Raw genomic sequence first — 144179 nt, forward strand, 5'->3', positions numbered from 1 at the left:
CTCAATTTCACTGCTTCATTCCTGACTCCTTTACGTCCTTCTCCCAGCCCCAAGTGACATGGGGAAATGGAGAATGGGAACTGTGATCAGTCCACATGAGCTCCTCTCTGTTGCTCTTCCCTCTCTGATTTTTCCTCTCTGCCAGTCTTTTAGGGTAAACATGCTCCAGCATGATGTCCCCACTGGCTGCAGCTCCTTTAAGGAGTCTGCTCCAGCAAGGAGCAGCATATATCCACCGCTACAGCTTCCTTCAGAACACATCCACCTACCCTCTGTGGTGTCCTCCACAGACAGCCAGCATCGTCCCCTCCATGGGCTGCAGGGGAACCACCTGTGTCACCGCAGGCTTCTCCACGGGTTCTGGGGGAATCTCTGCTCCAGAGCCTGGAGCAGCTCCTCCACCTCCCTCAGCTCTCTTCTTGGTGTTCACAAGGCTCTTTGTCTCATCTGTTTTTTCCTCACCACCTTTGTACAGCATTTCTGCCCTTCCTTACACACGCAGTCCTGGCAGTGGCCCAACCCTGGCTGTGGCTCAGCTGTGCCCTGTGGTGGGTGCTTGGATCTGTCTGGAACCATCTGTGTCCATCTGGAACTGGCTGTGTCTGGCTGGAACCAGTTGGAACCGGCTGGAACCTGCTGTGTCTGTCTGGAACCAGCTGTGTCCAGCTGGGGCAGCCCTGGCCTCCCCTCACGGAGCCCCCTCAGTTGTCACGGCTGCCTGGGCCCCCGTGTGAGAACTGTAGAGCGTCTCTGGAGAACACAGAACCAGCAGCTCTGAGCACAGACACCCTCTTCAGACCAGCAAAAGCCACTTCCTTGACTAGTAGAGATTCTTTAAAGAATGCCTTTGTTGGTTACATATCTTCTAGACACCTGAACGATTTTCTATCACTATGGATACAGCCTGCCTACAGCTCAGCATGGATACAGTGTGCCCAGAGAAGTGAGGCTCTGCAGTAAAAATTAAGATGATTGTTTTTGTAACTGCACTGCCCACTGTATGATGGGGCCTGGGACCTGGGAAGGATGTTGTCAGGAGGCTGTCACTGCTTGTCCAGCCCTCAGACTGTTCCCCTGATTGCTCCACTGGTATGCACATTCTGGTCAGTAAACACATTACCAGGGAAGACCCAGAGTATACCAAGCATGACTGCAAGACTCTTGTGGCAATGGTCAAGGGCATGATGGCCCAGAGTTCTTCCTCTGTAAATCCTCCTGGGTGAAAGGGAAGAGCTCAAGGATGATTGGAAGGATCCTGTGGGTAAACAACTGTTTGAAAACCTGGTATCACCATCAGGAATTAAGCTTTCATGACTTTTTTTGAGGATTTGAGGACTGCTAGGAAGATAGAGCACCCCCTGAGCAAGTGGAACAAAAGTGTCTTTTCCAGCTGGCTTGCTAACCTGCTGAGGAGAGCTTTCAGCTGGGAAAGACAGAGAAAGGAGGTAATGATCAACCATCAGATTAGGAAATCAAAGATGGGTGGCAAGCAAAGGATGCAGGGAGATATGGTCAGGAGAGACACAGTAATCAAATCAAAATCATTATGGTAATCATGATGGTAAGATTCAGGGCTGAAGAAACAGGGCTGAAGACACTATTTATGATGCCATAAATAAAGGAATTATGAGAGGGCTGCATTATGGGAGAAGATGTCACACTTCTGGGAAATCAGCATAGCCATGAGCTGTACACTAATTCACATAGCATGGGGAACAAGCAGGAGGAATTAGAGGACCATGTGCAGTCTCTAGGCCTCTAATGCTCATTAAAAGAAAGCGCTCATTCTGATGATTCATATGTACTTTGTAACTTTGTCTCATCCACAATACTGTTGTTTTGAAGATATACCAATGAAGTGGTGCTAAACTGAACTGTTGCTACTTCTTAGACTCTGATCTAGCTTCTTTTGTTCTCTGAAGTTTTGAATGACTTCTCTGTGGCTACAGTAAAGGATGAGCTGTATCAGTGTTGTTAAGTTGGGTGGAAAAAAGAGATAGTAGGAAAGAGCAGATGTCCTTAGAGACAGCATCCTTTTAAAGTTTGGAGGACTATAACTGACACAATAGAAAAGGTTTAAGTCACAAGAACCTTTCTTCAGATTTAAACTAGAATCCTTAATCAAAATTACCTCATCCCACTAACACTGTCAAATATGTCTAAAGATACACAAAGTTCAGTTTTAAAGACAGAGATCACATCTATAAAAAAATGGAGCTTTTGCAGATTAGTCCATATTTCGAGGCAGCTCTTTTTAGATGAAATTCATTCTTTATCAGTGTACTGGATCTGACAAGCTGGAGCTCATTTTCACTACAGCAGCCCTCACAGTGCTGTGCTTGGTATTGGTATCTAGAAAGGTGTTGATTACACACCAGTGCTTTGGCTACTGCTGAGTAGTGCTGGCACAGAATCAGTGTTGTCTCTCCAGATCCATCCCCCCTTGGGAGGAGACACAACCAGGACAGCAGACCCAAACTGTCCAAAGGGACATTTCATACTATATGATGTCAACTCAGATGCAAAAGCATTCATTATTACAATGCTTGTCTTCCAGAGCAACTGCTACACATACTCAAGGCCTGCTTCCCAGGAAGTGGCTGATGGGAAGAAGAGAATAAAACTTGTTTTCCTCTGCTTTTGTGCCCAACTTGTTTTCAAGTTTATTAAATTGCCTTTATCCATGAGGTTTTTCCATTTTATTGCTTGGCACTGGATAAGAGCCCACATCCATCCTCTGACACCTTTCACATACTGACAGACATTGCCAAGGTCCCCTCTCAGCTTTCTCATCTCAAGCCCAGCTGTTCTTTGTAAGAAAGATGCTCCAGTCCTTCAATCCTCTTCACAGGCTTCCGCTGGACTTGCTTCAGGACTTCTTGGCCTTCTTGTTCTGTGGAGTCCAGAACTGGATACTCCAGATGGAGCCTTACTAAGGCTGGGTAGAGGCAAGATCACCTCCTTTGAGCTGCTAGATAAACTATGAGGAAAGTGTTTTATGAACATCTCCATAGCCTAAATTGTCCCTGATGTGCTTATTTCCACTCCAACAAAGAGATAAGAGGGATTTAATGTCTTATTCTAGAGAAATACTAAGAATGCAATCTCTCTGTCTTTTCCTGATTACTGCAGACTTGCATACAGATCACTTGTGAAATGTGGACTTTGCTCCTCAGTTTGGATGGACCTTCTAAGGAAACACACACACCTTAGAGTGACTCAGACAGTTCTCTAAGAGTTGCCATTTTGCAAGAGGAAAGGACACTCTTCATATCTCCTGTACGTTTTTTTCTACCTTGAAGAATTTAAAAATCATCCATGATTTCTAGTTTCTGAAACAATAAATATTTCATCCAAGAAGTAAAGATATAACATTGATACCAGGCAGCTAGGACAATCTTCTGGAAATGAGGAGGGTTGTTTATTGAGCTGGTAACTATCTAATATAGAATTTAGATGGTGAACAAGGAGAAGAATTACAAAGGAGTTGTCTTCTCAGAAGAGATGCCTGGTCACTAAACTATGAAAGCACAGTGCATCCTCTCTCTCTTAATCTTGAACCATTTCTAGAATGAAAAAACAGCTTCTGTAAGGATGCAGAATGCCTGATCAACACCACCCAAAGCAGCCTTAAAATAATATTGTCATGGAAATGTAGTCTCCTGGACCACATGATTTCCCTTGAATTGCCCATGGCATACAATTCAGGTTCAATGCTTTCTTGATGGAAGCTGTAACTATGTGCCATTATACAGAGGGGAAGAAAGATTGGACTGAGCTTGGTTAAGCTTGGCACAAAATTGTGCTCATGTTTGCAAAGGCTTCAGTTTGTACAGGGCACCTTGCACAAGCACAGCATCTACCTAAGCCACACAATGGAGCATAAGTAAAGGTTTAGGCTCAGAGTTCTCTAAATTCATCTAAATGTTTTAAGCACGTACAAAATGGCAAAAGTGCAGGGAAAAATACATGTTAATTAAGCATTTAAGCTGTTAAATTTTGTCTTTCTAAATAAAGAAATACATGAATGCATGAAAATATTTTAAAATAGCTAAAATGAAAAAGTTTTGCACCATGCTACTGAATGTGAAACTGGGGGAAGATGTGAATTTTAAATACAAAAAAGTTGATAGGGTCAATCTGAGAAGTAAAATTGTCTACATAGAAATTGGGCAGTTGCTAGAGCTAATACAAGTATTTTACACGTAACAACTAATTATGATAGCTGTTACTGCTAGAAGAGAGCTCTGCACATTTAGAATGTGATTATTTTAATTATTTCAACTCATCTGCATTAAAAAAGCACAAGAGGCTTTTTTTTTTTTTTTGCTCAGAGGCAAAGAGACATAAAGAAACACCCACTCTTTAGGGGTATAAAGTAAATATTAAAACAGAACTCATATCTCCCCAGGATGAAATATATTGGCTCTACTTAAACATTCAGAAAGCTCTAATACAAATAAATAGCTTATTTTCAGATACCTAAAAGAGCTACAGAAAAAAAGAACTCTACTTTAGTTTCAAAGTCAAACAATCAAAAACTTGGAAACAGCTACATTAGGGTTTCCTGCGCTCTCTCAGTTTAATTCTTTATATTCATATAATGATAATTTTTTTCCTAAATTTATTTGGTTGAAAACAAAGCATGCAATGATACATGCAACTATTTTTAAGTACAGACTTAACAGATGTTTTTACTAACATTTATTTGTTTACTGACACTGAAATTGTGGGTGGAAATGCAGTCTTGAGAAGATTTTCTTGTCAACACCTGTTAGTTTGCTAGGACTAAGTTAATATATTAAATAGGTCATTCTTAGAACTGTGTTCTGTTGTTGAGGGTAATTTTTAGGGAAGGCAGTTGGAGAAACACTAAAAAAACAACAACAAAAAAATAAAATTAAATGTTAATAAAGTCTTGTAATATTTCATAAGGTCTACAAGCAATTTTGCATTTAGTTCAACACACCAGTAAGTCATTTTAATATGTGTAACATATATTGGTAATATAAATTAAGATCTCAGAATCTAAAGGTCTAGTTCTCAATTATTCAAAAACAATGAGTGTTTTAAACTGTCAGATAATAAATCCAAAATTGGTTTAGTTACACAGTCTAAGGTAGTGAAGAAAGTATTTTATAACTCGGTATTTTATCATAGCACATGATGTATTTATATATACTCTACCATAGTGAAGTGAAAGGTAACATTTCATCTTGACATTTTATCTAGTAAGCATTTACACAAAATTCACACAGGAAAAAAAGAAAGTCACACCCACATCTTTATTTTGTCCAATAATTCAGAGATTAGTGTTACTTTTTTTTGTTTGTTTCTTTAATAAGCAAGCAAAAGAATGTAAGTATTTTTAGTAAGCATCAATTCTGTATTCTGAAGTCTCTTGGGCATGTTATTTTATTTAATATCTCACTCATGAATAGAAAATACAAGGAAGCATCTGTTAAAAGATAAAAAACTTAACTCTGATACAGAAAGCATAACACAATTTTAATTAAGTTAGGCAACTGAGTACTGCATTTTTATTCTAAAGGTGAGCAGAAAACTTGTTTAAACAGTGAATTGGGCAGGCAAAGTCTATTATTTAATGCATGTGAGAAATTGGACTTCAGAACATGGAATATTTTAAAACAGTCTTATTACTAGGAAAAAGAGATTCGTGTATTTTGTAATGAGGATATATACACATCTATGATAAAGATGTAAGTATAAGATAACCCCTGCTTCACACATGTTTTTTCTTAAATAGACTCCAGCTGGGAGGGAACCTCACGATGCACTTCAGAAGTAAACTTACCATAACCACAGATTTCAGGCAAGTCCTGCAGCTGAGAACAGAAATGAGACTTAGCGCTGTGCTCCCTGGAGTAGCACTGGCAAGCTCCTGACACTGACGCCACGTTTGGTACCAGCAGAGGTTTATGCAAGCACCAAAAATGCTTAAATTACATTTAAAATAAGCTTTTCATTGGACATGAAAAATCTTTATTATTACACATTACCAGGTCTTAGGGAGAAGAATCTGAAAGTTAATTTAATTGCATTTGCAAGGCCCATAATGTTGGTACAACAGTGAAGGCCAATAATAATTCTAGCTAGTTCCTTATCTTTTTGAGATATTTGCCTGCCTAAATTTGGAGTTACAGTTATAGTTGGACTGAAGATCTAGTTTTATTTTTGGATTCTGAACACAGATACCAGAGAACATGAGAAAATAGTACTAAATGAATTAGGGAAGGGAATTCAACCTCTTAGTAAGGCTAAGGCTGGTTTAGAAATAGATTTAACATCTCAGAAGAGAAGGCTGAAGATCTAGGTTAATTTCTGGATTCTTCAGTGCCTAGGGAGCTAATCCAGGGGTATATAAACAGACAATGGCTTTTGCTTACTTTGGAGGCAGATGTGAACTGCTGGTTTAAGAAAAGTTGTTCACCCCAGGAGGGATGAAGGACCATAGTGCTATTGGCAGTACTTGAAAAGCACAATGGGCTGTGAAAGACTTGGTGCTAGAGAAGCAAATTGGTTTTGGTTAATTATCCAGATGTTATTGCATTCTGTGTTCAGTTATCAAAAGGAAAAAATTTAGCTCTGAGAATATGAGCAGAATTTACCAGCATGTGAAGGATTTACCACCAATGCCACATATGACAAGTATGAATTAAGTTTATCTGAAGAAAGCCTTGATTTAATGTTGAGAACATGAAGAAGTGAAAAAAGATATTTTTCAGGTTCCTGCAGCTCTGCACTCTAGAATGAACAGTATCAGAGGCTTGAAGTGGGTCACATACACAATACAGTATAGTGCACAACTGTAGAGTACAAATAAAATTTATATTTTGTGTAGCAGTTTAACTTTGAAAGCAGGAACTAAATTCTTCTGTTTGCTATGTGTGATTTACAGGCCTAGGATGATATGTGTAGCAGAGTCAAACATGTCAGAATGAGATGGGCCTGGCCAACAAGTCTATTGTTTGGTTTATATTTCATTTCAGTTCAGAGATTCAGACCAAGACGTACTGAAAATATGGGCTATGTGTAACCCCTAAGGCGCACAGAGTCAGGGACAGAAAGGGTTAAATTTCTAACTCTATTTTTGGAAGAAGCACAAAGGCAGAAAACAAGATCCAAAAACTGTAGAAACAAATTTATTTTAGTTGACCTCCTGTCTTTAAAAATCCTAACTGCAATAAATAACCTTTTACTAACAATCAATGCCCACATCAGGATTAGACAGGCTTTCCAAGGCCATCCCTCATCTCATTTTAGAAGATCCTGATCTATACTGTTACCAGTTTAGCTCTAGAACATTTCCTTTATAGCACCATGAAACAAGCAGAAGTATTGCTTTAAATTAGATATATAATGTAAATATGCTTCAAACCTAAAGAAAACTCACTCACCCCTATTGCTAAACATTTATTTCAGATCTGTGAAACTTGTAGTTCCAGTATAAACATAGATTTTGGGTATCATACCTTCTAGTTCCTGAGACATTCACCCTTACTCTAGCCTTAAACACCGTTTTCTTTAAATACCAGATGTTTTAGTCTATACAGACTAGGCTAATTGACTTTCTTCAGCTGCTGATGACCTGTTGTACTCCCTTACAATCATACACTCATCCTAAATGTATGTGATACACATTTGAACAAGAAATAAAAACGTTTATCCAGGCCACTTGAGGGATCACCCTAATTCTGCAAGAATTAAACCAACAAAATTCCCAAAAATTTTCAGCACCTCTTGCACAGAACCTACATTTCCTCAGCTATGCTTTAAGGACCCATAAACTCCTTTACAAAACCTCTTGGTCCTGTGTGCTCTGCTCAGTTTCAGCTTAATTTCTTTCTCTGATCCTCTCACCTATTTCTATTCCTAAACCTCATTAGAACAGTAAATTCTCCAACACAGTCATCATACAGACTCAAAAGAATTCACAACATTCACCTTCATTCAGCCTCTTCAAATTACATCTTAGAAGACTTCAGTCCCTGTTGTTCTTAGTACTACCCCATATCACAAAACCAGCCCCAGACTTCACCTTACACAGAGAACTATACTGCCTTCCCTTGCAGAACTAAACTTCTCATTCACACCAAACTCAGCTATAATTTGTCTGGTCCTAAAAATTTCTCAGAAAAGATAAAGCTAAAAGCCATTATCCCAACTCCATAGTCATTGCTACTATAAACCTTCTTATTTTTAAACTTGTTAACATTAGTGTGTTCCATAGAAAGGAGTCTCTAGAGCACCTTCTAGGAGAGAGCTCTGTGGCTACCCCAGCCTGCTACAGTGCAGTTAAGACAAAGGAAGAGATTGTGGCTATGGAAAAATTCATTATATTGTCAAGGAATGCTACTTGGTAAACTGGGACTTGGGCTGGAACTGGCAAGGTCTTAGATCTTACAGTTAAGTCCTAGGTTAGTGTAGGCTGATAAGTCTAAGAATAAGACTTGACTTTGGTGTTGGTAGTACTATGGGGGAGAAGAGACCGTAGAAATTTTGAGATCCGGCCACATTGCTTTCACCTGCTCTCCTGGCACCTCTATGTCCCACTCTCTCCCAGTTTTGAGATTAAATTTAAGAATAGGGGTGATTGATTTCTTGAGGTTATTGCTGTATCTTGATAAACATGCAAAAATTTGATGAAAGCTAGGTCTGGAATGACTGTATCCTTTTTCTTCTTAACCTGATATTAAAGCATATATCTACCTTTAACCAAAACAAAAAATGAAGTGCTTTAACTTATCTTAGGTCTTCATGGCTTGCAAGATCTCTTCAGTATCAAGTTCTTCAATATCTCTGCTGCCTGCATTAATTGCATCACTGTTCCTAATCCTCAGTCTCACTTTGCATCTATTAGTCACAACTGCCAGAGAATGAGCCATGACTCCCCCACACCTGTTGGCACCAGCTTTTATTCCAAGACTCTGAGCCTTTTTTCCAATACTGTACTATTAACTATGTGGTTTCACTTTATAACACTTCATAATGTGGTGGGCACTATTATCTTACATAAGGTTTAACGGAGGAACAAAATCTCCTGGCTAAGTGTCTATGCTTTTGGAAAAGGTGTGAGGTTCTCAAATAAGACACAGTACAAACTTAACTTTTCCTGAGCTCTCAAAGGCCAAAAAAAGCAGAACTTTTTGAAATGACAGAGGTGGATGGGTGCCATTTAGTAATTTCCAGTGTTTAATTCCCATCTATTGAATTCTCAGTGTTATTGACTTATTGAAAAATCTGTTTATGGTAAAGGTAAAGGTAAAGGTTCTACTTTAAAGCATAACAGATATAAACTCAAAATGAGATGTGCTGGATGTGATACACATACATGTTTTAGAGCTGTTTATCTACCTAATCGAAGTATCCTTTGGTATAGTAAATAGGTAAGGGTCTGATAAAGACCAGGGACAAGGGCCTGAACTGGAATTCAGCTCCTGAGCCAGCTGAGGCCTCCAACACAGCTTCTCACAGCTCTTTCACAGATCCTTTTGCAGCAATCTGATACCAGGTCACACAGCTGCACTATATGAGATATCCTTGACCATGGGTGGTCAAACATCTCGGAGAGAGGAAAGGAACGAAGGGGTTGCTGTTGGCACTCAGGGCCCTGACAACAAGGGTGGGTGGGGAAAAAGTATCCATGTTTTTTAGCAATAAACTCTTACAACGAGGCTTGAATGAATGAATTAAATGAATGCTAACAGAAAAGAGGCACCTAAGAACACCGATCAACCTCACAACTCATTTCTCAGTTGTTATTTGCTGTCAATATTGTTGCAGTCCATGCAAAAGACAAACCCCAAGTTAGCCTGCTGATACTTCATCTGAAATAAAGGCATCCAAAAGTTCCAACATACACAAAAGATGATTGTGGCATGGTCAATACACAGTCATATCTCCTGTCACACTTCATAACTAATATGGTTCGTCTAATCTATTCCAGATCTAACTTTTTAATGTTCTTAACACCCATCTTTTGCAATTGTTTTACTCTATGCTGCAGGCTTTCTATATTCAGAACTTCTGCAAGTACCTGTAAGAAGTGTCCAAAAACATGCATGTCTTTTATCACAAAATAAATGTCTCTGAAAACTTTGGAGGCAACTGTTTATCTTTTCTCTTATCCCAAGGACAGAATCTTCATGACTGTTACTGTGCCTCATTCCTGAAAATCAGGTGCCAGTTAAGGCATCAACAACTTCCTAACCATAAAAGATCCAGGCCTTGTATATTATAGCAATCCTTTACAATATGCCACAGAATTCCATGAAGATCAACAAATTAATCTCTCTTAAAGAAGTAAAATACAGCGTTGGTCCATGGATGTTCTAATAGCTCCTGAGAATGCTTTTCATGTTCAGATCATGAACTAGTAACTAGTAAGATCTAACCTTTGCCTTTCGTCAATGCTAGACCACATTTGACATGTGACCTTACATTCTCTGCATGAATTCCTGCAGCAGATCTGGGATTTTCCAAACTGTCTTCCACAAACTGGACAGTTTGACAACCTAAAGGTGTCTGGATCAGATTTAGCCACTTGAAAGCTCTACAAATTCTTCCAGGCTACCTTCAGGCTGATTTTATCAGGAGACAACCATTCCCTGTGAGTTTCAACATCACTGTACTTACCCTGTGTTCTCGTTTGCTATTTTATTGTGGTCTGCTGATCAGAGCAACAGCTTTCAATCCTTTACCTTAGTTCTGTAGCCTCTTCTTTTTAATATTCCTCCTGTAGCAATTGCTCTTATTGTGCCATAAGTTCTTGCAAGTGTTCACAAGTTCTCAAAGCTTATACTGGGTCTGTTGCTGCCACCTTTAACTGCACCTGTAGGTACATTTGCTGCAATTCTTGCTGGTGGTTTGCTGCTACCTCCTGGTTTTCTCACCAAGGAACTCTGAAGCTGCATTTTCTATTGGTAACAGCCTTGCTGCAGACATTCAGGTGGTCTACCTTTGCCTATGGTCATCACAGGATCACTGGTATCACTCCACTAAACAGTTCTTGATCAGTGTTTCAACACAAAGTAAATGCAACAAGGCTACCCAGGGAGCAACAACAACAAAATCCTCCTTCCTTGAGTAGACATCGTTTATCCGCATATTACAGAAGAATCAGGACACACACAATGGCAGTCCCACACGTTTAAAATCCAAAATACTTGAAAAATTGGTATGCAAGCTCTTCTACTCCTTCACTGGGGTAGGAATTGACAAGCATGTGTGTGTCATTTTATAATCAAATACAAACAGTCAATTTGCTAGATTCATAAAAAACAAAACCAACACATGAACTCCATTTGAGGGAACTAACAAAATTAGTTCTTGTGAGTCATCACTGTATTGCTGGCAAAGTGAAAGTATTCAGAACAGGAAGAATAGATTGATTAAACTTGAACCCTGCAAAGCTCACATGGCTAAGATAAAACCAGGAAGCAGCAGGCATAATGTGGATTTTATTTTATTTTCTAGCAAGTATTGATAGGTGGTTTATAAGGCTACCAGAGTTGAGGAGAGGAGAGAAGATCGGAAAAAGAATCAAAATCATCAGTCTTCAGCTAACAGACTTCAATAAACTGCAAGCATCAAAAACTTCATTTGAAACCCAAAAAAAAAGATCTGCTGCTCCTGCCACTGTCACATATGTTTATTACAGTCTGTACTGAAGTAACCAAGATGGCCCAAAAAGAGACACATAACTGAGACTGACAAGCTTCCTCTCATGGATAACATTGCCAGGAACAAGAAAAACCACAAGGAACCTCTGCTCACCACACAGAGGAAAGTGAAAAGAAATCACACAGAACTGTCAAAGGGTGTCAAAGGATCTACAGGAGATGTCACAAAGCATTGCCCAGTGCTTTCTTTATTAAATGCTATCTTCAAGTAAAGGAGGCCTCTAATCAATTCTGAAAAACAGTATTCAAAGGAATACTACTTAGAAAAGACCAAGAGGCTGAAGCACAAAGCTGATGCAATGACTGACAAGGCTGGAAATGCCTTTAAGTACCCATCAGAACTTCCCTTTTATTCACCAAATATGGGACTGCCTTGAAACTGGATGCCCTACAATCAAAATCAGTTTACAGCGTATTTAGTGACGCCATAGTTCTCATCAAATTAATTATGACTTTGAAACCATTTGCAGACTCCTTAATATCTTCACATGGAAAAATCTTTGCCATGTTATGAAGGTGCTGCCAGTCCATTTTGCAAATAGCCATGTTTGGTTACATTATTCCAGGCTCCTGAATGACCACTTCAAGAGTAACTCTACAGTAAAAGAAGCACCTTCTCCAGATGCTGCAAGAACAGACTTGCCTCCTCCTCTTTATCCAATACTCTCTTCCTGCTGGTTTTGTGAGTTCTGAGCTGTGATCAAATATCAACAACAGCATTGGCATGAATGGCATTGTCTAGAACATCTTCACTTCTGAATACATTTAAACTCTTATCATTTTTCTTGTGTCAGAGTGTTTTGCAGATAACCACAGGTTAAGAAACAGTTCCTCTCACTAGTTTTGAATCTAAGGCCCTCAAAGCTTTCACTGGAAGGCACAAGCATTCCCTATATCACTACTCTACTGATAACACTCTTGGTTTCATAAGCCTTTACCACATGCCATCAATCATAATTTCCATGCTGAAAGTCCTAATGCACTTAGCTGTTCCCTGTACAGCAGTAATTTTAAGTATCTGATCACCTCTATCAAACTTTTCAGAGCCTCATCCAGTGCTAATATATTTCTGCAGTGGGTAGAGAGGTGGGAACATAGCTGCAGACAGATCACCATGCTCTGTGGAGAGGGAGGGAATGGTTTCCACCATGTTTGTCTGTTCTTTTTTTAAATAGTTCTTAATATTGACTTGATTTTGAGCAACAGGATGACATTCTTAACAGAACAATTGATTTTAATTCAGAGACAACATTCAAAATAGTAATAAATTCAATCTCCTTTCTCTGTAAAATCTGTATTATTTTCCCCATATATTTTGCTGAATATCAGACCTATCTGTACTGAGTTTCACCTGCCATTGCAATGACCATGCAGTCTTATATAGCTCTTTCCTACTTTTTTGATGGTCAGGCTTTCTGAATACTTTAGTATCAGTAAACACTGTCACATTTCCCAAGAAATGGCTCATTTACAAATATGCTGGAAATTACCGATTTTAGCACAGATTCCTGAAGGGCTTTTTCAGTAATTTTACAGAATCACAAAATTAACCAGGTTGGAAAAGAGCTTGGAGATCATCAAGTCCAACCTGTGACCTAACACCACCTTATCAACTAAGCCATGGCACTGTGCTACACCCAGTCTTTTTTTAAACACATCCAGGGATGGTGACTCCACCATCTTCCTGGGCAACCACTCTTTCTGTAAAGAATTTCTTTCTAATGTCTAGCCTACCCCTGGCACAGCTTAAGACTCTGTCCTCTCATCCTATTGCTGGTTGTCTGGGAGAAGAAACCGACCCCCACCTGGCTACAACCTCTGCTCAGGGAGTTATAGAGAGAGAAAATTTACTGCTTACTCCAATTTATTGCACTGTGAAATTTTACTGCTTACCCCAGTTTCCATTTTCTGCTGTCTACACATTTACATGTGTAGCAACTTTTGTTCTTATTCAGTGGATGTTTTATTTATGTTGGAGGCTTTGAGATGGTTTGTTGACAATATCAGTCAGATTTCCCTGATGTGTGCTTGTTTCTCCAACAAAAGCACAACAGGTATTATGTAATTGTAAGGTATGACTTTCCTCTGCAAATTTTGTGTTAATATATTGCAACACAAAACCCACCTGAAATAAAACCACCTGGACCATAGGAAAGCTAACAACAATAAAAAAAACCATCTGCAGCACAGCTAAGAGTAAGGAATTCTAATGCACTGAAAAAGAAATGAATCACAGCAATGAAACGGCCTTTTAACTAGACATGGATTGTTAAATTATTAATAGCGTAGAAAAGGAACATTTATTCAATTAATACTTTTGTTCTGTCTTTAAAAGAAAGCCAGATAAGATACATGGGTCACGTAGGATTAAAGGAAAGATTCTTAATTCACTAGCAGCTGAGAAAGATATTAGACAACATTACAAAGAAATAAGCATCTTACAGGTGCATAAGATGTTTCCAGTAACACTAAATTGGTTGCTGAGGAAATATCTGCCCTCCTAATTTGAATTTTATTTATTTATTACAGTTACAGTTAAACTGTAGAAGTCTGAAAATGCTGATTATTTTTTTTGTCACCATTCCAGATGAGGAAATGGAGTGTTAATTGATTAGTCTGATTCCAGTCAGAAGTAAATTAATCAAAAATCATTTCAGAATCAATAAATAAAGAATTAAAAGACACAATTCTAGTTAATCTCAGTCAAGAAATATTTTTTCAATCGAGAGGAGATGTATTTTTTTAAATAATATAGATCTATGGATAATAGTAATAATTTAAAGTATATATATTTTAGATATTATATTTTACATAAGTCTGTTAACCAGATACTGTATCATTAAGGAATTAAGTATTTGCTATTAACATAATAACTCAATGACATCCTGTAGCAAAATGACTGAATGAATTGCACTTCAGTTTACTAAAAAGAGATACACAACTGGAAATCCAGATACAGGAGTAGTGAGACTGTTACTGTCTTACTATGACCTCATGATGTTTCCTTTAACAAAAGGTTGTAGGGAAAACATGGAAGTCCCAAAAAAGAGGGAACATAAAAATAATTAAAGGGTTGTAGAAAGTGTGAGAAGAAACATTCTACATAAATTAGAACATGAGTCAGGTGCTCTTGCCTCAAATAAAATGAAAATCAGTGAAAATAGACAAGTGCAGTAACTGATCTCTGTAATCTTCCTTTAACCCATGATTAATCCACTGATGTTCAACTAGTTAATTGGGCTAGCTTCATTAAGATCTTTTCTGGAGTCATAAAGTATATGGATATTTCATCAACTGAAAGAATCAGGATCCAGTTAATGTGGCTTAACTGAGTTAAATATTACTGAGTTTGATTTTCTCTATGTATTCTTCTGGGTAAGATAAAAAGGAATCACCCAACTTTATTCTCATGGAAACAAAAATGTACCTATTTTACATATTATCTGGAGCAACTAATCAAAGCATTCATTTGTTCCAGACATGTATAGTATCAATATTGGAATAATGTTTCTTTTCCAAAGTATGCTATATAAAACTGCTTGCCATTCTTGTGGGATATACTGGTGACCAGGTCATCTCACCTTGAATATAGATTAGGATGAATACAATGAAAATGCTGCTTCCTAGTAAGCTGCACAAGACAGATCACCTCAGAATCCAGCAGTTGGGCACTCAACAGATGGAACAGCCAATCTCAAGTTTCTTGGCACAGTCAGAAGTTGCAGAACATTATGCAGCCAAGAACACAGCAGCCTTGGGAAATCTATATTCAAGCTTCAAAGAACCTGGAAACATCTTCAAGGCATCCTGTTACACATGTTCATTGTGCTAGTCCTAATTCTGGGGAATTCACAAGAAAGCTCCCACTTCTGAATGAGATCTGTGCACTGTTTAATTTTGGAAAAATCATAGAATATTCTGATTTTCTGAAATTATTTTAATATTTATTTTCCATTGTCAATATCTTTGAAGGTTTTTATTTGTTTGTGAGATTGTCTCAGATCAAAACTAAAATATTTTGAAATGTTGGACTTTTTCAGATAATGGAAGTTCCGTATTTTATCTAGCTTCTAATCATTATTACTGTGGTCATGATCCTTTTCCTTTGAGGAAAAGGATTGATTGTCCTCTTGCTACTCTAACGTGTGAGGAACGGACAGAGAAAAGGTGATAAATAGCTTCATCTGAAACAAGGTGTTTTTTTGTATTATTGTGAACCTCATGTTTTCAAATAGAATAATTGCAGAGCTCACAGTTGCATTGGACAGCACTGCCCAGGGAACATTCTCATTCTATCACAGCCTCTAACAGAAACATCTGCCTGCAATTTGTTACTTAACTGACACACCAAAGTAGTTAACACCAAAGTGGTATTTCAACTAAAATAGCACTGCAGAGTAAGATGGGCATAAATATTGATATCACTGTGCAGTACCTGATGGCTGTGACAGAAATCCATCTGCATTCCTTTAATCACAGAAACAAATTCTTTGGTATATCAGAAGAACATTTTACAAAATTTGCATATAAGAGAATTAGTATCCTAGCGAAAAATTAACATTTAAGACAGAAACCCTTCTCTTGTGGTATTTGCCACTAAATCTAAACAAAAATGGATGAAGACTTCCCCAAATGAGTATGCCAGCTGGAAAAGGGGAAAATAATTGCGCTGCTTCTGTTACTCAGGCTGAGCTCCATGTAAAATTTAAATCAATGACATAAAACTGTGAATCATCAATTCCATTTTTATCTTTTATGTTAACCATATAGATCATAATTCAGCAATACTTCTCAGCAGACCTTCTCATACCTGTAGCTGTTGCTGTTCCGCACTAAATAGAGTGAAAATTTTAGAAAATACTATTATAATGTGATTTTTTTGAATATGACACTGCAACACCAACAATAAAACAACCCTTAAAGATTAGTCCGGTTTTGGTAGGAATGTCAGATTCAAGTCAATTTCCAGTTTCAGAACCATTTGGCATTAATGTTCTGAGACAAACTTGGACACACATGACATTTAAGAAAAAGACAAAACCAGAAGTGACCAATACTACTACTACTACTACTAAATGACCTCTCAAATGAATCAAATGTTTTGACTGGCCTCAAAATGGCATTATTCTTTTATGTGTGAAAATTTCTCCATTAAAGAATATCTGATTAATTTTGGTGGGGACTGGGGAGGGGATGAGGTTAGGAAAGAGGCTGAAAGAGCAGTCGTAATAGCAAAACGTTCAGTAGGTGTGTGGCATGATTTGACACTGGCCGAACACCAGGCACCCACAAAAGCCGCTCGCTCAGCCTCCCCTGACACAGCTGAGCAGAGGAGAGAAAAAAAATTAATGAAGAGTTCATGAGTTGAGATAAGGAACAGGAGAAAACACTTTAAGGGCATAACAGGCTCAACTAAAAGTTGCAAAGTGAATTTATTACTAACAGAATCAGAGAAGAATAATGAGAAGTAAAATAAGCCCTTAAAACACCTTTTTTCCCCCCGACCCCTCCCACCAACAGGGAACAGACAGGGCGTGGGGGTTTTGGCCGGTTCATCACCGAGATTTTCTTCTGCTGCTCCGGGAGAGAAATCTTTCCCCTGTGACACTGTGGGGTCCCTCCCACGGGAGAATTCTCTATGAATTTCTCCAACGTGGGTCCACTCTCTCAAGCAGCAGTCTGCCAAAACTGCTACAATGTGAATTCTCCCCTTGGGCACACAGTCCTCCCAAAACTGCTGTGGCGTGGGTCCCTCTTTCCACAGGGTCAGTCCTCCAAGGACAGGCTGCTCCAGGCTGGGAGCAGGGCCCTCTCTCTCCAGGGGTCTCCCTCGGGCTCACAGCCTCCTCCAGGCACCCACCTGCTCTGGTGTGGGCACCTGTTCCACGGGCTGTGGGTGGATCTCTGCATCCCCCGTGGATCCCCAGGGGCTGTGGGTGGATCTCTGCATCCCCCGTGGATCCCCAGGGGCTGTGGGTGGATCTCTGCATCCCCCGTGGATCCCCAGGGGCTGTGGGTGGATCTCTGCATCCCCCGTGGATCCCCAGGGGCTGTGGGTGGATCTCTGCATCCCCCGTGGATCCCCAGGGGCTGTGGGTGGATCTCTGCATCCCCCGTGGATCCCCAGGGGCTGTGGGTGGATCTCTGCATCCCCCGTGGATCCCCAGGGGCTGTGGGTGGATCTCTGCATCCCCCGTGGATCCCCAGGAGCTGTGGGTGGATCTCTGCATCCCCCGTGGATCCCCAGGGGCTGTGGGTGGATCTCTGCATCCCCCGTGGATCCCCAGGAGCTGTGGGTGGATCTCTGCATCCCTGTGGTTCCCCAGGGGCTGCAGGGGCACAGCTGCCTCACCTGGGCTGCACCACGGCCTGCAGGGGAATCTCGGCTCCGGCGTCTGGAGCACCTCCTGTCCCTCCTTCTGTACCAACCTTGGTGTCTCCATGTTGTTTTCCCTTACATGTTCTCATCTCCTTCTCTCTGGGTAGAAAAAGCTGTATGACTTTGTTTTGATTTTCTTCTTTACTACGTTATCACAGAAGTGTTACCAACTGTGCTGGTTTTACACTGGTTTGCATCGAAACCACTACACCAACCTCTCTCTAATTGTCCCAGCTTTGGCCAGCAGCATGTCCATCTTTAGAGCCATCGGGGATTGGCTCTGCTGGACATGGTGGGAGCTTCCAGCAGCTTCTCACAGAAGCCACCTCTGTGCCCCGCCCCCCCCACCCCCCCAAAAAAAAAAACCCAGCCATGCAAAACCTTCACAGTATGTTATAGTTTTTTAAAAATAATGTAATGTGAAACAAAGTAATTTTCTGTCTTAGGAGAAAGACCAGATTGTAATGGTCATATAGATTTTTTTTATTTTTTTTTTAATAAAAAGAAAGATATTGTTAATTTTGGCCCATTGTCATACAAGAGCTAAAATATCTTACATTTATAAAAACAGAGGATTAGAGGGCAAAAGAAAAAAACCACTTTTTATTAAGTTATGTAACTAAGTTGATTTCACTGTGGTTCTGCCCAACTTGCATTGATTCTTTGCTGCCTCCAGTGGAAGCTGTGTACAACTGCCTGACCATAAAGACATGGAATTATTTTTTAAAAGCCATTTCAAGTCTTGAGGTTACTTTTTGAACCTGCTGCAGTTCCCTGATTCTGATGCTTATTTCATTCTAATTATGACATGATGCAAACAGGCTCATGTCAATTCTACAAGTGGTAAGAGTTCCCAAAGCTTTTGCCTCTACCCCTTGCAATACAGGTGGGACCCACAGGTTGTGACTATACCGGAAGACAAATATGAAAACTGCCAGGGACGTTTCCTGGCACTGGAACCCAGCTGTCAATACAGTTAAATTGTTAGGGCAGTCCCTGGAACGTGGTTAGTCTGTGACAACTCTCCTGATCGATCCCTGTGTACTGTTGGGAAGCAAGGCTGCCCAGGAAGTGTTCCTAATGAGTAGTTTGCGTAAGGGGCTGTCCTGTTGCTGGCAGTAAGAAGGATGGACAGAATGGATGTGGCCTATCCTGTGCCAGCTGGCTTAAGTGCCACAGACTTTCTTCAGTGCTCTTGAGCGCATTATATTTATTCCTGCAGATGTATCCTGTGTATTCCAGATCCTTGGCTTCCCGCAGTCAGGCTGAACCTGGATGTATTCTCTCCTTTAAAGGACAGCAAATTCCCATACACAAAGAGACAATATTCACAACCTTCATCTTGTGGATGTACAATGCAGTATATTGTAAATATAGTCTGCACTTTAATATCTTTGCATCACCTCAAATGCAGAATCAAGAAAAGGTACAAGTTGGGCTCTGAAATCTAAAGACAGCTCTTAATAGCCATCTGTTGCTGTTGAATAACCTTTCTGCCTTTACTGTGAAGACAGCTTAATCACATTATGAAGCTGGTAATGAGGAAGCTGCCCAGGTACAATATGGGACTGCAATTCTGTTTCCTGGGAGAAAAAAAACTCTGGTCAACAGTGAACATGTGTAGGGAGCTCAGTGCTGCACAGTAGTTGTAGAACTGTTTATGGCCTGAAAAATAGCTGCCTAGAAGGGGACTAACCCCGCTTCCTTCCTCAGCAACTTTTGTAGGCACATGATCTTCCACCAGGTATGCTTGCTTACAAGAGGTCTCTGGAATACAGTATGGCCAAAGGGCCTGCTCTCCATCTGATCTGTAAAAAGTCATCCAGCTCTCCACTGGATAGACATGAGGCCTGCTCACTAAACCAGCAGTGTGTCTGCCTACTGATGACCTGCAGAAGGAAACAAGTACCTCGGCTTTTTATAGTTCTCAATGTTTGTACTTAGCATTCATATGCTGATGGTGAGTCATATGGGATATCCTTATGTTGCCTGAGATGGCATTTGTTTTTCAGCATAAATTTTTTAACAAGTGGTGCAAAGACAATGTGAGATAAAATTCTCAGATTTAGAGTACACTATCAAAACATGCCATCATTTATCAGTCATGGCTGTAAAAAACACATGCGATCCACTTGTCTCTTTGAGCTGAGAACCATGGCTCTGATGAAAGACGAAGATACTCTGCTTCTAAAATTACTAAATTCTTACGTACACTGAAGCTATCCTCTTTCCTTTGGCACAGAAAGACCAGAGTAGGCCAGAAAATGTAATGCACTCTATCAGCTAATGAGACATCAGCTAGAGCTTTTACTTGTAATCTTCATTTGATGTAGAAAGAGTTTCTGTGGCTGCAGCTATATAATTCTAAGTGAACAGATAGGAGTCTGCAGTAAACCCACATGTAGCAGGCTCAGAGCTGCACAGTAGTTATGGAAGGTAGTTTCGTGGAATGGCATTAACCCCTACCCTCACTTACCTGCTTGAAAGTTTGGGGTCTGGTCTAAGTATATTCCTATAGGCAATAGTCTACAGTTGGAGAGGTTTAACTTGCTTCCCTGAGGCATTTATCTTTACTGTGTAAAAGAAAGTATTCTGGAAAACCTAAATACAGAATAATTCAGAGGGATGGTCTCTGGAGATTTCAGGGGGTATCCTGAAACTCATGAAAAGCATCTAAAAAAGTGAGACTATCCTCTCAAGACTTAAATTTCCTCCTGCTGGTTCAGTAGGATTCCCAGAGGAGCTTTGTGCTGGTGCAGCACTGTTACCCTGCTGCAGCACTGCAAAGCTGATTGAACATAACTTTAAAACTGTCTCAATAACTGTCTCAATAACTGATGCATTCGCCAACTCAGAGCTGTCTTTAGCCTTGAATTTACAGGCAGAGAAAAGTTCTAGCCAAAAATCTGGTTGGGAATTTTTGTTGTGGTTTCTTTTTTTAACTTACTACCAAATATGAAGCTGTCCCTGGCTGCAGTTCTGATGAAACATTTGGGAACTGTATCAAAGTTACTCAGTTTTGGTTGCAGTGATGATTAATTGCAGTATAATCTTGTTGGCATTTGCATCAGGTAGGAAGTGGGGAAAGCCCTTAAAATGCTCAATTGGCTTTAATGCCCCTAACATCTGTTGAAGTTTTTGTTCTAGTTATATATGTTCTCTGGCTGATTTCAGTGCTATAGGAATTCTTACTGCCTCATCTTTAGTCTCCCCGGCAGCTGTCATTGGGCATTGCCTCTGAGAGTTGGAGGCTCAGAGAGATGACTGAGCCAGGTGCATAAATATTATTTTATACTTATGTACAATACATTATATGGAAAACATTCTGCATTTTCATTAACTAGGAACAGAGATTGTGGAGAGTATCATCTGTTCTGTTGGATGCAGTGCATGTATTTTTCTTTAGATTTTAAAAGTAACTATCACACATGCAGATTCCGTGTGTGTGGTCAACATTTTGTGAGTTGAATTGCCATGTCAACCAACTGATACCCACTCAACCCAGCAGAATTACCATCCCCATCTCATTCCATAATACTAACCTCTACTGGGATTGGTGTGTAACCCGAAGATTAAATACAGCTTTTCTTTTCTGAGGAGTGAAAAGTCTGTTTTTTAAACCAAGAGTTTTGTAAGTTGATGTGATATTTAAGAGAGAAAATGTATTTCAAAACATTTTTTGAGGTTCTGAGGTCAATAAAGAGCAATGCAAGAAGTATTTATTTAGCCTAGTCAAATAAAATATCCATTGGAATTTTCTTCTAAGCATACACTCAGTTCATATATTGGTTATGAGCCTGATTTAGACAATCATCTCTGCTCTGCAATCACTTCAGAAAATGTTGCACTTGCTATTATTAAATATAGATAGGAACCCTTATGTCTGTTATAATCAGCTGGAACAAGAGCATGCTTAAAACTGTAGGGCTCTTAGCATGAAAATTTCACCAGTCTTAGACAACAGAACCAAAGAGAACACATTTTCTTGTTTTCATGTACACCATATAAGTAAAGGAACTCAAGATATCTTTCCATTTCTGTCTTAGCATGGCATACTAGAATGGAATACTAGAACGGAATTGGTGAAAACAGTGACTAATGTGTGTTATTTAACAAAACTAGAAATTCTGCCTGGCATGTTCCAAATCCCAAATGTAGTGCCTTTGTTTCATAACCACGGGAACAAGGAAGGGTTCACTGGCTAAAACTATCCACCAAATGCTGCATTTGATCTCATTTGTGCATGCTTACTTCATGAAGTCCTTATCCCAAAGGTCACAGTGTTTAGTTTAAAGACAGCGCATTTTTAGTAACATTGTAGATCAATCTACACACAGATTTTGATTGTAGAAGAGTTAACTAACTTGATGTCCTGTAAAAATAAGACAAAAAAACAGCCCATCACTTTTAAATGAAAACCACTCCTCCAGGACAAGCCAAAAAAACCTAATTGCATAGCATTAACACTAGGGATTTGCTCTCCCAGGTACATGTTTCTTTTTGAGACTGAGTTTCATATGTCCCTCTCCACCTTCTTTCAAGGAAAGCAAGCAGGTTTTTGTCCTGGCAGGGAAGGTGTGTTCATCTTTCATCTCTTCCTGAAGGGATTAAAACTTACATCTTGCAATTCCTGGAAGAATGCTTCCTTCACCATCCTGGCTGTTTAGTGTTGACAAGAGTCAGGCACTTCCCAGCATCCAGGGAAGAAGTCCAAGAACCTGTGAGCAGCCATGACAAACAGTGTACCTAATCACTTTAGAAGCCTCAGGAGTCACACTGAGGGTAGATAGAAGGCTTGGGGATTGTAGTTTTGACAATATATAGGCAGAGTAGGAGCTTGGTAACATATAGGCAGTTATCAAGTAGATGGCTAACTTAGATGGAGCCCTAAAAAAATTTACTTAAGAAAATATAACCTGTTGGAATACTAAATTACCATCCTAAACCTATCAGCGGGAATTTCAGTTTAATTCTATTGAAGTCATGGGAGCTATTCTATATCTTTGTAAAATTTAAGGTAAACAAATCAGAACACACCCTTGCCTCAGAGTCTACATGCAGAAAAAGACAACAAACTGTTCATCTACCTCATATCTCAGCTAATACCATCATTGTACTTTGAGTCTATGTTTATATTAGTAAATTTAAAAGGAGTATTCCTGACCATTTGAATTCAATTGTTTATGACATTAACTTGTCCTTGGTGTGTCTTAGGGCAGTTCCAGCTATCCCATTCTCAGAGTCATGGTAGAGATATCTCATAAGAGGGATTAATGCGGTTTCTGCTAATGTCCACTGTCTTTTCAAAGGGAAGACAGCTACATAAACCATATTATTCAACAATTTTCTGGTTGTTCCTTGACAGCTGGTCTCCATGCCAGACATAAACAGGCATGTCTGGATACATCTAAGACAGAAGAAAAAATGCAGCCTAGTATTCCTGACTTGAACTGGTGTGTATTCAAAACACAGGCTGCTCCTTCTTTACATGACAGTGACCAAAAACAACATGGAAATTGTAGCTGCAAGGAAGGGGAGAATCCACCTAGGTGTTTAGCTGAAATCCTCCTTCAGTTCTTCTCTTTTCCCAAAGAGATTAGTTTGGGTGAAAGAATACTTGCAGTGTTATCTTAGGAACAGAACACCAGGCCGTGTTCTGCCTGCCTCGTTTTCCATCTTCCCTGTCTCCAATTGGTGACCTCAATGTGTCAATATTTGGAATGACTAACATGTAAATACAGCTATACCAAGTTATGTCATGCAAAAGGACATTCTTTCAAACTGTTGCACTGATTGTTAAATTTCTTTTTTCCCCCCGTGTCTTAAGGTGACTGGAAACAAACCATGAAGCCAAGAGGAGGAAGGATTCTGGAAACCTGACAAAGCAGTCTTGCTCAGTCTTGCCCTGGGTCTCTTTCTTCATCGTGTGGTGTGTATTTTTTATTTTTTTAATGTTTTTGTACCTTCACTGTGACAGCACAGGCTGATATTTATGTAGTTAGAGACATGTGCCATCCACATATTTGTTTTGAAGACAGATCGATGGAAATGATTCAGTGGCTGGGGGCCCGCCTGCAGGCACTCCAGAGGTGTCCGTGAGGCCGCCCCGCCCGTGCCAGCGCCGCAGGCCCGGCCCGCCCACAGCGCTGAGGGGCGCGGGGCGCTCAGCGCCGCCTGGCGGCGGGCGGCGGCAGCGCTGGGCGCGCGCGGAGCGCCGGCCGCTGGGGGTCGCTGTTCCCGCGGCGCGCGGCCCCCGGCGAGGCGCCCGCGGGGGTCGGGAGGCGCGCGGGGCGGCGCGCGGGGCAGCTCCGCGCGGCTGAGGGACAGCGCGGCCACACAGGAGCGCGAACACCGACAGCTCCGCCGGATCGCCTTTCACCTCCCACCGCCGCGCCCCGAGGGGCTACGCGGGGAGGGCGGCAGCCTGGGTGTGCTTTGGGGAAGGGCTCTCGTTGGAGGGGGCTCGGCGCTCTCCGCGGACTGCCCCGCGTTTCCAGTGCCCTTCGCTCAGGCTGTCACCTCTGCCGAGGGGCCGTCAGCTGCCAGAGCGGACAGGGCGCTCCCGGCGATGGCACTGCCTTCGTCTTCGTCCTCCTCTTCCTCCTCCTCTCCCGGCCCCGCTGGGAACGCTTCCAGGCAGCGCCGCGCCGGGAACCCAGGAAGCCGCCTCGCCACCCGGGACCGCCCGTGCCAAGAATCGGCGAAAGAGGCGGCACGCCCGCTCCCTCCCTCTACCCAGACCCGCTCCAGCCGCCTCTTCACGGGCTTCCCGGCCGGAGGGAGCAGAAATAGCCTTCCCCTTCCCCGGCAGCTCGCCCCCGCCCCAACACCTCCCCTTCCCCGCCGCAGCCGGGCCCGGAGTTCCCGGTAAACAGGCGGCTTCCCCACCCGCCCTCCGCGGGGCTGCGGCCGCGGGCCGGGGACCCGCCTGACGAGAGCTGCGCCAGGGACATCAATATTTCAGTAGCTCCTCAGCGCGGTTCTAATTAAAGGCTCGGGCGATGCTCGCCCCCCCCGTCCCCATCTTCCCGCCGCCACCCCCTCCCACTCCAAGCACACACACTTGGGACCGTCTCCTTACGTCGGAGAGCAGCGAAAGAGTGACTGAGCCCTGCCCGGGAGAACCGAGCAGGGGGAGGGACGGGGGGGACCGGGGCGGGAGGGGAGAGAGGGCGGGAAGGGGGGGCTTGTGCAAGCAGCGACGCTCCCGAGGTTGCCAAGTGGACTTTTATTGTTTTCCACCCACTTCCAAGTCGATACTATCTGCCGTCTCATGTCCATCCTATAGCCTATATAAGCGGCTGCACTGGGGCTGGCGGCGATGGAGTAGTTTGTGGATACGGCGGGAGCGCAGGGACGGGAGGGGGGCGGGCGGGCCAGCCACGGAATACTCGGACTCCTTGCCGTTCGCGGGCTGCTGCCGTCCGGGGAGCGGCTCCCGGGGGAAGACACCTCGGCTTCTAGGACAGAGACACAGGTAAAGCGGCCGGCGACCGCCAGCAACCTCCTTCCCCTCTGTCTCCCTCCCCACGCCTCCATCCCTCCCGCCCCTCCGGGCCGGAGCGCGGCGTGCGGCGGGACCGGTGACAGCCTGCGGGCGGGAGCGGCCGCCGCCGGACCCCGCCAGAGTTGCAGGGCAGAGCCGCCGCACGGAGCGGCCGTGTGTGAGGGGCGGTCAGTCGTCCGAAGGCGAGCGGCTTCGGGCATGATGCTGGCCGCCGCTCCGGGCTGCTCCTGCGGGAAAGGGGAGCGGGAAGAGGGGAGACTGGCGGTGCTGTCCCCTGCCTGCACCGGCTGGTGCCCCCAGCCGCTCACCTCCCGTCCCGCCGCTCCTGCCCGCAGCCCGGGCGCGAAGCCCCGCAGCGAGGCTGGGGATAGGAGCCACGGCTCTCCGGCAGAAACTTCGGGGAAAGTTGTCGCCCCTCGCCCGTGCTCCTCCGCTCCGCGGCGGGGCGGGGAGAGGCGGGGCGGAACGCCCGTCCCGGCCGGGGATCTGCTCTGCCGGGACACCCTCAGCCTGGCCCCGCTCCGGAGCTGCGCCCCCGCCCTCCCGTGGGCCCGGCGCGGGCTCGGGGAGGCCGTGCGGGCGCTGGGGCGGCTCTGCCCGCGGGGCGGGTGCGTGGGGCACGGGGGCAGCGGCGGAGCCCCGCGGACCCCCCGCCCCGTCCCACTCCGCCAGCCCCCGCCACCCGGAGCGGTCTGTGCCCCCGCCTTGTGTAACCTGCCAAGCGGTCGCCGCTGTTTCCTCCGCTAATGTTTCCGATTTCACCCCCACGAGTCTCCCCACCTTCGACCCACCCCCAATTTTCTCTTCCAGTGAAACAGGAGACCTCACAAAGCAGCGGATCCTTCCACTTCATCCGCTCATGCACTCTTCAGGTCGGACTGCAATGAGTGGACTCAGGTCTTCTGGGCTGCTGGGGCTGGTACTCTTAATGCTCTCAGCAGGATACTGCAAAGAAAAAACGGACTCCACAGATCTGAAGGACAAGCAAAGTCTCTTAAATCTCATCATGGAGATCATTCAGGAACTGAAAAGGTACCACCTGGAGAAGGACAGTGGGATGCAGTACTTCTCCAAGCATGACTATAACTTGGATCGAAGAGAAGTGGCTGACTACGGAGGATACCAGGATGAGCAGAGAGTTGGTAAGTCACAGTCCATTTTTTTTTTCCCTAGGGTACGTCGCTGAATAAGATAGTGCATCAAGTTACTAATTTTGTATTAAGACTTCACCACTCAAAATACCTGCAGATTCCTTTTGGTATCAGAAATAGACACAGATGGCAAATTTGGAATAGAAAACCTCCATTCACCTCTCTGAGTCTTTTACTCTCTGGATAATGTATTCAACTGAAAGTCCAACCTCCTGTCGGTTTGAACAAAACCTAATAATATGGCAAAAGACTGAAATGGGCTGAGATCAAAGAAACAAGGAATGAAAACACTTTTTCCTGGAAAGTTACCACTTATTATCATGTGCTTGGTTTAAGTGTTTCTTGGAAATGACCCTAGCAAGAATTCTGCAGGACTGTAGTATCTCCTTAAAGAGCTTATGTACAGAAGTTTTCCCTGCATCTCAGGCTTCACTGAACTGTTCTCCCTGCTTGTTAATTCCTTTTGTACTCCAGAAGTAGCACCTTTGAAATACTAGGGAACTGAGACAGTACTTTTCTCTCAGTGTACAGGCTGTGACCAGTTTGGGACACTCCTGCAGTCATCCTTCTGTTGGTTTGATTGGCTCTTCTCTAACCTGCTTAGTTAGGTGATGAACTTCCATGCACACAGTTGAAACTTGATTTAGTTTCTCCTGCTGCCATGTCTAACTTAGTGTTCCCTGTCACTCCCAAGCTCCCACAGCATTACTGCTGCTCATCTGACCCCTCCAACTGAAAGCGACTTTCAGAATATTTTCCAGCAAATATCTACTCACCTATTCCCAAACTGGCTTTCATTTTGATAGTATGCTATTTATTTTGTCTTTATTGATCTCAGAAAGCTTCATTGTACCTTCTTGTCATTCTCATTCATACTCAAATATCCTCATAATTTGCAATTATTGGTGGTTGTCATGAAGATGCTGCTTCTTCCGTTTGGATGATTAATGAATGCACAGAGGAAGACAATTTTGTTCTACTTAAGGTCAACACAGGAGAGAACATTTTATTTTACAAATGTTGAAGTGTCAAAGAGGCCAGACTAAGCAGGGAACTGTGATCTGCAGAACTCTAAATCTCATCTTGGAATGTGGACATAGTTTTTGGTCACCCTCTTGGTGTGAAATATCTGGCTTGTGTGGAACAGTTATCTATGAAATTAATAATCCTCCTTCAGAGCAGATTAGTTGGTAGTGTTGTTACTGATTCTGAAGCAGGATTTTTCATTCTGTTATTATAATGGAGTTTTTCCCAGCAACTCTGAAAAGGAACTACTAGTTAGAGTCTTTTATTTCAGTTTTGGCATCACTTTCCTAGTGAGCTTGTCTCATGGGAAATTTTTGAGTGAAGCATGTGTGTTTTTAATGCTCTTCATGACATAATTAGGTCAAATAGGATAAGGTCAATTTTACTTACACTGACTAAAGTTAGAAGTAAATGAAGAATGACTTTCGAGAAGTGTCTAAATTCACAAGTGAATCGGATCTGGATGGAAATGCTCTCTGCTTTATATCTGATAAGAGGTGCCAGGGGAATGAAAAAGACTGCTCAGGCATTCATGGTCAAGTAAATAAATAAAGCACCATATAGTGTATCATACACAATCAGCACTAAGCTATCAGCATAGAGTTTGTAACGGAAAGCAATCAAAGATAGCTGTAAATCAGGAAGTCACAAGCAGGGGTTAGGGCTAAAATGGATTTCAGTAAACCAGTTTCATTTTGCCATCTGCTGAACACAAAACACAAGGCGGTAAACCACAAACATAGGGAGCCAGAAGAGAGCAATTTGCTTGGAATCATTTCCTGTGAATTTTATTTACTGCTGTGGGGAGGGAGGGAAGATTCCTGTAAGTAGATCAATCCAGCTTCATTATTAGAGTAGAACAGTGCTTCTACAGACATACCTGGGACAGAATAGTGGTTACATTTGCATAAGAGAATTAAAAGACACAACACCAGACTTGAATATATCTTTGGGTCTTTACCACTCGTGTAATATGAAAGAATTTAAATCTAGGTAAACTTGATAATGTATTTCACAGAAAGCTAAGATCTGACTCTTAGTTAATAAACATGGTCATTAATGATTTCTCACCTAACAGATGTTGTTCCATCAGTACTGTGTTTCACAGAGCATTTTACAAGGTCTCCCTATGTAAAGTCAATGCTTGAAATTTGGCCTACTGTATGCAAAGGACTTTTGACCTTTGTGCACCTGTCAAGACATAGTGGTGATGTTGCTGGACAGATTATTCCCTCTCCTCATGCTATGCTTGGCAAGCATAGGTCCAGTGCAGCAGAGTAACTATCCTTTTTTCTGTCCAACAGAAATAGTTCCCAGAGATCTGAGGATGAAAGACAAGTTCTTGAAGCATTTAACAGGTATGTTTGAATTTTGCATTGGTATCCATATTTCATACACATACCATAAGCTACACTGCTCTACCTGTGAGCTATGCTGATTCACACCTTTTTTCTTTATATTTCAGGTCCACTCTACTTTAGCCCAAAATGTAGCAAACACTTTCATCGGCTTTATCACAATACAAGGGACTGCACCATCCCAGCATGTAAGTAACAAAAGCAGACACTTCCCTAAAACAAAAAGAAATTCTAAAATTTATTAGCTCTATCAAGTATCAGTAGAGATACAATGTCAAAATGCATTCCCTGAAAAGAAAAACTTGGACTGCTCAAAAATGTACTAAGCATTGTACATTGTACCAAAATGCACTCTAGAATTGCCAGAACAGCATCAGCATTAGAGAGAGGAAAATGGAAATAAAACTTTCTCATTGTAAATACACTATGTAGAATGGCAGTAAACACTGCATCCTTAGGTACTGATGTATTTGTCTCATGGGTTCCAAACCAAGTGTTTGCTTTTCATAGGAACACGACTCCTCTCACAAATATTTCATGTTTAATTTCTAGTGCTGTAAAGTCAATCACAAATCCAGGTGGGGTTATTTACTTTTCATTGCTTATTTATGTAAGACTCATTTTATAGATATTTTCTATTCAGCTACCAGTCTACCAGTGATGTGGACAATGAATCTTTGCAACACTTGTCTTCAGTGAATTATTAAAGTACAACTTCTTAGCTTAGAAAAAAGAAATAAAAGTGCTGATGGACCCAACTAAGCAAATGCAGCTTATGATACCTTATCACTGTTGGCAGCACAGAGAATTAAATAAAAATCAAACATTGACATTTATCAGTCAGTAGATGTGACTCCAGATTCATACTGAGGTGGACCTGTTGAGTAAGCAGATGCTATTTTAGTACAGTCTTTTCAGAATGGAAGCACACTTTATTTTATTTGTCTGAGGTCAACCAGTTGGGTCAGTAGCGGAGCTGGGAATAGAAACAAGAGTTAGAGATTCCAAGTTTCGAGTATTAATAAATATTTCAGGCCAGTGCATTTTAAAGGCATATTTGGTAAGAATTGTGGACATTTTCTCTATTTGTAAGGCTTCAGATTAGGAATTCCTTGGAAAGACAAGGATTTCTAGATGACAAGTAACCAGATCACACTCTGTTTACATGGGTAGAGATATAAGTTGTTTGTAACTTGTCTGTTCTGAACAAGCAATGGACATATTACCGTTTTCATAAGCTTCACAACACAAACGTCATTTGGGTCTTCATTAATGAGTACTCCATGCTGTGAAGCTAAAAACTAGTTGTCCTTTAAAGCTCTAAATTAGCCTTTTTCTCCTGACAGGTTACCTATCCACCAACATAATGTCTGGTTAATAGAGGATAATTTGTATGAGTGGCAATTATACCATAACTATGCTGTGAGTTGGGGATTGTTAACATTTCATCTCCAGAAAACATTAAATGTAGTTACTCATTAATGAAATAATGCCTAACAAAAGTGAACATCACTTACTGGGCTAGATTGACTAGCATCTTTTTAAAGTAACTTTCTTCTAGAAAAATGAGACCAACAGCCTGCTTTAATTTTTCATGCACAGAATGATGTTACTTTTTAAAAATACCTTGACTTCAAATTATACTGTTCCTTCTGTGTAGAAATCTGAAGGTCAAACAGCAAAGAAACTAAGTGTCTCTGATGCTGCAGTGTGGTGGCTACTGCTGTAGCAAGTACAAAAGCATTGTGTTGGCATACTTTCTAGTACTTTGTACAGCGTAGTAGCATTGGTATCTGAAAAATACTTTACTTTTCTGTCTGTCCATTACCAACTTTCACAATATTTGCTCTCAGTTTTTCATGTAAATGGAAAAAAAAATCCCCTTTTGAATAATTTCTTTAGTTTTGCATTAGTTCTGTGTCTTACTATGAATGCATCAAAATCTTGAAAGTACCTAAAATAAGAACAATGAACAAAAGGACTACAGAGGAAAAAAACAATTTTACTAGTTTTAAGATGAAACTTCATGCTCTTATAAATGTTTATGATGTGGTCATCTACTTGGGCTGGACTTAAGATTTGTATGACTGCAAGATGTTATTAGTCTAATTTAACAGCTTTCCCAGGAAGAAAATCTATTGGAGAGTAGCATTAGTTAATATTTAGTTGACAGACTTGCTCATTGAAGGCTGGATTTCAAAGGTGGATGAACACTACTTATTCTTTCTCTAATATGGAAATACTACAGTCACATGTTTAGATCCCGCACAGAAGCACAGGCACAGATGTATAAATTTTTATACATACCTACATACACATGGAGAGCCTCCAAGCACATTCATGCTGTTTGTTTACAGATAGAACATGTGCAGAAGTCAGTTGCATAGTTACACGTGCTATTAGACATGGCTTTTAGTTATTACCCAATCCTTACACATTCCTCTTTTAAATCAAATGAGTTGATTTTTATTCTGTTGCAAACTAAGGTATTCACTGAACTATGCTATGACACTAATTTGCACACTGAAAATGATTTTGATTTTTAAAGGCAAATTTGATTACTTTGGTCATCTAGTCATGCTTTTTGCTTTTCTTTTTTTTCATACAGACTATAAAAGATGTGCCAGGCTTCTTACTCGATTGGCAGTAAGCCCTATGTGCATGGAAGGATAAAGGTAAGCTTTTTCTTAGAAGAAATGACATTCCACTGCATAGCAAAGCAGTAGATGTTGTGTTTTATACATGAAAATTCATGGAGTATAATCACAACTGTCCTTTAGATAAGGTATTCCCCTCCCAGAGGACTTCAAATAACTGGCTTAATCTGGCAAATTTTGGCATTAAGGAAAGGGTACCCCCTACTGGAAGTCATTACATAAACGCCTATATGCATCATCTGTGAATTATTTATAGCAGCATACAGTTAGCAGATAGTGAATTTGTTGTTACAGAACAAAACACAACAGCTGTGGCTTATTTTTCAAGAGTTTACTCAGTACACAATTGCCTGTATTGGCAGCAGCAGCCGCCCTTTTATGTGTGCAGCTGTAGATCAGCGCTGTACTCAGTAGTACGAGTCAATACATACATAGCTATACACATCAAAGCTTTATAAATGAAGATAGGTCGCAGGTGCTTTTATAGTAATTCAGTTAAAATGTATTGATAGCAGCATTGATAAAGTAACTTCCAGCTATTTGGATTTTTTGTGATACCCTTGTGTACACCTCTCATGTCTAGAGGTTAATTCCCTCCTTCTTTGCCTAGATGAGCCTCTATTTCCCACAACTACTTGGGAGATTTCATCATGCACCAAAATAAAAACAAAAGCTAATCAACCAAACCAAAAAGTACTCCTAAATTATCTGTATTTTAGAGAACTGTAACATAAGAATACAGAAAGGCTAATTTATATTCTGTCCTCAACTTTTTACCTGAGGCAAAATATCATCTTGGACAAAGGGATAAATAATAACCATGTAGATTTGTCAGTAACAAATGCTGTCAAGACAAGATCCTTTAACTCTGTGAAAAAATGCACATCTTGTAAGGAATCAGTGAGAAAAATAATAAATATAAAAATAATGAATAATAACTATTTTATTTTATTTTATTTTATTTTATTTTATTTTATTTTATTTTATTTTATTTTATTTTATTTATTGACACTTTTGCACTTCACTCTCACAAGCAAGCTGAGGAAATAGGGTCAAGATAAATTTAAAAATGACTGGAAAAAGTCATGACATAAGTAAGTTGTTAGTGCTTCATTGTCAAAACTGGAAAAATGTACTGACCAGTGTCACACAGCTTCATTATGGGTTTGATATTGTTCAGTATTTTCATTAATAACTTGGGTGATACAACACTGTATTTATATTTATTTCAGTATTATAGGAGAAGCAACCATGATACAGTACAACCTCGAAATTAAAAATAGTCTTGGAAAATAAGCCAAATAGTGATAAAACCGTGATAACAGAAAAAAAGCAGAATTATTCAGGCCAGTAAGATTATTCAACTGCAGAAATACATGGAATTTGGTGAATAGTTAGATAGTGCTATTGAAAACACAGACGTTGTCATGGACTGCAAACTAAGCAAGTCATCAGTGTTACACTTGAAGAAAGTCAAACAATACTGGAATTTATAAATAGAATCATTGTTTATGAAACTCCTGACATAATTACTGTTACTGAAATACTATATTTAATTAAGGGCACCACACTTGAAGACATATGGGTTCTTCTTGTAAGAGTCCAAAGAAGAGCAACATGGATGACCAAAGGCCTAGAAAATTTAGGATACAAGAACAGTTTTAAGAATTAGGATTATTTAATCTAAAGAAAACATAACTGGAGGAAAACCTGACAGAGCTATCCAATTTCATGAAAGGTTTCTACAAGTCATTTTCTCTATCCATTTTGGATAAAACAGACATAATTTGTTTAACTTTGCAAATAGGTGAATAATGTTATTACCCATACCAATAAGCAGATATATGAGAGTGTGAAATTCTTTCTCCTTTTCTCTAGAAAATTTCATCTGTATTTTAACAACCTGTCATGTAAACATGAACTTGTAATATGAAGGAATAGCAACTAAAATAGTTCGTATCTCAAGCTGAGAGTCTATTCATAAATGTCCATCTCTCAAACAAGCTTTGCTCAACATGTTTCAATGTCATCAACAACTGTCCACTTCTATTCACACAGACACAAATCAGTAGTGGTAGACTCCTTAAGCAGCCTCAATTAGCAAAAACGAACACTATCCTCTACCACTTACATCTGGAGATGCACAGGTGTCTCTGCAAGATTAAGCCTCTTTTCTCCTCAAGGCTTTTCTACTGTATCAGTTCAATTTGTGTGAAACAAATTTGGTTTCCTGTTTTGTTCAGTATCTGATTTATGTTTCATTGCAGATTTGTAAGTGGGCTGAGCTATAGATGGAGTATTAATTTGGCAGGCTGGTAGTTTTTTTGATTTTTCAGGTCCATGGACATCTATCCATGTTTAGAGATCAATTTGGAGACAATAAAACATATATATTTATTTATACTTAAAGTGCATTTTGGACTAGCACAGCTTTAAAGCACATAAGACATTGAAACTCAGAGCTAAGATCAAACAAGAAAATAATATATGAAAACAGGAGTTAAGACATGTTACTGTCACAACACATACCTGTGTGGGCACGTGTGTTTATGGTAGGAGGTGTCTGTGGCTAGCACCAAATGGAACAGTAAAAGCTTCATAATCTTCAATGCATGGATCTCTGTGATCACATTACAGCAGAATTCCACCTGGGTGTGCACACTTGGGAAAATATTTTTTTTTTTTATGTAAGCATGGGAAGGTTCTGCTACAAAATCATACTGACACTATTTTAGTTTATATTGGTATTTAAACCACTACATTCTTCCCATATAGATTAGCTTTTTCTTACAGAGTTTATCATCATGCACAGGTAATAACCAGAATCAAATTTGGAAAGCTGTAATATGCCTTTACAATAGCTTTTATTTGTGCTTTTAAAAGTAAGCACAATTGGCTGGGGAGTTGTATAGTTAACTGTGTTCTCAACAGAGGGTGTAGTCAAATTGTATTTAGGATCTCCACTAAGATTATCCATCATCCTTCAGCTAAGTTCCAGCCTAATATTCCTAGACTGATGCATATAACAAACTATATTAAATAAATAAATAATAATAAAAAAGTAGAATAGATTTATGAATGCTAAAAATCTGGGGTCCACTCAAGGGTTTCTGAAAACTCCAGGGGTTTAGAAAACTGAGTTACCTGATACAAAACTATTAAGTTACCCATACAAAAGCAAGTGTAGGTGAGATGACAAATGAGTATCCTAACCAGTGTTTTTTCACCCCCAGTGAGCTGCATATTCCCATTAGAAATAAAAAAAAAGTTTTTATTGAATTTTCAGTGTTTAACTTGTAGATTGTACCACACACTGATCAAACCAAAAGCATGTTAATTTCTCCTAAACATCACTTTTTAACATCATAGCTTAAATAGGGTACAGTAGGAGCATACTTACAGAAAATAAGCTACATGAAAATGCAAGACAAAGAAAATTTACATCAGTTTCCCCCTCTAAGGAAGGATATTAAAAAAAATAAAATTAATTGTCCCATCTGCAAAGCCAGAAAAAACCCTAGATTACATTAAGATTTTCTGTAACATTATTACATTTCCTAATAGCTTTCAAAAATTGTGAAACTAAACGTTTAAATACTACTAACAAGTATTTCTGTATGCACCAATAGCTTGATTTTCAATGGTTTATGTCAAGTCCAACTGACTTTGCATACAAATGATTCCATTACAAATTATGCTTAAACAGTAGAAAATGTAGAGAAGCTCAAGAGTATCAGAGAATTCACACTGATTATGGGGAAGACAGTTACCTATGTTCAGACAGACAATATGAAAGTTTTAACTGTGAAAAATATAATCGGCGGAATTCTAGTATCACATTACCACTGTTTTTTAATCTTCCCCATGAATTTTTGATGGCTGTAAGACACCAAAGCTTCATCTGGGTCTGTTTGCATGTAAGAGTCTTTCAGCTGTGTAGTTCCTGCTGACTAAGAAGACATACACTTCTTTACTTCTAAATAAGAACAGGCATAGAAACACATGAAACTGGGTAGACAGACTTGTAGCATTTGGTGCTCACCTGTCTAGGAGAGGGATAGACTTCTAGATATGTGTATATGCAGTTACACAATATTTTCTTAAAAGCTTTAGAGGTGTGGGGGAGTAGGGTTATGAAAACCTTCACTGCTCACCTTTGAATCAACATTTCATATGCATTACATACAGAAGCAGTCTGGACTGTAATTTTGTATTGGTGATTTTGATATCAATGTCATAGGCATGGTTGTGATTTCATTCCAATAATCTCTTCTGGAAGACTTAATAGAACAGGCAGGAAATTAAACCACTGCAGCTCCTTAGTTTTGTGGTGGCTCAGTGTTGGCATGGTCCAGGGGCTATAGTTATACAACCAACTCTAAAAAAGGTACTTCTATTTGTTTCCTGTTTATTTGTCTCCAAGTTTCTTCACAAATGGGCCCAATGAAACATCAGATCCTTCCTAGATCCTTCAAACTGGACATGCCATCAACTGCTCCTGACACCAAGGCAACTAGACAGCATTTTGCAATCTGTTAATGCTATTCCTGAGTTTTATTCACTTTTTGACTTCACAGATGCAGTCATTGGAACAGATTAACTATAAGCACATCTTTGATATGTAGAACTGGATTTCCCTAATGTGTCCACCAAAAATGAACCATTAGAAAAAGTGATGCTTTCCAGAATTTTAGCCTTGAATAAAGAAAGCATTAATATAAGGGTCAGGCTGATATGAGCCGAGCTAAATCTGGAATTCACTACTGATCCTTCCAACATTACTACTGAATATTTTCACATTCTGAAATATATGTATGTGAGTATAAAAATGAAGAAAGGCTATTTTCTTCTTTCTTTTAATCTACCAGATGTTATTACCATGACAAGAAACACCAAGAACCAAGAGAAGTGCCTTGGAAACCAACAGGGAAATAGAACTTACTACCTTTTAGCGAATTCCATTGTGAACAAGAGATTTATTTTTGCAGATTGACTACTTCCCATAATTCTTTTAACATGCATTTTGTATGTCATCAACAGTTTGCAGATTGACGTTCTCTACAGTAGCATAACTGCCAGTAGTACTTAATGCTCCATACTTAAAAACACACTACAATTGATGTGTAATGCTGCCAAAAATTACGTAAACACAAATACTTCACCAAGAAAATTAATGTTCTATTGCTTAATTCTACAGTTTTAAGGAATGTTTGTTTGTATATCTAGAACTACTAAAGATCTGCTCCACAGTAGTTGTGGTCACTTGATATCCTTCATGCTTATACAATTTTTTTAAAAGTTTGGTTAAAACAGACTTGCATTGGGGTCACATTGTACCCTGGAGTACAAATTGCATGACAAATAGGAACGTAATTCCAAGTAGACATACTTTTTGGGACAGTGGAGCATGGATTTTGTACACAAACACAAGCTGCCATTAATTTACTTTATATAATAAATGTATAAAACATTCCAGCGAACGTGCAATATGTAAATAATGTAAATAACGAGCGTAAGTAATAAAGTGTTTGGTATTAAGTTGTTCTCAGTTTGCTTTCTGTTCACTGATTCCAGGTAAACAAACTACATTCTGGTAGCTACTATCATTTATCCACATTTAAAATTTCTTTACACAAGAGTTCACTAGTTTAAGAAGGAACGGTGCAGTAACCTGGACACCCTGGATTTTTGAGGATGGACAGATCTCTGTTTCAAACCCACAGAATGCCCAGACTACAAGGCTGCTCAAATTCTCTATGGCATTATAAAATGGAATATTTTTTGAGACTAATAGATGTTCTGAGATTTTTGTTTGGGGTTTGGGTTGGGAAGGGGCTTTTTGTTTGTTTTTTAATAATGTGCAGTCTGTTAATGATACTGCAAGGCAAGCTAATCAGAAAATATGCAGTAAATCATTAGTATTGTAGAATTTTTAAGGAATTAGTGTTGTTCCAAAAATCTTGACACATTTCCCTTTTTTTAAATCAGGTTAAATCCAGTTGTTACAGTAAAATTGCTCAAACAGGAAGAAAATTTATATGTGCAATCTATAAATCCATGTACTGGGTTTGCATAGCCAAGTTTTGGTAGCAGAGGGGCTACAGGGTGGCTCCTGTGAGAAGCTGCCAGAAGCTTCCTCCATTTCGCTTGGTCCAGCAAAGCCAATGCCAGACAGCTCCAGGATGGATGTGCTGGGCCAATCAGGAATGGTGGTAACACCTATGGGATAACACAGCTGAGAAGGGAAATGTTATTGCACAGGTGTAATTGCAGGCTGGGTGAGAACATGAGAGGAACAGCTCTGCACACACCAAGGTCAGTGCAGGAGGGACAGGAGGTGCTCCAGGCACCAGAACTGAGATTCCCCTGCAGGCAGTGGTGCAGCCCAGGTGAGGCAGCTGTGCCCCTGCAGCCCATGGAGAACCACAAGGATGCAGAGATCCACCCACAGCCCATGGAGAACCACAGGGATGCAGAGATCCACCCACAGCCCATGGAGGGGATTCACACCACAGCAGGTGGATGCCTGAGAAGAGGTTGTGACCCCTGGGAGGCCCGTGCTGGAGCAGGGTCCTGTCAGGGACCTGCAGACCTGTGGAGAGAGGAGCCCACACTGGAGCAGCTTTGCTGGTGGGACTGAGAAGCTGTGGGGACCCCACGCTGGAGCAGCCTGTTCCCGAGGGACTGCACTCTGTGCAGGAGTGACCCACTCTGCAGCAGTCTGGGGAGGACTGATGCCTGTGGGATGGACTCACCTTGGAGAAGTTCACAGAGAACTATTTCCAGAGGAAGGGACACCACACTAGAGTAGCAGAAGGACTCCTCTTCCTGAGCAGCAGCAGAAGGAACATGTGATGAAATGACCATAACCCCCATTCCCACCTCCCTGCACTGCTGGGGGATGAGGAAGAACCTGGGAAAGAGGGGTAGGGGAAAGGTGTTTTTAAGGTCTTACTTTACTTCTAATTACCCTGCTCTGAATTTGTTAGTAATAATTTCAGTTAAAATCTCCAGCTTGAGCCTGTTTTGCCCATGACAGTATTTGGTGAGTGACCTCTCGCAGTTCTTATCTCAACCCATGAACCCTTCCTTTTATTTTCCTCTCCCTTGTCCAGTTGCATAGGGGAGCAAGAGAGACTGGTGGGTGCCTGTCATTCAGCCAGGGCCAACCTACCACAATGAACCACAGGTACTTTTATCTTAATACTGGCATTTGCTGTTTCCATTCCATCTTCAGTCTGAACCACAAAATATAAAACCAAAACCAAACACAACCCTCCCCAGCCTGAGAACTACAGGAGCTGAGATTCTGGAAACTGATATTTCAGAGCCTTTAGCATCCAACTCTTAAGAAGGAAAAAAACTGGCAGAAGTACAAAATCCTATCCTGGAACACGGCTGTATTTAGCATGGGAGAGGTACATGTTTTTACTTGCTTTAAGTGATAACTAAATGCTAAGTTTCATGTCTCAATGGATGTAATACATGCCTGAAGAAAACCTGGTTGTAAAGGAATCAGCTTCTACAGGATCCACTAAAGCCGCTTGTCTACAGTAAGCATGGGTGGGACTCTGTGCTCCACTGTTGTTCCACTGACCAGACCACAAGCTAATATTTAACATGGGAGTTTAAAATACTGTGAAGCTTTCTTTTTCTAGTAGGATACCTGAAATCTGGCTAAACATAATAATCTAGAAAATCTCATTGTAAAAGGGAAATAGCAACTTATTTAAGGTTTTAATCAATTAATATAAATAATCCCCTATTAGTTTTCTCTAGTTTTAGCAGAAATCAGCATGCTCTGACAGAAAACACACCTATACTATAGCTGGCTTTTCTCTTAGACTTAACTGTACCACTTAAAATATAACAAGCTGTGGGGGTGGGGAGGGAGAAACAGGAGTCAGTTCTGTATTTTTTCATTCAAAAATTACATTTTTCATGAGTGGTATTTTGGATGTGTGAGCGCTTAGTCATCTGTATGATACACGATTTGTATCTTAATGCTGTTCACTGTTTCTCTTTGAACACAAATAATGGTTCTGTGCAACTGTCCTTCCCGAAGGCAATCCCTCTTCTACATTCTAGGCTTCTACAAATTTGTATAAAATACTATAGTGCTCCTTCCCCTCTTCCACAAAAAAATTATTAATTATAAAAATAAATCAACCAGCTTATTCCTCCAAGTAGAGGTGGTGAATTATTATGTCACTAGATTGTTTGCTGAAGATCTGTCTCAAGGTTGAAACTTTTAAAATGTGAACTGAATTTAACATGAGTTTTGACTTAGTATCACTTTACAGGAAGATTCCTAAGCCTAGTGAAGGTAAACAATGATATTCTCTTATTTCTTTGTTACCCCAGAAGCTCAAAGATAAAGATTTAAGACCTTTCAATCTTAGCATTAATATGGAGAAAACTACAATATGTAATTCCTACATAACCATGAATGGCAAAGAACAAACAATCATGTTCTCAACATTAGATGTTTAGATGTTGAGGATTCCAACCTCCCCAAGAATAACAGGATCTTCTGCTGAAATCCATCTCTCCTGGAAGGCTGAGCAGGTGACAAGTACAGAGACTACAAGTTTGGATGGCAGCAAGAGACAAAAGCAAGGCCAAATAAGAAAACAAATTTTATAGGTCCAGTTTTACAGATAATGTGGTAATGCTAATTCATACCAATGCTGAGAATATTCAAAACAGGAAAATCATCATGGCATTGCTTATATTATTGATCTCAGTACATTTACACGTCTAAGGCAGACAGGAAGCTTGATGTTCACAAAAGCAGGCATAGACTCTTACAAAGCATTCAAATTTTGCCCAAGAGCAAAACTGTCTACTTACTGGCCTGCTGCTAACTTAGTACTGTGTTACACATGGACTGTCTTTTACACTGAACTATGCTCTCAAAGAACACTTCTGACAGGCTGTACATTCTCTTGAGTAAATCTAGAATTATTGTCTGACCCTCATGTAGGAACTGGAATTACAGCAAATTTCTCATCCATTGTTTGCATGGACCAGTATTTTAATACTGTGAGATACAAAATTTCACATTTCAGCTTTTAAGCTGGCATGTTTTCTCCTCAAAATAAATGCTGTGTTACATGTGCTTGTGTCAGTGTGCTAGGAAGTGACCAGAGGATCAAAGGAAGACTCAGCCAGTTCTATCAAGCAGCAGATCTTTTAGTCTAGCAGACTCCACATGGAACAGCTTCCATCCAAAGGCTGCCTAATGACACTGGGATGACACATCTAAGTTACAGATCAATTATTATCTCACAGACTACTATTTAAAGTTGACTGAAATCAACTCACTGAGGATGGAATGACAAGACCTCAGTTCAGTTAGCACTACATATAAAGAAGCAAGGTGTTACTTTTGCAGTGCTTGTGAGAAAGCACCGGAAGTGTTTACAGATAAATTTATCCTGAATTATATACTTTATAATTACATTGATGTGTGACAAAATGGTTGATCATAGAATCCAATTAAAACTGTTCTATATTTTTTCATTAGATAACCAAACAACTAAAATATAAAATTAAACTAAGTATTGAATGTAGTGGCATAATTTTACAATTTAAATACATCAATCAAGTAAACTTTACATATTTCAGGAGAAGCTAATTATTTTCTTTTAGAAATTATACGATGAAGCATTAATGATACTTCTCCAAAAATGCTTTACAGCATCTAAGACATTGCTCGTAAACAGTTTCAAAGTCCTTTTCGTTCCCCTAGAAAAGAAGAGAGGAAAAAGACTGTAAGAATAACAATACTGGCTGAAGAGCAAATACAAATTGCAGACTGGTTTCTCCACTGTCAGTAATGGCAAACAACAGACATTAGAAAAAAAATTAAAACAGTGCAAATACTTGATGATAGCTTTGGCATATTCTCTCTAATTTGAGCTCAGGAATTTCCCCAGATAAACTCTGTGTCTTTGTATTCAACAGTCCTGCACGACTTTCCTTCACGTATTTCTTCCACTCACTTTTGAGCCTTTTAAGTATTTTCCTTTTTTATGTTCACACTAACCTCTCATGTTGAGTTTCACGGTTTAGTCAAGTGTGGAAATAAAAACCCAAAATAAGCCCCTTTTTGTTCTGAACCTGCTTCCCACTAATACTATTTCATATTCTCTACTTCCTGGGTAATGAATACCAATTCCTTATTCAGCTTTCCTCATGATATCAACGTTTTGTAGAACCCTACTGCATCTTTATCCACTTCTGCTTCCTAAACTGAAGAACATTAGTTTAATTGTTTGCTCTTGCCTGGTATTATCCAACTTTTTTTACCACCTGTATCAATGGCTTTGTCTCTAACTTTCCTGATCACATCCACTTTGGAAGGAGGCTGATGAAACAGGGTTTCACTCAGTATTGAAAATATAGGTGCACTGCATTATTTAAATTTATTTAACTGTTATAAGCATAATAACATTTTTCTTTCCTATCCCAGGAATATATAGTTTTCTTAAGTCATTAAAAAAAAAGTTTACACTTCACTTTGTGTATTATCAGATTATGTATCACATGCCAACTGTGGGATCTGGGAAGATTATATACTACACACACACAATTTTTAATCAAGCCACCCAAAGAATTTCTTACACATACATAGTACGGATCTTCAATAATAAGCTGTTTCTGTGGATCGTACGTTCCAAGTAGCTCAATTTTGGCCTTGCAGTCTTTAACTTGGTTGCTTTTCCTGTTCAAATCTCTGTAAAAGAGAAAATAATTTTTTCCCCTGAATTTTCCTTCAGAACTTTGGCATCAGTATGAGATGTTCATGACCATTTTTAGACAACACAGGCAAATAACACGTCTGGACTCCATTAAACCTCTGGACTTAATGCTGCTCCTTGTTTTTGTTTTTCTTGTTATGGGTCTTTTTTAATTGAGTATGTAAGACAAACCGAATTCAGAGCATAAACAACCAATCAGGCACTTGACCCATAGCTTAAAAAAACTTTGTAACAAAGTTCATCAAGTCCTTCCTCAAATCAATCATTAGTACTTTCAACACTCACCCTTAGCTTGTATTGAACAAAAAACAACAGAAATTAGCCAGTTAGTTTTCCAGAAGTACAAGTAAGATTATCCTATTTGCTCAAAGCCACTGTTTTAGATTGGTATGCTCTAGCTCATGTGAAATCCTATTATATTCATTAATAGAAAATGGTAAATCAGTGAGCTACACCTGTTTTCCTTCTGATATACTGTAGCATTTCTCCTGCTGTCACATCCTCTTCCTTCTACATTGCCTGTCATTGATAAAACATTTTGGTTTTGAGATCATATTTTCCCTACTTGATTAAAAATGGTCATTTGTTATCCCAAAGGCACTTAAAATGTACATCTCATCATTTTCAGATTAAAGGCAGCTCAGCACTATCATTTTCACAATGAACTCCCAGAACCTACTAAATTATTTTAGTATTACACATCTCCATACTAAATCACCATTTTACTCACCATTTAAAAAGGCAAAGAAACTCCTTGTGAATACTTAGTCATAACCATATCGGTTTAAAGAAATGAAATTCTAATTATTAATTCTGATTAAGAAATTAATTTCAGATAGTTTAGAAATAGCAGTGAGGGCACAGTAGTGGTTTTGCTTGAAGAAAAATCAGAGATCCTCTATCAAGTTATTGCTTGAATTTACAGATTTTTCAATAAATTCTCCAGCCTTTTATTATTAAAAAAATGTCAGACCATCTCCTTAAAGGCTTTTGGCATACCACTTAATGAACAGGAGAGCGTCAGATGGCTCTGGTACTAAAGACAAGGCATGTCCCAAACGTTCCTTTTCCGATATGACAGGCATTCCATCAACACCTGGAATCAGCTTGCCCTCCTAGAGCTACAAATTAGCATTCCTAGGCAAAATGGTTGAACTCGGTGCAAGCTAAAGGCAAAACTTCAGCACAGCAACAGCAATATCCCTGTTATAGTTCTGATGTTTTTTCTGCTCTAGAGCTCCTATCATATAAATTGTTAATTCAAATTTCTGTTTAAGAATTCAAGTGAAAATAGGAGGAAGCCTTGTCACGTCATTGACTGAGACACTGCAATCAAGCTAAGTGTTACATACCCTTCATTCATGAAGACTGTGGAAGAGAGGTTATTCAAGACATTATAGAAAATTCAACAAAACTATACTTATTTCACTTAAGTGGCACTGTTTCTAGAAGACTTTATGTGCTACTAATAGGGTCCTTATTTAGGTTTTGCTGTTGGTTGTGGTGGTTTGGTTTGGGCTTTTTTCAACTAACTTAATAGGCCTCACAAGCACTTTGACACTTGTAGTTTATTAAATTCAGCTCCTTAATCCTCAATACATATGAAATTGAGTAGAAATTTTGCTAATGGTATCCAAATTTTTACACTAGGCAACTACTTAACCAGATCTTTTTAAAGTATGCTTAACTAGAGCAGAGCTAACAATAAAGCAACACTTCCCCAAGCTAACAACCTTGCTTATTTCAGAGTTCCCTCTCTTTCTATAAAAAAAGTAAAAAAAACCCGCACCATATTTAATCCCTTCCAAGTTCTCAGTTTGTCTTTTAACTGCCATGCAATTAGAAAAACTGATCACTTCAATCAAGACAGTAAGTACATCCTCATTCTTAATTATACAGGCATCAGCTGTATATAGCACAAAGTAACTAAATTTCCATGTCCTTAATCCTTGAGAGGCACATATCACACAAATAAACCATTGAGTTCTGGCTCATTAAACTTATTAGAAGTGAAGAATCCATTCATTAGCACATCATTCACACACATGTAAAAAAAAAAAAAAAAAACACAACAAAAAACCCCAAACAAAGAAACCCCAACACAAGCAGTAAAATGTGACATCTGTCTTCAAAGTGACTTATGAGACATCACTCCAAGTAATCCATATGAATTTGTTCCATTTCTTCATACATTACCTTAGATTGCTCTCATCCATACAAAGTATATGATCAAAGGTCTGGAAATCCTCTTTAGTAATCTAGAAGTAAAAACAGGTGCTTTAGCCTACAAACTGAATTTGATTAATAAAAAGGGAAAAAAAAAGTGTTTTCAAATTCTGTAGCTCTAATTTATTAAAAAAGACACAGGTAGAAAGAACTGCACCTTCATCAATTTTTACAGTAACTTACAACATTTTAAATGTACTCTACCATGATTATTTATTTATTTATTTCTGCAAGAATTCCACACACAAATAAAAAGAAACCAAAACACCCCTCAAGTCAGCTATTTAAGCAACCTTTTATATTTTTTTTCTTTTACATTTCATGCATCAACTTAGAACACCATTAAAAGCAACATTTCCAGAACTTTTCAACTACTAGAAGTAAAGCAATTTCCAATCACGGGAACCATGCAATAAAAATGGTTAAAAATAGAAAAATTACTTTCTTGATAGCAGAACAAAAACGTAGGTAACCTGGAATCAATTGCAATACTTCCAATCTAGAAATCTGCTGCTGCACAAGAAAAGATTCCAAGTGAAACTTAAAGCTGAAGTATGATGGTATGAGTTACAACCTCTTAAAAAACAATGAATCCACAGTATTTTAGACCATGTAAATCACAAAATTTGTAGCACGATGTGCAAAGTCCAGAATTTATTTGACATTCTCCTACCGTCATATCATCTGTTCTTTTTCTTTCTTGTAATTTATTGACTCCTAAACATGAATAACAATTAAATTCAGAGATCTGAGTTCACAGTCATGTAGGCAAACACAGCAGATAAACCAACGACTTAAATACTAATGTCATCTTCTTGTTATACGGGTGGCTACAGATGTTTGCCAGTTGTCATTTTATTTCAGTTTACATTTAAGACTTTGTTTAGGGTAAAATCTTCCCAGACCATGCCCACAATGCTGGTATAAGATATCTGAACCAGGTGTCCATAATGAGGATGAAGAAATGGAAAATCTTTAAATCTTAATCTAAATGATTAAGACTGCATTTCATGCATAGTCCTGTGTGAAGCATCATAACCAAGAAACTTGGGAAGGTCATTCTGAACAGGTTTTTCTGGCAGGCATCCCTACAAAGGATGGGCTAGAGAAGTGGGTAAGCAAGTAAACAGCCAAAAGGCAAAGCACATTATCCTGTAAGTCAGAGTTTTAACTTGTAAAAAATATTTATGTATTAAAAAAAAAAAAGGTTTAGATAGCAAAAGAGCCGCTATTTTTTTCTGTGCAAACAGCAAACAGGTACTGATTAAGCTCCCATAACAGTGAGTAAGAAAAGACAGACATAAATAACCATCAGAATAAAGCCATAAATGAAGCATTACACATAAAGAGAACTTAAGAGGTGATGTATGTCAGGAGTGCATGAGAAAATTAAGGGTTAATGATGAAAACTAATGCAGACTTGTTTATTTTCACTGTAAAAATATTTGCTGTATTCATGCAGTGCCTCTGACCTATGAAAATATTTTTGCAGTGGAAATAGCTCTGTTTTCCTGGCAAATCTAATCAGGACTTTTACAAGCTGCTTCTGAATGCTCTACACAGCTGAACACTTGCCCCTGTGAAAATACAAGGGCGCAGATCTCTTTGTTGTACAGACAAATGGAAGCATGAACTAGGAACACTTGACAATGTGACCATTATTACCCTATGATCAATACAGCCCTAAAACCAAGGCTACCATTTGGCTTGTGCTTTTAAGCCCTAACACAGAGTCAGATTAAGAGGAAAAAAAACCAAACCTTTAATTGAGCAAACTGCAGTGAACTGAAGGTACGCCTCAAAACTACTAAAACTAGTACTTTGGCAGATAAAATTGAGGATGTAAAAATTTAGGTACATTTTGAGAAGTGTAGTGGAGAGTTCAAGTAGTCATCTTTAGATGAAACTACACAGATAACAATAACTTTACATTTAAAAAATGCATGTAACAATTAATAAATTATTAGTGAAACATTTCCCTTTATTTACAGAAGGGAAATCTTATTTTCTGTGTCTGAAATACACAGAGTAATTCTCAAATTTATCCAGTTGTGAAAAAGTGTTCAATACAACCTTCTTCTAATCTCAATTTCATATTTAAGGCAAATGCACGGTATGAGTCATACCAAAATCAATTTTTGCCTCAGTATGAATAAAAGTGAAAATAATTAAAACCTCTCTGGTTTGTGCATGAAGAAAAAGAGCTGAGAGAATTTCATACAGCAACCTGCCATTAACTAAAATGATAACAACTTTATTTTATGCATAAATATATACATTTATTTTTATAATTCACTTTTAACTTAGAATATCACTGTGTATGATGGTAGGACACAACCATTTCAATACTCTCTTTTACATAATCCATTCTTGTAGTGCTGAATTAAAAAAAAAACTAAAATCAGTGATTATCATAATTATGAAAAAAATTACATGAGAAAAGGTGCCTTCCACTGGGTAGGTAAGAGTTTTGTACAGGACTGAAAAGGATAATTGTAGAAGGTACTTAACTTATGACAGTACTTCGAAGGCAAAAGAAGATAAATCTTTACCCTCTATTTCTGCAGCTTCTGTATTAAATCTTCCTTAATCTGTTCTGAAACAAGTGTCAAACAAAATTCTATCCTTAAGTTCATCTCTAATAGTGAAACAAATACACTTCCACTTGTACTAACCTGACCACTCTGAAGTCCTGTTCTACACTGTCAAGTACCCTTTTTTCAGAAGTACCACAAGACCATATCAAGTCTGCAGGTTCAGAGAATCTGCAGAGACCATTTGACAGAAGTTTAGGAAAAAAATAAATTTGGAATTACATTGTTGACATCATTGTTAACATAAAAAATGTCTCGTTCTTTAATTTTCTCTCCTTGTATATGTAACATTTTAAGGTTTTCTAAATGGAAAGTCTCTTCATTTGCTAGAATGTGTAAATGAATGTCTTTTCATTCCTTCTCTCTCAAAGAAAAATTTAGATCAAAGAAAGATACAAAGATTTGTTTCAAGACAGAAACTTGGTTACAGTCCTTTGCTTTAATTTAATTGCTCATAAACCACTCTAGGAATACCTAGAAGAACAGTTCCCAAGTTTCCAAGTTGTATCTTCTAAGAAGACAAACATGTCACACTACTATGTAGTAACTGAAACACTGACTAATTTCAGTACCATTTAGCTTGTATATTGACAAAAAATGATGTTTGTAAGCACTGCTAAAAAGTAAATCCAGGCACTGTAACAGGAAAAGATCACAACAGACTTTTTCCGGTATTATTCTAATAGTAAATTATTGAAAAATATGAAATGGTGCTGTGCTTAATTCTGTTTCATATAAACAGAGATTAACATCAGGAGAGGTCAGAAGAGGGCAATTGACTAATTGAGAGAATTTATTTTTGAAAGTCAAAAAACTAAACATGTAGTCTTTGAAAAGTGAAGAAAGTAAATATGACCTCAGTGAGGTCTAGAAAAATTCTGAAGGGAACAGAAATGTAAGATAATAACAAGACCACTTGATCTTTTAGTCAATACAAAAACCAGTGGTGTAAACTCAAACTAAGTAAAGGTCATGCCCTAAAGGAGTATCTTGTATCCAGAGAATAGTTAACTGAAGTAAATTATGTGCATTTATATGAGTGTCTGAATGATTTAAATAGATGCAGACACATTTACTTCCAATCTCTTTGGAATGCAGTGTGGAAATACATGTTCTTTTGTTAATGAAAACAGATATGAATTTTGCCTAAACTTAGAGGATTTCACTAAGTGGCAAACCTGCCTTTGACTTAAGAATGCTTCAAGGGTATGTTTTCTTCTGAAGTTACCACCAACTGTGCTACTAATCTCGGGTTTGAGTGCTTTCATTCTAATTTAGCACTCTTGATATTTTTAAAAGATCTACATGCAAATGCAGAAGCTTTTTCTGATGGATGAAGAGGTATTCTACTTTTTTTTGGACCTGTGTCCTGGTTTAGGGAAAATTTGGGAGAGAACCTCCAAACGGGGTCACCCCAGAAAATCAAGTTCAAGAGGTCCCTAACCCCAGCTGGTTCGGGAAGAGATTTCCTTGGAGACAAGTGGAAAAAAACTGCTTATTTAACAGAAATTGAATAATATTATACAATAAAACCTCTCACTGTTCGATGAAATGGCAAATCCAGAAAAAAAGTCCTTTTCATGTGGTGTAGCTTGGCTTGGATCCATGACCCTGAGATTAAGAGTCTCATGCTCTACCAACTGAGCTAGCCAGGCTAAATAAATATACAATTCCTTGCTGAAGGATGCATCACAGATTACTAGAGTAAGTCCATTTTTAAGAAGTATTTTAAAAATGCTCAAAATACTAAACATTTGGAGGCAGGAATTCTCTATAAAGCAGAAACTGGTTCAATTCCACCTGTACTTTCAACCTATATAACAAAAAACTCATTAAGCTCAACTAGAAGAGTTAAGCCACTTTGGAGTCCATTAAAAACTGCACAAAGTATTTACTAATTGATGCTTAACCATGCATTGGTAAAATGACTTCTGTGATTGCAATGGTGAGGGCATGGGTATGAATAAGGAAGAAAATACACTCTCTTCTACCTGTCGTGCTTTATGTGCTGTCTCAATGCCATGATTTCTTAGACAACTTAAAGCCCTTGAATCTGGGAAGCGCCCCACGTTCCAGTCTGAAACAGCGGCACTGTCTGTCCTCCACTGTAACAACAGAACAAATACATACAAAGATTTTAAGAAAATTAAGGTACAGTACCTGCCTGGCAATATGGTTCATGGTAATGCCATGCTTCTTCATGCAATTCTGTCCTCGATAGTCAGGAGGGCTTCCTATTTCATAGGTAGATGTTGCTGCACTGTCTATCCTCCACTACAGAAAAACAAATTCATATTTTTATGTTTCCTCACTGCTTTTATTTCTGACTAGCTATGAGAGTTGTAACTTATTTCTTGGAACAGAAATAAATAGCTTACCTTATGTTCAAGCTTCTCATCAGTTACGAGTTTTCTGAAAACTGCTTCAGCTATTGGAGAGCGACAGATGTTTCCTACGGAAATGAGATTCAAATGAAGTTTCAAACTATTGAAAACAAAAACCAAGTAATTCTGTGGATTTTTCAGCCCAGATCAAATTAAAGATTTTTATTTACTCAGACAGAATGCAAACTGTGTATGAGAGAACCCAGAGTCCTGTGCCTGGGTTGGGGCAGTCTCCAATTTCAGTACTGTGGCATGAAGGGATTCAGAGGAACCCAGTGGAGGACTTGGGTACACTGGTGGGTAAAAAGTTGGATATGAGCCAGCAGAGAGCACCTGCAGCCCAGAAAGCCAATCATATCCTTGGCTGTATCACAAGCAGCATGGCTAGCAGGTCAAGGGAGGGGATTCTGCCCCTCTACTCAGCTCTCATGAGACCCCTCCTGGACTAATGCATCCAGTTCTGGGGTACCCAGCACAAGAAAGACATGGAGCTGCCGGAGTGGATCCAAGAGGGTCACAAAGATAATCAGAGGGCTGAGCACCTCTGAATGAGAACTGAGGCTGTGCAGTCTGAAGAAGAAAAGCACTGTGGAGTTCAGATCTTACTGCAACCTTTCTATATATAAAGGGGGCTGTAGTGATAGGACAAGGGACAACAGTTTTAAATAGAAATGGAGAACACTTGTAGTGGACATAAACAAGAATTTCTTTTTTGCGGTGAGGGCAGTGAGACAGTGAAACAGGCTGCCCAGAGAAATTGAGGTGTTCCATCCCTGGAAATGTTCAAGACCATGCTGGATGGGGCTTTGAGCAACCTGGTCTAATGGAAGGCATCTCTGTTTATGGCAGGACATTGCAACTGGATGAGATGATCTAGCTGATAGTCCCCTCCCACCCAAATAATTCTGGGATTCTATACTATCCACCAGTGTCTTGAAAAAGTCCAAAACACAGCTGCCAGCATTGTGAAAATGCAGTGAAATGGCTGAACAACCTCTAGTAAAAATGCTCTTGGTTACTGAAGTCAAGTCACGACAGGTCAAACTGAGTCTTCATCAAAAGCATCATCCAGAAACCAATTCTAACCACCCAAAATTGAATTCAATTACACAAGCTCTAAAAACATCACAGGAAAAAAAAGAAATCCAAACATTTCTGCCAAAAATACAAAGGATTAGGAACAAAACCTAACACATGGCAAAGCTTAAGTGCTGTCAATCAGCCAACAAACAGTTAAGATATTTATACAAACACATAAACAAATCTCCCCTTCCAGTGGTCTCCAACTGGCCTTGTCATTTGATCTGACCTTATTTTCAAACAGAACCTATTCCAACAATGCATTACAGCCCTATTAAAAATAATGGATCTACAGCATATTTGTTCTGAAACTGTACTTACAACCGTAACAATTTATGGCTGACCTCTTAAAAATGCATGCAGAAATTCATATTTGAAAAGAATAAAGTGTGTCAACAAAGAGAAAAGGCCTATTCAACTATTACTTCAGCTCTTTCTACCTTTTCATCCTTCAGAATTTTTCAGTAACTAGATGGATATTCATAATATTTGATGTCATACAGGTGACAGTAACTCTTGTATACACATAAATCTTCAGTTTCCCATCAAACAAAAAGTGTAACTTTGCTCGTCTCTGAGCAGGTATGTATAAAATACCAGATATGGGAAAACTCATCTCTGTACCTTTAAATAAATCACTCTCCTACTATTGATTAATTTCTTTCCAAATCTCAAACTGTAAAAAGAAAAAAATGCCAATGAACAAAGCTAAATTTCCATCAGCAAAAAGAAATTTTCACATGAAGCACTTAATTTCATTTTCAAACAAAACACCAAGGTAGATTCTTCACTGCTAAAGAGAGAAGCTGCCATGACCTGGGCATTTCATAACTTGCTGTCACACGTCAACTATAAAAATCACAAAGAGGGAAGCGAGGGTCTGAAGCAACACAAATTGACTGTCAAAGATTTAAAGAACATCAAATCAACTAAATGGCAATAGGAATAGGCTAACCATTGAAAAACTGATCTTGCCAAAACACTGAGTTCTGATGTCAGTAGATCTTCCAGGAGAAAACATACTAATTACATTGTCTGAATTTATTTCATGCACAGAAATGAAATCAGTCTTGGAAGAAAAATAAAGCAGGAAGATTTTGGGGCTCCCTATGTGGTTAAGTGAGAAAATAAGGACTATTAATTATAAAAATTTTTAAAATATGGTAATGAAGTAAAAAAATAATGACAGTTTTTGAGTGAGTTAAGCATTAAACAATACAATTTCAAAACACGGTAACATATAGCACAAGACAGAAAATAACCTTCATATCAAGGAATTCAATTACTCGATACTGCAAGCCTATACAGCATTGCTCCTCTTACAAACACATCAAGCTCCATTGAAAAAGCATCATCTATCTTAAAAGGCTATTCCAGATACTAATTCCCTGTAGTAGCATAAGACCTTCCAGTTTCACTTTAGTATTTATTCCTGGAAGTCTCTGCTCATCTGATCTTGGTTTACACCAGTCTCTATGTTTCCTTCAACAGATACAGAACCCTTGCCAAGCAGAGCTGCACTAAACTAAACAAACCAAGCTCTCAATCTCCTCATGAAATTAACTGACCTTATCTAATCACTCCAGTTAAGTCAGATTTGCACATCTAATTTGAATTTACTTTTCTTGAATACTGACAAACAAAATGACAGATTACACTACAGAAAATGTTTGTTCCAATGTGTTTTTTTTTTAAAAAAAAGTGTAATAGGTAATTAGTGTTTTTGAAAATAACCTGAGAACTTCTACAATCACCTCTGACTCATTCACAAGTATTAATTTATGATTATAAACACCCTACTCCTAATTTGTCCATTCCTTCTCTTTCTCATTACTTCAAACAGGTGATCTTTAAGTATTTTTTCTAAACTATTACATTCTGTTTCCATTACACCAGCTGTTGAGGCCATCCATTTCTTCCTGAACAAAATTTTTTATCTGTATGAATGATCCCACACAACTGTGCATGAACAGAAACTTTCATTATGACACTCAACATTTCAGTAATAAACAGTGATTAATATTCTTGAACCTAGTAATTCATTAACTAGCTCCCAGAATTTCAAAATGGTGGTTTTGAAATAAATTCCTCATGGCTTTTTCCATTTGTTTAATCTTCTGCTTTACATGGAACTTGTTTCAAATTTTCACTATTCTACAGCTTGTTCACTTCTTAAAATAAATCCTATAATCTTTAATGATATCATATACCATAATGAACAGCACCATGATCACCCTTGATGAAGCATATTAACTACCAATTCTAGCAGTAACTAGAAACTTCAGTTGTATCATTTTTGAAACCAACACTTAACCCAGTTTGTGACTTAAAAATTAATGTCTTTCCTGATGACACATTCCAGATATTAGCAGAGGTATTAACACTATTAGGGAACTTCAATCAGAATTCAAATCTATTCTTGGGAACTATGGACAGAATCACAGAACTGACTTAACAGAAGCTCTTTTCCCCACACACTCTTCAGTATTATTTTCATTCTAAACAACTTTTACCCATTCTACTCCTTGCAACTGTTATCATTCATCTCAAGATTGATGTAAAGCCCTATCTTATCCCACTAACATATGCAAACTTAATCCTTGTTTTTCAGACACTTTCTCACTAATTTCTATCCATTTCAGATACAGTTTTACATCTCACATTGGTCTTTCCAGGCTTTGCTGAGGTTCCTCACATATGTACAGTATTTCCTAAGTTATGGACTGACAGCCATAACTGGAGAGTGAATGGGAAAACTTCACAATTATCTTCCACCTTGAACTTCAACCATTCTTTTTCTTAAATCTTCTCTATACATTATCTTTACTACCTATCCTCTGGGATTTCTTTCCTCTGCTGTATTTCCAGCTGATCTGATCATGCTGGCTTTATGTAGAAGATAGCAGTATTCAAGTTCTCAAAATCTCCATCTTCCCCCTTCATTTTTTTACATATCAAGTTCTTTGAGTTGTAGTGACATTTTCAATCGAAGAAAACTAGTGCCCAAGGTACCTAGTGTCCACCTACTGAGATTAATCGTACAAACATCTCCAAATACGATGATTCAAGGACAAGAGATTTCAATCACAGGATCAGTACTGGAACCATTTGTCAATCACTTTTAAGAAGTCATGTTTTCTCATTCATTTTCCAAGCACAAGGCCTCCAGTGACAGTGACCTAAGCCAACACCTAATTTTTTGAATTCTTACTCTGGTCTCTGCACTAATCTTTGACCCACTCCCACACAGAAATAGAAGCTCTGCTTCAACAGGCAGGAGAGACAATTTGAATCCATTTCATGCTCAGTTCCACTGCCCATCTCTGAGTATGCTGATACAATTATTTACTCTCTCAATTTGTTTTGTATCTTGTTCCCTGCTTCTTTCAGAGCTTCCCCAAACGCAAACAAACGCTTTTCTCTGTTGGTAACGAAAGTTTTACTGGTTTTCATCCTCTCACATGCAAAAACCTGATTTTTATTCAACTTATGTTTCCATGAATGGTCACTTCATGCTTCCCAGCATCATTTGCATCATTCATCAGGTCCCCTTCTCAAGTGTTTGAAACTGACCAGTCACTTTATTCCATTCTGTACTCAAATTCCTGCCAGAACTTCATCACAAGTCCTAGTTCTTTCCATCTTGTCAATACTCACCATTCAATCACTTTTGTGAGGAACCATTCAAAGCACAGATTTTAGTTCAGATTCCCTGGTCTTTGCATTTGTGTATGTGCGTATGGCTCAAAAATCTTTCCTTGTAGTAGGAATAATTATCCTGAATTATTCAACTGCTGGTACATCATGCTTTTCTAATAAACCTAAAGGTTCATCAGAAAAACACAAACTTTCAACACATAAGCACCTTGTCACAACAATCAGACCCTTAGCATGTTATAATCATAGATCATCTTTCTCAATTCCAAGATTACTTTTACAACCATGCTTTCAACTCTAGTACTTCTGCATAATTTTGAAACACAGATTAAATAAGACACTGTATTCTTACAGCTATTATTACCAATACTGCATAGAAGAAAGGTAATTCTCCTTACATTTATCTAATATTTTCTTCTTTATAAAAAAACAAAAAGGACATCACTTCTGTTTGTCAATTTGCCAAGAATCCTTATTACAGTAACTGTTTTTCATGAGTTCCTCGATGTCTTACCCTATTGCTTTCCCATTATGCAGCTATAAATAGCATTCTGTCCCATGAATCCTAGTATTTGGCAATATCTAAGTGCATACAATGAATTGTGAAAACTGAACCAGGAAACTTAAAGCTCTCTGTAACTGTCATCTAATGTCCTCATACCCACTAAGTTAGTTGCCATTTCAGAAATTATTTTATGCAGTCTAGATCCCTGGGGACAATACTTGTATTCAGTGATTCACAACATGCATTAATCTTCTGAACACCTAGCCAAACCAACTCTGCTCAACAGTACACCTATCTTACAATGGCTCCTCCATCTCTGGAGATCAGAAAGCCAGTGCCCGGCCTAAGATGCCCAGTCAGCTTGTTGTGTTATAGTGGAGAAGTCATCAGAGAGAAAGAGGCAGACTTACATAACACAGCATCATATTAAGCCCATTTCTGGAGCTCAGCTATTAATTACATGAGCTATGCAAGTGTAAAATGAGCAAACTGCATTTTGATTCACCTCCACTTTTAATTATTTCTTTGCTTAAATGAAAAATAAAATATTTTTTGAGCCTTTTCAAATGCTGTAATTACATATGTTCCTGGGTACTTCAATTATTTCTCAGTGATGAGAAACCCTTATCATTAATGTAGTCATGCACATTAACTAGATTGTATTTTGTTGTGTAATGACTATCTGCTTATTTCATTACAAAGAACACAATCAACAGATATTTCAGTAATAAGTTTCTTTCAAAACAATGTAGAAAGGAAATGTAGTTTTTTATGAAGAAGTGTCCTTTCTGGAATCTGCTCTCACTAGAGGTGGCAAACTTTAGAATTAATGCACTACATTAAGCAGCAAAGAACACTACAGTTAAATGCAGTTCTAGAAATCTGTTTAGTACTCTTTTCAGCAATAATCTCGGCTATTATTCCTAGTAAAATTTAGGACGAAAAAGGTATCACTCTTGAAGAATAACCAAAAAAAAAATAAGAAAACTTAAAGCAGGAACAAAAAACAAGTTGCCTACAGAATTTAAGCCTAATAATTAATTAGTATCAACTATTTTATTGTGTTACACTAAAAAGAGCTCCTGCATTAGAACCTCATTACAGTGCAAATCACCATTGTGGGCCTAGAGACCCACACATATGAATTGTTTCACAGAATCACAGAATAGTTTAGGCTGGGAAAAACCCTGCGGACTTTTAACTGTTAACTCAGCACTGCCAAGTTCACAACTAACCCATATCCTTAAGCATCATGTTGACCTACCTGTTAAACACCCATGGAGCCACAACTATTTCTCTGGGCAGCCCCTTCCAATGCTTGACAACCCCTTTGTGATGAAATTTTTCCCCAATACCCAATTTAAACCTTCCCTGGTGCAATTTAGGGCTGTTTGCGCTCATCTTGTTAACCAGCTCCCATAGTCACCCCTCATCAGATTTGTGCTCCAGATCCTTCACCAGCTTTGCTGCCCTTCTCTGGACACCCTCCAGCACTTTGATGTCTTTCTTGATTGAGGGGCTCAGAACTGGACACAACACTTGAGATGCAGCCTCACCACTGCTGAGTACAGGGGGACGATCGCAGCAGGAGATCCTGCTGGCCACACTATTGCTGATTCAGGCCAGGACACCATTGGCCTGCTTGGCCACCTGGGCACATTGGTTCATGTTCAGTTGTCCTCTTCCACCAGGCAGTTTTCCAGCCACTCTGCCCTCAGCCTGCAGCACTGCAGGGGGTTGCTATGATCCAAGGCAGGACCCAGCACTTGGTCTTCCTGAACCTCATATTGTTGGATTCAACCCAACCTGTCCAGTTCCCTTTGCAGAGTCTTTCTACTCTCCAGCAGATCAATACTCCCACCGAACTTAGTGCTGTCTGTGACCTGACTACAGCAGCCCTCAATCCCCTTGTCCAGATTACTGGTTAAGATATTAAATAGAACTGGTCCCAACACTGAGCCCTGGGGAACCACTACTCATGACCATCTAATCAGCTGGGTGTAAATCCATTCACAACTTTGGGCCCACACATCTACTTTTTTACCCAGAATACAGTGCACCCACCCAAGCCCTAAGAAGCCAGCTTTTCCAGGAGAATGCTGTGGGAAATGGTGTTAAAGGTTATAATGAAGTCCAAATAGACAACTTGTCGTGTTTTCTCATCCACTAAGCAGGTGATCTGATCACAGAAGATCAGGCCATTCAAGCAAGATCTGCCTTTACTAAACCCATCCCGGCTGGGCCTGATGCCCTGGTTGTCCTGTGCCACATGATGGCACTCATGACCTGCTCTGTGACCTTCCCTGGCACCAACATCAGGCTGGCAGGCCTGCAGTTCCCCAGGCCATTCTTTCAAACCTTCTTGTAGGTGAGTGTCACATTTACCAACCTCCAGTCAACCAGGATCTCCCCAGCTGACCAGGACTAACTGTAAATGATTGAAACTGGCTCAGGGAGCATGTCCAGCAAGAAACATGGCTGGAAAGCATCCTGGCAGAAAAGAACCTGGAGATGCTGGTTGGCACCCAGCTGACAGCAGTGTGCCCAGGTGTCCAAGCAGGCCAGTGCCATCCTGGCCTGTTATCAGCAATACTGTGGCCAGCAGGACCAGGGCAGTGATTGTCCTGCAGCACTTGGTACTGGAGAGGCCACACCTTGAATCTTACATTTAGTTCTGGCCTCTCACTACAAGACATTGAGGTGCTGGAGTGTGTCCAGAGAAGGCTATTAAGGTAGGTGAAGTATCTGGAACACAAGTCCTGTAAGAGGCAGCTGAGGGAGGTGGAGTTAAGCTGGAGGTAAGGAGGCTCAGGGAGACCTCATGGCTCTCTACAATACCTGAGACAGTAGACAGGTGTGAGTCAGTCTTTTCCCAGGCCACTCGTAATAGAAGAGGAAATGGACTCAAGCTGCACCAGGGGAGGTTCAGGTTGGACAAAAAGAGGAAACTTTACACTGAAGAGGTGGCTAGAAATTGAAAGGAACTACCCAGCAGGGTGAGGGGAGTCTTTGTCCCTGAAGTGCTCAAGAACTAACTGGATGTGACACTTAGTGCTATGGTTTAGTTGACAGATTGGTGTTTGGTCAAAGGTTGGACTTGATGATCTTCAAAGCCTTTTCCAACCTTAGTGAATCTGTGATTTTATTCTATGAATCTGTGATACTCCGCATCCCTGTTTTCTAGCTCAGGGAGCAGGTACACAGAGATGAACTGGTCTTACAGTTGAAGACTGGGGCAAAGAAAGCACTAAACACCACAGCAATTTCCTCATCCTTTGTCACTGTTTCCTCCTGCATCCAATAAAGATGGAGATTCTACTCAGCACTCCTTTTGCTGCTGATGTATCTACAGAAATATTTTCTTTTGTCTTTTATGGCAGTAAGCACTTTAAGTCCTAGCTGGGTTTTGGACCTTCTCATTTTATTCCCTGCATAACCTCATGACATCCTTTAGTCCTCCTGAGCTGTTTGCCCCTTCTTACAAAGGTCATAATCTCTCCTTTCTTCCTTCAGTTCCAGCCAGAACTCCCTATTCAGCCAAGAGAGTCTTCTTCCCCACTGGCTCACCCTTCAGCACATAGGGATAGTGATTACAACTGTCTTTAGAATATTATGTTTGGGAGGGAGGAATCATATTAATTAAGATGTTTTTATACAGAAACATTCGTATTGACCATTAGCTTCTAAACACACAGCAACTGATAATCCCTTACTAAAGGATGTTTTCCCTGGATTATCATTTGGGGTTGATTTTACTCTAAGGTAAACATCAGAACATATTTCACCAAACTAAATTCTTATTTTGCTATTCAACTAATCTGCATGTCTCCTATTACAACAACAAAATAGCAGATAAAGTCCAAACCTTAACTAATGGTTTTGCAACTAACTTGGCAAAATGCCAAGGGTCCATAGCACACAGGTAAGATTATATGAACTAGGAAGCAGATAATGATAACAGCCCCCCTAGATCAGAGCAGAGAGTCATCCAGCTTGTTATGCTGTGAAGAAAACAGAAGCTTAGAGAAAGCATGTACAAAATAGGGCATGGATCTGTAATCTATGTAGTCAGGTTAGCTATTTGCTGGTTGTGATTATCTTGCTTACCAGTAACTGAATGCCCTGAACGCCAGAAAAGCATTCAGGAGATTTCAGATCTCATCTACACTTATGTTTTCTGGGACTTTGCAAGACAATATTAAACATACAAAATATCAGTAACAGAAAGTTTCCTATTTCTTCATCTTGGCAGCCTTTCAAAAAAGGCTTATTTTTTTCGCTCATTTTCATACCAGATCAAGAATTTCATTATTAGATCAGAACAGATCTTCCTCCCCCAAGTTCTTTTTCTTACTTAAAGTCCTACCCTTCTTTACCTCTTTTTACAGTGGCTCTTACATTAACTTCAGTGGTTCTTATTGTGGTTTTCTCTCCCTTTTCCATGTCAGGTATTCCCAACAGCAAGCCTGCAGGCAGTCTCCCCGTTCCCATCCCGCTGTTCCAGAAGCCAAGTACTGCACGATCCATCTCAGAAAGCTGTTCAAAGCCACCTCTCCGTGCCGCCCCAAGCAGCAGCCTTTGGTCAGAGCCAGTTTATGCCTATTTAGGTGTTGCGATTCCCTCCACACAACCTTCGCGTTTGTCAACACTGTCATTTTACTTCCTTCCCTATTTCCTACTGACTTCACAGAACCACAGAATTGTTAGGGTTGGAAGGGACCTCGGGACATTATCTAGCCCAATTCCCCTGTCGAGGCAGGGTCACCTACAGCAGGTTACACAAGAACGCGCCCAGGTGGTTTGGAACGTGTCTACAGAGGGAGACTCCACGATCACCCTGGCGCAACCTGTTCCTGTCCAGCTCTGCCGCTCTCTACGTTAAACCCTTCCCCATTGTTCCTATCACAGAAAAGGCGCAGGTGTATTCCGCCTTTTGCCTCCCTTCATGCCTACTACTCCGGCCCTCCCCGACAAGGCAAACTCGCGGAACCGTCCGAGGGCGGGACGCCTGCGGCACCGCGGCGGGCCTGCCGCACTTCTCCCGGTCCTCGCCTCACCGCACTCCCGCCGCACCCGCCCCGCCGGTGCCCCGGGCCGAGGAGCGGCGGGCGCAGAGCGGGAGCGGCGCGGCAGCAGCCATCCCTCGTCCCGCTCACCCAGGCACACGAACAGCACTGACTTCGACTCCCCCGCCGCCATCTTCGCTCCGAGGACCTCGCGCCTGTCGCGCCGCCCGCGCCTCGCTTTACGGCACTGGCTGTTATAGGCGGCTTCGGCCTTGCCTGTTTTGAGGGGGGGAAAGGAGCGAAGTGTGGGACGTGCCCGGGACAGCGAGAAGGGGGGGACGGGACGGGATGGCACCGGACGGTGCCGGTGCCGCGGAAGAGCCGCTGGCGGGAAGGGGAGCGGGCGCTTCGCAATCGCTCCGGCCCCGCCCGCCTCACCTGCGGCAGGTGCGTGGCTCGGCGGGGCCGTCCCGGCGCCGCCCAGTGAAGCTGCGGCGGCAGCGGCGGCAGGAGGAGAGGAAGTGAGGGGGAGCGGGGGCGCCCCGACCCGGGCAGGAGTGAGTATCCCGCGAGGGCAGCAGTAAGGATCCCGTGGGGCCAGCTGGGCTCCTCAGCGGGGCAGGAGTGGGTATCCCACGGAGCTAGGTGTGCTCCTCGGCGGGGCAGGAGTGGGTATCCCACGGAGCTAGGTGGGCTCCTCGGCGGGGCAGGAGTGGGTATCCCACGGAGCTAGGTGGGCTCCTCGGCGGGGCAGGAGTGGGTATCCCACGGAGCTAGGTGGGCTCCTCGGCGGGGCAGGAGTGGGTATCCCGCAGGGCCAGCTGGGCTCCTCGGCGGGGCAGGCGCGGCGGGCACGGAGCCGCCCTCGCACCCCTGCGGGCAGAGCGAACGCGCTCGTACAGCACGGGCAGGGTGCACTGGCTCATCGCAGCTCCTTCTCGCCCGGGGTCGCAGCATGTGCTGCGTCCTCCACGTAAAAATCTGAGCAGCGTCGAATGCGGCTTTGGCCTCTTCAGGCTATAGGTGAAATTGAGCTTCGCTTTCCAGGGCAGCTCGAGTGTCTGTTTTTGGCTCTATTTAGTCGTATTTTATACCTGTGTATAATATAGACAGGTAATATATACCTATTATGTATTGTAAAAGATATATATTCGTATGTTTTTTTATTTTACTTAAATTTATTTAGTTAGATAACATTTTTAACGTTTGTATGAATTTATTTCTATTTTTTCTCCTGGGCTGTCTTGTACACTGTATCTGTGTACCTGGCTGGGTTTTGTAACACCAGCAGAGGTAGCCCCACCATGGCAGGGTGTGGCCAGGACTGGATTCCTCTGCTGCTTTTTAAAGACTTGCCTGGCTGGTCTTCTGGTCAAAATGCAGCACTTTGGAGGTTAAATGAAAAATGCCAGATTATTAATTTTGTGTCAGATCTGTGACTTGCAAATGAAAACCGAAGAGCTTATATAACATTTGCTGTGGAATGAAACAAACTGTGCATTTCCTTTTATGCAGCTCAAAATGATATCTTGCATATGCCACTTCTTCTGTAAATACAATTGGACGACCACATTTTTTAAAATTATCTGGTTATTTGAATTGTGGAAGTGCTAGGTGATCAGCAATGTGGTTTCTGTCCTTGGTGCCTGCAGCATCCTGCCCTTGTCAGGCTAGTTCACAGTGTGAGGTGGTGGAGCCAGTCAGGGGCCATGGCTCTGCTTGCTTGTTAGACATGGCCTTGGTGAAGGAGGGCAAGATGAGTCAGTTGTGGCATTCTCACATGTGGCTCTGCCATATTATATAACTGAGCAGTGTAGAGTACCTTTAGTCCTGCTCTCCGTCACGTGTAGTCCCTTGCAGTGTTGATATTGGAAGCAGATTTCCTCCCTACACCCATGTTCCAATGTTTGTGGGTTGGGGAAGGTGAGGCTCTATATAGAAGCAAATGCTTTGAAAAGCCATCCTGGCGTTCCTATAAAACCTGATGTTTGTAGCTGTGTATGTCACATGTCAGCACATGCCTAGCTGTAATTTTGAGACAGTCTTTCATGTTTCCCTGGCTTTGGGAGGGGACTGGGGAGGATCGTTATCTTAAGTGTTGTCCCGCATTCTTAATTCAAGGGATTGTCAAGCGTAGGAACAGGCTGCCCAAGGAGGTGGTGGAGTCACCATCCCTGAAGGTGCTCGAGGAACAGCTGGACATGACACTTAAGGCTGTGGTCTAGTTGACAAAGTGGTGTTTAGGCAAAGATTGGACTTGATGATCTCAGAGGTGTTTTCCAGCCTAAATGATTCTGTCATTTTCATCCCTCAGCAGTGGAAGAGAGAGCCAGTTTTTGCTTTCTTCAGCTAATGGCAACTTCATACCTTTGAAATGGACTGTGACAGAATTTAGTGTTGTCCTTTGCATTGTGTCACGGTTTCTCACCATTAAGAATTATACTTTCTCATGCAATAAGCTCTCCTTATTTTGGGGGCTTTTGAAACAGTTATTGCATTGTTGTAAAAGAGCCTGTAATGCAGGGCTGTTATGAAGGATAACTTATATGACTTAGTGGAGAAGAAATGCTCTTGTGAACAAGACAATTTAAGAACTTAGGCAGAACTAGGGCTCTTCTAATTTTTGATTAATAAATATCAAGCACCTTCACTTTTTAAATGTTTATTCCTTTTAGCTTGAAGAAATGTTTCTTGTGTGATTAATTGTAGGAATTAATTAGTTGGGGGAATTGGTGATTTAGATTGATCCATGCACATAGTGACAGTTTTCTTAACAGAAGTGTTAAGTATTTTCATTGGGAAATAAGTAGAATCTGTGTTTTGTTAGGTAGTTAATATTTTTTCATGGTAGCAAAGAGGCTGTTGTGTACTGCACATCTGGGTTTCATCTTATATTTTTATTCTCTCTGTACTTCTGGCCTTGGTGAGAGGATAAACAAGATGTTTGTTTAGGATTTTTGTATAAAAACAGCCTTGTTTTAGTTAAAGCTTTCATGTGCAAAGGGTAATAACGTTAGTCTGCTTGGGTTGCCTTGAAGTTTTTTCTTCATGATTAAAATACAGTTAACAAGTCAAAATTAGGATTCTCTTTTGAATTTTCCCCTTACCCCCCCGTCTAAATTTCACATACCAACTCCTGTATTAAGAGGACATGAGACAGGTAGATCTGAATTTGTAGTTCTGACTTAGCTTCAGTCGTGCTATTTATCTTGGTGGGTAAGACCCCTTTGATGACAATTGTTTACACATCCAACGTATTATAGTAAGCGCTATTATTATGAAAAACTTGCTAAAAGGGTTTCAAGTGGAGAGCATCCTAGGGCATGGGTGTAGGGTAGATAGGTGTGGCGGCATATTTGGAGCCAAAGCCTGCAATTCTTGTAGTACAAATTCTTGCTAGAGTTCAGACATGAATCTTAGACAACCCCTAGCATAACTGTGCCTTTCATACATGTTTTAGAGCATGTCACTGTCTCTATATTCTTGAAAATGATGTTTTATGATTCTTTTTGCACAAATTGAGTGATTTCTTCCTCATGACACTTGTGCATGTCCTTTCTTCTAGTGCAAAGGCTACAACTTGGTTGTAGGACTGTGGACTTGGGATTTTAATATTCTTGTAATTGGTAAATGTTGTAGGAATCTCTGCAGACTTTTAGCTACAGGTATTCCACTACTCTGCCTCCTGTGCAGCTGAAGAGATGTCTAATGTGCTTTTTGGAATAAATCCTCTGTGCCTCAGGCAGGTACCAACTGTCTTCACACACCACAGTTCCTTAGAAATAAGGAACATCACCTAGTTGAAACATCATGCATCTACAAGGGGAATATATTTTTCTTTAATATATGTTGTTCAGCTTTGTCACTATCATTTTACCGTCATGTATTCCAGCTTTCATCAGAAAAGGAGATGAGAGGAAATTCTGCATCTCTAATTAGAATTTTCTCCAAGCTGACTTCAGTGGAAAAACTGCTGGGAACCCAACTTGTCAAATGCTTTTGATAATGCAAGAAGCTCTGTATTACAGGGCTTTTTTTCCTTGACTTTTCTCAAGGAAATAGTTCAATGTGAGACTGAGGTCCGATACCACGTAAAATTACAAAGTCATCAACTTTGTGTTTGAATTAGTTAAGCTCTTTCCTCTCTTTGGAGAAAAGTTATAAGAAAGTTATAAAAATTATGCCACAATGAAACAGGGCATGGGTTTTTCACATGTTGTAGGGTGATTTTAGCATTAACAAAAGGAATATTTCATGTGAAAAATATTGAGCTCCCAAGGTCTAGAAGTGCATGCATAATGGTTGCAAGTTTTGAAAAGGCAGCTTGTAAACACTAGAGCTGACCAAAAATCTTTTATGCTTTTGGACACTATACGTGACAAGTCACACTGATACAGCTAACAATCATTATTACTTTTATCACATTTCATGCCATTTAATTTATGTCAGGGCCTAAGCTTGTTTTGGATGTGTTATTTTATGTAATTATGGCGTTTCAAATAAATTTTGCTTTGCTTTCCAAAATGTCATCAGCTAACATCTCAATTTCTATCTCTGTAAGCCTGAGTTTACAAAATACCTTTGCTTAGAGGACAACAGCCTAAAAATTTGACCATGAAGTTTACTTATTCCTTTAAAAAGTCACTGTAGAAAGCCTTAAACCTGTGTAACTTCAGTGCTTATCCTCAGCAAGTTTGCTGATGGCATGAAGGTGAGCACTGCCATTGATACAACAAGGATGGGATGCCACCGAGAGGGACCTGGACAATCTTGAGAGGTGGTACCACGAGAACCTCATGAAGTTCAACACCTGGCTCAAGGCAGTCCCATATACGGCTATGGACTGGGAGAGGAACTCACTGAGAACAGCACTCTGAGAAGGACTTGGAGGTTCTGGCAGGCAGATGCTGAACATGAGTTGGCAATGTGGCAATATGCACATCTGCAGCCCAGAAAACCCAACTGCACCCTGGGCTGCATCCAAAGCAGCATGGGCAGCAGGGCAAGGGTTGGGATTCCTCTGCTCTGCTCTCATGAGACCACCTGGAGTGCTGCATCCAGCTCTGGAGTTTTTAGCACAGGTCAGATGTAGACCTGTTGGAGCAAATTCAGAGGAGGGCAACAGAGTTGATCAAAGGGAGGAAGCACCTCTCCTATGGAGACAGGCTGAGAAAGCTCTGTTTGTTTAGAGTGGAGAAGAGACATGTCCAGGGAGAGAGGTGATGCCTAAAAGGAGACTTTGTACACAGATAGGTAGTGGTAGAACAAGGGGTAGCAATTTTAAACTAAAAGAGGGGAGATATAAATTGCATATTATGAATGCATTCTTTACTGTGAGGGTAGTGGGGCACTGGGAACAGGTTGCCCAGATGAGCTGTGGATGCCTCGTCTGTGGAAGTGTTCATGGCCACACTGGGTGGGACTTTGAGCAACCTAGTCTAGGAGAAGGTGTCCCTGCCCATTACAAGGGGCTGGAACTGGATAATCTTTCAGATCCCTTCCAACAGAAGCCATTCTGTGTTTCTCTAATAAAGGCTGTGAAGAGTTGCTCGTCCTAGAGTACCAGCTCATGGTAGACATAGAGCACATGCACGTTGGGGTGAGATGGCTTGCCTCTCCAGGTTTACAGTTACCACCTTTACGTGCTTCTGATGATTCTGGCTTCCTTTGAGTTATCTTCAGAAGTATTTTAATTTCCATAACTCATAGTGATATATTAAAAAAAAACCCTTAGAAACGCACACACAAAAACCTCTCAAAACTCAAACCTACAGTCTTCTAGAGATGAGAACAAAGGAAGAAATCTGATCAACTATCTCCATTACTTCATTTCTATCAATGAAAGACCTTCTGTATTTAAAATGGTTCTTTTTTTTCAGTAAAGACTTGTGGTTCTTTGTATTTTGGGTTGATTTCATACTGTGTATTTGCATGCCAAAGTCCAAATGTAGATGCCTGTGTTACTTCTTGCTGTCTGACTCCTTTGCTGTCTCGCAATAACCATACAGATGTAATGCAAGTTTGCATAAAGGTTTTGAAAAGTATTAATGGCATTTGTTAGTCCTCCCTCCACACAAATTGCTGTGATTTAAATGTATGAATATGTGTAATTGTGGAAATATAAGCCTCACAAATTCTATTATAATTTTTTATTATAATGTTCTTCATTAAAAAAAAATCTTCGAAATTCTGTAAATATCTCGGCTTTCTATATTGATAGCAATGTCTGAGATTCTCCTCTTTGAAATATAAAATTGTTGGGCTGTTTTTCTTTTAGAGAAAGTTCTATCTTCTGATATGTGTCATTCCTTTTGCGTATTTGAGTTCTTGAAGGCTGAATTTAGTTGTAACTTCAGTATGCTCATGGGTTTTTTTCTGGTCACAGGCTGTCATCAACAGCTAACTTTAGCAGGTTATTGCAGGTAAAACAAGGAAAAACAGGCTAACAGGCTGGTTTTATCATGGATAAGAGGAGGGTTTTTTTCATTTTTAGCTTTATTTTTTACTTTTCTACTTTTGCTGGACTGTTTGGACGGAGTATATTTCCATCTGTCTTAGGTAAACATTAAAATACTTCCAACTCCTTGATTTCTGTATGCTGTCAGCTGCAGGTTCTGCAGACCTTTCTGGTCTGTTCTGCCTCTCTCACCACTACCAGGACCAGTTTAATGCAATGCCATCCAGTAAACAATTTGTAATCCAGGGTGGGGAAGGAGGAAAGTGTAGTTACATTGATTCTCTGTATAAAAACCATTAGGGTTGTGAAAGCACACAGAATCTTCCAGTGCAGCTCAGCTGACACTCTTCAAGGCCATGTAGTGCTTGCTGTAGTACTTGTACCCTACCATAGCTCATACTGTCACTGACAGATCCCTGATTTCTCACATCAGTGTTGTTGATGAGCAGTGAAGCATGGAAGCTGGTCAAACTTCAGGAATTCAGGTGATAAAGATCATGGTAGAAATACATGAGTAAAGTGCAAATCTTCACTGTACAGAGACCCTGTTTTTCTTTTCAGCTCTGCTTCCATCACCTTGCACTGATGTATTTTCTTGTCTCCTTTGCTGTTCTCAAGTTGCCTATGTCAGAATTGTACAACCTTGCTCATTAGCTAACCAATGTGTCAGTAATGCTTTCTCATTCTCTACTACTGCTTTCGTAGACTCCTTGCCTATACCATAACCAGGATGTTCAAAGTGTACGTTCTGAGCCTTTCCTTGCTCATGGTTCTTGGAGTCTTGAGGAAACAGTATCTGCTTGGTTGGTTCCAAACCGGGAGTAAGGAGCTCAGGCTCTGGCATTCAACTAAAGAGGGTTGTTATTGCCTTTATTTTTTAACATCCTCTTCTTTCTACTTACTCCACTATTTCCTTGAACTCCACGGATCTTTTCTTGACATTTCATTAACCTGGATTCTTTGCTTTCTGTCATTGGCTTCAAGTGTTGGAAATTGTAAATGGAGACGCTATGCTAAAGAGAGACATGTTTAGCATAGGCTGCTGCTCGTCATCCACATCTCTGTATTGCATCACTTTTTCTTTGTCTGCGCAAAATGCTTACGATGCACATCTGGCATGCTATTCAAGGAATTCCAAGTACCAGGTGAATCCCAAGGCTGGAGCTGGCTACCACAGTATCATGTTGTTACGCATTTGTGAAACCAAAATTGCATTAATCTCTTTAATTGTAGTGCCAAATTGAAATTTCTTGTTTAGGCCCTTTTCCAGTGCTGCACAGTCTTGTTTTTCTGGTTTCTCCTTCCCATTAGAGTGTTTTTCTTTAACTTTTCCTGCCTATGCGAGTTTTCATGTTTATGAATGTTCCTAATTTTGAATGTTCTCTGTTCATATAAGCCTTTTAGCATTGATGTTCCTGATGTAATCTTGGGTATTTGCAAATCAGCTATGCCTTAATGTATTCTTGTGCTTTTTCTGAACTTTTTAGTGAAATGAAAGCAAAGACTGAATTATTGTTTGTGGCTCTGTCCTGGTTTACCTGTCATAGAGGTATTTGTCATTGTTTTTTCTTCTTTTTGTAGCCAAAAAACCCCACTAAACCACTTTTTACCAAATACTTCAAAGCTCAAGCATACGTGAGCAACATATGTGTGAAATCTGCATGCGAGTCTTTGTCTCCCCTTTGTCATCCATTCTTTGAAACTGTACTTTTGATGTTTGGGTTCTCGTAATGCCACTAGGCTTTATTTCATCTGTTCATATTCAGCATAATTTTGATTGTATCAGAATTAGTTATAGTTTTTAAGTAAAAAGGCTTTATTTATTCTTTAATGCACCTTGCTCAGATAATTTCACCAAATGTTCAGCCAGCAAATTATTTCTGTTAGTCAGAATGTAAATTAGAGGCTGACGCACTTGCCTCATCAGCTTACAAATTAAGCAGTTAATCAATTTTGGTGTGATATTCCCCCATGGGGTTTGTGTTGCTGACTCACATATGCTCAATATCTTCTCCTTTCAACAACGAGCAGGAGTGCAAATGAAGCTTGCTCCCAGCTGAGCATTCACTGGTCACGGCATTCCAAATCCATCAGTCAGTGTATCCTCCTGATAGATATTATTGTCTTATTGCTCCTGGTTACCTCTTTCCTGAGCAGTGCTTGAATACAAAACAGAAAATTAGATATGCATACTTATATGCTAATAGTGAAGACAGTGCTACAGGGTTATTACGTACGTTAGCGATGGTGTAAACTGAACACGGAAATTCTGCTTATGTCTAAATATTTCATACAGTATTTTTGTTAAAAAGCAGATATGTCTATATGATTTTTTTCAATAGACTTGCGATATTAAATGAGTTTCTAAGGAACTAATTTTATAGTCCAAATTCTAAGGCAAGCTTGAGGGAGAAGAGAATAATTTGACAGATGAACAGAAGTTGAAATAATTTTTGAGGTCACAGAAATCCCACTTACAAGTCTGTTTGTAGAGTGAATAAAATAAATAGAAGCAAAATTTACTCCTCTGCCTTTACTATAACACTTATTTTATTTCTATTGTATTTTTGGACAAATGCCACTGTTTCATAGTGCAAACCTCCGTGTCCTTTTTTTTAACGTGAATGCTTTTGAATTGTCTGGCATATTTGTGCTATTTTTGATTTATTAGGGTCTTTTTACTAAAAAAAAATAATTTACTTTGCCTTTGGACAAAATTTTATGAAATTGATTGATCTAAAATTATATGGTAAGAGTCAGGCCTCAGCCATACCATATATACACAATATATAGAACCATTAAACTTTGTCTTTTCAGTGTTGATTGTTGACTCTGTCCGTATGTAATCCTGAACTCTGCCAACAAAATCCTGAATGTGGCACAGCCCAAGAGGGAGAGTCAAGCTTCCCCCTTTCCGTGGTGATAAAAATGCTCTATTTTTTCTGCTGCTTCCAAAATGGGAGTCCAGCCAGGCCTTATCAGTCATCAAATTATACATAATTGAGGTCAGAGTGTGGATTTGTTTGTGATTTTTTTTTTTTTTTTAACCAAGTCATCAGTTCCTCAAGGCTCCTGTAGGCATCCCACCAGTTCTTTAGTATCTACACAACGTTATGGAAATAAATAAAGGAACTCAAAGTGAGCTACTGTGGAAAGAATCATGGTTACTACTTCCAGTAACTGTGTTGGTTTGCAGCATGAAATTGTTTAATCAGGCTTATTCATCTGGCCCACTGTTAAAATCTCTGTGCCATGTTTGCTTGCCAATTAATGTCACTTTAATTTTCATACCTTCTACTGTCTAAATGAAAATCTTACTTGCAGCCTTTCTCTACAAGGTGTAGCTTTGATCTCTGCAGCTTTGCCATGTTCAACCTCTTTCTTTTTTTCTTTCCTTTTCCCCTCTCTGTATTTCTTTAGAATGTGCTTTAGAAATATCACCCATTTCTTAGCTTCTGAAAGTGCACAAGTCTAGCCACATGCAACGTAAACTGGCAAAATGCTGTTGTCAAATCCACCTGCTGTGTCTTACTCCAGAAAAATAATCCTTCATTACTTCAGTCTGTGGCAGGAAGGGAAAAAGCAAGGGATAATGGAGGAGTGAATTCCTGTAACTACCTAAGGAATGCAGAAGAAATAATAATGCATGAAACAAGTGATATGGGGAGAAAGTGAAGTTGCTAATGTTGGTTTGAGGATGGGAAGTTAAGCTTTCCTGTGCTTGCTGTGGTAGTATACAGTTAGATGACTGTCTCCTCAATTTGTCCATTCCCTGGTGATAAAGGTACCCCACACTATGTGGCACCAAAAACAAAAAAACAAACAAATACCTCTTAGAAAGGTTAGAGTGGAAATACCTAATTTTTAATTTGATTAACTAATGCTATTTTTCTGTGCAAAGTTTGTATTTTGGAATGCAGGTTTTTGAATCATTGTGCAGGAAAGTCATAGAATGGTTTGGGCTAGAAGGAAAGAGGACATCTAATCCAACACCTCCTGCAATAGGGACAGGGACACCTTTGACTAGAGCAGGTTGCTCTGAGCAACCAGATATGTATTGAGAGGTGAAGGAACAGTGAGGTAGTAACAGTACTACTTTACCTGTTCCTGAAGTTCAGCTTTGAATTAATTAAGTCTTCAATTAATTAGTAGCTCCTACATGCACAGTGACATGCACACAGTTTTTTGTGGTAACCATCAAATCTTTCTGAAGCAATTCTGAATCTGAAATCTGCAACTGCTTACAAAAACTGTAATATGATTTTATATTTTTTCCCCACACTATTCATCCTATTTGCAGACTTTCAGGTCTGAAAACACCTCATTTTCTCAATGGATTTAGTTGAGGGAGTTCTAATCTGTATGAAACACAAGCTGGTTTTTTTTGTTTGTTTGTTTTTGTTTTGGTTTTTTTTTACATTTTAGTAGTAGGAAGAATAATTGGAGATGTTTCTCTAAAGTCTGAGATTAGCCAGTGAGAAGCAAAGGGGAGGAGGGAATGCATTGGGTAAACAAGGAAGAAAAGTATGAGAGGAGAAGTTGATTTTATTTCTCTAATCTAGAAGCTGGATAATGCTTGTTTTTGCTCAGTAATGTTTTGTGACTCCCCAATGTTTTTTTATCTCCAGTGTATAGGTCTTATTTTAATTGATCATGTGATCATTTTCTTGATCACTTTGCTAGAAGTCCTGCATGGTTAGGCACATAACTATCCATTTTATCACAGTCTAATCTTACTGAAGCATGAGAAAAATGAAGTACCATGAAGTGTGTATTTTGGATAGACTGGGCAGGTGACCCTTCCCAGACCTCTAGACTTATAAAGTATCTTAAGTGAAAACTTACATACTTACATTGAATAAACACGTACATATAATTTTATAATTATATAGTTATATAACATATATATATACATACAATGTATATAACATATATATAACATAATTATATAATACATAGTTATGTGATTCTATGTAAGTTTATATATAATATAAACTTTCCTAGAATTGTTCACCTGAGTTTGGAAATGGACATGCACTGTGTATTACAATGTTGATGATTATTTACAAATTATAATATGCTGGCTTTATTCTTTGCACCTTCTTGAGAAGACTGTTGTTGCAGTATGCTTTTTGAGACTGCCTCCATTTATCTCTGTACAAAAGCAGAAATCTTGTTTTTCTCTTACAACATGCTGGTCATGTTTGCCCCGTGACCTTGAAAATACAGTGTGAAGTACAAACATCAGAAGTAATGGAAACATTTGCTCCACCCCAGGTTGTTAATCTACCGAAAGCAATCGTGAGTTCATGTTTTATTTGAGTTACACTGGCCTCTCCTCTTGCCATGTAGCCAGGTTCCAGCCTGGGGAAGCCTTCCAGCCACAGAAGAAATGCATGTTCAAAACTCCTGCAAGCAGTTTGACAATTTTAGTACTGTAACAGTCAGAGAAAATTCACATGCCAAGAACTTTTCAAAATATCCTGAGATCTTAGAGCTTCACCTTCTCCTATCCTTTCATGCTCAGGGTCTTGACTGTTATCTTAATTTTCTGCAAAGAGAAGAGAGTTCTCTTCTAAAAGAGAAGTTTTGAGTCTGTTGCATTCTATACATTTCCTTTTGTTCCCAGAGAGACAGATATTTCTGGACAGCTTTCTGATGAATGATGTCACTTCAGACTCTCCAAGGTTGTACCTGCTACATCTTAACCAAAGCCAGATGTTGCTGCAGGCTGTCTCAGAAAGCACTAATCCAGACATTCAGCTGTCAAAATCTCATTCTTGGAATCTTCCTTCTTGCCTGGAGAACATACTACAGGAGTATTCATCTCTTCGAAAAATGAAGATCTATCATCTTCTAGTCAACAGAGCCTGGGCAAAAACCTGGCTGACTTGCTGCTATGCACTTCACTTGGTCTGAGCTGAATTGCTCTCTAAACTTCATTGATGTAACCTCAAAATGCATTTAGTCCTCACCTTCTTGGTTTTGGGTGGAAATGTTGCCCAGAGTGAAGAGATGAATGAATATTCAGAGAATGTAAATTTAAAAAATAGTCCACTTTTGACTGAATGTTTTTTCTCTATGCACAGTCTTTTTTTATACGTTTGTGAATTTAGGAACAGTAGAATTTTATGGAAATGCTGTCACTAGTTTTTTTCAGAGATGTGATGTGAGACTAGATGCATCTTTGATCTGGCAATATATTAATGTGTTACCTGGATAGTTTGGTTCTGATAAACTTGGAAATAGTGAGTGTTGTTATGACCAGACCAGAAAACAAGAATACTTTAAGTAGCTCTGAGGGATTTTAGTAGATGGAACAATCAAGACTAATTCCTGTCTCTTTAACTTCACTAGGGCTTCTTTTTTTGCAAATGTACAAGTGAAACATTACTATTCTTGCATAAAATGGTATTTATAATGTTGGAAAATACTAATAATTTATAATACTCGATTCTGTCTAGTTGTTAACTAGTGACAGCAGATCTGGTGGATCAAAATGGAATAAACACACTTCCGTAGACTTTATGATCTTATTGGTTTGGAGAGTAGATTTCAAGATTTTGTATGTTTGCTACTCTGAAGCTTTATGAAGTAAACATAACTTATCTCTAATCTGTTTTTTCCTCAGTTGAAATACGTGAGTGACTTATGTTAGATCACATTGGAAAGAAAATCCTGATAAAACCTTCAACAGGAAGTAGATCTGTAAAGGAAATTATTTGGTCTGAAACAGAATTTTGCTCACTTTCAGAACATGCCACATGTTTAGCTCTGTAAGAGAAGAGTCCTGAAGAGATGTGAAATTTTTAATGTTCATGAGTCAGCAGTTGCCAGTTGCTCTGCTGTTTGAAGGACAGCAGAGTTGATGGTGGTGTAGAGAAGAGCAATTAGAGTGGTCAATGATGGAGCAACTACCCTGAGGAGAGACTAAGAAGACTGAGACTCCTGAAAGAGTGGAGCAGGCTGGGGGCTTTGACTATTTGTAAAAGCATGAAGGTAGTAGATAAGTTGAATGCATTAGGTATTCACTAGAACTTGTGAGACTTGAGCTAGTAACTAGTAGATTAATTGAAAATAGAGCACATATTTCTTTAAGTAGGAGGTGAACTGCTGCTGCAGGAATTCCAATGGCAGAGTATCAGCAGATTTAAAAAGGCAAATGTATAAATAAATAGTGACAGGAACAACTAAGGATGTGAAACACCCCTGCTGTTACCAGTGTGGATTCTGAACTCATGCAAGAGAAAGAGATAACATACAGGAATCAGGCTTGTGTGTTTTATTAATTGGTATCTTCAGTTAAAACTATCAGAAACAAAATGTGAATCTGATGCAGAAGATAACTTCTTATATTCATTTGTTCTGAGTTAATTTGATTTACTTTGTATTTGTAAAGAACCACTTTTCCCATACAAATGATACTGGTTTTTTTTATATGAGATATCCTAAACTGACCATTATTTCTTTCATGTTTTACAGTGAACAACCCTATACCTTCCAACCTGAAGTCAGAAGCTAAAAAGGCAGCTAAAATACTACGAGAATTTACAGAAATAACTTCCAGAAATGGACCAGATAAAATCATACCACGTGAGTAAAGAAAATGCTTTGATTCAGCTGAAACCTTCAGTGCTCCCTGTGTTGCACTCATGCTGTCTTTACCAATTCCCTCTGTTTTCACTGACCACAACTTAGAGATGAATGAAAATTTTGGGTGCCACAACTTCTTTGAAAATATTTCAAAAACTTTGAAAATATTAAATAAAAGGCTTCAGTTTGCTGTATTCTTGGCAGATGTTACTTACTGGGAGATCTTTTGAATGTTTACTGCTACAAGGTACCTGCCCTGCAAGGCTTCCCCCAGGATGGATGGACTGTCTCATGCTCAACCCTGTAAATGTATGTTATTAAGAGAGAACCTGGAATAGTAGCTCTAGCTCTTGAATAACTGTGTTGATCAGAATTAGCTAGATGAAAATAAGTTGAAGCAAAGAAATCAGTGTGCTTTTCTTTTTGATACTGGTTCAGCATTCTTATTTGCCACTGTTATCTTTATTTTTGCAGTTGTTACTCTGTGTTTTTCCTAGTGTCTTCCAGGTGGAGGCATAGTTGTCAGCTATTTACTGCCTGTTATTTGTTTATCTTGCCAAGGGTGCTCACACAAAGTGTGTGGCACTAAAACTAATTCTATACAAGCTAATCAGAACAGGTGAAGCAGTTGTGGCAGTGCATGGATTGTCACAGGTTAATGTGACCTGCAGCTAGGTTTGAGGTTCTCTGTGGTGGAGGCATCATGATCACTTCAACTTTTTTTGCAGTTTTCTTTAAGCTTTTGCTTTGATTATTTGACTCTTGTGTTCATACTTGTTAAATGTTGAGTTTTGTTTTCCCCTTCTCTTAGAACTTCTCTTATGAGGTCTTGAATAAACAATTTTGCTGTTTCAGCTCATGTAATAGCTAAAGCCAAAGGTCTTGCAGTTTTGTCTGTTATCAAAGCTGGATTTTTGGTCACTGCTCGAGGTGGAAGTGGAATTGTATTAGCTCGTCTTCCTAATGGAAGTAAGTGGATATTTTCCTTTTGTACTTCATGAGAGAATTAAAAGAGATAAAAATACATTTTTTCATTATTCTTTCACAGCATAAAACGGGAGATGTGCGATGAGTCAGGCAAATAGGTGACTGTGTTTGATGTGAAAGCTGTTTTCAAATCTTTGTACTTTTGTTTGATCAAATGTAAATGTTTTCAGTATCTTTGTGGAAAAGGATGAAATACAAAAGTACATAGTATAAAATTCATTAGAAAAATTGATTATATCTGATTATGAAGAAGTATATGATAAATAACTTGTAACAAGGAATTGTTTAGATCATGAGGGTTTGTATTTCTTAAATCCTTTTCTGTAGGATGAAGCATTATAGTCATGATTCTATTGTAGCGGTTTTGAACATAGTTTTAAATAAAGAATTTGTTAGCATTTTTTTAACTGCAATAATAAAATGAGTATTGCTTGTAATATATGTAAATTTATCTTGTGTTACATGACAGCCTGGTCTGCTCCCTCTGCAATAGGAATTGCTGGTCTTGGTGGTGGATTTGAAATTGGAATTGAGGTATGGTTTTGCATTTGATATACTTGTTGGTAACTTTTTTTGCAAGAAATTAAAATAAATCGTAAAAGATCTAAATGTTAGTGAGATAGTAGAATCTGCTTTTATGTACAAAAATATTATTATGAAATCCATTTATGCAAGACAAAAAAAAGAGGGATTTTGTTCCCATCAGTCAAATTGCTAGAAGACATTTAGATAAAAAGAAGTGACATGACACTAATTTCCTTGATTTCTCTTTGCTAGCTGAATTTTTCACTTATAAAGAGCCGCCTGTCAGTGTTCCCATATAAGACAATTGAAGTTAATTGAAAAGGCATCCTATACTTAATACTGTGTCAAATGCTTTACTAAAGGGCACAGGGACTCCATCTGGCGAGAAACAGTGTAAAGAACTTCAGTTGGAGTAAAATGGACTCCACTTAATGTTGCTGTACTTAACACATTTCCCACTCACACTTGTGGTTCCTGACATGACCTTTCAGTTTGAAAGCACCAAAACTGGTGATGCTGCTTCTGAAGGAATACTGTAGAAAAGGAGCCAGTTCCAGCCAGCAGAAATACTTGAGTAAAGGACTCCCAACATATTTAGGGAAACCCTTGTGAGCTGAGCCCTGACAGCACTCTAACTCTGCTTCCCACTTCTTCTTCCTCACAGCTCCTTCACACTTGCATGTTTTCATCTTTCCTCTGCTTCCTCTCCCTAGCCTCCAGATTCATCCTTCTCTTTGTTTAGCTTCTGTTCTGCTGATTCCCAAAGAAAGCAGAGTAACATTACGCTGCCAACAAGATCTCTTGCAATGGGTGTTCTGCTCTTCAGAAGAACCCATGTACAGCTGATCTTGGTGATCTCTGCCAACCCCCGTACATCTACAGCTAGCCAGCTGTCCCTATCCTGGCCAGTCAGCCAGCACTCACATATTGAGCAACAGATCAATATTTTATTCTCTACTCATTGTTCACTGTGTGATCTCAGGCATTATTGCATGCACTTTTTAAAGGATGATGTGAATACAAAATCATTAATTTTTATAACAGATTTTCATTGGTTTTCATGACTACAGGATCTGAATGCATTATAACGTTTGAGCCCCAGTGTTTGTTTTGTTGTGGGATTTGTTTGCTATTGTCTTTATTTTAAGCCTCTTTATGTGTCTTGATTAATCTATGAAAATTTTCTTTTAATCATCCCCACCTGATATTTTAGATAATGTAGACATTTCCTATTGATACTGAATCAAATAATTTCAATATAGAAGCTGTTTGTGAGAGTAATTTTTTTCTGAGTAATACTGTGCCCTTCATTTGAAATTTTAGTCAGTTTACAAAATGCTGTTTCCTTACTGACATTATTATAATACAATCTTTTTTATTTCTTCTAGAAAATATATGTTATTCAGAAATACCTGAGTGACTTAGGAGCCCAGAGTCCCATTTCAGCATTCTTCTAGTCCTGTATAAACTTAGATGTTTTAGAAACTAGGTGAAATTTATTCCTGTAGGAGAGATGATAGTTGACATAGTTGTAGTGGTACTTATCAATGCTTTTAAGTAACAAGGAGATTACAGGCTTCAGAAGTCACAGTAATTTGGTATCTCAAATTAAAGACCAGTTTTAAAATTCATATAAATGCTTTCCTTGAAGGTTTTCTCGCTATGGATTTGCTTATCTTTAACAATGAATTCATCCTCTTACTGGGTAAGAGGAGGAAGCAGTATCCTGAAATACATTCTTCGTCCATCCCTGGATAATTCACAAACTGCTCCTGTAGCTGTCTTTTTTGGGATGGGGTGGAGGTTTCCAGGGGGCTAATAACAAAGACTTCTCTTGTGCTCTGTGTAATACTTCTAGGCCAGCCTTGTTTTGCAAATAATCTGGTATTTCCTCTTGTATTCCCTGCTGTCACTGTTTGGAATTTGGGGTAAGTTGAAAGTTATTTTCTGAACCTGGCTTTCAGTCAAGTCCATCAGATGAAAGATCAGGTGCAGTAGTCCTTGGGTATATTGCTACCTCTTCAATTATTAGATTTAATAGGTTCTTGAAGCAACTAACTAAATCTCATATCCAAGTCTTAAAAAGTTAATAATTCATATACATGTACACAGATATATAAAACTCCTGTCATGAAAATAAAATTTTATCAATAGCACCTTTATCCTTTTTGCTTTTAATTCTTTGGACAGGAATTTTCGTTTAGTAAGTTCTGTCTTGCCTTTATTAGTTTAATTATTAAAGGATCTAAATGATTCACATCTGAAAATGTGCCTTCATAATTGTTTGTATAAGCCATAGAAAATAAGAAATTCTCAATTAGGAATTTTGAATTAACATAGAGTTTCTCTTATATCTCTTGTTTATCACATACTGACCATATCAGCACTTTGAAAAAAATCAGTCAAATTTGATTAAAAAAGTAGTTGAAAGGATTTTTTATTCAAAATACCTTGCAGAAAAAGAATCAACTTTGTCATGAAAGCTATTTCAAAATAATCCTTTACAAGAAAGGAAGATCATCTCCTGTGCTGTTCTTTCTTCTTAAAAAGTGTAGCACTTTTATCTGATATTTTATAGGTCTCAGACTTAGTGATAATACTGAATCATGAAAGAGCAGTAGAAGCTTTTGCCAAAGGAGGGAATCTTACACTTGGAGGAAATCTGACTGTGGCAATTGGACCTCTGGGGAGGTGGGTGATATGTTTTCCTAATAAAGCATATATGGAAGATAATTTTTAAAAGCCATATTGATGTGGAATTTTTTTATATGTTATAGAATAACCTGGGCAAGCTATATGCTGACTGGACCATTTTGTTCTTGCTAATCACTTTTTTTGTTCTTTTTTTCTTCTTTCCTGATTAAGTAATTTATTGGTAGAAGGAAAGTATTCTGAGATTTGCTCTCTTTTTGCAGGAGACTGCTTGGCTAGGCTCAATGAAGACCACAGGTGCTTCTGTGCCTGATAGATATGATTTTTAGTAACATATGAGTGTGTGCTTTCTGTTACCACAGATTTTCCCAACATTAAATAAATTTAAATAAATTTAAATAAAAACTACACCAAATAATTTCTTTTAAACCTTTAAGTGGTTAAGCCTGTTTACTTTGAAGGATGAGGTGAAATAATTTTACTTGAAAATGAGCCTTGCAAGACTGCTACTCCAACCTCCTGTTCCAAGCAAATTCTACTACGACTTCAGATCAGGTCACTCAGTCCTTTTTTCCAGTTGGATCTTGAGAATCCACAATAAGGGAGGCTGCTTGGTTCTCTGGGCAACCTGCTCTACTGTTCAGCTCTCCTGCCTGACATCCAGTCAAAGTATTTCTTCTTTCTATTTACGTCAACAGTATTTTATTTTTCCTCTGTATGCTGCTATAAAGAGCCTGGCTTCATACTCTTGATTACCTCTCCATAGATACTTGAAACCTGCTGCTAGGTTTGGGCCAAGTCTTCTGTTCTCCAGGCTTACCAAGCACAGCTGCCTTAGACTCTGCTTATGGAACATATGCCTCCTTATGGCTTTTTTTTTTTTTTATGATGGTGAAGTTTTTAACTTTTCTAACAAAATAAAAGGATGATACTTACTGCACAGAAGAGGGAGAGATCTGTGGATCAGGGAAGGGCAGAGAATGTCATGTGCCCTACAGAGGCATTTAGTACACTGTCGTGCAACATCTCTGTGTTCAAGCTGGGACATAGTTGTCAGAATGGGGAGACGAGGAAACAGGCGAAGAACCCGATCATCAGGTTAGAAGAGCAGTGGTAAATGGTTCATATTGAAGTTTGAAGCCAGATTTCTTTGGAATTCCACAGGAGACTCTTCTAGGACCTCTCCTGCTTGGTGTTTTTATCAATGGCCTAGAGGAGCACTTGCAAAATATCCTCTTCAATTTGTGGACGACTCCATACCAGAGGGTGCAGCCAATGCATTTCAGGGTAGGGCCACCATTAGAGAAAAATGGACTTACAGAGTGTAAAGATCCAACACAAAACCTCATGAAATTAAACAAGGACAAGTGTAAAGTTCTGCATTCCTAGTTGGGTGAACCCCCTACTAGACTGAGCAGCTTCCCTATGGAGAAAGTGCTGGGATCCTGGTGGGCAGTGGGGCTAAGCCAGCAGCTAATTCCTGACAGAAAAAGCAGTGAACAGTGTCGGAGGTTGCACCAACGGGTCTGTAGCCAGTAGATAAGGGAAGTGATTGTTCACCTTTACTTGAAGTTTCATAGACCATGACTAGAATATTGTGTTGAGTTTTAACCCTGCAGAAAGTTGTTTATAAACCTGAGTGTGTGCAGGGAACCACTACCTAAATGGCCAGGGAAATGCAGCATGTGAACAACGAGGCTGGGGGAGCTCAGCTTATTGAACCTGAAAAAGAGAAGACCTGAGTCTGCATTCCCAACAGGGCATCACCAAGACAGACCCCAGTTCTTTAGAGAGGTGCATGGCAAAACAATGAGAAGTAGGAGTCATATATCAAGACAAGGAAGATTCTGACTGGATATGAGAAAAAAAAATTGACATGATTAAAATTAAGTGCTGATACAGGTTACTCAGAGTGTCTATGGAATTATAAACCTAGAATTCTTCAAAAACTGGCTGGACAACATCCAGAGCAAACTGCTTTCAATTTGATGTTATATCCATTTTGAGATGACTGTCTTTTAACCTAAAATATTATATGATCCTGTGAAGGACAAATACTATAATCTTACAAATCTGTTGAGGTCCAGTAAGGCCTTACTCAAAGTGTTTTGTGCTGACCGTAAAGTCTAGGAGGATTTGGAAATATTGAATAGAATTTCTGTCATCAGTCCAAACATAATCAGATAATTTTAAAATGTGATTAAAGTGTGGCTTAACTGTTTTCAAAGGAGGCTGTTAAGATCCAGTTATTAAAATTATTACAGAGATGCCTCTGCCCAAATAAGATGTAAGTGAGACTATATGCTGAAGTCAATAGTATGGATTTTATTTAACAGTAAATGTGAGTGGGGGAGAGAGAGAGAAAGAAATAGCAAAAGAGGAAGAGGGAGAGTGAAAGAGTGACAGAAGGACAGACTGAGGAGAACCTGTCAGTGTTCTGTTGATTCTCCTGATTTTCTTGGTGGTGAGGGTTCTACGAAGCTTAGATTATATGTATATGGATGTATATTGTATGGATATGTTCAGGCTTATTGGGAGCACCCAGGTACCTCCCCTGATTGGGAAGTTTGACACTGTCTCTTGCCACAGGCTCTGATCTGTTGGCATCCCTTTGCATCACTTTCAGCCCTTTGGTGCAAGGCCACAGGAATCAGCCTGAGGCGCTTTGGGGATCTTTGATAGTTTATGATCGCTTCTCAGACATGACAGCTGCCTCTTTTGTCAATACATTGCGTCAATTATGCCTCATCAGACCTTCCCTGGGGAAGAGATTGGGATTTGTCTAAGGGAGAACAATTACCTTTGTGCCATCCCCCCTTGCAGGATTTGCCTCATCAGCCCAAAAGCCTGGCTTGCAGCCTCCCCCTCTGTTTTACGTGAATCTTGCACACCAAGCTCACCTCCCCTCAAAGGATGCAAACCTGGCCTCAGCAAATCATCCTGGAGCCTCCTTGATTGTTTTGAGTCAAAACCATGAAGAGTCCAGTCTCTCAGAGACCTAACGGGGAGCATTCTTATGAGGCAGTGTTGTTCTGTGATTCTGTTTGAAAAAAAGGACAAAAAAAAAAGAAGGATTAAAAAAAGAAAAAGACAATTGCTGTTCATAGTACAAAACTGTATTGAAGAATATCAACAAAAACCTTTTCCTTCTAGAAATTTGGAAGGGGATGTTGCCCTGAGAAGCTCTGCTGCTGTCTATACATATTGCAAATCTCGAGGACTGTTCGCAGGCGTATCTCTGGAAGGAACCTGTTTAATTGAAAGGAAGGAAACAAATCGCAAGTAAGCTCTCTTAAATATCTGAAAGGTTCAGTGAAAGCATGGTGGCAATTAACTAGGACACATTCACTTTGGAAAAAGAGGTTTTTTTGAAAACATACTATGTTCAGTTAAGAATTTTTTGAGGGACAAGGGTTTCTTCAATTTAGACATCTTGCAATGGGTATTGAGATGATGCTAAATGTTTAGGGATTATTTATCTGTGGCAGGTTGATCTAAACTAGGCACCACATGCCAGATTAGTTGCTTTGTCACTCCCCTTCCTCAACAGAGGAGAAAAAGAGAGGAGAAAAAGTATGATGACAAACTCATAAGTTGAGATAAAGGCACTTACCAATAGGTATTTCAGTCAAAAAAACCCCAACCTCATCAAGGGGAAATTATTTTATTTTCAGTTAATAAGAGACTAGGATAATGAGAAATAATAATAAATCTTGAAAGCAACTTTTCCCCCACACACTTTCCAACTTACTGGGCTCCATTTCAATCACAGCTTCTCTACCTCCTCCTTCCAAGTGGTTCAGGAAAATGGGTGCTGTGGTCAGTTTTTGAAATCTATAGGTTTGAAATAGTTCTGTCATTTCTCAGTATATGACCAGTAGGAAAAATGCACGGCTAGGGGTGGATACAGGGAGCATTTGCAGAAAGTGTATTTATCTAGAAGTTGAAATGTAATAATCAAATACCTGAAATATTTTTTCTTCTATTTTTTTATCAGGTTTTATGGGCAAGACATTCGTGCAAGTGCCATCCTGCTTGGTGACGTGCCTGTCCCTGCTCAAGCAGATGATCTTTATGAAACCCTAGCATCCTTCACTGAAGTGTATGAAAATGAAGAACAAAAAAACAATGCAGGAAAATCTGTAAGGGAACAAAGAAGGGTTTGTGCACTTCTTTTTCATATAGGCTTACCCTGTTCCTGAGCTGTTCCTAGTCAGTGTTAATGATGATGTTTATGTGTCATTTTTATCTTCTCTATTGGATGACCCAAGGCATAACACATGTCAGTTACTGCATGAACATTTGTTCAAGTATTTCCCTGCTAGGCTCCTGGGGGCAAGAATGTTGCTGGGTTTGCTTTGCAATTTCCAGAATAACAAAGTATATCTTTGTTTTGTAATTGTGCATTATCAAATCTGAGGTGGTGATTAGGAATGTTTGATCAAGTATTTTTAGTCAAGTTAATTACAAATTGGATACTCTTAGCTTTCCTACCTTTTCTATTTTCCATTCAGGCAATCACATTTATAGTGTAATACTGGGACTGTAAAAGGAATTTTCTTACAGATATTGATATTATTGATAGACAAACATTTACTTTCAGCTTTGTTAAACCTATGGCGATTTACTTCAGTGTCATGTGTATGTCACTAGTATTTAGTATGCTTCTTGAGTTCCTACAGGTTTAGTGGAGAAAGAGTAATTTTAAGTTTTTTTCAGTGTAACTTGGTATGCTTCTAGGCTCTGAAGTCACAATCAATGTCTAGATGTGATGCTATGTTTTTTTAAAAATTGTGTACTTTAGGTAAATGACCGACCTGCTAGACCATCATCCAGACCAGAGCCACCTAAACCCACTGTTAGACCTACACCACCAGGTGAAAAATTTTCATAATGACTAATTCATTATCTTCATAAAATTAGGGCATTAAAGCTAATTAATACTATGCAGGTATTATAGCAGCTTCCTCTACAAAAACATTTTTTAAATATTGTTCCTCGGACAAACACTGAAAGCACGTTGATATAGTGCCATGCGTGATAAAGGCTAAAGCATTTGTTTGTTTTATATTAACAAACCTTTTCTCTCTGACAGATAGAAACAGTGTTTTTATAGTTACAGAATCATGTAATAATTCAAATGAAATATTCATGTTACTGGATACATGGAAACCCCATAGTACAATGAAACTTCTTAGTAAAAAGAACAGTCCTACTAGAAACTGCTGGTCCTAGTTCTAGAAATTTCTGGTTTCTAGAAATCATAGCTTCTCTTTAGGTTGTCATTATCTTTTAATCATTAGAGGTTTTACAGTAGAGCAGAAGAGGCAGAATTTTTTCTCTTTAACAGTTTGTCTTAACAAAGTGCTTTCATTCAAAGTGAGACTTTACTGTGCAGCTCCTCTTGTTAACTTAATTCTCTGGTTAAGGGTATGAGGCAAAGTCTGTATTTCTTTCTTCTGCACTGCTCCTTAGTTAACTGCAATCATTTAATAACTATTGAACTTGTATTAGAAGAGCAGTATAGGAAATAATATATGTTAGCATGTGATATAAGTTGCTACTTTATTTTCTCTTTCAGCTAAAAAGAATACTAACAGACTTTATCCTGAACTTCCCAATGATTATGCATCTGTGGGTAAGTACTAAGCTTACACTTATTTTATTAATTCAGTGTAGAATCTGAGAAGTTCTAAAAGCACTTTGAAAGATATGTAAAAATATCTGGCCATTGATATTTTCCTTTATTGTCCATGTGTTAAAATGAGATTTAGGTCCCGTATGATCTCCTGAAAATATTTCATAAACATTAATCTTATTCCCTGGCTTTACATTCTGATGATGATGATGTTCTTTTCCTGAGCAGCACAAGTTCTTCTGTTTTATTCTGTGCGCTTGAAAAATGCACTTGAAGTGGTAAAGTTGTTTTATGTTACCACCTAATTGAAATGAAAAAGAAAGGTGATATAACAAGTTTCTGTCCAGGTCCTTATGCAATGTATAATAATTCCCATTTTAATTTTAAAAGTGCTTCCACAGATGATACCTGATTATGCTGGAATAAACACAGATTTACATTGCTTCTTCATGATTTTATAACACTGTGTTACACTAAAGATATTACTTGTTTATTGTTCTATTGATTCTCTTATGTTTAAAGCACTTTCAGCTCTTAACTCTTACTGTGCAATATTTGTGCCATATTTTATATATATATATATGTATTTACATTTTTATGTATTGCATGGTTACTTGAAAATAAAATTAAACAAAATATCTCTTTTTTACTTCTGCAAATAGAGCTAAAATTGAACTAGATAATAGATCACAATGAAAAGTCTGTCTCAGGCAGAGTAATTAGAGCTTTTCACTAAAAATTAAGATAAATTATGTGTCATTGTCTTTCCATTCTTTTTCATGTCTTCTCTTCATACATGTTTTTGATATGTGTGTCTCTTGAAGGGACCAACATAGTAGTATTCTAAGCTGAGCTGTCAACGTGAATTCTGCAGATCAGAGACTTCCCAAGAATCCAGATTTGTTACTGTGTTGTAGAACTTTTACAAGAAAAAGAAGGATGACTCTAGTGGTCTGTACTCAATAGCTGTCACCCAGGAGAGAAGAACTGGTCTTCTGGCCATTAAAACTAAACTTCACCAGTCTTTCCAAAGCCCTGACCAACTGAGAACAGATTTCTAAAGCTTGCACACATTTGGTATATTGAAGGGAGTGTTCTTCTATTCATGTGGAAGTGACAAGGTAAAAATATTCCAGAGCCATCTGCTGAATGGCTTTCAAGATTCTTTGAAATCAAAATATAGACTCAGTCTGCTACAGGGGATTTCTAGCAATTTCTCAAAATACACATGTTTATTTTTGGGGAATGTGAGGGGCAGTAGGGTCTTGTCTGAATGATGGCATGATATATTTGGCTTTCTGTTGCAGATTACGTTTCTACAGGTAGCAGTTCAAATGCTTTCTGAATCCACAAAAATACTCTTAATGTTTCTAAAGGTTTTTTCTTATCACAGGGGGCAATCAAGATTGAAGTCAAGAGGCACAGTCCTTTCACAGAGGATGTGTTAATGCTGAGGGATGAGCTAGAAAGAGCCATAAGGCCATACCTCCTGTCAATAATCTGTTTCTGCCTACTTATAGTCCAAATTATTTCAATGGAGCTACCTAGCAGCTATAGCACATACATGTCAATCTTTATTGCAGGAGTAGTTGCTGCAACAGATGTTCTTCTACAGTGATCTGTAAAAGACATATCCAAAATTTTTTGTGTGTTTCTAGTTTAAAAAATACATATAGATAACCAATAGATGAGTGAAGGAATCATCTTAAGGAAGCTATGTGTTAGATATAATGGCTGGTGTGGAGGTAGGTTTTGATGTTGAGCAATAAGCTGGTCTGGGTCGCAAGTAATAAGAATTTGCCTTTGATTGGGGAAGGGGCAACTTGGCATTGTGTTACCAGCATTTGGTTTTGCAACAGTTATATAAGTAGTAGAAAGGTTGAAATATTAACTGTTCTCATTAGATGAAAGAAGAGCTACACTTGCAGATGAAACACTTTTAATTATTTTCTGTGTACTTGAATTATATAGATAAGTAATGTAATATAACCTATTTCAACTGCAAGAAGAAGGACAAATGAAAAAACATGATTTTCTAAACTGATAATGTGGTACTTGAACTCAGATGCAAGGAGATTGTTTTCATGTAACTGAATAATGCTTAAGGTAATGCATTTAGTTGTAAAATGAGCTTCAGTAGTATTCTAAATGTTTTCAGAAACTTGGGAATACCACACATTTTATTTAGGTGCAGTTTAAAAGTTACACAGACCTTTTTCAATTCTGGGAAATAAGACCCCAAACAACCACAACAAAACTGAAACTAACAGCTGACACAGTTATTGTAATTCAGTGAAATATGAAGTAGCTAAACTAGTAGACATTTTTCTGAAGACTCATTAAATACAGAATTTTGATTTGCTTATGAGTATGAAAGTTCATGCCTTCTCCTTTACTAGAATTAGGAATTTGCATCTTCATTTTTCTACCTGTCCCCTCTTTGTTGTAAAATCTACTAAAAGGGCTGACTGGCCCTTCCAGGATTAATTACCACAACCTAGCTTTTCTTTTTCTGGATGGATAATTCTTTAAACTTCTGTACCACATCTATAATACAAACAACCCATGATTCTTTAGTGACTGCTTGGACATTTTAGATTCAGGAGTTCAGTTCATTAGGCCAATTTTTTTTAGTTTCTTCACAGTTTGTCACACTGGTATATCTAATCCTAGATATCAGATTTTCATTAGTATTATGATTTGTATTTTTTTCTGCTTGTGGTTCTATCATGAAGTAGCAAATAACTGAAAATGTAGCTAAACGGTTACTTACCTGCCCACTCTCCTAACAGTTTGATGAATAGTACACAATTCTGAAAATGTTACAGTGATGTGGTTTCCCAGCTGAACTGGTAGCAGCAGGAGTAATGATCTGCTAGTAAAAGTTGGACCTGGATTGAGGTAAACGTTTGTGGACTGAATCAATAACAGGCAGTTTGTTCAAATGAAAAGTCAGATATTTTTTCACTTTTTCTTCAGCTCAGTTTATGAGAAAAAGACTGTTTCACATGTTTGGAAAAGAATTAATTAAAATTGCCAAGATGCTGAAACAGTCAGGAAACAGACTTGAGACCAGAGTGGGGATGAAAAATTGAAGTAATTTCTTCCTTCCAAGCAGTGTTCTTTCACTATTCATTCACAATTATCAAATCTCACCTTGAGCTTAAATTCTTACCATACTCTGGGACAAACTACTCACATTAAACACAAAATTTTTGATAGCAAAGTAATTGTTTTATGATAATTTGGAGAAAGTAATGATGTTGTCTGCATTTTTAAGGGGTCATGATTTGCTTAAGGACCCCATAGGAAGTTATGGCTGTGAAGCCTGAATATATAAGGATTTTTTATTGCACTCAGAAACACTGTCTTTCTTACCTTCCCTGATTATTGAACTAAATATTTTAAAATTTTATCTTGAGAAAAATATTTGCATTCTTTTTTGGATTTTTGAATACAATAAATTACCTGCAGCCATTGAACTTTTTAACTATTGAACATAAAATCAACACACCCCAAGAAGATTACAGTAAAACTGAAAAAAAAACCATAATAAGAATTTTGACTAGATTTCTTTCAGCAGAAACCTTTCACTTCAAAAATAAAATAAAAATATTAAGAGATTTTTATTGTCCCAATAGGCTTATTTTTGTATTCTTGCATACTGAACGAAGTGCTATATCAAGCCTACTGATGAGGATATGGAGGCAGATGAGAAAATTGTCACTGTTTTTAAGATGCTAAAAAAATCCCCTTCCTTCAATGATGACTGGAGTGATTCGTCAACCTCATTATTAAAAATTCATGCCTTCCTACATGAATTTGTCTGCAGCTTTGAGACTGTATTTGTTATGGCTTTCTTCACTATGTTAAAGAACCCTTTGCTACACAGAGGAGCATTTTTTTTGTTCCCCTCTTTTTCTCTTTGAGACACTTGTGCTGTAATCAAATCACTTTTTGGTCTGCCTTCAATTTTCTTTTGATTGCCAAACAGATTGATGAGCTCTTTCTCAAAAGTCATTTTTTCTTTCCTCTCAAATTTTAAGTAAGAATACAAATACCAAATTCCGAGCTGTGAGCTCAATGAGATCAGTAAGGTTTGGGCTCCTAAAAGCTTTAATGAATTTGCACTAAACTCTAGTCCTTATATTTTCTATTATTTATTTAATTATCTTAACCTTTTTGAGTGTCCCTTATCTATGTTTAAAACAACTGAGGCAATATCAACTCTTTTTGATTAGGTGGTACCACGAGGTGGTAAATTTAGTTTGTGTTAACTAAATGCATCAGAGATGCTGCTTTTCATGGTTACAGTTCTCCAGGAATCAGGCCTGGCCTACTTCTCTATAATTTCAGAGATGATCTCAGTGTTTCTTCCAGTAATCTATGAATGCCAGATGGTTCAGTAGATCTGTGAAAATCTGCTTCCCAAGAGAATTCCAAGACAGATTTTCATGCCTCCTGAAGAGTATTTTGTCAAGGAAAATTGAGGGTCTGTATGTGAATTTGCCTTTGTTAGTACATTATGGATTTTTTTGTGGCCAGTTACAAATGTGTTAACTAAGCCAATGTAATTATATGGACTAAGAATTTATAGAGCTCTTCTGGGGTAAAAAGTGTTAATTTTTTTTTTTTTTTGCTTCTGATTTCACCCCCCACTTCATTTATTTTACATACCTGTTCTGCAGTTCAGTTTACATCTGACTAGTTATCTTGTTATTTTGAAAGCTACTGCTCTCTAGGACAATATTGATCAAATTTAGAAAAGAAAGTACAAGCTGGAACATGGGCACCACTCTAGCAGTCTCTGCATTAATTAGAACTTCTACTTACATGTGTTGCTGAGCCTTTTTAACACAGTATAATGAAAAAATGGAATTTTTAGTTAGAACTGCTGAAAGAAAGCATCACTCTATGTGCTTACAACTTTAAAATAGGATTGCTTTGGTAAATATGTATTGAAGTAATCACTTTGTTTTTGAATATATGTATTTCTCAACCTAGGTTTAATAAACCCAGTACTATTTTGAAAGAACTCAGATTTAACTGGAAATCTATCATGCAACTATTTATATTCACTGTACAGTTCCATGTTTAGAAATGCCCACTGACAAAAAAATTCTGACAACTGTGTTACAAGAGAAATATAAGTGTGCGCAAATCTCTTGATGAGTGGCTTTTGACTTGGGCATTTTTACTTTAATTAAGACTAAGCACCAGAGCAGGAAAGTAAAAATATTTCACGAGTTTCAAAACAAACAAAATCACCTATCTCTGTGGTCTCAGATTAACTTTTTCTCAGTGTAATACCTGAATTTTTGCTTTTTCTTTATTGTTAGAAAGCATATCTGTTGAGTCTGCCTTTCTAGGATATTGCCAATATTTGCTTCTTTCTGTCTGTTTTGGATCAAGATGATTTAAAATGGTTTCATCATTCTTGATTGAAGTTTCCTTTTGCCAACTTGAATTGTTGTAAAATTGAATCAAAAGCTTTTAACTTTAAGTAAGATTATAAAATGTTTTTTGTACCTGATATCTGCATAGACCTGGAATGGAGAAGGAGTCCAGAACCTTTTGTTTTTAAGGATGAAGACACTGTGGTTCACAGTGAGGGGAAAAATGCATTTCCTTTTGAACTGAAAATTAAATCATCCATGAAAACACAATAAAATCAGATGTGTACGTACTCCTTTAGGTGTTGTGGCTATGTGTTGTTTATCTGAAACTGGAAAAAAAGCCACTTTTTATTCTTCAGTTTATGAATTACCCCTTTTCCAAGAAAGGAAGAGATTTGCTGTAGGATCAAGTAGAAATATAGTAAGGAGGAACCCTCATCAGGCTGTGCAGTAATCTGTTCTTTCAATACTATAATTTCATGTGAAACTCTTAGCAGATTATAAACTATAAAATCAATAAGACAGCTCGGTGTGACAAATAGTTATTTATTTTAGAAAAATTTTACGAAGTGAGACATATAATGTGTCTGCCATGATCCTTCATGACATTGTCTACTACTTTGTTAAACTAAAGTATGGGTGTTTTTGTTTTGCTTTAAGAGTTTTAGCTGAGCTTGGTCTATTTTTATGTTTTTCGTGGCAAGACTTGTGACATGTTTATATTTAGTTACTAGAAAAATAAAACATCCATCTGGTGGTCCTCCACAGTATTAATTTTCTTGCTATTATGAGCTCATTCTTAATACTAACCAAACCCAGGAAATCCCAGGAAATTATTTTTGAGACTATTTTTATCCCTGATTCACTTTTACTAGGATCGTACTATTACTATCATGAATGTGATAAGTCAGATAATCAAGCTGCTTATGGCTTATGTTGTGGCAAGCTGCGAGGAAAATATGCAGCATGCAGGCCTTCACTGGACATAGTGAAACAAATAACCTGATGCATATAATCAGCTAGCTCAAAATACAACAAGGCACAGAGAGATTGAGGTCAGACATGCTAGATTGAAATTGGGGTCTTTCTGATGTATGTGTACATGTGTGGGTAGAGACCTGTTGTGCTAAGTATGAACCAGCTACTCTGGCATGGGTAACAGTATTTTTTTCTTGGCATTTTTTAATGGTTTGGAATAAAAAATATGAAATTAGACATAAAGCACAGAAAAAGTTCAGTGCAATCTATGTGTAAATATGCATATATATATATATAATAAATACTAATTAAGTGTAAAGCACCACTAAAGTGATAATTCTAATTCACAGAATTAAAACATTAAATTGTTCATAGGACCATGTAGATGTTAAATAGTATAGATTGAAGTCTTGTCTGAAGCCATTGTAATGTGCAGATTAATGCTTTAGCATCTGGAATACATGCTTTAAATGTTGTTTCAAAGCTGTGTGCTGCTTTAGATAGTATTTTCTTCTGTGTTGTTCAAGCAGTAGGACTAAAGCAAGTTTAAATTGCTTTCCTGTCTATTATCCAGAAAAGCCTTTGGGAGTATGGGAACTTCTGCTTCATTTATAGTACTTGAAGACAAACAGAAATTTTGACTACCTCAAGGAAGTGATAGATATACAGGATTTCTCTCCAGAGTGTGGTGAAATGCCCTGTGCTTGACTGACTTGAGATAAATGCTAACACTAATGTAAGAAATGCAGGTCTTTTTGCAGTAATGGTGAGCTGACACTTTACAGATCCATCCTTATAGCAGGAATGAGAACATCTACTTTATATTAGATGTTAAGGGAAAACTTTCTTTTCTCAGGGAAATTATTATTTTCACCCTGGTGGAATACCTGCTTTAAATGTATTTTCCCATGAGCAGTAAAATTAGGTGCCACAGTTCCCCAAAAAGTGATTATTCTCTGCCATGGAGAGCCCTGGAGTCCTGCATCTACCTTGGCTGTGCTGGTTCAGTGTTACATCATGCAGGTCAGCCAGCTGGATTCTTGGTTGAACAAAGAAGGTCATTCACCTTTTGTGGAAACACTGTCAGTCCCTGAATAAGAAATAGGTGGTCATGGAAAAAAAAGTAAATAAACCAGACACTAATGTAAGCTAGATGAGTGTGAAATAACTGTTCTAGAAATGGTGTTATAATGCTTTTCACTTCTACAAAAAGACAGGATTTCAAGAAACTTCTTACCTTCTCATGGAGATGTCTGGCAAGATTAACATTGAGACTTCTCTGGTTGTATTTCATTTGGTTTCTCATTAATATTTTTTTTTGCCATATTAGGTAACCTTCAAATATTCTTTTTCCATTTGTTTTTTTCTTGAAGAAGCTCAGCTGGAAGTGACCTCTACTCTTGTGTAAAGGAAGTGTTAATTTTTTTATACACAGTGAGACTTGCACTCCTCTTCCCCCTTTTCTCTCAGTGGTAAATGTTTGTGTTTCTAGCAGCTCCTTTGCTGTGTAGCAAGGAAGTTGCCAAAAGATGATTAAAAATACGAAAATAGAAAATTCTTCTGTAAGGAAAAATATAGTGGGAAAACTTACTTTGGTCCACAATTTCAAGTATTGGTCTTTGCCATAAGATTTAGGCTGTGTCTTCTCTACTCCTGACATTTCTGCGTCTTGTCAGCAGCTACAGAAGGATGAGACAGAAATTGAGGTTGAGACAGCAGAGTAAATTTATAGACACTATTGAGGGAAAAATCTGCCCTGCCTTCACATTTGTTGAACATCAGACAAATTTGGGCCAGTGGTTGAATCCCATCTGCAAGCCTCTATTTCCTCATGATTGATCCATGAGCATCATTTTCTTTTTAAAAAGCATCCATAAAGTCAATATTTCACTTGACTTAAAAGCATATGTATTAAGAATACTGTTAATACCATTCTTAAATTTCAAATGAAGATTGTTGTACTGTTCTCTTTTTCATTTCAAGAACTTTGAAATCATACCTGACTAGGCTGATAAAATGAGTATTCTGCAAAGTTTGATTGTGCTTAGCTGGGAAGTGTAATATCAGCACACCATGGGTGATAGTGGCTGTCCGAGATGCTTCACCATGTGATGATGGATGTTCAGGTTGGAGAGTTTGCACTGAAGTTTATGAAGGAACATAAAAGCAATGAGAATTAGTAACTGTGGCAAGAATAAATCCTAGCATAGATTTCAACAGCCCCTATGTTCCTTAGTGCAGCTAAAGTTAACAGGAGTTTTCTATATATTGCAGGTGTTCATATAATATAAATGCTACCATAAAAGTGCTAGACTTTGTATTAAAACAGGACATACTCACTTGTTCCTTTTACACAAAGCAGTTTCTGAATCTTTCACAATGACCTCAAACTCTTTCTCCTTTTCATCTATTTTTTTCTTATCAAGATTAATTATTCTTTTCTCATGCTTTCTAGCTCTCTAGCAAAAATACTTTTCTGTCTGATTCCTTTGCATGGTAGTAGTAACACCTTTAATTTGTTTTATTCTGTGAAGCTCATTTTCACTTTGCCTTGAAAACAGGTTTTCTGTACTTGTCCCGTTTTTTTCTCAACCAGTTTTAAACATTGATGATAAGGATTGTGAACAGACCTTCAAATGCGGCCTTGTACAGTATTATCATTTAGTATGTTTCCATATTAAAAAAAAAAAAATTCTATCAGTATTTCACAAAGCATTACCCTAACAAACTGGCAGAAACTGTAAGAATTGTTGCATTTTATTACTTTTGGTTTTTTCCTTGAGGCTGTAGATTGTTTCCCAGACTGTTGTAAAAGCTATGACTTCTATCAAATGAACCAGCTAATAATACGTTTGGCAGAAATTTTGAAGCTGACCCTACAGAGATAAGAGAATCAAAATGCAGAGACAGTGTATTGAGACTAAGATACTCAGTATGTGTAGAGGAAACATGGAGAAGTTTGTCAACATAAAAGAGCCCTAGATCATTCTTAAATCATCAGTTTGACCTGAATAAAACAAAGCTCAGTTTTTGTCACTGTACTTTGCTTTTCACAATATGAAAGCTGTGCTTAGCATTGCATCTCAGCTTTTGCAGTATGATTTCATCACAGGCATTGTTTGCATCAGTGTAGTCTTGAGTATGATAAAGCCCTTGACATTGATGTGGCTTATTTGACCTTTTCACTTTGAATGAAAATCTAATTGTTTTTTCAAAAGGCAGAAAAATCCAAAAAGTAATCAGCAAAAGTACTGTTATGGAATAGACTCTTGCAAGCAGGAGGTAGGGGATTTTTATATCCTAAATATCAAATACATCCACAGATGCTTAACCAAAAAGGCACTTCTTTAATGCAAAAGCTGAGTGTGCTGAAACAAAGATAGAAAGCATTCCATCAGCAGCTGAAGATGATGAGCCAGCATGTTCCCTAGTAGACCAGAAACTCAAAACCAGAGAAATACGTTTCATACTGAATGAGCTAAATTTTTGCAGTGACTTAAACTTTAAATATAGTCAGGTCTGTTTCAATCACCAGTTTTGTTTGCTAGACATGACACTGTTCAGTACCAACATGAGTTGGTATATATGGAATCTGCTTTGAAATTATCCATTTCTAGCTTATCTTGAAGAGGTCAAAAACACATAAGCCTTTTCCTGGGTTTTGTGAGTATCTTATAAAGTGGGTATAAAATCTTCATTCCATGCATACAGATTTGCAGCTGATGATGAACTTTTTATCTGTTTTGCTGCAAAATTGAGGGCCTTGTACCTTATATGGAATATCTGTGGCTAACTTTGCCTTGAGTAGTTTTTTCCAGACACTGTTTTTTTGTTAATGGAGAATGTCGTTATTAAGTTATTCTGAAAATCAACTGGAGGGCTTCGTAATGCTGGAAACCTGGACAAAGTACCCAGTTAAAGTAATACATAACATCTAGCACTGCAACCAAATCAAAAAATATGGTTTGCTGAGGCAGTCCTCATGGAAGTGAAAGAGGGCTTAATATGTGGTTTTGCTTTCCTTTCAAGAACTTGGGTATACATTTAATACTGAAACATATTGAAGGGGATAGTTCCTGGAATGATATGGGCCTTCTCTGATATTATCAGTGTACCTCGAATACATTTTTCAGGTCATTGAAAAAAGGAAAACATGTACACCTCTTTAAAAAAGGGTGGAGGAGAGTGCCCCAGGAATTACATGCCTGCCAGCTTCACCTCTGTGCCTGGGAAAGTCATGGAATAGATCCTCCTAGAAGCTACACTAAAGTACAGGGAGTCAGGGAGGTGATTTGAGACAGCCAGCGCAGTTTCATCAGGGGTAAGTCCTGCCTGACCAGCCCCATCAACTTCTATGATGGAGTGGACGAGGGAAGGGCTACAGATGCCTTTTATCTGGATTTCAGGTCCCTTCCAAGACAAGCCATTCTTTGATTTTGAAATTGCCTTTAATCTACTGCTGCTGTAACAATACAGCCTTCAGGTGTTAGAAAGACATTGTATAGAAATATTCTTTGCCTGTAAGTGAATGTAGAATAGAGTAATGCAACTTATGCCTCCTCTCCCTCCTCAGAGCAGGTTTGTCTAATTGAACTCAAATAGGCATTTGTGGGGCATTTAAAGAGCACTGTTTTACCCCACTGACAGTGAAACTCGCTTAATGCAGAAGGTCCATCATAGTCATGAAGAACTGATTATTTGCTGACTTAAATATTATATTTAAATTCTTGAGTGTCTTAAGAAGCTTTTATTCAGAAAGTAAAGACAGGTGATTTTGTTTACTTGCCCAAAACAAGCCATATTTATTGGGAAAGAAACAGCTAAGCAAGAGATTATTTGTTCTGAGTGTGATTTGCTGAATATCATGTCTCCTGACCTTTGATCAGATGAGCATTATTGGAGAGTATTTGGATCAATGGTGGCATATGACATACTTCAAGTATCTGTACAGAATATATCTGATTATAGCAGATTAGTACCTGTAGATGTAAAATGTCAAATCTGCTGTGCATATTTAGGCCTTCCCAAACATCTGTTCAGTGAGATCTGAGGTTGTTGTTTTGTGTATGCTGAGGGTTTTTTGAGGTAAATCTACATTTAAAAAACAAAATTAAAAAGGCCATTAAGGAAATTAGTAGTTTAATGTGAATAGGACATTTGAGATTTCACTTGTAAGGCTTGGTTGAACAAACACTTGGTTTGCTGTTTGTCCGGAAACAACTAAAATTAAATTTTTAAGTAAGTATACATCTGCTCAGCTCTAGAAGCCAAGATAAAACCCTTTTTTCTTAAGCTGAAAGCTGAGAGGTGAGAGCTAAGAATATGGAAAATGAGCACACTGGGTAGAGAAAAGAGCTCATCTGTATACTGGTGAGATTCAAGAACTGAAATTATTTTCATGACTTTCAGTATTTAGCATAAAGTTAAGCTACTGTTTTTCTTTCTAAATGGGACTTGCTTGAAGACTTTTCTAAGTAGCCATTAGAATGTGTAATATTTTGTTGCCATTTGGAGCTGAAAAGTTAATTTCTGCAGAGTCACAGTGTGTAGTACACTAAAATATGGTTCTTTTTTACTCCATTTTTCCCCAGTCCTCACTGGCTGATGTTTTGTCTTGTCACAAGGGAAGAAAACAATGAGATCTTTTAATTTACTGATGTCTTATTCTCTGTGTAGTAATTGATATGGCATTTTTTTATCCTTTCTTTGACTTTTCTTACTTAATTTTCTTCATAAGTTTTTAAACAGATCACTTGCCACTTTCCCAAGATGCTGCTGTTTTAGGCCTATTCAGGCCTTTAGACATAGTGAATGGTAAAGCCTGAGAATGGATATTGCCCAATAAGAGCCCAGAACATGAATTTCAACATTTTAATGTGTTTTATTTCTGCTTCTCATAACATTGTAACTTAGATAACTCAGTAATTTGACTTAACTTTTTTTCATCCTAGCTGTGAATATTTATTGAACATCATCTTTGTGCCTCTGAGCTGCAACTTTGAGCCAAAGCTTACATTACCTAAATTTCTTAGAAACCACTTACAAATGGTAAAGCCTTGAAATTCAGACATCATCAGAACATGGACTATTACTTGCATTAAACTTCTTCATCCATAAAATATTAAAAAGTATACATATTCAGTGGACTATACTTAATGACGTCTTAATCTCCAAGATGCCAATTTTCAAGAAGTCATATGGAATGAGATACTGCCTCTTTCATGTTCTCATTATTGTATGTGGTCATAAAGTGAACATTTTGAGGTAATGTTGTTTAACTATTTCATGACTTCAGAACTTTATTTTCTTTGTTTACAATCGAGTAAGTAAATGATCCAGTCCTTTTTCATACAAGTATTACGTAATATGTGCAAGAGGATTTCAATTTGAGAAAATATTCAAAATGGTAGCCACATCCATTGAAAACTATGTATTTTCTATTTAAATAACAGAATACTGTTTTCAGTTGCAGTTTTCATCATTTTGATTGCTTTCTAAATTCACAATTGGAAAATAAGTTGTAAAAAGAGATGTTTTTTTTAATATGTGTATGTAGTAATAAATGTACAATTCTGTATTTTTAAACTATTTCTTTGCAGATGAATCTTTTGCTGTGTTTCCAGAGTTGTTTTTTTCATTGCTTTGTTTCTAAGGAGACAAGTTTAGTTACATACATGTATTCTTTCAGATACTGACACAACTTTGCTTTTATCAACAGATATATATTGGTTTTAAAATATCAACAAAGTATCTTCATTCTTTGCTATAATTCAATGCAACTTATCAGACTTATTATGATCAAGACTACCATAATTCACATATTTTGAATTTAAGTCTACTATTCTTTGCCACACCTCTTTCCCAGTTCCCTTCCAATGTTTCTTTGACTGTTCCTGATGCAATTCACCTAAGAAATCAAATCCCTTTCTTAGCTGCTCTTCTACATAGTAGCTCAGAAACAGACTTAAAAGTGTAAAGAAAACCAGGAGGGTAAGTTTAGATTTAGTAAAACGTAGATATAGATATTCCCCAATATGACTGATCATGCATAACCAAGATGTTGAATTTGTCTCATTCTTGAAAAAGGTACTGTACCACTGAGGCTTTGGTAGTTTCAGCTTCATAATTTGGAGAAAAGAGCGACGCAGAATTAGCGCTGTATCAGACAATGCGCCATCATATTTCTCTCTCTGTATCAGTGGTCTGGTACATAAGTAATACTTTGACTTCAACGTGATTAATGTTGTTCTTAAGTATTTCCTAAATTGATATCGACAGGTCAGTTTTAGGCTTGTTTCCTTAGTCTCTTTGGAACAGCTGCACCATTTACTTTAGTATGCTAGCATTTTTTATGGTCAGGGAACAGATCAAGGTACTAATCACAAAGACATCTTTATCATCCCTCTAAACTCCCATTTGTTAACTTATTTCTTTTTATTTTCTTCTCTTTTTTTAACCTTAAAATAGATTCCATTATTGTACACATAGACTTCTCTCCTTTGAAAGCCCACAAATATTAAAGCTGTTTATGAAACCAGTGACTTTTTTGTGGATTAATGAGTGTCAAACTAATAAGTAAGATCTCTATTCAGTGTTGTATTATGTTGAATTTTAATTTGACTCTAGGTTTAGAGTTCTGAGATTATGGAATTGGAATACATCAATTCATTCTCAAAATCTCTGTCTCTATATTTAAGTTTATTTAAAATATGTACACATTGCCTTAATTTCTTGATTTTTGTTATTAGTTTCTGTAACTTCCTTAAGATTCTTCTAAATGGATTTGACCCCTTAGCTTAGTTGTCTAGCTTTATCATATATTTGACATATAGCTCAGCATTCAGCTACGAGAGTGGCTCTGCTACATCACTAATACTGCTCCTGTTCTTGTCCTTCACCTTTCTGTGGCTTCCAGTTCCTCCAGTATTCTCTGCCCTCCTTTCCCTTCCATTTTTCATTTGCTGATTTCTTCATTGATGGTTATCTCCTCATAAAAAAACACCTGTTCCGACCATCTCATGTGCTGATTCATTACAATTTTTTGTTTTAATTACAATTTTCACATTCATATATAAATGCATGATCTCCACAAAGTTTAGTTCTGTGTTCCTTCTGTTCCTTTACCCTTCCATTTAAACAACTCTTCATTTAATGGCAATGTCAAAAGTCAGTTACTACAGGCCTTTTACTTGATGATAATATACTGTTTACTCATTTGCAAGAAAAAATAAGTTAATCTGAATAGATGAGGAGAAGAAGTTCAATGAGTGAATGAGTGGAGTAAGGAGTCCCTGAGATGTGGTAGCTACCTTATTTTTAGTGTAACAGTCTGAAGGTGTGAAAAAATAGATTTTGACTATAAAAGCATGAGTCAAGCATATAATTGTCAAGAAAGAAAGAAAGGTTTCAACCAAAGGCCAATGTTGGAGAACAAAAAGAAAAAAAATGTATGTCAGTACTGAATTACTAGAAGCTAGACATTAAGAAAGTTATCTTAGCAACCAGGGGAATAAAGCTGTGAAATAACCTTCCCAGATGACTAATGGGGGTAAAAAAAGAAGTGGCAAAAAAGGCCATTTATTGTCTGGCAACACACCAGACTCTAACCTAGGTCTCAGATGATGTGCTTCATTTAGTTATGAGCTGCTGGTCTCACCTGTTTGGAGGCCTTGCGTTACCAAACCATGCTTCAGGTCCTAGCCGGTGTCTGTCCCCTCTTACCAGTTCATACTGTTTATCTTTCAGGAGGATACTGATGCAGATATGATGGTTTTACTCATTCTCAGTTCATATCTTCTCTAAACTTGAGAGCTTTCACACATGCAGAAGATTCTCATTGTTTTATCTCCATCCTCTCTCTCTGTCCAGGTATCTATCTGATCTAGTCGCTTCTTTTTAATCCTCCAACTCACAATATCTCTTCTCAGTATTATCAATTCATCCTTCATCTCGTGAAGTCCAAGGCTGATCATATTCCTGTTACCTAATGTTTTATCTTGTTTTAGAGTTCTTCAGTACTGTGCTTCACCTTCTTTAAAGCGGTTTCTCTTGCTCCCAGCTCAAGCCATTGGCTCTATCTATGCTGATAAATTAGTCTTTGCTAATTTATCAGCATCAATAATGCCAGTGTGATTGGGTACTGGAACCTGGACTGATTTGGAGACATCAAGTTCAATAACATGGAAAGGAACCATTCACTCATATAGATGTAACTGTTACAAGTCTCTGCTGACCTGCGTATAACCACATTTTAAAAACTGCATGCCATCCTTCTGTATGTAACCTGGTAGATTAATATTCATCTTCTGTTTTCTTTGGTAATACTTGTGATCCCTAAATTATATTGCTAAGCTATGTCTGTAATCACCTTTACATCTATATTTTGTTTATCTCACTGAGAAGTCTTCCTTATTCAGCCTTCTATTTATTTTTCTGCTATTTTATTTTCCCAGCTATCTGTCCTTTGTTACTTCTAATTTGCTAAACAGTATTTTCTGCAAAGAAGTATTTCTCCTTTACTCAGGTATTTTTTGTTAACTAATTAAGAATTCAAGATTAAAATTGTCAAATAGAATCTGAAACTTCCTCTTGCTGATCACTGCAGAGCTCATGTGTCCTTCAACTTGAATTTCTTTAGTTCTCACTTTCACTATAGGAACAGCAAGGCCTACAGATGTTCTCTGTGTACCATTTTAAAGATGTAACCTTTTCTTTCTGTCTCCACTTTGGTCCACGCTTTCGTCCTGTTATGATTCAATTGTTGCAACATCCTTCTCTCTGACCTTTGCAAATTCAATATTTCTTTACTCTCATCTAGATTCAGTTCTTGCTTCAAAGTTAATTTCCTACCCCATCATTTTGTCCATCTTTTACATTCCCCCACTGTCTCTCAAGTATGTCTTTGAGCTCAGACAGAACCTAAAGCACCCCCCGACAGGTCGAGCTTTCATCTCAATCTTGTTGGTATCACAGATTTAACTTAGCAGTTCACCTACCTACTTCAAAGTTGAACTTTAACCATTTCTCTACCTGCCTTTAGGCATCGTCATGGCCTAATGCTACTGTATTTCTTAAGTCAGAAATTTAGATCCTTAGTTCCTTCTATCATGAGCCCTAACACTCCTTCAGAAAACTGTCCTTATCATTAGTAGTTGCCCTGATGCCTTCAGAATTTACTACATGTAGTTTTCTTTGCCAGCCCCTTGCCTTTCATATTCTAATGTGTAATATGCTGCATCCAGCATAAAATGTATTTCTCTGGGTTTCGTAGTCCCTACCCAAATCCTACCTGAAATAAAACTCAATAAAACTTGGGGCTTGTTGAGCTCAAACAGAACCAAAAGCACTCCCTGACAAATCCACCTTTCATTTCAAGGTTTATTGAAGGCATTATAAAGGAGGAAGGGACTGAAACAGTGAATGCAGAAGCTGAATAACTTTTACTTTCTGGATTCCATACTATGATTTTAGTTCTTCCCTTAAAGCTGCCTTTGACTGCAATGCAGTAACTCACATGGCTTGGAATAAGCCATAAGACTGTTTTTTCTCTTCTGTCCTTCACTTGACCTGCAAGGACCCAGTATTAAAAAAGGCCCTTTTCTGGATTGTCTCCTGAATGTCCATGTTTCTCTTGTACTGAGAAGCTCAGAACTGGGCTGCACTCCAGGTGCGGCCACGCCAGTGCTGAGTGAAGGAGATCACCTCCCTTGACCTGTTGTGAATACTTTGCCTAATGCCACCTAGGATACAGTTTTCCTGCTTTGCATAGGCTCATCTATAGCTGTTGAATTAATTGTTGTCTTCTTCTTTGACAAGTTTGGTTGGGGCCCGATAATAGTCTTTCTTTTTAATATGATCATTTGGGGCAAACATCCTTCAGGCATTTTAGTGTAACCAGTAAATGTATACACACAGTATTTACATTCACAGAGGTATCCTAGCAGGTGGTGTAGTCCAGACCATTTTCTAAGATTGGCATTAAAATTTCCTGTTAAATCTTCATTGTTGAACAAGGCACCAATTTTCATTTTTTACTCTGATTTGCAATGGGCCCAGTAATTGACCTAGTTCTTTAACCTACTTTGTATTCTTTCCTGAATTCTGATTATAAACTCAATACTAACCCTTTCCAAACAAAAGCCCATAATGGGTAAAGAACTAATATTTATCTGTTCACTGTTAGTTGCATCTCTCATACTAAACTTATGAGCAATACCTGATCCTTTCAATGCCTCTGAACAGTGTACTAGTATACTAAACCTTTCTGATACTTGATATGTTTGTTTTCAAAAGCACAGATTTTTGCATCTGCCTAATCTGTTAGCTGTTTTCCATCATTTGTTCTGTTTGTTGGTTTTATCTTACTTCTGCACAAACAGGGTCCATGTGGTTGCTTAGTTTGCCAGGTCTCCATTTAAGCAGTGAGCATTCTATTACAGCTTGGACAGCTGACCCCAACTGGGAAAAGAGATATCCCACAGGGTCATGCTCAGTATATAAACCTGGGGGAAAGTTGCCTGGAGGGCCACTGCTTGGGAGCAGGCTGAGCATCATGTAGTTGGTGGTGAGAAATTGCTGTTCAATACAAATACAAATACAAATGTATTGCCTACTATTCTTGAGTTTTATTTATCTCTCTCCTTGTTATTTTTTCTTTTCATTACATTTTTTTTTAAAAAAAAATTATTTTATTTAAATTGTTTTCATGTTCTTATCTCAACCCATGAGTCCATGAGTTTTCTTACTTTTAGCCCTGCAGCTCCCCCAGTTCTCTTTCACATCCCACTGAGGGGACAGAGAGTGAGGTGTGTGTGGCACTTAGTTGCCATTTGGTATCAAACCATTACGTCAGTGCACAGATGACCCACAAAATCATGCTAGCTCTCAAATTACTGACAATTACCGAAATTTGCAAAGTGGATGCTTAGCAATCTCACCACTAACCTCAAGTACATGAAACTTCTTTTGGTTTTATTCCTGTGTCCACGGCCAAAAGCAGCACATCTTCTGCAAGATGTTCAGCATCAGGCATTTGATGGCTGGGGGATATATGCATCTATGCTAGTAAAATTAAGTTTGGGGCCTGCAGCTGAACTGTGTTCCAACTATACTGTGTTCCAATCTAGATCTGTGTTTTGAAAGTATCATAAGCTCAAGCCAAAATTATTACAAATGTCTGTTCTTCTCTTAAAACCAATCTTAGGAACAGCCTATGGCTTTACTAATATTTTATAAGCTCACATTGGAATATGAAACTAATGGCTACTGTATCTACTAGTAAATTAAACAGTGTGAAGGCATGGGCCCAAGTACTGTAACTCATTTACTTATATGGTTGTGTTGTTAGAAAATGCCTTGGCATTATTATCACCTTTCACTTTCCCAGGTAATTCTGAGATGTGATTTAGTTGTTACTCCAATATAGGAACCAGTAGGCAGTTTGCATGTGGCTCACCTCTCTGGTCAGTGTTTACTGGTATGTGTGGCCAGTCTGTGCCAGCTGCCCTTGGAGCCAAAGGCTGGCACTCTTAACTGAGTCACAGAGGTGTAGACAGTGTATCTGTTCTACAGCAACTTTATAGAAAATGCTTTTATTATGAGATAAATGTGCCATAATTAAAAATGGTTTTATTGCTCTTTCACTATGGTGCTGTATTATAGCACACCCAGGAGGCCATAAATTCACTCTAGTTTATACCCCACAAAGTCTTTTATCTGTAGCAGTGGTCCTTCACAAAATTTTCAAATCATTATGGTATGTAAAGATGAATAAAATGGAAGGAAATTGTGGTAAGAGTAGTTTGTCATCAAGCACATGCCACACCTGTGTATGCAGGAGCATTGAATATATATGCTGGCTACTGTACTAATTTGTCTTCAATCAATGGCTACTTTGCTTGTCTTCAATCAAAATTTCTGTATTTCTGTTTTGACCACAGTGTGTATTGAAATAGCAATAACAAATAAGGATTTTCCACAATGTAGTTTGTTTTTCTTGCAGTGTGCATACTCATGAATCTCAATGATTTTAGTATCATATGCTGTATGTAGCACTGTAGCACCATCTTGTGTGAGCTGCAAATGTCGTTTCTGTATATGCATTCAGCAATTTTCATGTGGAATATAACAATTTTATTTAAAACCCTTCTATGTAAAACTGAAATTGGGAAACGAGAACACAAAATACATCTTCCTTATAATCCATGTGGTTTCTATGTAAGATTTCTTAACAGTGCATTCATTTAAGGTACCTCTCTGTTAGGATGATACATATAGATATGAAGCATGGGATGCTGAACTTTGCAGGCAAGATATATGCATTCTGTCTGCATTGTGGTACAAAACTACAGAATTAAAGGAGAGAAATTGGAAACTTTATGGGAAATGAAATTAAATTAAATGATAGTATGGGAAAAGTGAGCTAGGGAAAATTAAGTGGAAATGGCTGTGGAAGAGCTGACAGGAATAAAGCTGAAAAATGCTTTTAAATGATTGCACATAGCAAATGGGACAAGGACACAGAACTGAACGTTCATATTCAGCTGTACTGCTTTGAGTTTTCTGTATGTTTGGAAAAATGCACGTGTGTAGGGACAAAAAATGGGAAGGGAAACACATAAAACAATTTTGTTCATATGACAGAGAAAACAATAATTGGAGGCATGTTTGTGGTGCAATGAATACATTCCTACCCTTTGATATCTCACATATGGGTCTTTTTTCCACCTTTTCATGCTTTAATTTGTGTTGTGTTTCATTTTTCTTCCTACTTTTACAGAGCCAATTTCAGAATACTCAGCAGTTTGTATAAGAGGAATTATAGTCTTAATGCAGGTTCAGCCATGGAGGTGGTAACTATTAGTTACTTACCATTGCTGGGAGTCCAGTATATCATAGTGGTCTTGACACCTCTTCTTTTGAATGTAATGAAAAGAACCTGCTCCCACATCACTTTTACCACTTTCACTCTTTTCTTTAGCTCTCTCAAGTATCTACTTTGTCCATATATATTTTAGGCAGTTTTAAATACATAGTAACTCCAATTCTATTTGAGTGATTATTCATTTACATGATGGAAACACATAGGTTTAAGAACTGAAAACATAGGAGTTTTTTGCCTTCACTGTAACATATAAATATATTTTACCTATGTGTGCTGGCTGAATGTGGCATAGGGGTAAAGCACACCCCTTCTTCCTTTTTATATGGAACTGAGTCATAACTGTTTCCATTCCATGGCATCTAAAGTGTCCTGGGCCACAGTATTTTAGGACTATTCTTCAGTTAATGCTAGAAGTAAAAATGTTTTACTTCTGTGGGTTTTTCTATGATTTCCTCAATCAAAAAAATCTAGCCTCAAACCAACACTGTGCATGAGAGCACTTCATACCATCCCAACTGCAACAAGTGCTTGGATTCTTGGAGGGAAATCATGTAATTGCTCAATATTCAGTCTGTCAGGGTTTCAGATGAGACAGTAAAAGCTATTTGGAAAAGCTGCAATGCTGCTTTTTTGGTAAGAGTAACTGGTGGAAATATGGACCTGATAAATTTGGTTTTATTTTCACAGTAAAAGAAATAGATTTGTATGATTTTAGATCATAACTATAGATAACAGGTGAGAGGTATTGTGTGATCAAGAAAGATGGCATTTGACTTCTCTGCAATCAAATCTCTCCCACCTCATGGCCAAATAATTTTCTATTAGTCTTTGATAATTGCCAAAAATGCAGATCATGAAGAGAAAGCACTAACCTGTAAAACATACGTATTGACAGATGCTGGGAAAAAAACCCCTGAGGTCTTTATGCATACATTTGTAGTCCATTGTTCTTCTCATTGTCCTCTTTGGTTACAGTTTGTGTTTTGTGAGCCTTAGGGAAAGGAATTTTTCCTCTTTCTTTTGAAATGATAAAAGCAACCAGAAGAAAAAAATCTGTGGGTATCAGTTTCCAAAGACAGACTGCAAAAAATAAAACACCAAAAAAACCCCAAAAAACCCCAACAACAAAAAAACCAAAAACACAAACAAAAAACCTTGTATCAATGCTTCTCTCACCACACTTTCTAGCTGTCTGCTTGCAATGTATAGATTAGTGAGAGGTTGGGTTTCCCCTTTTGCAACAATTTTGACAGCAAGCAGGTGCAGCTAATTTTAAAAGCCTTTAATCTAGAACGCTTGAGCATTTAGGCAGCCATCATGTCCAAATGAGCAATACATCCTGAAATCTACCTGACTGTGTAATTATTTCCTCTTAACTAATCTTCCATTGCACCTTCCATTTTTCACTGTGAGGTTCACTCATGTGAGGAATTTAACTGTTTTCTAAATCAACATTAATTTAATGCAACTACATCCTATAGCTCAGACAGTACAAGGAATTAAGAGAAAACATAATTATTGTTAAACTGAAGATACTCAGATTAAAAGTCCAGTGGTAATAAAAACTGGCTAAATAATAAATATTGGTTAAACTTTTCTGTAGGCATGCAGGACGGATAATAGTATCCAAGATTTTGATAGTTTTAAAACTACTTTAGAAGACTCATAGCATGATTCCAACCCCAGAATGAAAGAGTTATGTAAGAGACTGGTGTAAAGAGAATGAAAGTCATTTGTATATGTGGTTGAAAATACTGCTTTACAAACCAAGTCACTTCTGGTGCATCAGACCATAATCAGTTTTTTCCACTGGCACATTTTATGAGTTCTGTTTAATGTCTGAGATACACCGAAATCCCAGGCACTGCATAACCCATGGAACAAGAAGGGAAGTGCTGTGGATATTTTGTATTTTGCTGTCCTATATCCTGAATTTTGATTAAAAAATCAAATTTTCTCCTTTGAGTTTTGCCGTTTCCGTGAAGAAGGTGTCACAGAGAACACAAACCAAAACTCAAACCTGAACAGTGGCTCTAATAGCAGTCATTCAAGAAATGTTCATGCTTTCCTCAGTGCACCATTTCTGTTCCCACTGTCTCTGACCATAAGAGGCATACAGAAAATTGGCTGCTCTTTACTTTGTATAGAATATTATGTTATTATACTGATAGGCTGAAATTCAAATTTCACTTACCTAAGATTATAGTGGAAATGGAAGGGATTTTTCATTAGTGGTTTATATGTTCATATAGATTATTTTAGTGTCTTTTTCACCCCTTTCTACTGTAATTTAAGAATATTCTATTTAAGAACTTAATGTATGTGCTGACACTAGTAATTTCCTTTAAGTAATTTCCTTTTTATTTAATTTCTTTAGTTTCAGATAACTCTTCGAGTGATCCAGTAGAAGTTACAGCACTTTATTCATTTGAAGGACAACAGCCAGGTGACTTGACTTTCAAAGCTGGAGACAAAATCACAGTGACAACTAAAACAAATTCCCAATTTGATTGGTGGGAAGGAAGAATAGGAGGAAAAACTGGCATCTTTCCAGCCAATTATGTTGCTATAAGTAACAACTAAATTTGTACAGAATAAAATGTTGGGGCAGTAATATATTTACACTGAAAAATATATTTTAACTTTTCCAATTTTATTAAAATAATATTTTTGATCAATACTATTCTAATAACAAAATTAAATGCTTTGAATGACCATAACTTTCCCTAAATTTATTTCCTAAGTAAACAGCAGGTGATAGTCAATTTATGAGAGTTTTATTTTTGAGCAAATTGCCCTGTAAAAAGTTACCCAATTTGTGTATATTTTCAATTCTGTCATGATATATGGATTAATTTTTTACATGAGGGAAAAATTGGAAACAGTTTAGAATAAGATATGTTGAAAAAAATGTTTAATTTCTATTAAATTGTAATTTATGGTCATTTCTTTAATAAATGCTCTTAAATTTGCTTCAAACCATGTCTGAGTCAGAGTTCTTTACTTAGTAAATACTTTTTTTCACAGGTATGGCAGATAAAAGTGCATTCATACTTTATTTAGGAAAAAAAAATATTTTTTTTTAAAAAAATCAGTAGATACTGCGGTTTTTTAATAACTACTTTAGGTCTGGTCTGTAATGTTTCTTATTGTTAGGCATACAAAGATCTTTTTTAAAACAACTTTGACAGTTAAGCAGTTCAGCTTCTCTGATATCTTGTCTTATATTGCCCTCACCTTTGGAGAATTTAAGCACTTCTGAAAATTTGTGTAGTAAAATGCATGAATAATCCCTCAGAAAGCATATAGGCTTATCCTTGATTCCTGTAGGAACTTGTTCTCTCTATCTACAAGACAGAGAAATTTCTGGTTCACAAATGAGCTTGAATTCTTCCTGCTTCTTCCCATTTAAAACTTTTTGAATCTTTAAGAAAAGAGCAATATAAAGTAAACTACAGATTTATAATAGTAAGATAGAGAAGATATTTATGTAGGATAGATGTGATAGTAATGTATAGCACTATCATTCTCAGATTTTAACTTAATTTTGAGTATATTCAATCAACTTCATTTTGCAGATAAAGATGCTACCTTTAAAGTTGATGTGACGAATCAGAGCAGAGGTCAGAATGAGACTTCGGGTTTTTTAGAACCAGTTCAGTTCCCTTCTCAATGCTGAATATGCTGGATATGCCTCTTATAGAGAGTTAATGACAAGATGATAATTATGCTTCATAAGTCTCAGCTTTTCCCCAATTTAAAATGTATTAAGTCTTTGTTTCTTCTATGAGGGCCAGAAATTTAGTATGTGTGATCTTTCCAGCAACCAAGTTATAGTTGATCTGTTATGCTCTATTAATCTATCAGGTAATCTTCAGCTTTAAGTTGTACCATCAGAATGGTAAGGCTAAGCCTAGTGTAGATGAAGACTTAACATCAGGAAGTTATTCAGTTCTGCAAACATTTCTTTTTGTCAGACTGGGCCAAAATACATTTGATAAAGTTGAACTGAGACAGAAGAGACTGAAACCATAGTCAAATGCATTTACAACCTTTCAGTGAAAATTCTTCATATGCTTTGTCTCATGATTTAGACAATCTGTCTTCAAATAAATACTGCCACCAAAGAGATCCATACTTCTTGCAAATGTTTTTTAGTGAGTATTTCCAGCCAGTGGGAAAGAGTTACCAGTTTGAGGTGAGAAAGTAGGTTCTGTGTTTACCTATCTTTGACAGACTGCATCAATTGCTTCTTAAGCCAGAAAACACCAAATAAGCCACTATCAGGACTCAGTGAACAGGATTTATAATAGTGTGATAGTCCCAGAAGCTAGATATTGTCACATAGTCACAAAGAATAACTCCTGCATTTATGATATCCCATTGCTGCACTTTAGTGATACACTATAAGCTGAAGCATGCACTAGCAGAATTCTGCTGTAATACTTCATTACTTATTTCCAGAATGCTGGCTGCTTTTTCAGCCAGTGTACTTGCCTTTATGTGGAGTTGTTAAAGCTTCTTAAGTCATCTCAAGTGTCTTCTTCTATGAAACTGTCAGAATTTATGAACTTGCACAGTAAAATCTTTTTATTGTTTATGTAAATTCAGTTTCTTGGATTGTCTTAGCTGAGTTTAGGGAAAAATGAGGATTTTCTAATCTCAGGATTCAGGATAGTCTGTAGACTCTGCAGGATATTAACGATTAATTACTAAATTCAAGCTGCATTTTGAGAGGGAAGTATTAAATGGAAAGGATATCTTATGACTGGAATGTGTCTTACTTCATTTAAATGTAATATAGGAAAGAGAAGATTCAGCAAATTAGCCTAATGCAAGAAAAATCATTGGTTGTCAAAAACAAACCCTGAAGCACTACAGAACTCAACTGCCTGATTCCAAATGTCATTGACACAGGTTGTATCAGTTCAGATCAGTGGGCTTAGGCTAATTCCAAAACTGCCTTTGCAGTAAAAACACTTTACAGTAAAAGGCAGTCTGCACATTTCAGTAAACTAAGTTTACTGTTCTGTAAGGAACAGCAGTTGAATGTCAGGTTCTCTGCAGCAGGTCTAGGAACAAAAACCTAGAGATACACAGTCACCTATAAGACACATGCTCTGGTAAGAGAGGTTTTCCATCAATGAAAATCCATGTGTGTGTTCCTACAGGATGCCTGATGAGATCCAGAAGAAAGATATGAAGAAGATGGTGCTGTGGCACAAAGTATATCATGAGTTATGAGGTGCCTGGTATCCATCTGTTAGTGGGGGTTGGGGGATGTCTGCCACACCAAATCAGTGGTACTCTGTACTGGAAGAGAAGAAATGAGTTATGGAGCCATGGGATTCCCTCAAGATGATATTTGGCAAAAGATATAGAGATTACAGATTCCTGTGTGTTGTGCAGGTTCAATTCATCGTTCTGCTTTTATAAGCAGTTACCTTCAGCATATAAAATAACTGTTTTATTGTTGAAACACAGTTAATGACAAAACAGTAATTTCTATATATACAGTACAGGTACTTCCCATATTTATTTTGTGATTATATTTATATATGGCAGCTCAGTTTCCTGTCAGTCCTCATGGGTTTTATTTTGAGCAAGGTGATTCCTGAAGGGTCGTAATTAGGACTATGTGCTCTCTGTGTTCAACAAAAAAACTGTGTGCAACTATTGTTAAAAGATCTTTCTTCCATATCCATTTCAATTAATGCATCCACTTTAATTAACTATTTAAAATCATATCTATTCAGAGATTTTAAAACTTGTTTTGAAAATCCTTTTCAGTTTATTGAGAACTGGCTAAACAGCAAATCCCAAAAGGTTGTAATGAGTGGCATGGGGTATAGTTGGGGACCTGTCATTATTGTTGCCCCCAAGGTTCAACACTGGGCTCAGTATTTTTTAATTTATCAACATTTATTTGTTCCTGACTTGGACAAAGGTGCAGATACATCCTCACCAAGTTTGCTGACATCACAAATCTCTGAGGAGTGGCTGGTACCCCAGAGGGCTTTGCAGCCCTTCAGAAGGACCTCAGTGGGCTGGGGAGAACTGAGAAATTCAACAAAGGCAAGTGCAGGGTCCTGCACCTGGGGAGGAACAACCCAATGAACCTGTATTGACTGGGGGCTGATCTGCTGGGAAGCAGCTCCGTGGAGAAGGACATGGGGGTCCTGGTAGACAACAAGCTGCTCATGAGCCAGCAGTGTGTCCTTGTGGCCAAGAAGGCCAAAGGTATCCTGGGGTGTGTTGGGAAAAGCTTTCCCAGCAGATCAGAGGAGGTGATTCTGTCCTTCTACTCAGCCCTGGTGAGGAACATCTGGACTGCTGTTCAGTCCAGTTCTGGGTTCCTTAGGACAGGAGAGATGTGGAGCACCTGCAGCTGGTCCAAAGGAGGGCTACAAAGATGATCAAGGGACTGGAATATCTCTCTTATGTGGAAAGGCTGAGGGAGCTGGGCCTGTTCAGCCTCCAGAAGAGGTGACTGAGAGGGGACCTCATCAATGTCTGTCTGTATCTGAAGGGAGGCAGTCAGAGGATGTTTCCAGGCTCTGCTCTGTGGTGCCAAGCAATAGGACAAAAAATGGGCAGAAACTGATGTGCAGAACGTTCCCCCTGAAGATGAGGAAGAACTTCTTTACTTTGCAGGTGACTGAGCACTGGATCAGATTGCCCAAAGAGGCTGTGGAATCCTGTATAGTATGCTCTAGGATGACCCTACTTGAGTGGGAACTTGGACCAGATCACAGAATCAGCTTAATTGGAAGGGACCCACAAAGATCAAGTCCAGCCCTGCACAGCACCACCCCCAAGAATGCCCAAATGTCCCAACACTTCCTGAATTCCATCAGGCTGGTGCTGTGACCACTCCCCTGGGGAGCCTGTTCCAGTGTCCACTCACCCTCTAAGTGAAGAGCCTTTCCCTGGTATCCACCCTAAGCCTCTCCTGACACAACTTCAGGCCATTCCCTCCGGTCCTGCTCACCACAGAGAAGAGATCAGGATCTTCTCCTCCTCTTCCCCTTATGAGGAAGTCGTAGACTTCAATGAGGTTTCACCTCAGTCTGCTGTTTTCCAGGCTGAACAGAGGACCCACTGTGGTTCCTATCAACCTGACCCAGTCTGTGATTCAGTGATTCCTAACCTATCTTAGACAGCTTACATAATTTTGTCCCTTTATATTTGTTTGTGATACTTTAAATATATGACCAAAGCCATAATTAGACAGTGTTCAGATTCTATTCTTTATGATACATTAAAAAAAAATAAAAAATCTGTTCCTTTAATAGTATTTTAGCTTTAACTCATGATTTTAAAATTTACTTTGGCCAAAAAATATTTCTGTTATGTGAAGGTGTAAAGTTCCATCATGGCTAATATCTCCAGGTCTTCGGCAACATGCAAACATGTAATCCCACACTCCCTTCTCATATCAAGCTAAATACTCCTGTTTATTGAACCTTTCACAAAATCTTCTCAGGTCGGTCTTTCTCGATTAAGTGTTCTGTTCCACTCTTTCTGTATGCGCACACACACACACACACACGCGCACGCACGCGCGCACACTGGGTGGTTATTTTGGAACTGTGTCAAATTTTGAAGCCAGATTATTACAGATCAAATAAAATTTTAGAGACTTAAATCCATTCTGCATACATTGCTGTCAACTCTATACATAGCATATGTCTAGTATCATAAGAAGGACAAAAAAGTTGTTCATGTTTACAATTTATCTTTAGTAGAATTGCCTGATATGAAGGGAGCTAAATGTCTCCTGTTCATGCTGATTTATTGAGGGTACTTAGATGCAGAGAACTTTTGAAATTTGCACCTTTCTTCTGTATTACCTAAAAGCACAGACACAGCATCCTACATATAAGCATCCATTTCTGAAAAACTTGGCCAGAACATTTTGAAATCAAATTAGTTTTTATTGGGAATCTAAATTTATCCAACACTTCAGTCTAAAAGTTCATGGGAAACCATTTGACTTTTTAATTAGTTCTTGCTCTTAATTGAATTAGAAATACTACAAAGAAAACCTCTTGGGCTTTTCCCATGCCATAACTAATGCAAGAAAAATAAATAAAAATAAATGGTAATCTTCATTCTTTGGCAAAGATTGTTAGTTGAGTTTGTCTAATATTTAGTGCAAATAGTTCCTTAAATGTCAGGATTATATAAACTAATGTGTGCTAATCCTTGTGCTAGATTGATACCACATATTCTATATATGCTTTCCATTCTGTAATTCTTTACCTACATCTGTTTTTTGATGGTAAAAGTAAAATTTCTGATAATTGCAGGCTGCAGAGGAATTCTGTTATCTGCATTGCTAAGATGAGCCTTTGCATCTGCCTTTATAAAGCTTATAGATAGCACCACTTTGGAGTTCTCTTCAATGGTTTTTGAACCTTTTACCTGGAAGGTTCACATTCCATTTGACATTCTGAAAGAGGTAAATACTCCTAACATATATATTTATGCATATATATATATATATATATATATATTCTCAAGCCAAAGGCTTGAGAATTTGTTTTATGTTTTGTTCTCTTACAAGCAGAGAAAGCAGCCTGGGCAGGAGGGGCTGAATGTCACATGGAAAAATCTGCCTCGCTGAAGACTGAGGGGCTGCTTCGCTTGTCCAGCCCGAGGACATTGTCTGTAGTGGTAATATGAGCCTGAAGGGTATTCTAGCTATATGAAGTGTTTTCATGGACTATTTGAATACAATTTAATCCATTTACAAGAGCAATAATCATAGTTAAAGTAATTTTGTTTGTTAATTTAATGTAATTTTATGGTTTAAGCAAAGAGTTTCTTCCTTCTTTTCCACCTGTGTATCTTTCTCCAGTCTTGTGCTATGTGTGGCAAGTTAGTATCTGACCTGCTGAATGCCTGAGGACTATGTTTGATAGTGTCCAAGGCAATTAAAGCTAACCTTACTGTGTCCTCCCTCTAAGCATCTAAGTAATGCTAACCACTGTACCACACAGTTAGTTTGGGAGGAAAAAAAAAAAAGACTAGTTACCTGCCTTAGCAGCCTAAATTTTCATATCATTCCAGTAAATGAAATTGTTGTTCTGTCAAACCAGATATATGGTCTCACAACAAACATTATTAGACTTCTGAGTTTCTGAACATTCTTTTTTCACAATATTGCAGTGCTTTTTCTGCTTTCAGACATTTTAATATTATTTTCCAAACCCAAATGCTAATCAAATCCTTTTCTCCAAGAGAAATTTTTAGATTCTAATTTCATGCCAACTAAATGTGACTTTATGCCTCACAATAAATTTAGATGATGCTCTTGAGAGAAATAAATAAAGCACCTGGATGCAAAAGTATTGTCACAGATTGACAGTTCCAGCTCCTTGGGAGACAGTTTTGACTTCTAAAGTATCAAGTCACTTAAATAGGTGCCATTCTGTAATATTTTATCAACTGCAGAAATTTGGGTCAAAATGAACTATTTTGAAGCAGAGGTGATGTCTTTTAAAATACTGGGTCTAATTTGTCTCAAACATTCTGCAGTGGTCATTTTTTGTAGAAACTAGATCTGTCCATTACCTTCTAATACCTGTCTCAGGCTATTACTTGCTCTCAGCTTTGTATTCCCTTTAGTGTGTCTTGTATTTTAATTTTCCCAATTTCCTTCTGTCATATCTGATGTCAAAATTAAGGCCACAGTTAAGCCAGAAATTCAAAACATCAGTCTCTTATTGTAATTGGTTTCGTGTCAGCCATCAGATTCTTACAAACGTGAACCAGGACAAGCTGTTTTAAGATTTTGCAGCTGAAGATTGTATTTGATGTATTTTGGATCACTCCTTCTGCATATCTGATTTCATGCTTTTCAGATTAACCCCTTACTTCCTTCTGGGAATGCTGAAAATACTAGGGCCTGTTCCAGCTGATTTTACATCACTGGGATTCTTTTGGTAGGTTGAGGTATACTAAATGTTAAATGGTGCTACATTTACTTAAAATCTACATTACTCTCCTGACTTTAGTAGAAACCATACTGCTGATCAAATTACAGTGTAAACCAGAGATTTTTGATGTATTTATAAGCCTCTGAAAACAATCCAATCTGTATTTTCTCTGCGGCCATCACATTCTCAAGCAATACATTCTCTTAATATAGGTTTCCAGTAGCTCACATTTTTACCAGAAAGGATACTTGCTTTGTGTCAGTCCATGCTAAGAATTCTTTTGCTGTGTACCATCTATGTATTTTTCTCGACAGTTACATCTGTCCTTTGAAAAACCATTTCACATATCAAAAATCTGTTACAACCTAAGCTTTGAAGTAGCCCTGAGCTTGAGCAGATTCCTGTGCAGAGTGGCAGCATCTTTTCCTATGGATCCCTTAGAGTCTGGTCATGATTCTGGCAGCCAAGGGAAACAGAGTTTCTTTTTCAAGATCCCTACTCACAATTGCTCTTTTGATTCCATAAAGAAAAATAATTTACTATATAAAAGGTAAAATTCTACAGCTACCACCTCGTTTTGTCTTCTTAAGGTTTGGAACATCACTTTGGCTTAAATTGGAGTATTTCACAGCATGAAGAATTTCCTCTTGTAGGAGGGATTTACCTTATGATGTGCCACAGAGGCACCCTTCTATAGTGCAGCATTCATTGCATGGCTGATAAATGCTAAAAACCAAAAGTGGAATCATAGAATCATAAAATGGTTTGGGTTTGAAGATCATCTAATTCCAAACCCCTGCCATAGGCAGGGATAGTGTTCACTAGACCGGGTTGCTCAAAGCTCCATCCAATCTGTCTGAACACTTTCAGGGATGGGTCAGCCAAACTCTTGTAGGCAACCTGTTCCAGTGCCTCACCACCCTCACAGTGAAGAATTTATTGCTAATGCCTAATTTAAACCTACTGTCCTTCAGCTTAAGGCCATTCCCCTTTGTTCCATCACTGCACACCCTTGTAAAAAAGATCCTCTCCAGTTCTCTTGCAGGCCCTCTTTTGGTACTGGAAAGTGTCCTAAGACCTCCCTGGAGCCTTCTCCAGGCTGAACAACCCCACGTTCTCAAAGTCTGTCTTTCTAGGAGAGATTCTCTACCCATGATCATTTTATTTGCCCTCATTTGGACTTACTCCAGCAGGTCCATGAATTTCATATGTTGGAGCCCCACAGCTGGGCACAGACTTCCAGGTGGGGTCCCACAAGAGCGGGGGGATAGAGCCACATCTTAAAAATTGCTGGCCATGCTGCTTTTGATGCAACTCAGGATGTCCTTGTCTCCCTGGGCTGCAAGTGACATTGCTTGGTCACATTGAGCTTTTTATCCAACACCCCCTAATCCTCTTCCCCATGGCTGCTCTCAAGCCATTCTTTGCCCAACCTGTACTTGTGCTTGGGATTTCCCTGACCCAGGTGCAGGATCTTGCACTAGGCCTTGAAGTGAAGGGAAAGCATATTCAGCACCAACCAACACATCATTCAAAGAGCACTTTTATTTTTGAACATATACCTAGATTTGTGCCATTGGTTTCCAGACACCTGTCCATAAATGTTTAGGAGTCCTCCCAGGTTGGATGTCTGTTTCTCTAAAGCAGTCAATTAAAAGAGGCAGGTTGCATGAATTGCCTTCTAGAATGCTTTCTGTAGTCTGCAGCACAGAAGATTAACTTGTTTCATGAGACTGCCATCCTAATGTCATTTTGTAGTGAATTCCTCAGGATGAGCTCTGTTTATAAATCCTTTATACTTGAATTTTAAAAATAAGTACAGTTGTTTTTTTTTTTTCTCCATGACCTGCTAAATTAAGGAAGTAGACACAATTTAATATCCTATTAACCAATGTTTGCAAACTGGAATGTGAACTGAAGCTATGGATCACTGCCACTGGGAATGTAGAATGAAAAATCTAACAAAGGGAAAGATATAATTAACAGCAATATAAGTTCATATCTACTTTGGTAATAGGAATTAATATGGGATATTAATCTTATTGGATAATTTTGGCACACTCAAGCTATTTCATCATTGCCTTTTTAGGTACTAAGACAAATGCTGGTTAAAAATATGTATTTATCTAACTTTGTATTCAGAGAACTGGGTTAGATTCATTTAACACCCTTCAAGTTATTCTTCTTTGATCAATTTTGAAATATTCTTGGCAAAACAAAGAGCTGGAAAGAGAACTTCCTGAACTGAAGAAAATACACATTTCATGAAAAGTTGTTATTTATTAAAACTTTTAAAATAATATATTGATAAATGGGTTATCTTAATTAAAAATTTTACTTGTTGATAATATCTAACAATGATGTACATTCCAAGCCTAAGAACCTCAGGTAACGTGGAATATCTTTCTTTTTACATGTTATGATATAAAAAAATTATATTTATATACTTCTCCTGAGGATGATGTTAGAATAAAAAGACTAATTAATTTACATTTTAAAAATGACAGTTTTCTTAAACATGAAGAGTTTGCTCTTAACAACTGGATTCCAAAATCCAAATGAACAGATTGTTTAACATGTAACTCAGCAGTTCCGCATTAATAGATCCTGGCTGACAGTATGAAACTGGGACATTATTGATTACAGTTCCAATGAGATGTACGAGCTTTACTAAAGCCTACAAGCAACATGTGCAGGCAAGCCAGATTCAAAACTGAAACATTATCTAAACAGAGTTGATTTCAAATGTTTCAAATGTAAATAACCCACCGGGTGGTCCTTGAGACTGTCAGCAGTCATTATTTTCTGTAGCATAAACAGGGCTGTCAGCTGGGATTTCTGTCACAGAGATAAAAAAGTCATTCTTCCCTTGCAAATCCCAGGCTGTTTTTAAAGCAAGTCATGCACCTTCAAGATAGATGGAGAGGTCCTTTCTGGATTTTAGTGAAAGTATCCTACAAGCTGCTGTGAAAACCAGAATAGGTGTCTGAACTGTGTAGTCTATGAGGAAAGTAAAGGTTAATGGAGTCAGCAGAGTAATAAGCCTAGAATTTCTGAAATGTCTAAATAAATGCATAATTTCCATAGATTCTGAATGTTTGTTTTTCGAAGTTTTCAGCAGATAGCAAAAGCTAAACCAAAAACCATAGATTTAAATAGAAGACAAACATGTAACCTTGGATGAAAAAACCGTATGTTAGAGGCTACAGCTTCAATTAAACATAGAAACACAATCAGTTTAAGTGATCTAAAGTATTAGTTGATCACAAGGATTTATATAATGACTTTAAGATTTAAGTCAACTAATCTGATTCAGATATTTCAGAAGAGTGTTACTGCACTGCCTGCCTCAACTTAGTTCAATGGCAGCTGAACAATTAAAACATCTTAACAAATCTGGTCTGACATGTCTTAGCACAAAATTAATCATGTAGTACTATCTTCTGCATCAACAGTCACAACTTTATCTGATAGCCACTGAAATCCATAGATCATTGCCATTGGCTTCAATGGAAAAATTATTTTGGACAGTGCAACACATCAGAATTTTTTTCCAAAATCGTTGAAGATTTTTCCAACTGATTTCCTGGAAGACAGTAAAACTACTGGGTCCTTCTCATGACCATTTTCACACTTCATCCTGGAAGCAGTTAGTCAGGGGTCCATACCTGCTTTCTGTAATGGTGCTGTGCACTGCTCAAAAACTAGAGAACTTCACTCTTTACTGAACCACAAAGGATCTTTTCTTATTATGAAAGTATTTTCTTTGTGCCTGGGAAACTGAATATAGATCCTACCTTCCATGACAGAATCATTCATTGCAACCCTTATTTATACTTGCTTACATGGTGCAGTGAGTAGAATCAGCAGAAAGCATGTACAACATGGTTAATCCCTCCTGGTGCCTTGGATTCTCAAGATATATATTACATCCCTTAGTAATTTTTGGAAAGAAGGGAGGGAAATCCTTCCTCTGGAGTGTTACTTGAAACCTAAAAGTCTAAGGAAACAATGCATGATAAATGAAAGCTTTTCAAAGCAACCAGGGATTCCATGGTGAATCTGAATTCCCATCATTTTCTAGCAAAACATATCATCACATTTTAATCTGAATTAATGAACTGAATCCCATGGTTGGACTTCGTTGCTTCCAGATGACTTGGCAGGATAAACTCAGATGTATTTTACACAGGAAAAAAATATTCATCTAAGAACCTATGACCAGTCATGCAAAATTTACTTTCTTCAAGTCCGTTATCAGAGATACCTGCAGAGAAGGGTTAATATATCAAGAAATATTTAGTCCTCTCTCCTACCTAAATCTTGACTCTTTGCTTGTATGTCCTGCAAAGTCTGTGTGTAGTGTTGTCCACGTGCTTGTCAGATTGCCTGGCTACAGTTTTACTTTTTCCTTTCTTTCAGTGCACTCCCCATGTCCTCTCAATCAGCCAGCAGGTTTTCATTTCAGCCTTCCCCAGGGGATTTTGTACAGTCCTCTTGAGCCTTGTGTTCGTATCTTGGAAAAACACCTGTATAACATGGCTGCATCCTGGAAAAAAGCATCTTTCCTTTAAAACCTGGTACTTGTACTTAACTCTCCAAAGTTGTCTATAGTTGTCTTTATCTTTTTCTCACTGCAAAACCTTTCAATTTGCATAACTGTGTAAAATACTGTGAGCATCCCACTACTTTCTACTGCTATGAGGAATTTGATGGCCACCTCCCTCTGAGATCAATGAGTTGTATAAATATAAAATATTACAGGAATATTATATATTTTTCTTCTGGGTCAGAATTAACTTTTTTTGAAATTATGGTATATTTTAAGCAGATTTTTAGTTCAGCAGGTGAGGCCAGCAGATACTCTGAGTACCTGAGCTAGATGTCTTCATCCCACACATGCTTCAGAAGGTGCAGAAATTTCCCCAAATGACATTTTACTAAGCAGCACCCCAGATAAACAGCTACTACATACCATGTGCAGACCTACATAAATGAAATTATGACAGCAAGGGACTGTCCTTGCATAATTACTGAGAAGTGCATGGAAGCCAATGTCCCAGTTTCTAGGTGCTGAAAGGGGAGAGTGCTCTTCTTGATATGTGGTGTCCTCTGCTTCCTTAAATCCCAGCTGTGGACTTTGTTTTTGGCAAAAGTAATTTTTTCAACAGAACAGAATTTTTCACAAAACACTCCCTTCCACAAGAATTGCCCATTTTTAAGAGTCTTTGAAATAGGAACTGTTTGGATCGACATATAGAAAAATACTTTTTTCTTCAAGTGTTTTTCAGGTTTTCCATCCCCCTGAGACTTTTCTTCTACTGTTCTCCATAGTTTTTCACTCTGCAGTGTATCTGTAATTTTCATATATATTGCCCTTAGGTTTGTGTTTGTGCATTTCATGGCCTTTCACGTAAAAGAAACTTAATTACTGAAATAAAAGGGATAGAAATCTCTGCAGTATAATTACACATCAGAAATACCACGAGCTGTAAATGGGTGCTCTATAATCATAATACTTCCCTTTTTTCTTCCCCTAGCGTTATTTTTCTTACACTAACAATACACAAGTCTAGTAAATGTCTGTAGTAAAGAAAATGCACTGACATCTCAGATTTGAATGTTAAAGGCAAACACATGGAAGCCACCTGAAACTGGCTGCAGAGAAGGAAGATTCTTTCAAATCCTCTTCTCCAGTATCTTTTTATAAATATTCATTACTTTTTTTTAGATTAATGCCAAAAGGCTTTACTGCATCAGTCAGTAATAAAGTGGAGGGACAGGGTAAGCTAGGGGTAGATTCAGTGTAGAGGTTCAGTGAGTGCCTCTGCACGTGTGTGTAACCATATGTGATCTGTGGTGAAGAAATAATGCCAGTGTGAACCTCTTTGATTGGATTATTGTGTCTTGCCCTTTCCATCATTATTATATTATTAGCTGATGTTTATTTTCTTAACTGTGCTTTTAACTACAGCTGTAAAAAAAAAAAAAAAAAAAAAAGCCTTCTTTGAAGTTCAGGATTATATTGTGCTGGGAATATTACTTAAAAATTGGCTAAAATACAGCAATGGACAGAGGGGGCTGAGCATGGGAATTTTAAGGCTGAGTGGAGCAAAAGCTGCAGAAGTTCTGAATCCCTGGTCTTGTGACCTTTAATAACATACTTTTGCTGCTCTTCCACTCCACAAACAGCACTGCTGATTTACTTGCATGAATAAGATTTAAAGGATCAAAACTATAACTTGACACTGGTGGACTTATAGGCATAGTTTGGTTTATTCTACTGTAAGATCTAATTTTGCTCTGATTCAGAAGAGAAAAATTAGAGGAGCAAACTCCCTACATAGTCACTGGAGAGAGGTAAGTGCTTCTAGGGGGGCACTTAAAGCAGTGTCAGTAAAATGGCTAAAGTAGACAGCATAGATTACATGCTTCTGAAATATAACTGTGCCATGTGGTTCTTGGAAAGCGAGACAGAGACTTGGGTGCATGTTAAGATTAGTCAAAGAAAGATAAACTTATGGTGGAGTTCTTGCTACTTTCATTTGGAATGTTAATAGCTCAAATTAAACAGTGTAGAGTACTCCAAATACCAGGGCAATGAAAAAGTTTACAGCAATCATATCAACATTTGGAGGGTCCATATTTTTTCAAGGTCTGTTCACTTCCCATGACTTTTAACATATTTGTACACTGCCAAATATAACTGAGGGTACAGATATGATGTAGGCCTGATTTAACTCAAGTGCCTGGGTATAATTCCTTCATCAGTGTTACCCCCGAAACCAAAACAGAACCAAACCAAATAATGTTGCTTTCAATTGTAAAAGTATATTTTGTCCCCATGTATGAAACAAACTTCCAGATTTGTGTACTCAGAAGGAGGCCAAGGAGTGAACCAGCAGAGAAAAAATCTCACTGAGAGTAAGAATGAAGTGATTTTCTAAGGTCAATGCAGAAATATAAGTAACCCCTGCTAATATTATTCCTTCTCTAGGCAAACAGAGGTAATTTTGTTCTCAAAGTCTGAAAACCTTGTGTTTCGTGCTCCCAAATTCAGATGTTTTATGCAGCTTTCACATTAGAGATGTGACATGGAATCAAGCACCATCCCATTATAAAGGAAGATGAAGTGTTGGTCTCACATTTTCACAAACAGAAGTTATCAAGGACCAGGCTGCCAGGCTGGGAAAATGAGAAAGCAGCAGACAGAGAGAAAAGCAGCTGGGCATTTGTGTCCATCCAGCTCCCCAGTCTGCCACTTGCTGGATGCAATTTCTTGCTTGAGCCAGCCTTGCCACTTACTTTTCCCCATGTTCAAGGTGAGGAACAGCCTGTGTTCAAACCACTAATCAGTGGAAGGAACTGAGCAGGGGCATGTTTGAGAAGGAAGCCTACTTCTAAACCACTCCTGTTAGATTCTCTGTGTTGGTACCTTGGCAGCCTGCTCAACTTACTGCTTGTGAGCAGTGGGCTTGGGCGAGTCCCTTACTTAAAGGGACAGCACAGTAACAGGCTGAGCTCCCTGTGGTCTCCATGGTGTTAAAGAAACTCAAAGAAAATTATTTGTAATATTGGTATGTGCCCACACAATAATTGGAGCTGTATCCTAAAGGCTTGCTGTCTTGGATGAACCCCAGCTGTCCTGGGCATGTACTACTCCAAAAGCAAACCCTTGACCCCTTTATATTTTCACAATTATATGTATGTTATCGAAAAGCAGTAAAAACGTGGGAAAGGGGAAAAAAAAAAAAAAGGTTAAAAATAAGCATCCTTACTGTGGGAACATGGTGGGGAAAGAGTGCTAAATGCAGAAGCTCTCCCCCATCAGAGCAGAATTCTGTGCAAGGTTCTGTTGCTTTCATGCCATTTTTTTTCAGAAAGGTACTGTTGCCTAAGCACCTGCCTGATGTACACTAAAGGAAATACTCAGCAAATGGGTCTCTCTTAGAGGCACTAAAAATGGCCACAGTTTGTGCTTACTAGGGCCAAAGCCAACAAGAGGCCAGGCCAAGCAAACGCACCTTCTTGTTTGGAAAGTTTGGGTGCTGCCCGTTTGCTGGTGAGGGCACACAGATGCTACCTCTCCTATCTCTTCTGAAACATCTGTGGAAAGAAGCATCACATGAATGATAAGTTCAGAATCAAAGGTTCTTGTTGCCAATAGAAAAAAAAAAAGGCATGAAAAAAGGCTCATTTTTGCTACTTTTCCATTGCTGTTCTTTAGTAAATACTAAAATGAAAACAAACCAAAAAGGAGACTACATTAAAATACCTTATATGATAAAAAGGTTTGATTCAATTGCTCTTGGAATCAATAGGAGTTAACTTTAGAGAGCTTTATACTGAATGCCTAAGATCATTCTTCTTTTAAGAAATCAGCTGCCTGATTGAACATATTTGAAGTTTAGGATAAAGTAGAGCACATTTGAATTACACAGCTACTGGCTAATGTGTCAACAGCCAGAGGGTTACAGCAGCCACAGCCCCAAGAAAGTCACAGATTAAAAGAAACCATTGGTATCAGCAAGAACATCAATGGGCTCTGTATTAGCTCAAGAGTAACTGTGTTTATCATCCTCTTATGTTTGGGGTGGTTTTTTTTCCTAAAACATTGTATTTTCCAAATGAAATTTATGTTCTTGGGACAGTATGAGAAACTGACCAAGGCTTCTTCATAAGTGTTTGTGAGACATGTAAGACATTACTGCCCAGATAGTTCCTCATGCACATAGGGCAGGACGTGTCAAAGCCCAAGTCTTGTCAGGCACAGAGGAAGGTGTAAGGGATAGGTCACTCCTGGAAGATGACCTTGTGATTCCAGACAAATAAAGAGGGTTAATAATATCTAACACGTTAACATAGTCCCATCAGTCTGCTTCAGTAAAGAGGAACTGCAGTGGCACAGCCAGACAACACTGGAATGTGTGAGGAAATGAGAAGTTAGACAAGTTAAGGGAAGGAATGAACTTGAGAAGAAGCCATAGAATAGAGGATGAAAAATGTTTGTATCATAAGACTGGTACTACCAATTAATTAGTTGAAATGTTTGGTGATTCATGCATCAGCATAATTTTATTTTGGGAGTCAGCTTTAGCAACTTTGGAGGAAGACAGCAGAAGAACTGAACAATCCATTTGCTCCCATAAACTAAGGATTAATGGAAGAGATGTCTGTTGTTCTTTTGAGTTCCAAATTATATTAAATATCCTTTTATTTCTCCTTACGCTCTTCCCATAAAGCCAAAAGCCTAAAATTGGCACAGCACAAACATTGGCAAAGCCCCCTCACACAAGGGTTGCACAGAAACCTGTGGTGTTCTGTGAAGCCAGAAATTCAGTTAAAACTTGAAAGCTCCCTCGAGAAAAAATGCTGCCACAGGCAAAGCTGTTTGCAATTTTTGATAGCAGAACTTTCCCTCCTGTGGATTTTGAAGAGCCACCCCGAGCGCTGGGCAGGGTGAGGCAGCAGCAGGAATGGCAGCAGCAGCAGTCTGAAGCATTCTGCAGTGAGCAGCAATGGACCATGCAAAACTCAATGAAGCAGTTCTTCTTTTGGCCTCTGCACACCTATCTCCAACACATGTGATTTCCAAAATCCACCAGAAGCAAGTAAAAACACCTATTTCTTTTCATTCGCTGCCCTGGAATGTTTGTTTTCCCCTTTGCTTTTGGGCATCAACTCAGCAGAATCAAAGAAAAACACTTTTTTAGCTCAATACAAAATCTAGCATACAGACAAGAAAGGAAGATAGTGATTGAGACTTTTGTTCTTAGATATTTGTGTGCACATCACTGCTATGATACAGGGGCTGCACTGAGCTACCCAGATTTTGCAAAGAAGCACAGAGTATCTTGATATCTCAGGTGATTCTATAACTACAGAAATTCAACATAAGTTATTTATTTACGTGACCTGGTGGTCCTTTCTGCAGGTTCATGTAATGTTCAAATGCTAACATTAGTATGAGTTCCACAGATTTTAATATGCTTCTACATTTTTATGTTAATCTGATCATTAAGTGAGCATATGTACTTTATATTATGGAATAAAATTTACTGAGGAAATAATATATGGTAGGGAGAGTATTCATGACAGAAGTACATTTTGAGTATAGTTTGGCTGACATTCAAAAATGCAGAACTCTGATGGCTCAGACCATTTGAGATTCTTGCTCTCAGATGGGCCAAACTTTGTCAGTGGCAGCAGCCAAGCAATAGCTAACTTGGCTTTTGATAGATGGGAGCTCTGCTTAGCCAGTTGGGTTAATAAACTGTTTTGAAAGCAATTTTTATCCACTTTTACATTGAAATAAACCCTTATAATCATTGAAACTGAAAATCTGAATTAGAGAATAATCCAACACAGAGAGAACGAAAGCAATTTATTTTGCTGCCACTAAAGTCAGAAGAGCTGAGCTGATAATAGAAAAATCTAGAGTAAATGTTACTTGATAGGGGCAGTGGCAATATAAAATTCACAGTCTGCTGCTGTATAGGTGAAAGAGATATAGATATATTCCATTTTTACTGAGAAATACATATTAGATATTGAAGTCACACTGGACTTCAATGAAGGTTTACACTCAATGGGGAATTAGGTTTATTTGCTGAATTAGGGGCCAAAGTAAATAGTTTAAGCCACTCTCCCCACTCCAGTTTTCAGTCTTGTAGTTTTTAATTGCTAATTAATATCTTTTAAGAATCATCAAATTTAAAATAATTAAAACTTTAAAGTATACTACTTACAATTATAAATTAGTGCAACAGATTAAATATCAATATTCAAAACAAGAAATTATTTCCTATTTCCCCATTTCTCCTCTTAGTTTTTTAAATAGCAATCCCCACAGATTTTAAAAAGGAAGGACAAAAACAATTTAGGAGTGCACAAGGAGTAAAAGTAAGGAAATTGTTAGAAGAAACTGACCTTAAACCAGATTTTCAGAATGACAAGCTGATAAGGGACCAGATGGCCAAGAATATTGAAGATTGAACAGAAAAAGTCCTCAGCCCTTGTTTAAGCATTTTTAGACATTTCCCTTGTCCTTATGTTATGACCTAAAGAAAATACTGACTTCCCTCGGTTCCTAATTTCCGTAATGGGGAGTTTTGTGGAAGAACAATGTCAGTTTGATCATACACAGTTGGTAATGATTGCAAGGAGAGAAGCTAACTTACCAGATTACTTTTCATAGTTTTGTTTGGGTTTTTTTTGCAGATCTAGGAACTACTAGGTTCACTGCTGAAAGATTTGGGGTGAAATCTTGGCCAGTGGGAATTTTGCCATCAACTTCAAAAGATTCAAATTTCATCCTAGATCTTATTTGTTTAGCAAGAAAGTGCTTATTTTTCTATTCTTTTTTTGTGCACAAACTGTCAGCATTGCACGAAACAAACCATCCTGATTTCCAGAGTGCTTTTCAAAAGCCGAGTGATTGCCAAAATTACAAATCCAATTTGTTCACAGACTGACCAGTGTGTGATCATTCCAATTATACTTGGCACATGTCAAGTGGAAGAATCAAACCTCCCTCTTTTTTGGATCACTTATAAACACTTCAAAAAATAAACTCCCAATATAATTAGCTGCTGAACTGCTTGGCGGGTTGCCCTTAAAAAATTCCTGTCAGGAAACACACCCCCTTGATTCTTCCTGGGCACGTTCTTCAATAAGAGACTCAAATCTTATCCCCTGCACTGGCACTGATTAGTGTAATCCTCCTGGCTGCCTGTGGGTACCCCCAAAAACTAGTTTTCCCACAACTGAGGTCCAGGAATGTTGTTACATGAGAGCTGGATGATGTGGCAAGATCCCCCCCTGAAGCTCCTGTTAAGCACAAGCTGCTGCTAAGCCCCTGTGCAAGCTGAAAGTGTGCAGCAGAGATCACTGGCTCCCTTACCCTTCAAAAACTCTGCTACTGATACATGTTGAGGTTTTTTTTGCAATGCATCAGTGAAAATGTATTATCCTGTCAAGCTGTCTGAAACCCTGTGTAGGAGCTACCTTTTCCAGAATGAATCTGCCTTAAATCTTTAAAAACAGTTTGCATAATCCTGCCAAAAAGCAAAGGAAGCCTCAGTGAGCCAGTTACCCATTTTTGCTGTTATCATGAAACATAAGAGCTTTTCCTCTTATTTCTTTACATTTTGGGGCTTTTTTGTTTTGTTTTTTTTTTTCTTTCTTTCCAATGACTGTCATGAGAATCACTTCAAAACACTCAGAAACTGAGAAAAAGAAAAATTCAGTGATGAAGAAGGAAAGCAGAACAGCAGGTAAATATATCACTGAACTCAAGTTCATTCAGCAAAACTACATTTTTGAGAATAGTTTGGCAAGAAAGAAAACATACATTTCAAAGTCATGTACTTTGCCATCAGAAGACTCGGGGCCTCCCAGTGCCTAATCCTTAAAACATGTTACTTCTGAAGACAAGTCTACGTCTACTCCCTGCTGTTTTCAGCAAAGTTTGTGAGTACCCATTCTGTAGGGCAAGACTGTCAACTAAAATATTAAATCAGCCCCATCTCACAACAATCTCTGTAAAAGGGAAAAAGCACTTTTCAGCTCCATGGATACCCGCTTGAAGCAACACCTCATTTTTTTCTGATGAAGTATTTCCTGATGACTGCTTTCCATTTTCCCCATATTCTCCATCTCAGTTCAGCTCTCATGTAGGACACAACCAGAGGCGTGTTTTAGACAAGCCCGTGTGGTTTGGCTCTGGTTCACCCCCCTTACCCAGGAATAGCTTAGCACAAAAGTTGCCAGATTAGCCTTGCAGAATCTATATTTGGTAAGTATTGTTGCATTTCTTCCACATCTCTACTTATGTTTGTCTTCAAAATTGTTCAGAAATCATGAATGCTGACAAATGGTTCAGTAGATGCCTGACTTATGTTTTTCTTTCATTAAATATAGCTCGGAAGTTTATTATTTTCTAGTCAAAAGCTACCACAGTCAATGTGATGGGTGTATTTATAATGGTTCCTACCAGACTTCTAGCGCCTTGTGCCAGTTCTCTCAGTGTCCTGGGATCATCTGATCCCTCTGGCTGAACTCTGGTGAGCTATTTAAGACTGTCTGCCATCCTGTAGTCAATAATGTTCATATCCATAGGTCAGTTCTCTACTGTTTTCTACCATAACTTCTCATTGAAAGATGACGAGCCACTTCATTTTAAGAGTAGAATTTAAGTTCATATGCACCATCTCACGAAGTCATGTGAGATTGCTGCCAAAAGACTCTGCTTTTGGGAGAAAAATAGTTGTACTAGGAAGGACATGTAAACCCTAACACAAATATTATGAATATAGTGTTCAAACAGGTAAACTTGATTCCTAATATGGTACTGGATCTTCTTTACCCTTTTTTTAGTTAAGGAAAACAATTATTTCTAAGAGAACAGATTGAAAACTTACTATTAACATATTCTAGATAATTCTGTTTTGTGTTGTGTTTCTGCTTTTTAAGGCACTGCAACAATCCCTGCTTTTATGTATGGTTTTGGGACTTTCTGCCTCTTTATAAATGTGTATTTCTGGATGTCTATAAATCGGCCACTCAAGATTGTTCCAGACAGATACTTGGCTTCCAGACTCTAAGTGCAGAGAAGAATGGTTTTCTTTTCTTCCTGTACTGACAAAAGTAGATGTGATAGTGTGTAAGCCACACCACTGGAATGCAGTAAGTAAACAAATATTTAAAGGACATTTTAGCAGCCTCAGCCAGTTTATTTACCTAGCTCTAACTCAAATGACCTCTGCTTAAAGCATAGCTCAGGCAGTCAACTGCACCCTAAGTACTTACATCCTGCCCCCTCAACAAGAGTAAAGAATGTGAACAAAGAGCATCCTAACATCTGGGAGTACACGGGAACAATGGACACAAAGAAGCACCAAAGCATCAGGACTACCTTTTCAGTCTTGTATCACATGCCTGAATCCCACATATTTCTGGTGAGGCTTTGGTCCTGAGGCACAGCTTACACTGTCCCCAGAACACGAGACTATGGGCAAGGAGACCCAAACCTCCCCACACCAGATGGAAAGCCATGGTAATGCTCCACTGCTCTTCCATTCTTGGGTAATTTTTATAACTGGAAGGAAGTGCAGGCCACAAAGAAAGAAGGTAGTGGACTACAGAAATTCCCCACAGTTCCCTCCTTCTAGAGGGCTCAGGCTCCAGCACTACATTTCATGCCATGAAATACTCTTTTTGCTATTCCTCAGCTGCTGGGAGTGTATTTCCTCCAAGCCCATCCTAGGGTCACTGCTATGAATATCACCTCCAGCACAGCAAGCTGAGGCAGGCAGCAGCCAGGATGGCATTTGTCTTGGAAAATGTTTAGCTAGGTGAACATGGGCTTTCGCAATCTGATTCCTAGCCTGAGTAAAGGTTACAAGTTTTCAGGCTGGTATGCCTGAAATACCACATTACACATAAGATTGCAACCTTACCAGCTCTTTTATTTAATCTGAAGAGAGTCAAGTTACAAGGAAAATAACAAGTCTTTAGAATAATGCACACACTTGAATTTCTTACTTCCCCCCCACTCCCCCCTCCATTCTCCCCATTCCATGTTCCTTTCCAGCAGATATGAGGAGTTCGGTTTATAGAGAGGTAATGAAGGAAAACAAATATTTATGTATTGGTTGTTCCTCCAGGGCCATGTGAAATTGATAGCTCTAATCAGCAAAAGAAGGAAAACACTGTCTGCTATCAATGACTGGATTAATCAGGAGTCTCAAAGGAAAATTTTACTGTAGAAGAGCAAAATCATTCCGTCCCCATCCCTTCCTCTCTGCAGCTTCAACACTGAACCAAAGTCCTCCAGCTTTGCTTGGGCTTGTGTCTGACACATCCAAGAACCCTCCACGGCCTCACAAGGAAATTAACAAATCTAGAGAACAGTTTTAGTGGTCTCACAGCATCTCAAGCCATTAGGTTCTTAATTCTTTGATACCCTAAAATTAAGGAGAATTAGTTGAGACCACAGTTTATTGTAAGTAAATGTGTGAAAAAGACTGAAAAATCTCTTTAGTGCAGGTATGGATAAGTAAAAGGCATCAGCTTCTTAAAATTTACGGTGCTTGCACCACAAGGAAGATTTTCTGATGTGATGAACAAGCAAATGGGCAGTATTTGTGTCAGAAGTGAATAGCTCACTGAAAAAATGCTTCTTCAGTTTAGTTGATTTTTTTGCCCTCCGAGAAACTCTTCTTTTTAAAATATAAGAAAAGTTTTAAATTTTCTTATATGTCTTGGTTTCTATTTCTCTCAGTTTTTGCATAGATCCTTTTTTGTGCTGTGTAGTGGAAAAAAAGAAAGATTTGGTTATTTGAACAGGTGCCCAGTCTCTGTGGGGGTTCACAGGTTACACTGAGTTTAACAAATGGCCATGAAGTCATTGCAGCTAACGCTGTTGATCCAAAAGGTTACAAATATGCTTTTCCTCTTAAAAACAAACAAACAAACAAACAAACAAATAAATAAAATAATGTATGGGGATGTCTAAGATTGAGGGGTTTTTTTTAATGACTTTAATTTTTTTATTCTCTAACAACAAGCTAAATGTGTAAGGATAGATCCAAGTTCCTTCTGTGTCCTCCTTGCAGTGCCTCAGTGATGTAGTAAGATGCTGATGATCCTGACAACACCTGCCAGAGGCTGACATCTATTTATTTTTCTCCAAGGTGGCCAAGACTTGGGTGAAGAAAGGAGGGGCTGAATGTCTGGAGATGGCACTCACCTGCAGGGAACCCTCCAGGGCAGGGGCTGCAGAAGAGGCAGTGTAGCAGCAGTGGCTGCCAGCCTGTGCAGCTTTCCCACATGTGCCCGAGCTCTTTGTGCTGGGAGGGGCAGAGGGAAAGGGAGCACATAAAGCTGGAGCTACATCTGTGTGGGGTGAAATATGTCATGGCCTCAGTTTAAGATGTGGGAGCTGACTATGAGAGGTATTAAACACAGTCACTCTTCAGACATTGATGTCTACCTTTGGCTTTAGTAGAGGTGGTGCACAACAGATTCCACAAGACAAGACTATCAAATTGATCTAAACAGCAAAATTTTTTTTCAGAAGGTCAGCACAAGGCAAGAAGCAGCTTTTACCCCACTGTACCAGAGCTGAAATATAATAAAAATATGATATCTTATTACCATTTGATTTTTTTGGTTGGTTGATTAGAGATTTTTTGTTGTTGTAGTTTTCAAGTCTTTCTTGTATTATTACATCCCTAGCAGACTGGAGACATGGGAAAGACAAAATCTGTAGGAAAACATCCTCTGTTTTGAGATGCAAAATGCTGAAATCAGTCAGCACCACTCTGCAGCCATCACAGTAAGTGTTCCTTGCCAACAGAGCTAAGGAGAAGTACAGACAGCTCACTGGTCCTCTTCTAAATGTACAGTGCTTCATCCAGGCATCAGGGGGAGAATACTGCTATCAGGACACAACCAACAAGCTGCATTGCACGAGGTGAACACATCCTCACTAATATAAATAAAGATCAGGTCAGCACTGAGAGAATATTTTTTATAAAGTTTGAGCTTTGAACCCTGTTCCCCTTCAAAAACTGAACTTCAAAATTCAGAATTCCACTTGCTTTAGAGACAATAGAAAAACTTCATTTTAAGCTTTCTCTTCCACAAATGTCTTTCTTTTTATTCCACTGGAACTAATGATCTCTGTCCTCTTCTAAATCCTTTACCATTCTCCTTTTTTTCCAAATTGTCTCATTCATTAAAAAAAAATAAATTAAACTCAGAGCAGTTGTTCTGTTCTCAGCCTTTCTGACTCTGTTTTTGACTCTCCTTAATTTCACATTTGCTTCTTCTACCTCATACACAAAGAAGGTTTATTTATCCCATATGCTACGTTTGTTTCACCTGTGCAGACACACAGACAGGATCTTTACACCTTTTTGGAAGAATCTCATTATTTTAATAGTATGTGTAAACCAAACCTGTTCAAATATAATGAAAAAAAAAAAAAAAAAGAAATATTTTCACAGAATAGTAGAATCACAGAACAGCCCAGACTGGAAAAGACCTTTAATGTTCATCTGGTCCTATCTTTCATGAAAAAGAAAGCCCAAATCTTATTTCCTATAACATCTTAAGATTATAAAGTAGTGAAAATAATGGGAATAATCTTGTCAATAGAACTGCCATTGAGAGGGCAAAGTAATATTTGATGCTCAAATCTGTGCTTCAGAGGCTTTCTGTTAATGATGATCAAAGGTCTGGTTGCAAAGTGCACTAAATGAGCCATCAGTCACCATCTCTTTTTGAAGGAAGATTTGTCTTTTGTTTCTAAACTACTTCTTGTGTGCAGCACAAAAACCCTTGAGCAAGATGTTATACTGGGGTTTGACGTCCTGTGCTTGGTATTGTGTGTGCTTCCACGTGTGCTCAGTCAGAAATCCCTAATGCTACTTTTCCTATTGCTGACCATCAGTATTCTTGAAGAGGACAGAAAATAGAAGTGTTTAAAACTTTATCAGTACCATTTCTTTCATTGGGACTTGTCATTTTTCACTGTTTTTCTGTGGTAATCACCTCTTTAAGACAATAGTTCGTACTGATTTTTTTTTCCTGGCAATTTCCTAATCAATCTCTCTTCATTTTGCTTTTCACATTGAACTCTAACTATTTTAGAAATTAGGAATTATGTCTACATGCATAATTAATAACTTGGTTTAGCGGCTGACCTCTAAAATATAGGTTAATGAAAGTTTATGGCTGGCCTAATAAAATTACCAGTTTTGAGATGGAAATATTTTCATTTTTTTTAAAGAGCACTTGTGATCAAACCAGGCATTTATCCAACTCAAGGCAATTTATTTCAAACTAGGTTTTATCACAATGGCATTTTTTCAGTGAGAATCAAGTTTTAATGCATCAGTCTGGTATTCTAGGTGACATCTTTCTGGAGCCAAAATGTAAGATAAGATGTGTCTTCCAGAGGGTGCAGATTTGTGCTGCCATCAGAGATGGTTTTCCTGAGACCAATGTCTGGAGCTGAGAGAGCAGCCAGGGGCAGGACTGACAGACAACTTGTTAGAAGCTTCTGCCACAAGGCATTTTCCATCTGATTTGAAGGTGAAAAATTTGCCTAGGACTCAGGTGGGCTGAATAAAGTTATGAGGTTAGGTCACTCGCTTCCACGCTCTGAGAACCACCTTAATGGTTAATAGCATATTGCAGAACCTGGGAGGGAATAAAGAATCTATATGAGACAGAGTAGAGATCAAGTATCTTTCATGGAAAACGTCAGTGATGTTACAGATTCAGCTTCTTTGGGTCGAACAGAGGTTTGTGGTTGTAATAAGGCTTCCCTCTATTTCATCTGTTCCTGCTGTTATGGTGGCAAATTTTTTCCTCAAAAGTCAAACAGAAAAGACATCCTTGTGACTGTTAACTTGTTATAAAAAGTACAAATTATTGGCAGGATTTTCAAAAGCATTCTCTGTGAATCTACCCATGACTTTGGAGATAAAAAAAAAAAAAAAAATGCTTCCGTCCCTGCCCTTCCCCCGACTTCAGTGAAGCTGCTTAAAACTCCTTTATTATTTTCAGGTCACTGTCATTATTCCATGCATCTGAAGTCAAACTTATCTCCCATTGTCTTATTAGACTGAGACCATTCTAACCATGTTTTGAATCAATAATTTTCCCATCTTTTCCACATACAAAATGATTTGGTTTTCTCTTTAGTTTCTCCATAAATCTTAAGATACTGTCAAAATGCAAGGTGATTTATATTCATTGTGCTTCATGTATGTCTCCCAAAGGTGCCAAAACAATAAACCCTGGATAATAGATAAGTTATTGCTGATAACTCAACCAAGAAATATATGACAAATGTGATAGCGTGGTTTGTTCTTAGCAATTATTTGTACTCTCTGAGAGATGGAAACTATTGCAGAGCCTGGGAGCACAAAGCCTCTAATCCAGCTGTTAGGAAGGCAAGATGGATTCACTAAACTGCTGGGCCACAGAGATTGCTTATCTCTTTGTCATTATGCAGGGGCAAAGGCAATTATTTCTGTTGAGCCTGGGCACAGGTTTCTCTCTGAAGGAACCACAGATTGGGAGCATTTGATTTCTCCAGGGAGAAACATAATTCATCCCATTCATAAGCAAATAAGTAGGTTAGTAATTAACATGAGAAAAGCCTATGTGAAACAAATGGCAGAAAGGTGAAGAGCTGGAACCTCAAGTGACCACCAAGCAGCAGGACAAGAGCACGTGGACTGGTGTCTGCAGCCTCCTGTCCTTTCCACCCCTACCCAAGGTCAACCAGGAAAACGCTGCTTCGCTCAGGAAGGTGCAGAAGCCACGTCTGTGGAACACGGGCTGGTGTGAGAGCTGCTCTCCTGGCGAGGCTCTCTGCAGCAGGAGAACAACAAAAGGGGTGACAACACATGGACCTGTGGTGTAAGCATTGCTCAGGGGTGGGCGGCGTCTCCAGGTCTGCCTGGTGTGCACCAAAGCCAGGGGCATCCCTGGGAAGATGTGTGACACTAAATTCAAAACACAACAGGGTTGTTTTGTTAGCAGTATGTTTGCAACAGCACAAATGGATTCCTTGTCATAAGCACATGCAGTAAGTGCTCTCCAGCAACCGGCAGAGTAACCACAGACCCAAAAACCTCAAGGAATGAAAGGCACTGGGATCCCTCCCAGCAGCGTAGTGTTACAGACAATATTCAAAAAAACACATCTGAGTTTAAAAATAAAGCGAACAAACTAGTAAGCATGTCACACTGCACCACTCCTCAGTACATAATCTCTTACTGAGAAATGAACTGTCAGCACAGCTGGTTGAGATTACCACACCAGAAATGTAGGTCAAAGTTCACCACCATTTTTTTGGAGATCAAGGTACCAGTTTACACATCATCTCAGCTGAGCTCCTTTGACAGCCAGAGGAAAGGGCATCCACAGCATACCCAAGCCATGTTCTGGAGGAGACTGGAGGAGACTCTTCCACAGCTGAGATAGCTGAGAACCACTGAAATATTCAGACATCCCTTAATAAACTGAGAAGGGAAATAGATAGAAGATGTCCCGTGCTCTTATATGGAGCCTCCTCTGGGACCCTGGGCTACTACTTTTGTGCCACTCTCTTTCTAACTAGCAGAGCAGCCTCAGGTACCAATACCAGGGTTTGCAGGTGGTGGCAGCACAATTACAGGGACAGTTTACAGTGTCAAGTCCATGATTCCTCTGTGGCTCACGCTCCTGTTCAGTCCACCAAACACCGACTTGTTTGCCTTTACAGCCAAGCTGGTTTCTTAACAAAGTGGTCCTGAGCTTGAATGAATTCTGTCACGAGAAATGAATCTCTAGAGTATTTTTTTGGGCAGAACAGTATGACTCCTTTGGTATCTGTCTGATTTTGCATTCATTTCTGTAATCCCAAGCAGGTTTGGTGGAAGAAAGGGAGGAATTTTTAGTAGAGTTGCTTTAGTTTGGAACATACTGTGCCCTGCTCCTGTTGTCTGCCTCAGCAGCCTGTGTCAGGAAGGCACTGACAGCCCCCAGCATCCGTGGTGCCCATGCCATGGTGCTCCTGCACTCCCATGCCAAGCACAGCTGGCATCCTGTTCCTCCAAGTCAGCAGTTCCTCCCCACGTGGCTAATGCCTAGAAATAACAACAGCAGGAGCTTGGAAAGTAAATTGAATTAAAAGTAGCTTTCCTGGCTCTCGAAAGTGTGATTGAAAGAGGAGGAGTGCTGCTTATTAAGTAATTGATGTGTATTCACTTGCAGTTGTTAAATAGGGGAAAAAAAAATCACCAAGAATCTTATTTCATAACCAACAATACTGTAACTTAGTTCATAACTTAGGTACTTTAAAATGTGACCAAGAACATACTGCCTGCATCCCCCTTTATTTACTATTATTGACTAAACAAATCTCCCCCTGGCCATGAGGCTTTGTAGAGGGGTGAGCAAAAACTTTATCTTCAAATGGAAACCTGCAATATTTAAGTAGCTCAGAATGTTTCACTGAAAATATAGAGTCATGCCTCAGCATGGCTAAAGCAGACATATCTATCTTTTTCCACAAGTCGTGATTATTGTGTTCCTCAGTCACTGTGAAGATGGAAATGTCTGTCTGCAGACCTCAGCAATGACCACTGCAGTTGGAAGCGATGGTTTAGGGCTCAAACTCCCAGCTGCAGTTTGAAGGAGACACATGGAGATGATGCCCTTTCCAGGCAGTGCAATTCTCGGAGGCAGTCCCTAGATGTCACTGAACACCACGGCTGGTTTAAATATAAGCCAAGACATTTTACAGCAGGCAAGTCCTCATGCTAGAAGCACGGTGTATTTCTGCTAGCTAGAAAATTATGGCTTTCAAAAAAATCTTTATACCTCAGTCCTTCAATTTCAGTGGTGAGATTATTCCATACTGAAAATTAGGAATAATGAGCATAATGAGCTGCTCAGGCACCAGTGCTAGGTTTGCTCCTAGCAAACCTGAGCTCTGTCAGACCTGCCAAGTGGTTGGTGTCCCCTTTGAAGGAAACTTAGGGCCCATCCAGCAGCTTCTCCACTAACAAAGAAAACTCCTGTTCCTTTAATCTTTCTGAAAATTCCTCCTTTTCTCTTATGTTAAATTATTTTTCCACTTGCCTGTACCTCATTCCCTTCTTTACTTTCTCAAAGGCACTTGGTCCTGTAGGAATCGCTAGGGCTGGGCACTGGGTGGAGAGACAGCCAGGACTACCAGCTGTGGCCCAGCCCAGCAGCTGTGTTCAGTTTCAAATCTAGTCTGAGTTTTGTCTAAGCTTCTTGGGGTGGTGACTGTGAGAGCTGGTCTGTTCTTGCCCTCTGAAACCAGTTCAGCTGAGATCAACACAGCCTCTTCAGTGCCATGGCTGCCTGATGAGTGTCACCATTACAATGCAGCATTCCCTAGGAAGACAGGCTGGGAGAGCTGGGGCTGTTCAGCCTGGAGAAGGGAAGGCTCCAGGGAGACATTAGAGCAGCCTCCCAGTTCCTAAAGAGGGCCTACAAGAAAGCAGAGCACTGCCCCTCATAGCAGGAATTTCAGCTAAGACGCTGCCTTTGCCGAACAGAAGGCCTGTGGGGAAGATTTTCAAAGGTAGATGTGACAGGTCACATTTTTCATCATCTGCCTTAATAGTGCAATGCTATAAATTGTGCTATACAAAAAACTAGTATCATCTACACATGGATGTCTAGTATTTCCTTGGACTCCCAAAACAGCCCTAAAAGGAGTGATCATTTTTGGCTGGACTGTGTTAGTCAAGTGGCTTTTTCCTTGAAAAATGAAAAATACTTGCAAACATCTAAAACCCTCCCAAGATGGAAAAGAGGTTCAATTTAAAAAGGAAAGTGAGAAAAAACTACATTTAAAGTAAGAAAGAAAAGCAACAACAACAACAACAACAACGAAAGGTCTCACAGGGTTTGTGCTTACAGAAGAGAGGCTGTAAACCAGAAACATGCTTCACTAGTAAATCCAGGTAGGTGTTGCTGTTGCTGCTACAGGCTTCCTCTCAGCCAAATGGCACTGCCTTCTCTGCCAGACAAACACAAGTCTCAAGATCTATTTTCAAGGCTAGTAAATCTGGGAACTTTCTGCAGAATACATCAAATCATACCAGAACTGAAACTGATACTTGACTACTTCAGTGGTCTGTTCAGTCTGCTGGAATGGCACAAGTTTGGCTCCCTTTAAACTTGTCTTCCTTATCCCTCACTAGTAATTCAGTAACTCTGCTTGTGCTTATTTAACACTGCTGGAGCAAAGCTTTTAGCTCTTCTTTGACAAGTTTGAGTCTAGGTAGACAAAATTAGAACAATTTAATATAGTTCTTGTTTTATTTATGTGTCAAATGGAAATAAAACAATCCAGTAGATGTCTGGGAAGAAGCAGCCATGAGGTGAACCATAGGAAATCAAAGCTACTCACTTCCATAGGTGTGGATTTACTGTAAACATCAGCAGTGCAAGGGTATACACAAAGCATGACTCTGCTCTACGGCTCTTGTGCCATTATTACCTTCAGACACTGTAATTATTAAAATTAGTGATTTTTTTGTGCTGTAATAGAGCTAAGAACTCAACCACAAAAGTGGATGCAGCTGCTCTAAGTGCTCTGTAAACAGAGGACAAAATGCCAGTTTCACCTTTGAAGCCTTCAAGGTCTCAGCCCCACAGCTGCATATTCTGCTGCTGGTAACACTGGCAGGTCACCTGCTTGCCCCTGGGGCAACACTCAGGAGGTGTCTAACAAGCAACAGGGAAAGTTTCAGGGTATTTCTAGGGAGTCCTGGTATGGCAGGTTCTCCTGGCATCACAGGAGAAAGAAAGTGTTTAAAATACAAAGAGCAAATAATTAAGATGATATTTTTTGGCTGAGTGTGGAAGGCTATGGAAACATGTCACCAATGCATTAGAGATGTTGCAGCTACTGAGAGATAGAGGGAACCTGAATGAAAAACTCATCTGGATGGATGGACAGAAAAGGTCTACCTTAACAGATGCAGATAGAGTCCCAAGAATTCAGGGACAAGCTCGATAGGAGTATTTGGATCCACAGTAGGAAGATTAGTTCCCAGTCACTAAGGGAGAAGATGGTGGAATGCACATGCAGGGGAGTGTGTGGGTTGGGCTGTATTGATTTCAACTTCTATATGTTCCCAGGAGACATGAAAAGTCCTGAGTTTTGAGTTTGGGCAGGCATGAAAGGCTCCAGAGCAGAGAAGTGAAATTCTCAAGTCTCCAAGACACTTAATGTGTGTCCATTACACAACACACACATTTATGTTAATGAGAAAAAATACTGGAAATTATCTGTGTGTACACAGTTCAAAAATGGGATTATGTGAGAAGCCTGAGATGCACTTGCTAACTGGTGATTGTTGCCAACTCCTGGAGAGTGTTTGGCAAAGATGGCCAGGTATTTGCAATTATCACTCTGGGATGGTTACATCCAGTTCTCTGACAACAACTAGTCACAGACATTTGAACACAGGTGGAGAGTTTCTGCTCCTCCCCAGAACTCCTCAGTTTCTACTTACTAAAATACCTGTGTATATTTTGAAACTCTGAACAAGATCACATCTTATTCTTTCATTCTATCTTATATTGTTGATTCTATGCACATAATTCAGGATGAAATGATTCAAGTATTTTGTCCCAAAAGCTTTCCTGGTCATACATTAAAAAAACTGTATTTCATATTTTTAATAGGTAGTAAAATATAAAAATAGAGAGTACCTTCTCTCACTTAGGCAACTTTATGGTTATTTAATATCTACAGATAAGAATAATCACATGAGCACACCTAGGAAGTCAGCACTGGACATACTTTTCATTATCTTCAACACCAATATAAAATAGTCCATGTAATGTAAGTGAAAATGATAAGGTAGGTGAGTACAAAATGGGGGAAATTATACCTCTTGACTATACAGCAAACAGATTGGTTTTCTGGCTGTTTGCTCACAGAAAGCCCTGTGTCATTTCTGCCTCTGACTTTTGGAGTTCCTGTGGCATCTCATTTCCCATTATGCCAACAAAAGCTGTGATGGCAGAGGGTGCTTGCAGTGGTTGCCCATACAAGCCAAAGTTGCCTTATTTTAGCACAAACACTGTTTCTACCTTACCTCATAGCAAACACTTCACTTAAGCATGCTCAGAGTGAGGTGAAATACCACATACCTTGTGCTGTGGTGTGTGTGAAAACCCACCAAGGACAAGGACATGAGTAGTATTTCAAGGAGGAATTTTGACATTTCAGCTGAATAAAAGAAGAGGCACAACCCTGTGTTGTTACACACTTTGGTATTGCCTCCCTTCTGCCCTTCACCAACAGATTCAATGAGCATATTTCAAAATGCAATTTTCAAATTTCTATGGCTTTGGGAACAATGCTATGTGTGAACTAAGCATCCAACCCTGGGGACTTGTACCATCTGAAAAGTGATTGTGTAAATCCTGAAGATAAATTTCAGGTCCTCCTGAGGCAGAAACAACCAGCTCTATGAATAGGGCAATGTGTAGCAGTCCAGAAAAAGCAGAACAGGGTCCTCAGCAGCTCACAGGCTGAGACAGTGGTGTCTTGCTATTGCAGGAGAAGCAAACTCCTTTTTTGAACAAGAGAATCCAAAGAATCCAATGTACATTAAGGCATCATCTAGAATTTTGACTGTTGCACTTGGAAATTTGCCTTCCATGGAGATGGCTGAGAGAAAAGCAATGAGAATGATGAAAATTCTGGAAAATTTTGCCCTGTGGAAAAAAGGTCAACAGAATACTTGAGATAAGAAGATGCAAAAAAATATTGTAAAGAAGAAGTGTCATCATAAGGTCAAAGGAGGTGATTCTGTCCTTCTGCTCTGCTGTTGTGAGACCCCACTGGAGCACTGCATCCAGCTATGGGGTCCCCAACACAGAAGATGTAAGAACAATGTGGACCTGTTAGAGAAAGACTGGAAGAGGGTCTCAAACATGATCACATGGCTGGACCACCTCTCCTATGCAGACAGGATGAGATACTTGGGGTTGTTCAGCCCAGAGAAGACCCTGGGAATACCTTAGAGCACCGTCCAGTACCAAAAGAGTACTGGAGGAGGGTACAAGAACTGGAGAGGGACTTTTCGCAAGGACGTGTAATGAATGGCTTCAAAGTGAAAGAAGACAGGTTTTGACTAGATACTTTTTACTTTTAGATTTTTTTTACTGTGAGGGTGGTGAGGCACGTTAATAGGTTGCCCAAAGTAGTTCTGGATGTCCCATCCCTGGATGTGTGCAATGCCAGGTTGGATGGGGCTTTGAGCAACCTGGCCTGGTGGAAGGTGTCCCTGCCCATGGCAGAGGGGCTGGAGCTGGATGGTCTTTAACGTCCTTCCAACCCAAACTATTATATGAGTTTATGATTTACAATGTGCTGAAGAGGCAGCAAGAAAAAAATTACATTTACCAGTAGGAATTTCTCTTTTTAATCATCACAGTAGTGAAGAACTGATTGTGTGAAGATTTGTGAAGCCTGCATGATTAGAGGTGGCTTGACAGAAACATGCATAGGGAGAGGTGGATAGACTAGATGACCTCCCCCAATCCCTTTCAAGTCTAGTAATTATGATTCTGCGATTTAATGATGTCAAATAAATATAAATTCAAAATATTTTCATATTTTACTGCAAATTTCATAGTAACTTGACACCACTTATATATTTAAAGAGAAAAATATTTCAATCCAAAGGAAATTGATCTTAACTACAGTTTGCTTCTATCTATAGTGGCTGCTTTTCTTTTCAATCTGACATGCATATTACTAAAGCCTTACTAAATCATCACTTTAAAATACTGTGCAAAAACTAGAGTGTTATATGTAGTCCATCATTTCAAAAAAATCATCAAAACCCAACCAAGCCTCCACACCTTATCTCTTACAACTGTTACCTTTCCTCTTTTTCACCACCTGGCCCTGCCAGTGCTGCAGCTTCACTGCACATCAGGCTGCACCGTAAACCCTCAAATCTAGAGTGCCTTTTTTTAGGCAAATTCAGCCATGCCACTTTGAGACTGCAGATGATCTGGGATCAAAGACACAGCAGTGTAGTGCCTTTACACCTGATTGCTACACTGACAGAGTAGATTTGTCTTTCAGTCCCAAATTCACCATGCAAAGGGGAACATCATAATAAAAATTTCATTAAGCAGCTTTAATTTTTCCATATAACAAACTTCAAAGGAAAAGAGAATTTGGGGGGGGGAGGGGGCATAATGTATGATATAAAAAAAAAATACAGTTCCAAATGAAAGGATACTATGGAGAACTGGGGCATTCTTTGCAGAAGTATTAAATGCCTGCAGCTGAAAGCCACTGCATAGCCTTGAAAATCAGGCCAGTGTTATTTAACCAAGATAAGCCATTTTCCACACGTCATTTATCAGCATGAATCTGTAATAAACTTACCAAAGAGTAACTAGATGCAGAGTTTGGCCTCCAATATTTCTTTTGCAGTAATTTCTTTTGCTTTTTGTGGAGAAGCTACTTCTCCCTTTGTGATATTAATGTTGACAAGAATCTGTGAGTCCTTAATTCCTAATGAGATTGGAGTTGGCACAGATTAATTCGAAAGGAGACCACCTTGGAGCATTGCCAAGAATGATTGAATTTTTCTTTTTGGCTTTGGGGAGCTGCTAACACCTTTTAGTTTCCCATTAGCACATTTCATGGGGTGAGGCATCCTAAGAATTGCTCAGTTCCCATCAAAATCTCCAGAGGAAAACAGCTCAAGTCTTTATGACCATATAGGTAAAACACACTGATCATGTGCAATCCCCTGAACTCATGAAATGGAAGACTCATTGCAGCAAATAATTAGAAGACAAAGAATTTAAAACTTGCTCAGAACCTGCAACCTTTTTTATTCCATACTGCGCTTCTGCTAGAATGGCCATATGTCATATATTGTGCCCTGCAGATTTTACTTTGATTTTTAGGGGTTTTTTTAACTTGTGCCAGACAGACAATTCCCACTGACTTACCCTTGATCAGTAACATGTAAAATAAATGCCAGCTTAAAAACTTTTTTTTTGCTTTGCAAGCAAATGGAATGTTTCTTCCCCACAGTTACTGGTATCTTTGTTCATGCCTGTCAAACATCAGAGTCTGCCTTGCAGAATAAAAGGAAAGAAGAAAACCAAACTAAGACAAAAAAAAAAGGTTAGAAGAAAATAAAAAACAGGCAGTATTTTTCCAGAGCATCCTCTAAAAATAAGCACTAGCTAGTAAATATAGGGCCATAGAGTAACCTAAATCCTGTCTTTCTCATCAGAACTGGCTTCAAGGAACAAATTATCTTCCATTTAGCTGTTTCATATTTCTACAGTTTCAAATAAGACAGACATATAAATATGGAAACAAAGGGATTTTTTACACTCACACATTAGAATTTTATTGCCTTAATGTGTAGGAAATTCAAAGAGTAGCCATCTAAGGTTCATAACTATTGAAATTACACCAAAAGTGGCATTTAAACTTCTAATCTCCATCTGCTAAAATATTCACATGATACAAAATCTCAACTAAATTTGAAGTGTAACAAAGGTGGAAAATCCTATGGCCTTGGGGCCTGATTTCAATCCATGATTCCATTTTGCAAGGCATGTGAGTACACGAACTTTTATTTTTTTTCATGTTATTATTGGAAAAACACTTGTGGTTGCTGTTTGGTCTAGAAATGTCTTTGGTAAGCCTAGTCAGCAAGGACTAGTTTCCCCACCCTGAAAATATACTATTCAGGACGTGTCTGGTTTTAGTATTTGGAAGTCCCAACATGAAAAGTTGCTGCAGGGAGCTTTCCTGTCACCCAGAAAGTAACTGTAAAATATCTGGTCAGTAGATGCAAGAGAAGAGTTAGAAACCTAGAAACCTAGACCCAAGAGAGGAGCTCGAGACACCTTTTGCTGCAGAACTTCTTGGGATATTTTTTTATCCAGGGCTGGCCACTACATGAGCTTTCCACAGTGAAATCATCATGTCCTGTTTACATTTAAAGCTGGCACTTTGGAGGCAAATATTTTTTAACACATATCAAAAAGGAAACATATGCTGCATACAATATACCCTGAGCACAGTAATTACATTTTATGTCATTTAATGTTCCTTCTGACCTCTCCTGTAATTATACAGTACTCCAAGAATTTTGACCAAAGATGAATTGTGTTCATTCACCTGATTTTATATATTGCAGGCAGTAGGTTATGCGTTCTAGTACTGTGGAGGGATCTCTGATCTTTGGTGTTACTGGATTATTTTGGCCTAAGCATACTTAACAAATCTGGTGTTCAGTCAGTAGCTTTTTCCTAACCATAATTCTGACATGTGCAATACATTTTCTGCCATGCAATTTTACGTGTCCAGTACAAGATAAGAAATCAGTTTTACATGTTAGTTCTGATCTGGTGGAAGTTTCTCCTACTCAGTCAGTCAGGTAAGCTTGGGGTTTGTCCAAAAGTTTTCTTTTTGGACTTCTGCCAACCTCAAAGTTTCAAACATCAAGTCATCCATCAAAAATAACATGTTCAATTTAACTAGTGGACTTTCATTAATCAGGATATCATGGCTGTTTGTTTGCTTTCGACTGTGTTTAGAGTACGTTTTGGTCATATTTTCAGTTTTTTCTTTTAAGGCATGAGTCTTAAAAATTTCTGGGTTTTAATAAGTGTTGGGTTAGTTTGGTTTGTGTTTTTTTACATAACTCTGTGAACTCCATAGCTGAGTTTCAAGAAAACTATCATATATCAAGAAAACTTAGATAAAATTATAAGAGTTGTTACCTCTCTAACTGTATGTACAAATAGGGAGATAGGTTTGCCATTGATACTCACCTCACAGTCCTTCCTAAGCCATATTCCAGCTTGTCACCATACCTTATTTCCAAATGAATTATTTAGTCTGGCCAATCACCTGTAAAAGCCATATTTATTATGGGGATCATTTGTAGCCCATCCTTGTATCCTTGGGAGTGAACAGAAGAAAGAGTAATTCAGAATTTTTTCATTTTTCCTATGTTCTTCCACCCACAGAACACAATCTTACATTTTCCAGTTTCTGGGTCTGAGTTAGCCAGCTATGAACATGTCAGTCTAAATTTTTCATTTTAGACTGTCCTGTTCTCCCTGCACAGTTCACACTGACATTAAAATTCTGAACCTTAAATATAATTCACACTTTCTGGTTTTAGTTCTTAAAGTCTTAAAAAATATTTTGTGAGTTTTATTGATACTTTTCCACATGGGCAAGAATTTACTTGAAAAGGAATCACATTTTATGGGTGACTACTATAACCAAAATTAAGGCTGAAAGGTTGAAAAGTATACTGTCACTTTCATGTGGATTTCTTCCAGTGCAGATGCTCCTATGTCAATTACTTTCTTTAATATGCCTCCTGGATCCATCAGAAGCTGTCCTGCTCCTTGGTTTTGATGAGTTTTATGGGGAGGGGGTGCCTACCTTACATTCAGAGGGAGGAATGTGCTGGGTCTGGGGTGGTGCCAAGAGAAGAGATCGCTCTTCCCTGACAGTACTGGGCAACCAAGACCTCAGAGCTGCATAGTCCTGTTATCACT

At 38.7% G+C, this 144179-nt stretch overlaps 3 protein-coding genes and 1 long non-coding RNA gene across 5 annotated transcripts; 2 read left to right on the forward strand and 2 right to left on the reverse strand.

Moving 5' to 3' along the window:
• Positions 1-21774: 21774 nt before the first annotated feature.
• LOC111925913 (uncharacterized) lies at positions 21775-24212 on the reverse strand. Its single transcript, XR_002862563.2, has 3 exons — positions 23925-24212; positions 22700-22799; positions 21775-22453 (listed from the first exon to the last, which is right to left on the reverse strand). It is a non-coding gene; the product is annotated as an uncharacterized LOC111925913 (long non-coding RNA).
• A 129-nt stretch (positions 24213-24341) lies between these two features.
• On the forward strand, positions 24342-37318 carry ALKAL2 (ALK and LTK ligand 2). The gene is made up of 6 exons (XM_086875962.1): positions 24342-25558; positions 26399-26730; positions 29070-29123; positions 29231-29311; positions 31732-31798; positions 36649-37318. Exons 1-5 carry the CDS (start codon positions 25083-25085, stop codon positions 31794-31796), a joined length of 1008 nt encoding a protein of 335 aa, XP_086732088.1. The 5' UTR covers positions 24342-25082; the 3' UTR covers positions 31797-31798; positions 36649-37318.
• Positions 37319-40406: 3088 nt separating this feature from the next.
• ACP1 (acid phosphatase 1) lies at positions 40407-60922 on the reverse strand. 2 transcript variants are annotated; one of them, XM_086875963.1, is made up of 7 exons: positions 60437-60922; positions 60149-60274; positions 49745-49818; positions 49527-49640; positions 44743-44804; positions 42416-42521; positions 40407-41530 (listed from the first exon to the last, which is right to left on the reverse strand). In XM_086875963.1, the coding sequence occupies exons 2-7, from the start codon at positions 60189-60191 to the stop codon at positions 41453-41455; spliced, it is 477 nt and encodes a 158-aa protein (XP_086732089.1). In that variant the 5' UTR covers positions 60192-60274; positions 60437-60922; the 3' UTR covers positions 40407-41452. The 2 variants fall into 2 exon arrangements, with proteins under 2 accessions (XP_086732089.1, XP_086732090.1); XM_086875964.1 differs by lacking the exon at positions 49527-49640 and adding an exon at positions 49358-49471 and having other exon boundaries at positions 60437-60903.
• SH3YL1 (SH3 and SYLF domain containing 1) lies at positions 60259-107085 on the forward strand (the record flags this gene model as incomplete). Its single annotated transcript, XM_086869220.1, has 10 exons — positions 60259-60445; positions 73938-74048; positions 74904-75017; positions 75505-75569; positions 78139-78251; positions 81366-81494; positions 82210-82354; positions 83017-83089; positions 83794-83850; positions 106484-107085. Coding segments are annotated over 10 exons (1200 nt in total), but the record flags the coding sequence as incomplete, so codon positions are not given.
• Positions 107086-144179: the final 37094 nt, after the last annotated feature.

Source organism: Cyanistes caeruleus, chromosome 2, assembly GCF_971803275.1.
Source record: "Cyanistes caeruleus chromosome 2, bCyaCae1.hap1.1, whole genome shotgun sequence".
Taxonomy (NCBI): domain Eukaryota; kingdom Metazoa; phylum Chordata; class Aves; order Passeriformes; family Paridae; genus Cyanistes; species Cyanistes caeruleus.

Bases quoted from the DNA above. Each gene is read 5' to 3' on its own strand.
- ACP1 (XM_086875963.1), bottom strand. From the start codon at position 60,191: ATGGCGGCGGGGGAGTCGAAGTCAGTGCTGTTCGTGTGCCTGG. The intron at 49,641-49,744 runs GTAAGCTATTTA...GTTTTTCTGTAG, and splicing joins ATGAGAAGCTTGAACATAAG to TGGAGGATAGACAGTGCAGC. The intron at 44,805-49,526 runs GTACTGTACCTT...TTTTACTTCTAG, and splicing joins TGAACCATATTGCCAGGCAG to ATTACTAAAGAGGATTTCCA.
- ALKAL2 (XM_086875962.1), top strand. From the start codon at position 25,083: ATGCTCGCCCCCCCCGTCCCCATCTTCCCGCCGCCACCCCCTCCCACT. The intron at 26,731-29,069 runs GTAAGTCACAGT...TCTGTCCAACAG, and splicing joins CCAGGATGAGCAGAGAGTTG to AAATAGTTCCCAGAGATCTG. The intron at 29,312-31,731 runs GTAAGTAACAAA...TTTTTCATACAG, and splicing joins GGACTGCACCATCCCAGCAT to ACTATAAAAGATGTGCCAGG.